Raw genomic sequence first — 144,179 nt, forward strand, 5'->3', positions numbered from 1 at the left:
TGTGTGTTTGGGCGGGGGGGACTATGGGGGCATCATACTGTGTGTGTGTGGGAACTATGGGGGCATGATAAATACTGTGTAGGAGACATGAGGCATTATTCTGTGTCGTAGTTTCTCTGGGAACATCATACTGTGTGTGGGGGACCTTTTGGGGGCATAATACTATGTGTCGGGGAGTGTATTGTGAGGGCATCATACTCCATGGACCAAGAGCTTCTGTTGGCCTGATACTAGGATCATTATCTCAGACCTTCTAAGGGCATGTGCACACAGCATCTTTCTCAGGCAGATTCTGTCTGATATCCACCTGAAAAAGCACTTAAAGGGGTTGTTGGTCTACGTTAAAAACTCTCTGCAGTCACTGTTGGGACTCTGAGGATTCGCTGGTAACAGCCGGAAACGACTGCCCGGCACCCACTAGTCTGGTTCTGGCTAGGAGTCTGCATACTTGCTGTCAAGTGACCTCTGTTCCCAGCCATGACACTGTACAGTGTGTGCACTGAGAGGATTTACCAGTCTGCAGTCATACAGAGTGACTGCAGACTTTACATTCTAGACTGGACAACCCCTTTAATAATGCTAAAAAGAATTAATATATGCGCAGCAATGTTAAAGCGACTTGCTATTCATATGCTCACTCTTTGTGAGCTTCCTTTTAACCACTTCAGGCATCAAAAACGGTAAAGTGGCTAAAAAAAGTGACTGGTCCACTCTTCAGGCCGGTTGTATTTTAATCCACTCACTAGTTTATAGATACAGTTAAAGGGAATGACACGTTCCCTTTAACTGTATATATAAACTAGTGAGGGGTAACAACTACAACGACTACTTAAAAAAAACAAACACTTAATTTACGGATATGGGGTTAATCTGCAGCTTAATGGCATTCTGAAACTGACTGAAGCCTGCACTGAAAACCCACTGCCGGAGGAAATTAACTTTATTCCTCCCGGCAGCGTTCAGCTTCCAGGTGCAGGGGAGGCGCCGCCGCAGATTCAGTCACCATTGTGTATAGTGAGCTGCAACTGTAACCGCGCCCCCTGTACTGACTGATAGCCGGCTCTGATGCTTTGCCGGTTTTCCTGATGTAGCGCTATATCCGTCACATGACCCTTACTACCGGAAACTATAGGATACCAATGACCTCCAATGTGGTCTTCCAGATTCCACTGAACTGTCTGTTACTTTGAAAAGAAAAAATAACTCGTAGATGTGGTTACAGTCTATGTTCTTATACCTCAGTTGTTTGATTCCCTACAAATATGATTTGACACCTTACAAATATGGTACTCCGGTTTGTAGAGACTGCAGTAACATTTCATGAGTAAGAAACATTGACACGTTGCATAAATTTGACAGGCATTTCCTCGTCCTTCCCTGTCTCCTCTTCCCAGCACCACGCTTTTTGCTTTTTGGCGGAGCTGCTTGGAACTTGCATCTAATTGGCAAAAGTTACTAAATTCTGCAAAAATTTTGCAGCCATTCAATCATTTTTATTTATTTAAAGATACTTTTTTGTCTTATGGTTATCACATTGATGTTTATTGCACCAAATTCATAAAAAGGCAGTTTATGAATTTGATGCAAAGTCAAAAAGGCTTCTTTCCTGTCATTAAAGGGAACTAACCAGCAGGATTTTGCTATATGAAGTAAAGGCAGTGCCATGCAGGCAGTAAGATGCTGAATCCAGGCATACCTGTGGTAGAAAGATCGGATGCTTGGTTGCAGAAATATCTTTAATCAAAGTTCCAGAAATGCCCTGCACTTTGGCATGTGCTGCGGTGCTGACCTTTGTGGGTCGAGTCTTCGGTGTATATCCCTTCTGCGTCCTCTATGGCGTGCCTCCTTTTCTTTATTTAAATATAGCGCCGCCATTATTGCGGTTCGTGGTGCATGCGCATTGCCACAGCACTTCTTTCTTCATTAAAATAGCACCAAAGTCTGCACATGCTCGTACGACAATGTTATTGAAGACACTATGGAGAAGGCTATGAGCGGCAGGGGCACATGGGTAGATGTAAAAGAAAAAAATCTGCATGCTCCCCTTTCAACTGCGCGTGCCACCACATTAACTATGTCATTGGATGCCCAGGGAACACAGGGAAGCCTGTGCTGGCCCTAAGGCTGGGGCCCCTGCGCTCAACCTAAGGCTATGTGTGCACGTTGCATAATTGCATGCAGTTACACTGCGATCTGCACCACAGCGTAACTGCATGCATCCTGCGTCCCCAGCGTAATCTATGAAGATTATGCAGGAGACGTGCGCACGTGACGTATTAGAGCGCAGCGCTTCGGCTGCTGCCCGAAGCGCGCGTTCTAAGAAGTGACATGTCACTTCTTCTGTGCGCTCTGCCTGCAGCTCCTGCTCTGTCTATGGGAGGGGCTACACTCAGAGCGCATGGAATCGGCTTTTTTTTTTTCATTACGGACTGTTTCTGCAGCGATTTGAAGCGCACGTGTGCTGTTCAAATCGCTGCAGAAATTTCTGCAGGGACAGTACGCAACGTGCGCACATAGCCTAACACCCGGAGGTACCTTTAAAAAGTAGGAAGGTCCAGGCCTCCAACCTACTCCCTATCTCCTGTCCTTGTCCCTGATGAGAAGATCCCCCCCCCCAACCCACCACCCGGGGGAAGGGGCAAGAACCAAAGTCAACTACCCCACCGACAAATATAGACAAGACGGGTAACAACTACAACAACTACTCATACACATGGCAATCCTGCTCAAAGGAGCCACTAAAAGTGCATGAGGGGAAACAACATAAAAGGGGGAAGGCTGCTGGAAGGAAAACTGACATTAACCCTCTCCTCCCCAAAGGAAAGGGAATCAATTTAATAAACAGAGTCCCACAAGATAAAGCAAGATTCTGACCCAGAACATGTCACAAAACTCTGCAACAGAGGAAAGTCCGTGACAAACTAATTTAGCTGGTGCACCTACCGTGTCCTAGTGTCCTATCCCTCCCAATCTCAGCCTTTGTTTCAAAAAGTTGGTGGTGCTGTCTGGGATTGGTGTAAAAATTCCAAAAGTTTTTTTTTTATTTAAGTTGCAAGCAGTTTTTTGTAAAAAACGACTTGATGAATTAGGGTGCAAGGATTTTTTGGGCATACTTTGTTAGTGTTTTTTGTTTGTTTTTTTTTACATAGTTTTTGTATATGAGGCTTTTTTTTTTTCTTTTGAGTCGATTTTGAAGCATTCTAGGTGTGCTTTCCCATTGAAATGAATAGGATGCTTATTCCAAGAGTATTTGACTATTTGAAGTGGGATTTCATGAGAATTTTGAAACAGAATTCACATGAAAATCCACGTAAAAACCCTCTGTGTAAACCATAAAGTGGATTTAGAAACAGATTCTGATCCAAAATACACTAAAAAAACAAAAAAAAACAAATATTCTTTAAAAAAGCTTCCTATGCATTTCAATGGGAAAACGCGTGACTAGTGCACATGGTGGTGTTTTTTTTCTACCTGTAAAAAGGAGCAACATGTCAATTCTTGAGATCTTCTGCTTAAAAAAAACCCCTGCTATATGACTACTGGATCAACTGCAGAAGCCGAAAAATAAGCACTTTACAGGAAAAAAAGGCAGAGAGGCCCTGAGTTCAATGATGTATCACTTAGATTAGTGGCTGCAGCTTTTCTGACACAGTGAAAGATTTGTGAATTTATATGTAGCAGTCCTGAGAGAGCCGCCCACACCAGGCTTTCAATGCACATTTCCATAGACAGAAGCTGCTAATCACAGAGGGAGTGGAGTCCCACTACAACTCACCCACTGCTGAGACCCACTAATGATAAAGATAACAGGCTTAAGCTAACATTGCCGGTAAACAAAAATAAGACTGTGAGATAACAGACACAGGGCTGAAGTCTGTGCTTTAAGGCTATGTGCACACAGTGCGTCTTTTTGACGCTGCGTTTTTGTGCGTTTTTGGCCGCTAAAAACGCAGAAAAACGCACCTGCGTCGAAAAAAACGCGGCAAAAAACGCACGCGTTTTGCCGCGATTTGGTGCGTTGTTTTGCTGCGTTTTTGCTCACTGCGTCTTTATGCGTTTTTTTATCAGTGAACAAAAAAAAAAAGGTCTGATGTCATTTCCTTCTTCAATGTGTTCTTCATTCTCCACTAGTGTATGCAGAAGAGCAGACAGCTGCAGAACTACAAGGCTCAGCATATTCCATCCAATAGTGTATGCAGGAGAGCAGACAGCAGCTGCAGAACTACAAGGCTCAGCATGCTCCATCCAGGACTATATGCTTGAGGGAGAGTCAGGGGGAGCAGACCTACAAGGCTCAGCATCCTCCTTCCAGGACTGTATGCAGGATTTCTTTGCCCCCCCAAACAAAAAAAATGACGTGGGCTTCGCCATATTTTTGTATACTAGCCGGGTACAGCAGGCAGGTACGGGCTGCCCCCAACCCCCAGCTGCCTATTTGTACCCGGCTGGGAACCAAAAATATAGGGAAGCCCTTTTTTTTTAAATTATTTCATGAATTTCATGAAATAATTTTAAAAAAAAATGACGTGAGCTTCGCCCAATTTTTGAGTCCAGCCGGGTACAACTAGGCAGCTGGGGATTGGAATCCACAGTGCAGGGTGCCCATGCTTTCTGGGCACCCCCGCTGTGAATTGCAGTCCCGCAGCTACCCCAGAAAATGGCACTTTCATAGAAGCGCCATCTTCTGGCGCTGTATCCAACTCTTCCAGCTGCCCTGAAGCCGGGTGGCTAGCTAGGTAATAATGGAGTTAGGGCTAGCTGTATATTATCAGCTAGCCCTAAGCCCGAAATTCATGGTGTCACGCCAATATTAGACATGGCCACCATGAATTTCTAGTAAAGATAAAAAAAAAACAACACAGAAAAATATTTTTATTAGAAATAAAACACAACACAATTAGTGACTCCATCTTTATTGAAATAAAGAACCCCCCCTCCGCAGTAATCCTGGGTTAGGGTCCCGCGCCGTCCAATCCGGATCCAATATCATCTGATCGGTTTGCTGGAAGGCAAAGCGATCAGATGATGTGTCAGGATCAAGTGCCTGAATCACATCACACATCAGCTGATTGTATAAAAGCCGTTTATACAATCAGCTGATGCATCGGTGCAAAAAAAAGTAAAAAAAATAATACTCACTTATGTGCTGATTACCGGCAGCTCCTGGGGCGATGGGGAGGGAGTCTGATCCCGTCCGATCGCTGCAGCAGCTGCCGGTAATCAGGGATGAAGTCTCCTGACGCATCCGCTGATACCGGCCGGGCGCCCGCGTCACCGCGATACTTACGATCAGCTGATGCGTCAGGTGACTGCATCAGGTGATCCATCGCCAGGTCCTGCATCCATCGGAGGTGTCCCGGCCGTCTGCACACAGCCGGAGCGGGGGTGGCGATACCGTGAGAGGAGATGGGAGCAGGCATGGCACCGGGAGGCTGCAGACAGGTGAGTATAACTTTTTTTTTTTTTTCCTACTGTTAACTTTTGTTTTCGCAGCCGCTTCCACCTCCTGCCTGTACATGGCGCCGCACGGCAGCATACATGCACAGGACGGGAGGTGGACGCGATGGTGACGGTACCGGGAGGATTCACGCTTCTGTATATACTGACAGAAGGAATCCTCTTCCTGTACACGTCACTTTACTACCCACCTCCTGCGTTTATAGCTGCGTTTTTGGTCTTCAAAACGCACCAAAACGCAGCTATTTGCGTTTCTCATTGCGTCTTTCAACATCCCATTGCACTCAATGGATGAAAAGCGCAGTGAAAAACGCGGGAATAATTGACATGCTGCGTTTTTGTGGTACCACAAAAACGCAGCTGAAAAAAAACGCTGTGTGGGGACAGCAAAAATGAAAACTCATAGACTTTGCTGGGGAAGCAAAGTCATGCAGTTTTGAGGCCAAAAACGCACCCGAAAAACGCGCAAAAACGCCGAGAAAAACGCATTGTGTGCACATAGCCTAAGGGGTACTTCTCACATAGTGAGATCGCTGCTGAGTCACGGTTTTTGTGATGCACCAGTGACCTCATTAGCGATCTCGATGTGTGTGATACTGAGCAGCGATCTGGCCCCTGCTGTGAGATCGCTGATCGTTACACACAGTGCTGGTTAATTTTTTGTACGTTGCTCTCCTGTTGTGAAGCACACATCGCTGTGTGTGACAGCGAGAGAGCAACAACTGAATGTGCAGGGAGCAGGGAGCCGGCGTCTGACAGCCTGCGGTAAGCTGTAACCAAGGTAAATATCAGGTAACCAAGCAAAGCCCTTTGCTTGGTCACCCGTTATTTACCTTGGTTACTAGCGTTCGCCGCTCTCAGGCTGTCAGTGCCGGCTCCCTGCACAAGTAGCCGAGTACACATCGGGTTAATAAGCAAAGCGGTTTGCTTATTAACCCAATGTGTACTCTGGCTAGGAGTGCAGGGAGCCAGCGCTAAGCGGTGTGCACTGGTAACCAAGGTAAATATCAGGTAGCCAAGCGCTTGGTTACCGGATATTTACCTTAGTTACCAAGCGCAGCATCGCTTCCACGCGTCGCTGGGGGCTGGTCACTGGTCGCTGGTGAGATCTGCCTGATTGACAGCTCACCAGCGACCATGTAGCGACGCACCAGCGATCCTGACCAGGTCAGATCGCTGGTGGGATCGCTGGAGCGTCGCTAAAGTGTGACGGTACCCTAACTCTTGCAGCAGACTGTCTTCAGATTACATTACAGAAACCTGCTGACAGAGGCCCTTTAAGTTTTTCTTAAAGTTTTGACAGATTCAATTTGAAAAACATGCAGGTGTGTGTGAACATACCCTTAGATGGATCTCAAAAAAACCAGTATGCAATGCGTGAAGTATAATACCCAATATGTGTAGGACGTGACACATATCCCTCCTCTTACAATTCATCTTATGAATTTTATCTTTTATTAAAAACAAAACTTGTAAGAAAAAAAAAATCCGACCATAAATGATTACAAGATATAAAAATTCCATACTGACATTCTAATTACCAAGAGCTGAAAACGTAAAATTGTCCTGCAATTTCCCGGAAGGCAGCTCAGACAATGGTTTATTATTAGTAAGTAGCACCGTATCATAGTATTCATACAGTACATAGAAAACCCCTCCCCAATGGTCGTCTTTAGCGGTAAGAATTCCTAATAATTCCATTTTCAAAATTCTAACAGGAAATGTGTTTATTTTTTTATCGTTTCCCTTGATAAAGACGGCGAAACGCGCGTTGGGAAGCCTCCCAGTGGTCCCCTACTTGTAAGTAAACCTTGATTGTTACCCTATACATTTATGTGTATGCCTTGGAATGGTCCAGATTTGATAAGTTCCACTAGTTCATCTGCTTCTTTGTGACTCTAGGGACATATTTTCACTTAACCTGGAGCCATAGTCCTACATGGCATTATTCAGTGCTTTGGGCATTCTATTTTTATTAATACCAACTTGGTAATATATATCTTTATTCCTGCATGATATACATCTTTGCTGTGGATGAACACAAATGTTTAATATGTCCCATGCCTGTCACTATTGAGGTATGCAGCAATCCCTGGTCTGATGGATTATAAATGGAGTCCATATATATGTATTTATTAGATTGACTCCTTTTCTATCCTTTGATAAATGTCAAACTTTGAACTATAAGATACATATCTATATGTGCTCACACATATAGGTTCTTTGATAATAACTAGCTCACTGAGCACTATACACTTTACTAGTCCTATAACTGGTCACATCTATATATATTACCTTGGTCATAGTGTGGGTTCTCTAGCTAGATGGAGCATATATGGAGTGTTCATGTATATATTTATTTATTTACACTGCATATATTTATGCTGGTATGATCCAGTATTTCTAAAATTTAGCACTGTTTTTTCAGGTATCAATGTTTGATATACTCCATCTCTGCTCCATCTGGCAGTGAGAACACATTGTGTTCTATATATCATTATAAAGATTTGCCTGATGTGACCTTATTTGTTGGTCTACTTTAAATACATTAAGTTCAAAGAATTCATCCCTCAGTGTGGGGCTTTGAGCACCTACATATTCCTGTATACATATGGTCTCATGCTAATTGAACCTGTCCTTTTACAATAGTCCCTCCATTATAGTCAGGAGCATTTACTATACTCCTTTGATATCCATTTAGGGTAACCATGACCTTACATGATTAATAATTTATGCACCTTTTATACATCCATATGAATGGTTCTATATGATTTTTAGATTACATCATGTTATATGGACTAGTTCGGTTTTCATGATTCCATAGGTATACCTATTTATTCATGCTTTGATTGTATACATATCCTTTTTGCAAGCATTGGGTGACCTACTGGGGGCTATTTTGTATAACCACTGTTTTGTATTCTCCCTCTCCCCTCTTTTTTTTACAATTCTTTTTTGTAATTTTTTATACTTATTGATTCAATAATAAACATTATTGTTTTTACAACATGTGTTTCAGTGTTTTCCTGTAGGTTTTCTTAGTTACCAAGCGCAGCATCGCTTCCACGCGTCGCTGGGGGCTGGTCACTGGTCGCTGGTGAGATCTGCCTGATTGACAGCTCACCAGCGACCATGTAGCGACGCACCATCGATCCTGACCAGGTCAGATCGCTGGTGGGATCGCTGGAGCGTCGCTAAAGTGTGACGGTACCCTAACTCTTGCAGCAGACTGTCTTCAGATTACATTACAGAAACCTGCTGACAGAGGCCCTTTAAGTTTTTCTTAAAGTTTTGACAGATTCAATTTGAAAAACATGCAGGTGTGTGTGAACATACCCTTAGATGGATCTCAATAAAACCAGTATGCAATGCGTGAAGTATAATACCCAATATGTGTAGGGTGTGACACATATCCCTCCTCTTACAATTCATCTTATGAATTTTATCTTTTATTAAAAACAAAACTTGTAAGAAAAAAAAAATCCGACCATAAATGATTACAAGATATAAAAATTCCATACTGACATTCTAATTACCAAGAGCTGAAAACGTAAAATTGTCCTGCAATTTCCCGGAAGGCAGCTCAGACAATGGTTTATTATTAGTAAGTAGCACCGTATCATAGTATTCATACAGTACATAGAAAACCCCTCCCCAATGGTCGTCTTTAGCGGTAAGAATTCCTAATAATTCCATTTTCAAAATTCTAACAGGAAATGTGTTTATTTTTTTTCCCATTTTTATTTGGGTAGCTCTTCAATAATGATCCGTGACACAGAGTTCCATCCGGTCGAGGCGTCTCCTCTGGGGTAGTCCGAACATGTGCCCACCCAGACTGCGACATCAACCAGTCCAGAGCTGATCCCCTCACACAGTCCTTCCACTAGAAAGAAAAAAGATAAAATAAATAAAAAGGCAAAAATAAAAGAGTAGAAAAAAGAACTTGTAAAATAAATAAACAATAAAGGCAAAAGTAAAAGAGTACAAAAAAAAGAACTTGTAAAATAAATCAAAAAGAAATAAAGGCAAAAGTAAGAGTAGAAAAAAAGAACTTGCAAAATAAATCAAAAAGAAATAAAGGCAAAAATAAAAGAGTAGAAAAAAAGATTTTGTAAAAACAAAGAAATAAAAGCAAAAATTAAAGTAGAAAAAAGAATTTGTAAAATAAATAAAAAAGAAATAAAAGCAAAAATAAAAGATTAGAAAAAAGAACTTGGAAAATAAATAAAAAAGAAATAAAGTAAAAAATTAAAAGTTGAAAACAAATTTGTAAAAAACTTTTTGTTTTATGTGATTTTTTTCGTCATTCATTGGTAAATATTAAAAATACACAAATCAGAAACAGCGAACACAAATCAAGAAAGCAACAATGAGATATATGAACACTTGAATGGGTCATCTAAAAAAAGGATTTGCATTTTTGCATTAAAACAAAAACGCCTGTGTCTGGTATTGTAATTTCATCCCATTTAAAGAATATGGACAACTGCTTGTGTATATTTTTTCTTTTTACTTAAAGAAGCATCAAAGTTTTCAGCAACCAGCAAAGTGTAGAAAAACAAGGAGCTTGTAAAAGCCAAATAGTTCAAAATTCTAGATGAATTCCAACTTTAAAAATAATTTTTAATTAAAATTGCTCATTTTGCCTTTCTACCCAGTTAATTCTTCTTTTTCCTTTAGGTTCATGTCATTATGAGATTAAAACAGACTAGCTGAATCCTTCTACACTTTATGAAAAACAGGCGTTTTCTTTTCCCTGCATGAGTCATCATTAGACTACAAATCTATATAACTGAAAACACTTTGTAGGTCTGTTGATGACTCATGTAGGGAAAATAGAATATATGTTTCTACATAGAGTTTAGAAGGTTTCAAATAGTCTGTTTTTAATCTTGTCATAGATCTAATAAGAAACTGAAGAATTTACTGGGTAGAAAGGCAAAATGAGCAATTGTAAGTATATAGTGCTATGTAATATGATGACTACAATATATACTGCTCAAAAAATAAAGGGAACACTTAAACAAGGATGTTGTATTTTGGTATTCCCTTTATTTTTTTGAGCAGTATATTAAGAGGATACAAACTTTGATTGAAGTGCTTCTTTAAAGCCATGCATTTGGGTTAAGATTATTTTTAAAGTTGGAAATCATTTAAAATTTTGCATTGTTTGGATTTTACAACCTATTTGTTTCTCTACACATTGCTGGCTGCAGAAGGAGTTAACTGAAAATCTGTGAGTGAGCTGATTCAGATGGGAATGTTTCTAACTCTTTTGTTTTCTACTGAACTCCTCTCAGATTGTTTATGATCACATTAAAGTTCAGCTCCTCGTTGATGTAGTTTGTAATTACAAATAATATGAGTGGAGCTTGGAAAAAGACATAAAAGTAAAAAAAAAATCCCTCCAGAATGAGCTCACTGATCGATTCTTAGTGAGAGGAGTGCTCTTATCTGCTTTGTCCAGGAGCATACATGTGCTCTTGAAGATTGACCATTTGGTTCTGCGGTATGGTCATTCTCTGGCCGCCAACTGAGCAGTCTCCCATGCTGCTGGTGGAGAGAGGTAGATTTGCCTCTGTAGCATGAGATAGGCACAGGGACTCTAAGGGGTACTTTGCACGTTGAGACATCGCTACTGCGATCTCGTCAAAGTCAAATCGAACGACGGTGCCGGTAACGACGTCGTAACGTGTAAAGCCTAGAAGCACCGATAAACCATCGCAAAAGCATCGAAAATCGGTGATCTGTGTAGTGTCGGTCATTTCCATAATTTCGCTGCAGCGACAGGAACGATGTTGTTCCTTGTTCCTGCGGCAGCACACATCGCTGTGTATGAAGCGGCAGGAGCGAGGAACATCGCCTTACCTGCGTCCCGCCTGCAACGAGGAAGGAAGGAGGTGGGCGGGATGTTTACGTCCCACTCATGTCCGCCCCTCCGCTTCTATTGGCCGCCTGCCGTGTGACGCCGCACGACCCGCCCCCTTAGGAAGGAGGCGGTTCGCCGGCCAGAGCGACATCGCAGGGTAGGTAAGTGTGTGTGAAGCTGCCGTAGCGATAATGTTTGCTACGGCAGCTATCACAAGATATCACATATGCGACGAGGGCGGGTACTATTGCGCCCGACATCGCTACAATCGGCTAGCGATGTCACAGCGTGCAAAGTACCCCTAAAGCTGGCGGCATCCAATGATCCAGTAATTTTCAAAGCAGCAAACTTAGTGATTTTACACTTGGCTCTATTACTGAGCTCTCTTCATCCAGACCTCATTTGATTGTACCTGTGGAGGTGCGGTGAATGTTTATTGTAGAGTTGAGTTCTGCGCTGCCTTGATCCAGATAGATAATGGCCTCGATGGGTAGAGGACCAGCACACTCGGCTCCATTAAAGGTGAAGTACCAGCGCTGGCAGCAGGCAGTCTTACACTTAAGACGCAAAGAGCCGCTGAAGACAACCCTCAAGGCGCTGTGAGAGCGCATCTTGGTGAACGTACATTCCTAGGAGGCAGAAAACAGGGAAGAGTTAAAATCTTTAAGTCTCAAATATTACAGTCCAGAAATGGGGTTAGTAAAAAAAAATCAGATTTAAAGGGAATGTCAACTCTTGTGACAAATCCAAGATAGCAAATAAGTGCACTTCAGTGTGACATAAAACATCTCTGGTGATTTTCTTACTAAGATTATGTGTTGTGCATTTCTGTTATTTCTCCAAAAATCTTTGGGTGTTACCAGCTTGGGGGGCAGTGTGTCCGTACAAAGCCTGACATTGTCCAATCAATGTTGACTAAGTAGGGATACACCCTTTTGGAAATTGGTAACACCCAGTTGTTAATGTAATTGTTTTTTTGTTTTGTTTGTTTTTTTAAACAGCCTTATCAGGAGAGCGGACCTGCATCATTGTTAATGGCATTATGTTAATAGACAAAAAGATTCAAATTCGATTTATTTCCTTTTTCCAGCACTTGCTGACTTTACCACTACGGAGCAACATGAAACCCTTCATGGGTCTGAATAATGGTTAAATTGGTGCTAATAAAACGTTTAATGCAGGAAGGAGATAAAAGAACATATTAATGAGAATAACGAGTCTAATTACAGCTCTAAGTTCTCAGTAGAATTTAGAACTTTTCATTCTATCATAAAGAGGACCTGTCACAAGGTCAAGAGTGGACAGTTTTTGGTCTTATTTTATTCTCGATGCCCCCCCCTAAGTATTCGTGACTTTTGTAATCTATCATAGAGTTACAGATATAATATGGTTCATTTCGTAAGGTTTTCTAGTGGGGGGCTTCGAGGGGTGTACTTGGCTGCTTTGCATAACTACTTGGTGAGCCATGCCCCCTTGTAAAAAGGGTAACAAGTAGCACTAAATAAAAAGGCCAAAAAAAAAAGAATAAATAACAGGAATTAAATAACAGCAAAACTAAAGAAGCTCTGGAGAGAGACAAAAGCGCGCACAAAATAGGGCAATACGTCTGGTAAAAGAAAAGTATAAGTGATGATAGTGTTCACCTGAAGGTGTTGGAAAACTGCAAAAGTGGAAACAATCAAGTTTAGGTGGGCTGCGCTGCAGGAATGAAGAGCCTTGAGATTCCAAATGTTTTTTTCTTAATGCCAAAGCATTTTTGCACCAGACCGTCTCCTCTCAATATATAAAAAACAAGTATAAGTATGTTTTTTATACCTTGAAAAAGGCACTTGTCTGGTGCAGAAACATGTTGACATTAATAAAAGATTTGAAATCCCAAGTGTGAGCGAAATACTCTGCTTCTATGCCCTTGGGACTCCAAATTATTAAGATTTGTTTTACAAGCGCTTGGAGAAATCAATACAGCACACAGCATCTATGGTGTACTGAACGTTACTGCTTTACTACATCATGTGACCAGCTTATATAGTACCTCACACAAAGAAATTACCATGCACCTATAAGAACCACAGGGGTGGCTGCAGAAATGTGAAACTTCCCCGCCCATTAGTGTTATCTGAACCCTATGACATCATTCAGTTATAAGACAAGATGGTTTCTATACAATACAAAATGGCTTGTATTCTTTCACACAAGGCTCTTCATTTCCATAGTGTAGCCCACCTAAATCTAACAGTTTACATTTTTATGAAAAACTCAAAACGTTTGACCTCGTGACAGGCCCTCTTTAAGCTGGCCATACACATTAGATATCTGCTGGCACTCCTGTGTGTATATCTGTATAGCAACTTTCTTTTCCGACATACACCAGAGTGTTCGGCTTGATCAAGAGTTCCTGTGTTCTCCATAAGAGCAGGCATCTCTGGCAGCTGCTTTTTTCTCAGCCAAACGGCTTGGCCATTAAAATTCCAACAATCAGGATACCCTTACAGACATTAGATGGTTGGTAATCAGTGGGGTTCAACCAACTTTTATATAATGTGTACTGGGCCTTTGGAGAGAAGAGATTGCTGGTTCTATGTTCTGTAGTTTAACTGATCAATTGCTTGGCCAATAGTTCAGCTGTCAGTTGTTTCTCCTGATTCCTCCATATGTAAGAGTGATCAACAATGGCTACTGCGTTCCTACCCTTGAAGACACCAATCGTATCATTATGTTGTTTTGTGTTGTATTGTAATGTGAATATGGCTTGCATATTTTGTAAATATTTTGTTGGCCAAAGTTTGAGTGACCCCCTGACTTAGTTTTGTTGTGCACGTTGCATATCCCCACGCTGGACTGAGAGATTCTCAGCAGCAAGAGGGGCCTACACCTTTCGCCCAGGACATTGATCAACCAGTCATGGACTGTGCCCCAATGCACCCATGCTCTTTGCCTCAATATCCCCTAGGACTTTGGGGTACTTTGCACGCTGCGACATCGCTAGCATAGGCTAGCGATGCCGAGCACGATAGCACCCGCCCCCGTCGCACATGCAATATCTTGTGATAGCTGCCGTAGTGAACATTATTGCTACGGCAGCTTCACATGCACTTACCTGCCCTGCGACGTCGCTCTGGCCGGCGACCCGCCTGCTTCCTAAGGGGGCGGGTCGTGCGGCGTCACAGCGACGTCACACGGCAGGCGGCCAATAGAAGCGGAGGGGCGAAGATGAGCGGGACGTAAACATCCCGCCCACCTCCTTCCTTCCGCATAGCCGGTGGAGGCAGGTAAGGAGATGTTCCTCGCTCCTGCGGCTTCACACACAGCGATGTGTGCTGCCGCAGTAACGAGGAACAACATCGTATCTCCTATTGGTGCGACATGAAAATGTCCGACGCTACACAGATCACCGATTTACGACGCTTTTGCGATTGTTTATCGGCGCATCTAGGCTTTACACGTTGCAACGTCGTTACCGGCGCCGGATGTGCGTCACTTTCGTTTTGACCCCCGACGATATCGCAGTAGCGATGTCGCAACGTGCAAATGTGACGCCCTGGGCAAGCCAGGGGTCACAGGTAAGGACACCACCACACCCTACACCCCGGTTAGGTACACCTAAGCTAGACCAGAAATCCTTGTTACCTTCCCCGGGGGCTGATGTCCACACCAGGGGGTGGAGCCAGGCGGTTGGTCTCCACCCACCAAGGAGTTCACAGTCCTGGAGGAAGGAAAACACAGGCAGATTAGTGTTGGAGGAGAAAGTGAGAGGAGTTGAGTGGTAGAGGAGCAAGTGAAAAGAGGAAAGTGACAGTTTGAAAGCCTGAAGTTGGTCCGGGTGTGTGCCCCGGACTGAGACAGCAAGGTTAGCAGACGGCGGTGACCGTCTGCAGTGGAGGCTGATTGGAGGTTGCTGAAAGGACCGTGGACGGGTGGTGGCCCGGCGGTACCGGACCGGTATACAAAGAGAAGCCAGCACCATTGGCAGGGGCCTTTCGGATCCCGGCAAGGCTAGGAGTCGCCGTGAATTTGCCAAATCCGTCAGTGAAGGGGACCTCCGGGTCTCCAAACAACTAAGTCCCGATTGAAGGCAACAGTCCAACCGTATGAGAGAGACACCGCCACCGCCAAGGCACCAGTTTCTCAGGGCCAGCGCCTGCGGGCAAAGAGGGGCTCCTCCGGCCCATATCCAAGTCGGGGAGTGGGTTACCGGTGGGAATCCATCGCTACCAACATCACACAAGGTGCAGGGAAAGAGACAGTCACCGTTAACTACCGGGGAAAAGCAACAGCAGCCGTCCGTGGGAACCGTCTTTCCAGCCGTGTGTTTTACCGAGAACTGTGTCAACATCTCAGGCTGAGTGAGTACCACCGTGCCGTACGGCACAGCACTGCCCCCGCGACCCTGCACCTCACCAGGCCCCGCACGCGGCCTGCCATCCACCCCTACCCCATCACCGGGCCCCGGGACAACCAACCCCCTACCCACGGAGGGAAGAAATAACAACAAAGCTGCTCCCGGTCACCGCTCCCGGGATCCCCATACAGAGCAGCGGTGGTGTCCACACAATCACCACAACCGTGGGTGGCGTCACGGACAATACCCCCAAAACCCAAACCACCCCTTTTCACTCATGGGCGAGGAACGCCGCTCGAGTCCCCGGGATCCGGCCCATCGCTCGAGCCACCGAGCAGCAGAGGCCGCAGCAGCAGCGGCAGCCGGACCCGAGCAGTGGGAGAGCGCGGCGTCCCCTCCTCCGCCCGCGACAACTTGGCGTCACAAACAGGATCTTACCGCTCTGCCGTCTGGTAGAGGTGCGCCTTGTTACCGCCAGAGGTGTCCGGCCGGAAAATTTCAGAAGCCGCCATCTTTGGCGCGTAGAGTTCCCGCTCGAGCGTCTCCTCGAGTAGTGGAGGCGCGAAGGCCAAAACCCCGCCCCGATAGAGGAGGGGCCGGAAAGAGGCTAAGGGGGACGAAATGGCGTCTGGCCGCATGTAGCTCGCGGCTGTACAGACAGGGACGCCGGAACCCCACGATCCGCTGACCCTTGCAAAGAATGTCCGCTCCACCTAGCTATGCGGAGGCTACCGAGCCGGTGCCCGGGACAGCGGCATGGCTGAGGGCCCGAACGGCAGGGATCTGCCAACACTACCGGAGCCAGATCTGTAGGCTGATGGAGCAGTGGACCGCAGAGGTGGAGGAGGTAGCTGCAGTTGCACGGGTGTATGGAATGGAGGCCATGATGGAGGAGCTGGTGAGTGACCCACGCCCCTGTGTCCCCGAGGGACCGGCCGTTGCGGCTGAGGGACCCGGTCTACCCCTGGCCCCCATGCCGCCTCCGTCCTCCTTGCCCGTGCACTGCGCTGCACCTGGCCCGTCGGGTGTACACCCCTTTGTAACAGTGGCCGAGAGAGTAGCGAGCCTGGAAGCTGCGGCAGCTGGCGGCAACCCGCCTGGCGCAGGGGCGGACGATAGGGATTCCGCGCCTGACACCGAGCCCGTTTCAGAAGAAGATGAAGGAGTCGTCGCTCTGCATGACATGGAGGCCACTTACATCCCCCGGAGTGGGAACAACGGGTATCGGGCGGCCCTTCCTCGCCGCGCTTGCTATGCTCTGGAGGGGCTGGTGCCCGTGTTCTTCCACCCAGAGTCGGGTGGGGAGGACGAAAGTGCACAGTAAGGGCAGCGGAGTGCCGTTGCACCGTCCCCGTTGGGACCACCTGTGTGTTTTCAAAGTTTAGAAAAGTTTTTGAAAGTGATGAAAATGATTACCGAAGCCTCATCTGATTAACATGCTACTGTGATTGAACCGGCCGTTGCCGGCACCGTGTCCCTGTGGGGACCGTCTAAAAGTTGCGTAAGGGACTCCTTACGGACAAGCCCGTGAACTTGCAGGGCAACCACAAACGTTAGTGGCTTGTAAATAATGTTGTTGTTATGGCTCCACCGTTGCCGCCTCCAGAGAGGCAGATTGGAGGGAGGGCCCGCAGTGGAGCAGGCTGGGGCCCAGCCACCACAGGAACCGGTGGCTACCCTCTGGGGGTTCCAGGGGCTCCCCATGGATGTGGGTCCCCTGGAAAGGACAGATCCCGCTCGGGTAACTTGGTGCAGGACTGGGGTCAAGGGGTGCTGCCTGTTTCTTAGGGGCAGCATCAGGGCCAGGTTACTTGGGTGGGAGAGAGCGGAAGCCGTAACCGTTTAAAACCGTTTTTGCAACGTTTAAGAAAAGTGCCTCCCGTTGTGGGATGATGTTATTCTACTTGTATGTGTTTTTTATCTTTTTCAGAAAAATAAAACCGGTGTTGGACGGGCAGCCCGCGGATGGTCTGCATTTTGCTAAGGGGGAATGTGACGCCCTGGGCAAGCCAGGGGTCACAGGTAAGGACACCACCACACCCTACACCCCGGTTAGGTACACCTAAGCTAGACCAGAAATCCTTGTTGCCTTCCCCAGGGGCTGATGTCCACACCAGGGGGTGGAGCCAGGCGGTTGGTCTCCACCCACCAAGGAGTTCACAGTCCTGGAGGAAGAAAACACAGGCAGATTAGTGTTGGAGGAGGAAGTGAGAGGAGTTGAGTGGTAGAGGAGCAAGTGAAAAGAGGAAAGTGACAGTTTGAAAGCCTGAAGTTGGTCCGGGTGTGTGCCCCGGACTGAGACAGCAAGGTTAGCAGACGGCGGTGACCGTCTGCAGTGGAGGCTGATCGGAGGTTGCTGAAAGGACCGTGGACAGGTGGTGGCCCGGCGGTACCGGACCGGTATACAAAGAGAAGCCAGCACCATTGGCAGGGGCCTTTCGGATCCCGGCAAGGCTAGGAGTCGCCGTGAATTTGCCAAATCCGTCAGTGAAGGGGACCTCCGGGTCTCCAAACAACTAAGTCCCGATTGAAGGCAACAGTCCAACCGTATGAGAGAGACACCGCCACCGCCAAGGCACCAGTTTCTCAGGGCCAGCGCCTGCGGGCAAAGAGGGGCTCTTCCGGCCCATATCCAAGTCGGGGATTGGGTTACCGGTGGGAATCCATCGCTACCAACATCACACAAGGTGCAGGGAAAGAGACAGTCACCGTTAACTACCGGGGAAAAGCAACAGCAGCCGTCCGTGGGAACCGTCTTTCCAGCCGTGTGTTTTACCGAGAACTGTGTCAACGTCTCAGGCTGAGTGAGTACCACCGTGCCGTACGGCACAGCGCTGCCCCCGCGACCCTGCACCTCACCAGGCCCCGCACCCGGCCTGCCATCCACCCCTACCCCATCACCGGGCCCCGGGACAACCAACCCCCTACCCACGGAGGGAAGAAATAACAACAAAGCTGCTCCCTGTCACCGCTCCCGGGATCCCCATACAGAGCAGTGGTGGTGTCCACACAATCACCACAACCGTGGGTGGCGTCACGGACAATATCCCCAAAACCCAAACCACCCCTTTTCACTCACGGGCGAGGAACGCCGCTCGAGTCCCCGGGATCCGTCCCATCGCTCGAGCCACCGAGCAGCAGAGGCCGCAGCAGCAGCGGCAGCCGGACCCGAGCAGTGGGAGAGCGCGGCATCCCCTCCTCCGCCCGCGACACAAAGTACCCCTTTGTCCCAAAGCCCCCATGGACTGTGCTTTAATGCCCTATAGACTTTGTCCCAAGCCCCTGATGGATTCTGACCCACGCCATCCTGGACATCACCCCTCAGGGACTCTGCCCGCGATTTGTGAGGGCCGTGTGTTGTGTTGCGTTGGCCTATGGGCCCCCCAGTAACAGGACTTTTACACTTAGTTCCAGGGTCCCAACCCAGTGGGATTAGAGTCAGGCCAACCCAAAAGAGGAAGATGTTATTCAGCTCCTGGAACAGCGACTATTGTTATTTATATTTTGTATGATGTGGTTTGTGTGTCGAGGACGACCATGGGTAAAGAGCAGAGGAATGTAAGAATAGTGGACAATGGCTATCACATTTCTTCCCCTGAAGACACCAATTGCGTCAGTGTGCTGTGTTATACTGTAATGTGAATAATGTCTTGCATCTTTTGTAAATATTGTTTCATGTAAGTTGTATTGCATTGTGATATAGAGTGTAATAATGTGGGTGTAGGAATGTAATGTTGATGGTGTAATGTATAGTATTTATATGAGGATGTTTAGTAAGGAAGTTGCTGGACTTCAGGGCCAGAAGTAAAGTGTTGGGACTAGCCCACCCTAGGAGGCGTCGGCTAAAAGGGAAAGTGACAGCTTATCCTAGAAGAGTCAGTGAAGGCCCATGTAGAGGCAGTGGGTCGTGAAGGTTGCATACAGCTTGTGGTTTATGGCAATGGACGAAAGAGACAGAATGCAAGATAGTGTGAGCTTCAACTGTGGCCGGAGACACAGGGTGTGGACAGCATTGTAACTAGAGACCGATCCTCGAATATAGTGGCCCCAGACAATAGGAACCAGAGGACAGAACACTAGCAACCGGGCCTATTAAACTGTCAAGATACTGAATGACTTCGTACAGGTGCAGGACTCTAGTGGTCAGACCCATTGACCGTCAAGGTACCAGATTAACCTCAACTGCCCAACCGAGAAGTTTACCAATAGACATCCGGGAGTGCAAAGCTCTACTTCGGCAATTATAGGACCCTAAATAGCGTGGACATGGGGCTGCCGAAAAGGAAGGTGAACATCACAATGTGTGCTGTAACACTGGACTGGGTTGTGCTGAGACTCACCAGCTCAGATATATCTTATGCAGCCCAGAGGGAAATTGAACTGTGTCTGTTAATGATGAGTAAAACTGTAATGTGATGGAAGATATGTGCCCGCTATTTGGAACATAAAGTTGTAAAAGAAAATGAACCGTACAGTAAAGAGTTGTGGTTTAAAGAGAACTGTTGGTCGCCTTGTGAGTGTGAGTCATCACCCGGGCCTGGCCAGCTGACAACTGTGGCAGTATGGGGCCTACATGGGTTCCCAGCCCACAGAGCAAACTAACACAAACCCATCCAGGACCAGGTATTTTATGTAGCGTGCTTGGGCGTTCAGAGTCAATTCTTCCTTCGCCCTCGACTATCGGTCCGCGGAGTCTGCACATACATAGGGGCATTTTTGCGTTCCCTATTTGAGTCACTGCAAGACTTCTCTGGTGATGTCTTATCTCTAAGAGAACAAAAGGATCAGCAGTCCGAAATCATACATGCTGGAACCTTATCTCCCTGGACATTATTAGACTGGGAAGACAAAGGATGCAACTACTCACATTATAAACTGTTAGACAAGTCCACTAATATTGGCAAATTGAGCTGACATTAGTCTTATGTATATGGAGGCCTTAAAGGGTACTCTCATCTCCAAGATATTATCCCAATATTTAGTAAGTGCAATAGTAATAATATTTGCAAATACCTTCAATTAGAAAGGAAGTATATAGTTCTCCTGATTAGCTATGTCTCTTACTTCATGTACAGGGTATTACAGGAGCTTAGGTATCTATGGTTACAACCAATCATATATTGGCAGTTAGTTGCTAGTGGTCATAACCATGGACACTTAAGCTACTGTAATACCCTGCACATGAGGTAAGCGATATAGCTAATCAGGAGAACTTAACTACATTTCTAGTTGGAGGTATTTGCTAATATTGTTATTATTCCAAATACTACATATTGGGATAGGATTTTGGAGATGTGAATATACCCTTGAAGGCCTTAATCACTTCCTAAATCAACTTATGGTACCCCACAAAATAGGCTTCAGCATCCTAACTATAACTCTCCTTGGTTGTCTAATTATACCCTACTGGCCTAGTGGCAGCAGTCAAATCAGAATTATTGCGGTTTTACTAATTCCATGTCAAGGCCTACTACAAAGTTTAAGCAAGGCCGTCTTTCAACCAGCTCCTTTCAACTAAGATTTAGTACATTGTCCATGAACTATAGTCACTAGAGATGGATGAACCCTCAAATGTTCGGGTTCTGGGTAGACTTAAAAAAAAGTCCGGTTTGAGACTTGACCCGAACTAGACCCCGAACCCTGATCCCCATATAAGTCTATGGGGACCCAAACTTAAGTAAAATAAAATGGTGGTAATAAGAGCTATGGGGCTGAAAAAGTAAGAAAATGGGGAGCAAAACAGGACAATTATACCTTATGAGTTTCTGTGCGACTGTCACACTGTTTCCGGATCCACTCATTAAATCTTATGAATATTCACCGCTTTCTCCACCCACCCTCTGTGACAGTGTCTGTGGTTGGTTGCCCTCACACCAGCTGTCTGGGTCCCCAAAATGGAGTGTAAAAAAATATAAATAATTGGAAAAAATGGCGTAGGGTCCCCCATAGTTTGATACCCAGTACAGGTAAAGCAGACATCTGGAGGCTGCAGCTCCCAGCTGTGTGCTTTATCTTGGCTCTGTATCAAAATATGAGGAACCTCACACAGCGCTTTTTTTAAATTATTTAAATAAATAATTAAAAAAAACAAACAAAAAAAAACACGGTGTGGGGTTCTCTTTAATTTTGATACTCAGCCAAGATAAAGAAGACAGCTGGTTGCTGGTATTCTCAGGCTGGGGAGGACCTTGGTTATTGGGCACTCTCCAGTCTAAAAATTGCAGCCAGCAGCCACCCCAAAATTGGCACATTTATTAGATGCACTAATCCTGGCACTTATCCTGTTCATCCCGATTGCCCTGGAGTAGTGGGTAATATAAAGAGTTAATGACAGCTGTGATTTGTCAAAAAATCACAGCTGCCACTGAATTGGAGAAAAATGTTCTGAACCAGTGGCACGTTGGCGCCCTCTTCCTTTGGCCCCCACATGCCCGTCCAGGCTCATTTCATTAACGAAACCCCCCAGCCGGCAGAAACATCTGTTGGACATTGCTTTTGGTGTTTTGCTTTTGTTGAGGCTTACAAACCGTAGGATGTCTACATTGGCCACTTTTATTTTTTTTGGGTTTTGGGAGGAAATTAAATCTACTAATGTGTAATAAATATGCAGAATTTAAAATGTAGATTATTCCAAGGGATCCCCTGAAAAATATTTAAAACTGGAAATCTCCATCCAAAGAAAGCATAACCGGTGGCCATATGATGGGTCATTAGTTATGTGACAATGCCATTATGTGAAATTGAAGATGACATTTTAGCCTGTGGCAACTATTGCAGTCTCATCATGAGTCATGGACAATAATTACTACATTTAGTATAGGATACATAAAGGAAGGCAGACAAATAATTATATTATTCCAGGATTATATATTTTAGCAGGGTTGTCCCAGTATTTTAGCATCTCAATTAAACTTTGGGAGTTCACATGAGTTTTTAGAATAATCCGGTACTGGTCACTAACGCTTCGTCATTCTCGTGAAATCTAATTAAAAGATAATATGATTAGTGGTTTTATTTGCCCTGTACTGTACAATGACTGTATTTTTTATTCCTATACTGTGATATTGCTGTTTTCATATCATCCCGGTTCTCTGATATCATTGTATAATGTGCATGTAAAAGGGGCAATGAATAATAAGAAAAAGGCATTTAAAAAGCTAAAACAAGAAGGCAGCGAGGAAGCATTAAAAATATATAGAGAAAAAAATAAAATGTGTAAAAAACAAATAAATTTAGCAAAAGTAGAAACTGAGAGACTCATTGCTAAGGAAAGCAAAGCAAATCCCAAACTATTCTTTAATTATATAAACAGAAAAAAGATTAAAATTGATGGTGTTGGCCCTTTAAAGAATAATGAGGGTAAAATCATAGAAAGCGATGTGGGAAAAGCAAATGTTTTAAATACTTTTTTCTCAACTGTGTTCACACAGGAAAAGCATATGCCAGGGGAAATGCAGAGTGATCATGTAAATGCCCCATTAAGTATGACCTGCCTAACCCAGGAAGAAGTGCAGAACCGACTTAGTAACATTAAAATTGACAAATCACCAGGCTCTGATGGCATTCACCCTCAGGTATTAAGGGAGTTAAGTAATGTGATAGACAGGCCTCTATTCCTTTTATTTAAAGACTCTATAGAAACTGGGTCTGTTCCACTGGATTGGCGGCTAGCAAATGTGGTACCAATATTCAAAAAAGGGTGCAAAAGGGAACCTGGAAACTATAGGCCGGTAAGCTTAACATCTGTTGTGGGTAAAATGTTTGAAGGGTTTTTAAGGGATACTATTATGGAATGTCTCAATGTTAATAACTGTTTAACTCCATATCAACATGGATTTATGAAGGATCGCTCCTGTCAAACTAACCTGATCAGCTTCTATGAGGATGTAAGCTCTCACATGGACCGAGGAGAATCATTGGATGTCATTTATCTCGACTTCGGTAAAGCATTTGACACTGTCCCACATAAAAGACTACTAAGTAAAATGAGAAAGCTTGGGCTCGGGGAAAATGTGTGTAGATGGGTAGATAGCTGGCTTAGTGGTAGAAAACAAAGAGTGGTTATTAATGGTGCATACTCAGATTGGGCCAGGGTTACTAGTGGGGTGCCACAGGGGTCTGTATTGGGCCCCCTACTATTTAATATATTTATTAATGATCTGGAGGATGGTTTACAGAGTAAAATATCAGTATTTGCAGATGATACAAAATTATGTAAGGTAGTTAACACAAAGGAGGACAGTTTGCAACTACAGATGGATTTGAGTAAATTGGAGAATTGGGCTGAAAAATGGCAAATGAGGTTTAACACAGATAAGTGTAAGGTTATGCACATGGGAAGGAGAAACAGATGCTACGATTACTTACTAAATGGGAAACTGCTGGGGAAATCAGACATGGAAAAAGACTTAGGCATCTTAGTGAATAAGAATCTAAATTGGAGTGCCCAGTGTCAGGCAGCAGCCACCAAAGCAAATAGGGTGATGGGATGCATTAGAAGAGGTCTGGGGGCACGAGATGAAAACATCATTCTCCCTCTGTACAAATCACTAGTCAGACCACACTTGGAGTATTGTGTGCAATTTTGGGCGCCGGTGCTGAAGAAAGACATTACTGAACTTGAAAGGGTTCAGAGGCGGGCTACTAAAATAATAAATGGAATGGGTGCATTACAATACACGGAAAGGTTATCAAAATTAGGTCTATTTACTCTAGAAAAGAGAAGACTTAGGGGAGACCTAATAAATATGTACAAATATATCAGAGGGCCATATAGAGATCTCTCCCATGATCTGTTTGTACCAAGGACTATGACAAGAACAAGGGGGCATTCTTTTCGATTGGAGGAAAGAAAATTCCTACATCAGCATAGAAGAGGGTTATTCACGGTAAGAGCAGTGAGGCTCTGGAACTCTCTTCCTGAGGAAGTAGTGATGGCCAACTCACTGAATGAATTTAAGAGAGGAATGGATGCATTTCTTGTTAGCAAAAGTATAGAAGGTTATAAATAGCATAATCTTACAGGTGGATAGAAGAGCGACCTAGATTATTAGAGGAATGGGGGGGCTGCAATACCAAGACAGGTTATTAAACTTGGGGTTAGTTAGTTAGGAAAAACAAAGGCTTAGGGGGATCTAATCACAATGTATAAATATATGAGGGGACAGTACAGAGACCTTTCCAAAGATCTCTTTACACCTAGGCCTGCGACTGGAACACGGGGGCATCCGCTAAGTCTTGAGGAAAGAATGTTTAATCATAATCACAGATGAGGATTCTTTACTGTACGAGCAGTGAGACTATGGAGCTCTCTGCCGTATGATGTTGTAATGAGTGATTCACTACTAACATTTAAGCAGAGCCTGGATGCCTTTCTTGAAAAATTTAATATTACCAGTTATGTATATTAGATTTTATGACAGGGTGTTGATCCAGGGAACTAGTCTGATTGCCGGATGTGGAGTCAGGAAGGAATTTTTTTCCCCATTGGAGCTTATTTGACACATTGGGGGTTTTTTTGCCTTCCTCTGGATCAACATGTTAGGCTACAGGTTGAACTAGATAGACTTAGAGTCTCCCTTCAACCTTAAAAACTATGAAACTATGAAACTATGTACTGAAAAGGTCCCGCATACAATTTTAATGAAAGTTCACCAAACCTAATTATTTGGAAGGGAAAGGGCAACTATCTTATGTGTATGGGGACTCCTAACTGTTGAGGGACAGAAGTATCAGGGGTTGAAATTTAGTCACTTGATCTTTTTAGTCTGTGAGCAGATAAACTGTTGCAGGATTATTATAGCAGTGGCTTACTCAATGACTGTGTATATTATCTCTGTACTGTGACATCAATGTTATTATCTGTGCATTATGACATCACTGTTTATTGTCCCTGTACAGTGACATCACTGTGTATTACCCGTGTACTGTGACATCACTGTGCATATTACCCCTGTATTGTGACATCACTGTGTGTATTATCTCTGTACTGTGACATCACTCTGTGTATTAATTCTGTACTGTGACATCTCCGTGTTTATTATCCCTGTACTGTGACATCACTGTGTTTCTTGTCTGTACTGTGACATCAAGGTGTTTATTATCCCTGTATTGTGACATCACTGTGTGTATTACCCCTGTACTGTGACATCAAGGTGTTTATTACCCCTGTATTGTGACATCACTGTGTGTATTATCTCTGTACTGTGACATCACTGTGTGTATTATCCCTGTACTGTGACATCAAGGTGTTTATTACCCCTGTATTGTGACATCACTGTGTGTATTATCTCTGTACTGTGACATCACTGTGTGTATTACGCCTGTATTGTGACATCACTGTGTGTATTATCTCTGTACTGTGACATCACTGTGCGTATTACCCCTGTATTGTGACATCACTGTGTGTATTATCTCTGTACTGTGACATCACTCTGTGTATTAATTCTGTACTGTGACATCACTGTGTGCATTATCTATGTACTGTGACTTCTCTGTGTTTATTATCCCTGTATTGTGACATCACTATGTGTATTATCCCTGTAGTGTGACATCTCTGTGTGTATTACCCCTATATTGGACATCACTGTGTGTGTTACCTTTGTACAGTGACATCACTGTGTGTATTATATCTGTACTGTGACATCACTGTGTGTATTATCCCTGTACTGTGACATCACTGTGTGTATTACCCCTGTACTGTGACATCACTGTGTGTATTATCCCTGTACTGTGACATCACTGTGTGTATTATCCCTGTACTGTGACATCACTGTGTGTATTATCCCTGTGCTGTGACATCACTCTGTGTATTACCCCTGTACTGTGACATCACTGTTTGTATTATCCCTGTTTTGTGACATCACTGTGTGTATTATCCCTGTATTGTGACATCACTGTGTGTATTATCCCTGTAATGTGACATCACTGTGTGTGTTATATCTGTACTGTGACATCACTGTGTGTATTATCCCTGTAATGTGACATCACTGTGTGTATTATCCCTGTGCTGTGACATCACTGTGTGTATTATCCCTGTAATGTGACATCACTGTGTGTATTATCCCTGTAGTGTGACATCACTGTGTGTATTATCCCTGTATTGTGACATCACTGTGTGTATTACCCCTGTACTGTGACATCACTGTGTGTATTATGCCTGTAATGTGACATCACTGTGTGTATTATTTTTGGACTGTGACATCTCAGTGTTTATTATCCCTGTATTGTGACATCACTGTGTGTATTATCCCTGTAATGTGACATCACTGTGTGTATTATACCTGTAGTGTGACATCACTGTGTGTATTATCCCTGTATTGTGACATCACTGTGTGTATTACTCCTGTACTGTGACATCACTGTGTGTATTATGCCTGTAGTGTGACATCACTGTGTGTATTATCCCTGTGTTGTGACATCACTGTGTGTATTACCCCTGTGTTGTGACATCACTGTGTGTATTACCCCTGTACTGTGACATCACTGTGTGTATTATCCCTGTAGTGTGACATCACTGTGTGTATTACCCCTGTCCTGTGACATCACTGTGTGTGTATTATGCCTGTAATGTGACATCACTGTGTGTATTATTTTTGGACTGTGACATCTCAGTGTTTATTATCCCTGGGGCGTCACTGATTGTATAATGTATTACATAGTGTTACATCATGAATTACCACTTACTGCTATTTTCCCCAGATCAATGCCGTAATTCAGGGCGCTCCAGGCACATTGCTTGAAGTTTGGAGACCAGGCCTCGTCTATACTCTCTCTCATACATTCTCCCTTTTCTCCTCTGCTCCCATCACGTCCGGGAATTCCTGGTGTTCCTGGGATGCCGTTCACCCCTGGAGTCCCGTCTCGGCCAGGAGGACCCATGCTGCCCTGCATACATAAGCCATTATACTGCAAAAGAATAAAAAAATTAGATTAACCATACGGTATTATATAATAATGTTGGGGAGGCTCGGTCACAGTGCAAGCATGTTCCTTGTACTTGGGGAAAACAAGGAATGATGATAGCGGTTAGGCTAAAATCTAATGTGCACCTTCAGCTTTAGTAGTCAAGCCGGTGGTTAAAATAGTTATCTGCACACTCAATGGAAAGTCATATAAAGTGGAAAGATGTTTTTCATTGCTCCTACCCATTAATAAAAATGAAAAATACTGTCATGAGTCTTCATTAGAATATCATACCGTTTTGTGCACACAGGTCTCATACAAAGAGATGTATCTCCATAGTTACAGACTACAAGCAAATCCTATGTAGTCTGATCCGGCATTCATACTCTATTGTATCTCTCCCTATATTCCTCGATAATTCTTTAGATATGTAAGTGGTGGTCTCATCCTCACAGAACCCCTCTTTATTAGCCAGAATATAGGGCGGCTCTTGGAGCTGGCCCTCCTCTAGGAGTGATGACCCCACAATCCATTAGAGCATTCATCATTTCCCCAGTATCAGTGACAACTCTAAAGAGAACCCGTCGGCAGGTCAAAATTAACTAGTTTTTGCTACTGTTTTATACCCACTGCTTTTCTGGGTATTCCTTTTTTTTTTTTGCAAAGTAACGTATTTTTTCACTTTTAAGTCCCCTTCACGTGTACTTGTTTCCAGTACGTGTTTCCCCTTCACGTGTACGTGTTTCCAGTACGTGTTTCTGTGGTGCCCCTGAGGCTTCCGTCGCCACAGGACATTGCACCCCATCCAGCGGTGTGATGCCCCATTCTGGGTGAGGAAAGGAGTGAACACCGGTCCCCTGGTAAATCTACACAACACCCATTGTTGGTACATACTGGGACCAGGGACAGTGGCAGTAACCCTCCCATGCTGCATGCTGGGAGGGGCCGTAAGACCCATCCCTGCTCCTATAGGGTACAGCTTAGCAACTGGGGAGGTGGGAGGAGCCACCAGCGAGCAGTCAAGGAAAGGAAGGTCAGAGTTTCAGTTTACCTCAGAGAGTGAGAGAGTGAGGAGACAGCATGTAGCTGTGAAAGAGAAAGGAGCTCTGTGAGCTCACAGTGTCCGCACAGAGAAAGCAACAGAAGAAAGAGAGAGAGTGGGGAAGGAGGAGGAGGTCTGCAGGAGGCAGACGAGAAGGAGAGAAGGAAAGAGAGCTCCAAGTCAGTCAGGAGCTGAGAAGAAGAAAGAGACGCTTCCTGGTGAAGATCCTGGGACTCAGAGGGTCCAGGTGACACCAAGCAGTGAACAGAAGGGATTCCAGGGCCACGGATAGCTGTAGAGCTGTGGTGGCCTGTTCCACAGGAACATCGGTGGAGGGATCAAGCTGCAACAGGGGACGGTCCCTAGAAACCGGAGGAGTGCAAAATCATCTCCAAACAGTAAAAACCGAGGCCCAGGGAAAGTTATAAACTCCCCGGGCCACAGCCCACAGCAGAACCTCTAGAAAAGGGAGAATCATCTGACAGGTGACCCCCCATCCTGGAGGCTGTAGTGGAGGCCGAGCAGGTTAATCCTAAAAGAGCTAGGCTTAGGAAGACAGCTGAAGACAGAGACACCTTAGAGAGAAGGGTACCGGTATTTACTCCAAGAATCACCCAGAAACGGCGGAGGTCCCTGACAGTGGGTTCCAGTCGTCTGAGGGCACCAGTGTGAACATACCAGGACGTGTGAGTAAAGAACTTGAAACTGCACCCTTGGAGTGGTCTCTGTTATTTTATCTGCTTAGCCGTCCATTACACCATAGACTCTCACGAGCACAAACAGTGTGCCCCGGGGCATGGCTCCACCTGTGGGGAGCAGTACCACCATTGCTGCCATATCATCACCCCGGAGGCCTTACACAGCAGCGGCGGCTTAATAGCCGCATACCACAGGTGGCGTCACGAACACAAACTTTATTCATCACCAAGTCATCAGCCACTTATTTAAACTGACACCCACCAGGGCCACGGAGCCGGGCCCCGCCACCACTGACTACCCCCGGACTAGTCCGGCCCGGCACCGGGTGTCCCATAGCCCTGGGGTGGGCGAGTCAACTTTGGCGTCACGAACAGGATTTCGTGCCCAGGACGGGTACTGTGCGCCTGAAAAGACTGTGTTACTGCGTGCTTCACTGTGAAAACTGCTGCCATTAGTGCTACAGAGAGCGGGAAGAAGGGGGGCGTGCCAGAAGAAAGGGCGCGAAGAGAAGCCCCGCCCCCTTGGTCTTGGCAAAAAGAGTGCGAAGAAGTGCCCGCCATGGAGGGCGGAAGAAGAAGATATGGCGACTAGAAAAGCTGGCCGGCTGGCAGCAAGAGTCTAGATGCCAGACCAGACAAGAGCCAAAATGTACCTCATCGCAAGCGGAGCGGTGCCGGCCGTGATGGGCTGGGCGCCAGTCTGGCGCCAGATGCTAGTGCAGCCTCCGGCCTCGCCTCCGAGAAGGGAAAGGGTGCAGCCGAGTGGCGTGGTCGAGCACCCGAGCAGTGTTCCAGCAAGCGTTCCCCAGGTCGGCAGCATGGCAGAGAGGCTGCAGAAGTGCGCACCAGGGACCGGGAAGATGGATCCTGAGCTGGACCTGCTCCGGGAGGAGATGAAAATCCTGGCCCGGAGGCTGAACAGCATGCAAACGGAGGTGGACCGGCGGAGAGGAAACCCGATGGTGCCGGAGAGCGTGGGCCACAGGATGGAGGCCGCCGAGCAGCGTCCGGGTGAGCTATTTCTAATCCCGACCCGTCCGGACCCATGGCCCTACCAAGCGCCACCGCCGAGTCCCTCCACCGTCCCGCTAGCTTTCCCAGCCAGCCCCGCTGATGGCCGGTGGGGCACCGGAGGCCTGCCGGAAACCCCCGAAGACGGCGCCTGGGGTGGGGTGGACCCCGAACAGTTAGTGGGCCCCCTACCAAGTCCCCCTGTAAGCCTCCTGGGAGCAACATCCCTGGGAGTGAACTGGGACGCAGCGCCCATTGAGAGTGGGAGACTGCAGCAGCCACTGCGCCCCAAGGAGACTCCCCTGGCAAATGAGCTGTCCTGCCGGAAATTGGTAGAGGAGTACCAGCGGGAGCGGGAGGCCCGGGAGGAGAAGCGGAGGGCCGAGGAGGCGTCCAACCTGGCCTCCAAGGAGAAGATTCGAAAGGCCCTCAAGGGATCTCAGGGCCCAGTGAGAAGGGGCCAAGTGATAGACTTCCGGCAGAAAGGCGGCTGGGGCTTTATCAGAGAGCCCGGACTGGGCAAGGATGTTTTTGTGGCCCGACGTGATATAGAGGAGCACCTGCCCAGAGGCCACCCCGAGCGAGATGCCAAGCCTGGTGACACCGTGGAGTACACCCAGCTGATGGGGAGACGTGGCTGGTACGCTCTGAATGTCCACATCCTGCGGGAAGAGGCAGCCCCAGAAGAGCCAGAGTGGCGCCGCCGCTCCCAAGCCAGCAGTCCTGTGCAGGGAAGCCGTGCTGTGCCTGCAAGCAGCCCCCTGCAAACAAGCAGTCCCCTGCAAAAACGCCGTGCTGTGCCTGCAAGCAGCCCCACTCCTACCCAGGCTGTTGCGCCCCGCAGTAGGTCAGTGACCAGCACCAGGGAGACCCAGACAATGATCTCATCGGCATACCTGTTGCCCAGAGCAATGCCGGAGTGGGACCCCCGCATCTATCCTCGTCAGTGAAAAGGAAAAGAAGATGCTGAACTGTAAATAGCCCCTGTCTGCCCCTCATTCTTTGTGAAGATGTCCCTTTTGTGCTGCCCTAATGTGCTTTTCGAAGATGACACCCTTTCCTGCCTTACTGCCCCTTGTGCTTTTTGAAGAAGTCACCCCCCATGTTTATATGTACCGGGCCACGGAACCGGAATGTGGTCCCCGGTGAATGTGAATGTATGTGTCATGTGTTACCAGGCCACTGGACTTAGTGGCTGGTATGTTGCTTTTGTAGCTTAAGAAAGCTGAACGAACTGCCAGGCTACTGGACTTGTTGTAGCCAAGATGTATATAGTTGCACCTGTTGTGCCCCCTACCAGAATTATGGGGGATGTGCCCAAACTGTGCAATGAACTGAAAGTGCACACTTAGATGTTTCTTTATAAGAAAGTTTGCAACGTTCAAGAATCTGTGCCTCCCATAAAGGGAAGAAAAGTTCGAAAGTTTTAATGTTTAATGTGTACAAAAAAATGTTTTTGCAGTTTCTCCACATGTCTTTCTGTTGTTTTTCAGCCCGAGGACGTGCTGGGATTCGCTGTGGGAAAGTGTGGCGCCCCTGAGGCTTCCGTCGCCACAGGACATTGCACCCCATCCAGCGGTGTGATGCCCCATTCTGGGTGAGGAAGGGAGTGAACACCGGTCCCCTGGTAAATCTACACAACACCCATTGTTAGGTACATACTGGGACCAGGGACAGTGGCAGTAACCCTCCCATGCTGCATGCTGGGAGGGGCCGTAAGACCCATCCCTGCTCCTATAGGGTACAGCTTAGCAACTGGGGAGGTGGGAGGAGCCACCAGAGAGCAGTCAAGGAAAGGAAGGTCAGAGTTTCAGTTTACCTCAGAGAGTGAGAGAGTGAGGAGACAGCATGTAGCTGTGAAAGAGAAAGGAGCTCTGTGAGCTCAGAGTGTCCGCACAGAGAAAGCAACAGAAGAAAGAGAGAGAGTGGGGAAGGAGGAGGAGGTCTGCAGGAGGCAGGCAAGGAGGAGAGAAGGAAAGAGAGCTCCAAGTCAGTCAGGAGCTGAGAAGAAGAAAGAGACGCTTCCTGGTGAAGATCCTGGGACTCAGAGGGTCCAGGTGACACCAAGCAGTGAACAGAAGGGATTCCAGGGCCACGGATAGCTGTAGAGCTGTGGTGGCCTGTTCCACAGGAACATCGGTGGAGGGATCAAGCTGCAACAGGGGACGGTCCCTAGAAACCGGAGGAGTGCAAAATCATCTCCAAACAGTAAAAACCGAGGCCCAGGGAAAGTTGTAAACTCCCCGGGCCACAGCCCACAGCAGAACCTCTAGAAAAGGGAGAATCATCCGACAGGTGACCCCCCAGCCTGGAGGCTGTAGTGGAGGCCGAGCAGGTTCATCCTAAAAGAGCTAGGCTTAGGAAGACAGCTGAAGACAGAGACACCTTAGAGAGAAGGGTACCGGTATTTACTCCAAGAATCACCCAGAAACGGCGGAGGTCCCTGACAGTGGGTTCCAGTCGTCTGAGGGCACCAGTGTGCACATACCAGGACGTGTGAGTAAAGAACTTGAAACTGCACCCTTGGAGTGGTCTCTGTTATTTTATCTGCTTAGCCGTCCATTACACCATAGACTCTCACGAGCACAAACAGTGTGCCCCGGGGCATGGCTCCACCAGTGGGGAGCAGTACCACCATTGCTGCCATATCATCACCCCGGAGGCCTTACACAGCAGCGGCGGCTTAATAGCCGCATACCACAGGTGGCGTCACGAACACAAACTTTATTCATCACCAAGTCATCAGCCACTTATTTAAACTGACACCCACCAGGGCCACGGAGCCGGGCCCCGCCACCACTGACTACCCCCGGACTAGTCCGGTCCGGCACCGGGTGTCCCATAGCCCTGGGGTGGGCGAGTCATTTCCCCTTCACGTGTACGTGTTTCCAGTACGTGTTTCCCCTTCACGTGTATGTTTCAGTATGCGTGGCATCTGCTTTTTTCCACAGACACCACATGTACCTATTATAATCTATGCTGATCTTCACATGTCAGTGTTTTTTTTCACACGGACCACACGGATTCATATCCATTTTTTCCCAGCAGTATGGATGACAGGGCTAATAAAAGTCTATGGGTCCATTTAAAACATGTAAAGCAAATGGATGGCATTCATATGGCATCTGTGTGTCCTCCGTGTACTGTACGTGTTTAACATTGGGAAGCTTTGTAATATACAGTAATTGTTTCTGTAACCATAAAGGAAAAATATGATGACATAGTGATGACACACCGATGGCGCATCAATAGCATATCAATGACACAACGATGGCAGATTAATGGCACACCAATGACACACCGATAACACAACAATGACACACCGATAACACAACAATGACACACCGATGGCACACCAATGACACACCCATGGCACACCGATAATACAACAATGACACATCGATGGCACTTCCAATGACACAGCGATGACACACCAATGACACATTGATGGCACGCCAATGAAACACCAATGACACATTGATGGCACACTGATGACACAACAATGGCAGACCAATGACACACTAATGACACACTGATGGCACACTGATAAAAAACACTGATGACACCGATACTGGTTTTACATGTATGTGTTTTATACAGACTTGTGAAGGAGACCTTAGATGCACTGGAGTAGTACAAATGGGGCACACATATAAGTAGGAACATTTAGTGTACAATTTATATGAATACACTAATGGCACACCGATGACACACTGATGACATACCGATGGCACACTCATTATACACTAATGGCACAAGGATGACACATTGATGGTACACCAATGGCACACTGATGACACAACGATGGCACACTGATGAAACACCGATGGCACATTGATGGTACACTGATGGCACACTGATGACACACCGATGGCACACTGATGACACACCGATGGCACATTGATGGTATACTGATAGCACACTGATGATACACTGATGACACACCGATAGCTCATTGATGGTACACCGATGGCACATTGATGATATACTGATAGCACACTGATGACACACCGATGGCACATTGCTGGTATACTGATAGCACACCAATGGCACATTGATGGTATACTGATAGCACACTGATGATACACCGATGGCACACTGATGACACACTGATGGCTCATTGATGGTACACCGATGGCACACTGATGACATACTGATGGCTCATTGATGGTACACCGATGGCACACTGATGGATAACACTGATGACATCGATACTGTTTTTTTACGGACATGTGAAGGAGACATTAGATGCATTGGAGCAGTACACATGGCGCACACATATAACAGGAACGTTTATTGCACAATTTATGTGGACAGATTTGCTCATTCAAAAAAAAATGACTCTCACCCAGAAGTTCACATGAATGTGTATACATTTTATACAGTTCACACAATTTGCCTTTAGGATTCTTCAGTCTTAATCCCTTAAGAACTGCAAACACATTTCCAACAAAAATATGAACCTCAAACAGGGAAGTCATTGTGGACGTATCTCCCCTAGAAGTCAAAACTGATGCAAATTGTTGATCTTTACCCCGAAAGCAGGAGGCAGAAGGAAATACCTTGGGTTGTGGATTTCAGGCTCGGAGCTGGAAAATGTGAGTCAATTAGCTGTTAAATAAGAAATAATGAAAAGAGCAGTAAATCTGCCAGAAGACAGAACAAGAGCAGAAGTCTCTCCTGGCCAAAAATCACTTATGATGCATGGAGCCAAGATATACGAGTCTTCCTATACCGTCCCTGGAGCCAGACATCGCATTGACTGTGTGCATTGTGCAGCTATACAAGTATGCCTGCTATGAACGCCTGCAGTCGTTCTGTGCACCGCGGCCAAATCCTTTTTTTTGCCTACAATCAATTAGAAAATGTGCGGTAATTTGAGGTGAAACGCTAAAGGATCTGACAGATCATAAGCAATCTGAAAAAAAAATTAGATTTTATGAATCACTGGAAATTGCTAGTACTTAAAGGTGTTCTCCTCTTAAACTTATTTCTTAATACACATACCCTTATTTATGGGCGCCTGGAGGTAAGGGAAAATACCAAAAAATTGATAATCAATGAATCTCACCTCCGAGTGCTGGTTTCTTCCACACGGTTTTGACAAAATGTGAACATTGCACCCTCACGACAGCTCATGACTAAAGGGTGCTTTACACGAGACAAGCTATCGTGCGATGCATCGTCGGGGTCACGGTTTTCATGACACACATCCGGCATCGTTCACGACGTCGTCTCGTGTGACACCTCCGAGCGACGCAGTATCGCTCACAAATCGTGAGTCATGTACTCGTCGCTCAGTTTTAAAAAATTGTTTAATTAAAATGGCGCCGGTTGTTCATCTTACCCGGGGTAGCACACATTGCTCCGTGTGACACCCCGGGAACGATAAACACAGCTTACCTGCATCCCGCAGCTCCCGGCGGCTATGCAGAAGGAAGGAGGTGGGCGGGATGTTTACGTCCCGCTCATCTCCGCCCCTCCGCTTCTATTGGCTGGTGGCTGTTTGACGTCGCTGTGACGCCGAACGTCCCTCCCCCTTTAGGAAGAGGATGTTCGCCGCCCACAGCGAGGTCGCTCAGTAGGTAAGTACATGTGACAGGGGTTTCATGACTTTGTTCGACACGGGCAGCGATTTGCCCGTGACGCACATACGACGGGGGCGGGTACAATCGATCGTGAAATCGCACAATCGGTCGACTCGTGTAAAGCAGGCATTAGAAGAGTGGCTCCAGTCCAGGAAGTGATGTTCAATGTGGAGCTTCCGGTGGGCGGGTGGTCAAGACTGAAGCAATGATGGACAATGTGTTCCACTACGGAATCATTGAATGTTCTCAGTGAGAGGAACAAAATTATAATCTTGTGATACCTTTTAATGGCTAACTTATTTTAGTTAGCCATTAAAAGGTATCACAAGATTATAATTTTGTTCCTCTCACTGAGAACATTCAATAATTTTTCAACTGGCTAACACGGTACCAAAACCTTTTCACTTGTAACTACGGAATCATGCGCTCCACTAACCGGAAGTTGTCACATTCTCACCGGATGTGATGCGGACACTATGTTTTTGACAGCGCTACGCTTAAATCAGTGTGAGCAATACGCTAATACACAGCGGACAGGGACTCTAAAAGGGCACAACGCCCGGTCACCCATATCTGTCCAGTGGCAAAATATGCCACGGTATATCAGACTTGCCTGTTGAATTTTATTGACAAAATATGTCGGGGGAATTCCATCATTTCTTTTTTTGGACCTAATAAAATGGAAACACTTTAAACTCTCAATCACAGGAGAAAAGAGAGTGGGGATGGATGCCTCATCACAACCACTGGGTGAGATCGTATTAATTTAATATAATTGTCATGCTAGATACGGGGAAGTACCACGTGCATGGCGAAAGGGAAGGGAGACCCTGTGTTTAGCAAAAGGGAAGATGGTGACCGCTGACCAAGCCTAACGCTGGTCCCTGGGGTCCCTCACAACCCTAGATTCCTAGGTTCCGCACTTATGCACCGAGCCTGATACCTGACCCTAGGTATCCCTAGTGCTGGGCTCTATATAGGGAACGGAAGGGATGAGCTCTCCATCAACTCCACTAAACAACTATAGAAGACACAAGGGGGACACACAGCAGGAAAAGTATGAAGTACTTATCAGCAGATGACAAGGTAGAAGTTCAGCAGAGTTTTCAGAAACAATACCACAGAGGAGTACAAGCCACCTGTTTGCAAGCTAGGCTTGAAGGAACTGAAAAATATCACCAGAACCAGTCCAAAGGAAGGAAGGAGAATTTAAACATCAAAGGGATACTGATGATCAACAGCTGGGTGGAAGTCAAGCTACAAAAGAGAGAGAGATGAATACAGCAGGAAAGTTACCTATGCCAATGAATACTGATTGCAGGAACAATGGAAAGTCAGGGAGCATTCTGCACAGCCAGACACTGTGACCTTCTATAGCCAGAAATCACATACCTGTCTGTCAGCTGTGACACACCCATGACAATGATGCGGTCAGTCTCAGCAGTATATTGGGTGAGCTTATGACTAATAGAAGATGTTTATCCTATTGAGGATGTCTGATATGATATAGACATAAGGGTTATCCTATTTTGGGGTATCACAGGGTTGTTGATAACCCTACACATGACTTTTTTGCACATGCACTTTATGCTGGTTTTAGTGCTTACATAGATAAGTCCAGTATTATTAGCAACACTTGTTATTAAAATGTCTGTAATTTCACAAGAATGGAGACATTTTTAATTTTGTCTGCTGCTTGAATTCACATGTTGTTTACGCTGCAACGATGACGTCACACCCAGCCGACTAATCAGAAGAAGAGCCGCAGAGATCAGCAGCTAAGAGGAGGTAGTCTCACGGCTTGGGTTTGTTGCTTATGGCAACAGTGCTCTACGCACGCGGGAAAACAAAATGGCGGAGTCTAATGCGATATTCACAGTAACTGAGAGCAGAGTGACAAAATTCTTGTTTCTGCAAGTGCATTCTGGTGAAAAAAATGTCGCTGTCCAGTTGTGCACGTTTCTTCAGAAGTGTCTTTAGTTCCATAAAGATGCGGTACATTTCTGCAAGGAAAGTCCGCGAAGGATATTCATGGTGATATGTCGCAGACATTGGAGGATCAATGCCCCTCATATTCCACAGTTAAGAACTGGATTGCCAAATTTAAAACGGGCGACTTCAGCACCAATGATGAGGAACGTCCTGGACGACCAAGCGTGGTAGTTGTTCCGGAGATCCATCACATGCACAACCTCATACTGGAGAATCAACGAATTTCAACTAAAGCAATAGCAGACATCATGGGGATTTCCCGTGAATGTGTTTGTGTCATTATCCATGAACATTTGGACATGAGGAAGCGATCTGCAAAGTGGGTCCTCAAATGTTTGACAACAGATCAGAGAAATTTCCGACTTATCTAAATAGATTTTTAGGGGTCACCAAATAACAGAACTTCCAAAAAATCAAATGACCCAATATATCATGAACAATTAATTCTTATTGAACACACATACATGTATAATTAAAATCAGATCAAAAGATGGATAATGATAAATAATTCCTGGGCAAAAATTCATAATGAAATAGTATACAAAATATCCATGCAAATTCAAAAATTATCTGTATCACAAGGTTAATAAATAATTGGTCTCCTGGAAAAGTATTCAAACCCCAATTTGTTTATTTTATTATAATGGTCTCATAAAATATGAAGCGTATAATAAAGTGCCAGTGCATTAATATTAAATATTAAATAAATTAGTGCCTAATCAATGAGAGACCACAAAATTATATATTAAACAATGGGGGGGTTGGGGGGGTTGAATAAAAAAATTGATAAATAGCAACATAAAAGGTCAGAAAATAATCACATCAAATTGTTGTTAAATAGTCTCCTCAATAATATCTGTATTGATCTCATAAGATGAATATACTAAAGTGTCAGTGCCTCAAATAAACTAAAATATTTAATAAATTAAGAGACCACAAAAATATATACAGATAAACAGGGGGTTAATTGGTTACAACCTAAACTAAGGGTACCGTCACACTTTAGCGACACTGCAGCGATCCTACCAGCGATATGACCTGGTCAGGATCGCTGGTGCGTCGCTACATGGTCGCTGGTGAGCTGTCAATCAGGCAGATCTCACCAGCGACCAGTGACCAGCCCCCAGCCAGCAGCGACGCGTGGAAGCGATGCTGCGCTTGGTAACTAAGGTAAATATCGGGTAACCAAGCAAAGTACTTCCCTTGGTTACCCGATATTTACCTTGGTTACCAGCGCACACCGCTTAGCGCTGGCTCCCTGCACTCCTAGCCAGAGTACACATCGGGTTAATAAGCAAACCGCTTTGCTTATTTACCCGATGTGTACTCCGGCTACGTGTGCAGGGAGCAGGGAGCCGGCACTGGCAGCCTGAGAGCGGCGGACGCTAGTAACCAAGGTAAATATCGGGTAACCAAGCAAAGCACTTCGCTTGGTTACCCGATATTTACCTTGTTAACAGCTTACCGCAGGCTGCTAGAAGCCGGCTCCCTGCTCCCTGCACATTCAGATCGTTGCTCTCTCGCTGTCAAACACAGCGATGTGTGCTTCACAGCGGGAGAGCAACATCCAGAGCAGTGTGTAACGAGCAGCGATTTCACAGCAGGGTCCTGATCGCTGCTCAGTGTCACACACAGCGAGATCACTAATGAGGTCACTGGTGCGTCATAAAAACTGTGACTCAGCAGCGATTTCGCTATGTGAGAAGTACCCCTAACATGATGAATTGCACAAATCCAACGATCACCAACTAAGGGGTACTTTGCACACTACAACATCGCAGGTGCGATGTCGGTGGGGTCATGTCGAAAGTGACGCACTTCCTGCGTCGCTCTCGACATCGCAGTGTGTAAATCCTAGATGATACGATTAACGAGCGCAAAAGCGTTGTAATCGTATCATCGGTGTAGCGTCGGAGAATTCCATAATTATGCTGACGCGACGGTCCGATGTTGTTCCTCGCTCCTGCGGCAGCACACATTGCTGTGTGTGAAGTCGCAGGAGCGAGGAACATCTCCTACCTGTGTCACCGCGGCTCCCGTAGGATATGCGGAAGGAAGGAGGTGGGCGGGATGTTTACATCCCGCTCATCTCTACCCCTCCGCTCCTATTGGCCGCCTGCTGTCTGATGTCGCAGTGACGCCGCACGACCCGCCCCCTTAAGAAGGAGGCGGTTCGCCGGCCAGAGCAACGTCGCACGGCAGGTGAGTGCATGTGAAGCTGCTGTAGCGATAATAATCGCTACGGCAGCTATCACAATGATATCGCAGCTGCGACGGGGGGCGGGGACTATTGCGCTCGGTATCGCAGCATCGGCTTGCGATGTTGTAGTGTGCAAAGTACCCCTAAGGTGCATGCGCATAATTCCGCCTTAATGGGATAAATGCCCTGGTAGTAAATTCTCTAAGCATATATAATCGTCCCCTATGCCTGTAACACTGTAGGCAAATTTGCCAAATAAAGTGCAGAGGATTAATTAAAATAATCACCATGCTGTCAGGGTAAACCTCATTAACATTGCTAATACCTTAACAAAGTAAATACACAAGTCTTACATGAATGCCACAAAACCCCCTTGACGATCGTTTCGTCTGCCTTCCTCAGAAGGATCAGAGAAGCATTCGAGTGAAATCTTCCCGGTCCATTTGTCAGCGTTTCTGGACTGATAAGAACTTCCTGGATCGACTGGTCACTATGGATGAAACCTGGATTTATTTGCATGACCCTGAAAACAAAGAGCAGTCAAAAGAGTGGAGGCACGGTGGTTCTCCTCATCCAAAGAAGTTCAGGTTGCAAAAATCAGCCACTAAGGTGATGGTGTCTGTGGTCTGGAATAAGCAGGGTGTGCGGCTAGTGGACTACCTTCAAAAGGGTTGTACCACCAATGCAATGTATTACATTAAACTTTTGGACCAATTGAAGGCAGCTCTGAAGGCCAAAAGGCCAAGCTGTCCAAAGGAATCTTGTTCCTGCAAGAAAATGCTTCTGCTCACACTGCACAAGCGACCACGGCAACACTGGCAGAGTTGGGCTTCCAGCTGGTTGACCACCCTTCTTATTCACCAGATCTAGCTCCCTCCAACTATCATCTGTTTCCAAACTTGGAGAAACACCTCAACGGTACCAAATTTCACACCATTTCTGATGCAATGGCTGCTACGGATGCCTGGTTTGAGGCACAACCGAAATCCTTCTTTTTGCTAGGCTTACAGAACTTGGAATACTGATGTAAGAAGTGTGATGACATCAGTGGAGAGTATGTGCAGTAAATGTAAAGTTTCATCATCCTACCTCGTTTCTATCTGGGTAAAGCCAAAGACTTATCAGCAGCCCCTCGTATTTACAGTATGTATAATGTATGATTATTTACTATGTAACATTTAATACTAATAAAAAGAATGTGAAAATAATGTTATCGATACAATAATGCATCTTCAAAAAACTTTTTACTTCACATAGTGACATTTTGCTCAGCAGCAGTGCTAACAAAATAAGAGGGCAAATTTATAAACTGTATAAGCGAAGTAAAAATAACCCAGCATCTATAACCTTCTGGAAATTTCTAGTGGTCTGAGCCTGACAATGTAAAAAGTTTTTTGAAAGTGCAGTTACTTTTTTAAGGCTAAATTTAGACATTTGTGAAGCATGGTCCATGTAGGGACCATGATGCATGGACTGGCTGTGGTTCTCCTGATCTGAACTTGACAGCCGCATGGGCATATATGATGGTGTTGTTGTTTTTGTGTCAGGAGACCTACGGCTAGTCCATGCATCATGGTCCCTACATTGACCGTATTGCACAGATGTTTAGATTCAGCCTAATGTTATAGCTCATGTCCCCCCTGAGGAAGCATGTGAGCAAAACGAGCATCGGGGCAAAGATATTCGGTGTTTGCCTTAGGGTAGCTATTTATTTATGCTGCAATGTACTTGATTCATTTACTTTTAACTCTGGACTCATCATTGTTTAGTATGTGTAATGCTAGGGACTATGGGAAGTATGGTGTATGACATGACACACAACAAAGGGTACACCAGGGACACATTAACAATGGTGGGCCATAGCGCTAGTGCAGGAGAGGATGGGACACCTCCTTCACTCACCTGCAGCTGTACCCTACACTCCTGACCAGTCCGTATACAGGTTTCGCACCTGTTGCCGAACAGAATACCTCAGACCTTGGGAGACCCTGTAACAGACCTGGCTAGTGAGCTGGCAGGTGAGGGACACAAGCCCCACCACTGCACTAATAAAACACCAGGGGAAGGAAAGACAGACAGGGGGAAAACAACAACAGACAGCTGCAGTCAGAACCAGGACTGCAGCCTTCACAGCAACGTGCGATCAGGGCTCCACCAGCTCCAGGTCAAGCATCCACATGAATCAGAGTAACTGGAACTTTCTACAAAGAGCAGAGGGTATATACAGTATACGGACTGGACATGGTTCCAAACTAGTAACACCTTAGTCCAGGAGTCAAAAACAGCTGGAAAGCAAAACTGACATTAACCCTTAGACCACTGATTTAATAAACTGTATATTTTAACTTTCTACCTGTGGCATTTTTTCTTGTAGAGTATCTAATTTTAATGATGAGGGAAATCTGGAGCTAACACTAATGTTATATAGGAGTTTTGGATCAAACAATGAAATGGTGATCACTTATAGAATAAATGGGAGTTACTTATGTTTATGCTGTAATTGATAGAAAAAAGATCTAATGTTCAACAGAACCATAAGGCCAAATATTTAGGGTGCAATTACTTAACCCATGTGCCGTGAAATGAGACGAGACCCCTGCTAAATTATATAGCATGTTCATGTCAATATCCTCTTTGTTGGGTAGGTTATACGGCCTCTTTAAGGATTATCCTCGCATTGCAATGCGCAGTTACACTGAGTGACAGCTGCACATAGGACTCCAGGTAATAAATTGTAAGAGATTTTGTGGAGCAGTTCAATTAAAAGAATTAGCTGGCATGTCATCACTGGCTGCACCGGCCTGGAATGTGAGGGGTGGGAGAAGAAGGAGGAACAGGCTCTCCAACTGTGTTTTCCCAATAAAGAAGTTGAACATTTGGTGTTGAGTGAGACCCTTCCATTCTACTTATGGAACCACTTCACATTCCTTCACAACTCACATCAGGAGTGTCAGAAGTGAAGTGGCAGCAACCATTAGTTCTTAATATGACCACAGGTGGCTAGATTTACGGCTGCTTTCACACGTTTTTTTAGCATGCGTCATGAACGTTTTTTTGCTGCAAAAGAGGATCCTGTTTTTGCAGAGAAAAACGCATGTGTTATTTTGCATGATCCTGTCACTTTAAGTTTATGGGCGGGCATTGGAGTCATGTGATCGGGAGTGAGGGGAACTGAACGTGAGACTGGGAGCCGGCATCTGACAGCTGTGGAGGCTGGTAACCAAGGTAAACATCGGGTAACTTGCTTGGATACCCGATATTTACCTTGGTTACGAGCGTCTGCAGCTGCTAGGAGCCGGGCTCCCTGCACACGTAACCAAGGTAAACATCGGGTATCCAAGCAAGTTACCCGATGTTTACCTTGGTTACGAGCATCCGCAGCTCTCAGGCGGGGGAGAGAGGGAGGGGGAGAGAAGGAGGGAGGGGAAGAGACAGACTGATCACGCCAGGCTGGCTTCTGGGCATGCTCAGTAGAGCAAGCAGGATCCTGTCTATCAGCATGCCAGCGTTCACATACGTTTGCGTGCAGTATAGTCAGGATCCAGCAATTTGCAGTATTTGGACGCAGCTCAAAAACGCTACAAGTAGCGTTTTTGAAAAAAGTTAAAAAACTGCAAGTCGCTGGATCCTCACTATAACGCACACAAACGCATGTTGACGCGAGTCCATTGCAAATGCATTGAAATGAAAACGCATTTGCACTGGATCCGTTTTTGCGTTAAAAAAACGTTCAGGACGCATGTTAAAAAAACGTAGTGTGAAAGCAGCCTACCCTGATACCACCAGCTTTTATCTCATATTTTACATTATCATAGGATTTAGGCTAATTCACATGTCCAGTAATCATCTGTTACAGCGGATCCAGTAGCAATTTGTTGGCAAATAAAGTTCTGTAAACAACTTTTGTCCGTTTTGAAAAAAAATTGATATTGCAGGATCTGGTTTTTTTTTTTAACATGGAAGATTATGGAAAATGGATCTCTTAACTGATTGCTACTAACACAGGCATCTCCCTTGGAGATTAGTGACAGGCTCGGGTTCGGAGTCTCTGTTTCCCATATGAGATTCTACACATTAGGCCTCTGTCACACATCCGCACAAAACACACACTTTTTGCACAGTCCGTGGTGTAGGTGCGTATGTGTGTGTGTGTGTATCCCTGTGTATATTCAGCATGTGCTGTCAGTGTGCTATCCGTGTGTCATCCACATAGCACACTGACAGCATGAACTTCTGTACTTACCTGTCCATGGTGCTGCAGTCTCTGGTGCTGCTGCTTCCGGTCCTCGGTGCAGTGAATATGCAATGAGCATAATGAGATGGGGTCGGAAGCAAGTGACAGCAGCGCCGAAGATAGCAGCACTAGAGACAAGTGAGTATAGAAAATCATTTTATTTCACAGACACGAGGGTTTTCTCCGGTACGTCACACTGATGTCACATTATTGTGCGCTCCGTGAGACCCCCTTTGCTGACGGAGAAAAACAGGACATGTCTACGTGAGGAGCACATGGACACACGTATGTGTCGCGGGCGGGGAGGAGGGTGTCAGCACACCGCGCTCGCCCCCTTCTGCTCGGGTCCGGCGGCCGCTGCTCAGTGGTGGCTCGAGCCGTAGGCCGGATCCCGGGGGTTTCTCGAGCGGCACTCCTCGCCCGTGAGTGAAAGGGGTTTGTTGGGTGCGGGGATTGTTATAGTTCGTGACGCCACCCACGGTTGTGGTGATTTCACCACCGCTGCTCAATGCGGGGGTCCCTGGGATGGTGATGCGGAGCAGCCAGGTGTTGTGTTGCCCCTCCGTGGGCAGGGGGTGGTGATCCCGGGGCCCGGTGATGGTTTGTGAGGTGCGGGGCCTGGTGGGCGCAGGGACGCGGGGCAGCGCTGTGCCTTGCGGCACTGTAGTACTCACTCAGCCTGAGACACGGACACAGTTTGTACGGTAAACCAAACGGCTGGTAGGACGGTCCCACAGACGGCTGCACCTGCACTCCCGGTAGGTGACGGTGATGTCCCTCTTCCTTGCACCTATGGTTGACTTGTGGTAGCGGTGGATTCCCTCCGGTTACCCGCTCCCCGACTACAATCATGGCCGGAGGAGCTCTACACTTTGCCCGCAGGCGCTGGCCCTGAGAAACTGGTGCCTTGGCGGTGCCGGTGTCTCTCTGCTTCAGGTTGAGCTGTTGCCTTCAATCGGGACTTGGTTGCTGGGGGATCTACGTCCCCTTCACTGACGGATTCGGCAAATTTGGCGACTCCTAGCCTTGCCGGGGTCCGAGAGGCCCCTGCCCTGGTGCTGACTGTCCTTCGGAACACTGCTCCAGACCACCGGGCACACAGCCAACGGGGTCCTTCCAGGAACTTCCAAACGGTCCCCCTCCAGACAGTCACCGCCGTTGCTGACCTTGCTGTTCTGGCCCTACACAAAGCTGGACCCTTCAGGCTTTCCTTCCTTCTTGTCACCTCACTTGCTTTCCTCCTTTACCACTTTTCCACTTTCACTTAGTTGTTTACTCCTTTCTAGCCCTCAGCTAGACTTCACTCTTGCCCTGCCTGGGCTTATCTGCCTGGTACTTCCTGCCTCCAGAGCTGTGATCTCCTTGGTGGGCGGAGCCAACCGCCTGGCCCACCCCCTGGTGTGAATCATCAGCCTCTGGAGGAAGGCAACAAGGATTTGTAGTTTAGCTGTGATGTGCCTACCTGGAGTGTGGGGTGTGGTGGTGTTGTGACCTGTGACCCCTGGCTTGCCCAGGGCGTCACATATGCTCCACACGGACACACAGTCCAAGTGAAAACAAGTACGTGTGTGCAGACTCATTGATTTTAATGGGTCTACGTGTGTCCGTGTCTCCAGTACCGGACACACGGAAGTGTGAAGGGGGCCTTAAGTGTATTTTGGCATACACGGGATTAATGTGAATTTTCTTTGTCAGCAGCAAACTCATTACTACTGTCCTGGCCCATCCCTTGGGTAGTGGGTGTAGACGGTGTTACATCAGGGCCGTAGAAAGGCGATAGAGATACGTTGGTGGCTCAGATCTCACTACCATCGAGTGTACCTCTGGGTTGAGGGTCAGCTCATGGTACTACACTACAGTTCAAAACTTTGGGGTCACCCAGACAATTTTGTCTTTTCCATGACAAATCATACTTTTATTTAGCAAATGAATTGCATAATGAATAGAAAATATAGTCCAGACATTGACGAGGTTAGAAATAATGATTTTTACTTGAATTAATAATTTTCTCCTTCAAACTTTCCTTTCGTCACAGAATGCTCCTTTGCAGCAAATACAGCTTTGCAGACCTTTGGCATTCTAGCTGTTAATTTGTGGACGTACTCTGGAGATATTTCCCCCCATGCTTTCAGAAGCCCCTCCCACAAGTTGAATTGGCTTGATGGGCACTTTTTGCGTACCATACGGTCAAGCTGCTCCCACAACAGCTCAATAGGGTTGAGATCTGGTGACTGGGCTGGCCACTCCATTACAGATAGAATATCAGCTGCCTGCTTCTTCCCTAAATAGTTCATGCATAATTTGGAGGTGTGCTTTGGGTCATTGTCCTGTTGTAGGATGAAATTGGCTCCAATCAAGCGCTGTCCACAGGGCATGACATGGTGTTGCAAAATGGAGTGATAGCCTTCCTTATTCAACATCTCTTGTACATTGTACAAATCTCCCACTTTATCAGCACCAAAGCAACCCCAGACCATCACATTACCTCCACCATACTTGACAGATGGCGTCAGGCACTCTTCCAGCATCTTTTCAGTAGTTCTGCATCTCACAAATTTTCTTCTGTGTGATCCAAACACCTCAAACTTCGATTTGTCTGTCCATAACACTTTTTTCCAATCTTCCTCTGTCCAATGTCTGTGTTCTTTTGCCCAAATTAATCTTTTCCTTTTATTAGGCAGTCTCAGATATGGCTTTTTCTTTGCCACTCTGCCCTGAAGTCCAGAATCCCGAAGTTGCCTCTTCACTGTAGATGTTGACACTGGCATTTTGCGGGTACTATTTAAAGAAGCAGCCAGTTGAGGACCTTTGAGTCAATGATTTCTTAAACTAGAGACTCTAATGTACTTGTCTTGCTGCTCAGTTGTGCAGCGCGGCCTCCCACTTCTCTTTCTACTCTGGTTAGAGCCTGTTTGTGCTCTCCTTTGAAGGGAGTAGTACACACTGTGAGGCACATCCTGGGATATGAAGAGGAATTATGATTGCCAGTCATAATCGCTCTCATCACTCCCTGGCAGTGCCCCCTCCCTTCTTGTTCTCAATGTCCACCATCTGGGAAGGTGTCACATCCCAGCAACACATCCCATGGCCATCTCCTGTGATATGGAGATTAGATGATGTGGGAACAATGGACACAGGATGACTCCCTGCCGTGACCCTGTGGTAGGGGCTGCTATCTAATTAGCAAGGCTATGGAAGTATCCAGACAGGACGACTCCAGTAAAATATGGTTCATATCTCGCAAGCCATATTTCCGATAAATATGGCAACCATAAAAATGGTGTCTCTGCATGCGGACGATGCTGGCACACCTTTTTTATGGGAGTAGGACATTGGGAAGTACCCCAGGCGTGATATCAGCCAATGGGGAACTAGTAGACAAGTCATGAGTCCTCTCGTTCTGTAGCTAAATTCATAACTGTCACAATGAGAGCGTTGGCGTCTGCCTACGACGCTCCCAGGCAAAGTTATGGCCAATATCCCCTTTCTGGATAATTCTGACTCAAAAGCGGGGGGAGTGGCAGTGCTTCCCTGTGAGGTCACTAAGGTAGGAGGGGACCTGCATTTGCCCAGGTTGATAACCCTACTTCGGCCATTTTCCAGTGTTCTTTCGCCGGGGGTCACGTGTAGGAAACATCTGTGGGAAGGATCCTAGAAACCTGGTCTACAGCGCCCCCCTGTGGCCAGACGCACAAGGTAACTGCTGGAACTGTGTATGCCTGTTTGTAAACCATGCTTTATCTGTAACTGTACTCTGACATATGTATATTCTGTAGATTCCCTATTGTATATATTGTAGTTTCTAGTGTGCTTTAGGCTGATTAAATTATATAATTAATCTTGGGCTGTTCTGTTATCTCGATCTTGAATCCCACGTCTGTGTGTTCGGCTAATAGTTACCGTGAAGCGGTTGGTGGCAGCGAGTTTGTGCCAAGGATTATTGTGGGGAGGCCAGTGAGATTCGGGGAGATTTTATATATTCCGCCCGCGGAGGTCGGGGGAATATATACCCTACTCTCACCGGGGACCCTTCAATAATCGGCATAAGTAGTATAGCGGCCTCCTTGCTTATTGTCGGGCAATTCCATAATTGGCCTGACTATAAGAGGGGCGCTAGAGAGCGCATCACGTGCTCTGTCGGTCGGGAGGTATAAAGGAGGGGTGACCCCCACTTGTTACCCCCCGATTGTGACGTACTGGTAGCCAGCGCGGGGGATTTCTGAGTGACCCCCCCGGTGGTTCGTGACATATTGGTGGCAAGCGGTGGGATCGAGATAATAGTGTGTGTGAGTGTGAGACCCATACTCCCAGACACTAAAGACTGCCTGCAGCAGCTGTGGCTGCTGGGGTCTTCAGACTAGCTCAACACTAGAGTGTCAGAGTGCAGATACTGTAAGGTGTGTGGGCACATCAGGTGTCAGTTCTGTGTCAGTGACCAAAGTCTGCAACAATGGCTGAGAGCACCAGGAGCAAAGCCAAAGGAATGGCCGATGCTCAGGCCAGAGACGATGAGGAGGTTGTCCACGAGTCCTCCAGGAGCCCGACGCCAGAGAACAGCTCTGCAGAAGACATCGCACAACCTGGCACTGCTGGACAAAATGAGGAGGAGCTCGCCCAAGGGTCCTCAACGAGCCAGATGCCAGTCCTCCGCTCTGAAATGGACAGTGAATCACCTGGCTCTGCAGCGTGCCGCAGATCATCACTTGCCAATCCCTCCGGCCTGAGAGGTGCAGAGGCCCTCCTTCAAGCTGCCTTGGCCAGGCTTATGGCTGGAGACCGGGATACCTACGAGATACTCATGGCCGAGCGTGAGCGACAGGCAGCGCGTGACGCTGAGGCTGCGGAGCGGCAAGCAGCGCGTGAGGCTGCGGAGCGGCAGGCAGCGCGTGAAGAGCGAGAGCGAGAGCGACAGGCAGACCGTGACTACCAGCTGCAGCTAGCTCAGCTCCGGCCCTCATCAGCCACATGTGACCTTCAAAACACCAAACTTCCAAAGGTCCGTGTTGAGGACTTCCCAGTGCTGGAGAAGGATGGAGACTTGGACTCTTTCTTGACTGCTTTTGAACGGACTTGCTTGCAGCATCATCTGAACAAGGACCAGTGGGCCAAATACCTGACCCCCCGTTTAAGGGGTAAGGCCCTGGATATCCTTGGGGACTTGCCTGCTGAGGCGGATCAGGGCTACGACACCATCAAGCGGGCCCTGATCCAACAGTACAACCTCACCCCGGAGTCCTACCGCAAGAAGTTCCGGACGCTGCAGAAGGGACCAAAGGACTCCTGGGCTGACCACCGGCGGGCACTTGCCCGAGCTGCCGACCACTGGACCCAAGGCCTGCAGCTTTCCACCGGACCGGAGATCCTGGACTTGTTCATCACGGAGCAACTCTTGTGGAACTGCCCTGAGGATCTCCGCCAGTTCATCCGAGACCAGAAGCCAAAGGGGTCCACGGCTACAGCTGCCCTGGCCGATGACTACACCAACAATCGGGCTCCTGAGGCCAGGAGAGCAGCCACCAGCAGCACCTGGAGAGGGGGTAAGATGAACTCTGCGACTGCCCCACCTGCCCCTAGACTGCAGGGGGTGTCCCCCTCAACTCCCCTCTCCAGGCCCGTGGCAGAACCAAGACGGTGCCACCAGTGCAACCTACCTGGACACTTCAAGGCCATGTGCCCTCAGCGTCCCAAGGCCCCGGCTCCGTCCCCGTCCCAAGGGCCGCCCAAGGTGTATTGTGTGGGTGGGGGTGGTGGTAGGTCCCTGGACAGCTTCCAACCTGTCACCGTCGGCCGGTCTGTGACCATAGGACTGCGAGACAGCGCCTCGGAGGTGACTCTGGTGCGGCCTGAGATGGTGTCCCCCTGTGAGGTAAATCCTGGGATATGAAGAGGAATTATGACTAGAAGTCATAATTGCTCTCATCACTCCCTGGCAGTGCCCCCCTCCCTTCTTGTGCTCAAATGTCCAGCATCTGTGAAGGTGTCACATCCCACTTACACCTCCAACAGCCATCTCCTCTGATATGGAGATGAGATGATGTGAGGACAATGGACCCAGGATGACTCCCTGCCGTCACCCTGTAACAAGAGTTGTATCTCATTAGCAAGGCTTGGAAGTAGCCAGACAGAACGACTCCAGTAAAAAATGGTTCATATCTCGCAAGCCATATCTCCGATAAATATGGCAACCATAAAAATGGTGTTTGCGCAGGCGGACGATGCTGGCACACCTTTTTTATGGAAGGGGGAGCTTGGGAAATACCCCAGGCGTGATATCAGCCATATGGGAACTCGTAGACAGGTCATGAGTCCCCTCGTTCTGTAGCTAAATTCATAACTGTCACAATGAGAGCATTGGCGTCCGCCTACGACGCTCCCAGGCAAAGTTATGGCCCATATTCCATGTTGTGAATTTGTCCATAACTCCAGCCAGGGGTGGAGCAGTGCTCCCTGTGAGGTCACTAAGGTAGGAGGGGACCTGGATTTGCCCAGGTTGATAACCCTACTTCGGCCATTTTCCAGTGTTCTTCTGCTCGGGGGCCTGGTTGGGAAAGACCTGTGAGGGAGTTCCTGGAAACCTGGTCTACAGCGCCCCCCTGTGGCCAGACACACAAGGTAACTGATGTAATTGTATACCTGTTTGTAACCCATGCTTTATCTGTAACTGTACTCTGACATATGTATATTCTGTAGATTCCCTATTGTATATATTGTAGTTTCTAGTGTGCTTTAGGCGATTAAATTATATAATTAATCTTGGGCTGTTCTGTTATCTCGATCTTGAATCCCACGTCCGTGTGTTCGGCTAATAGTTACCGTAAATCGGTTGGTGGCAGCGAGTTGTGCCAAGGATTATTGTGGGGAGGCCAGTGAGATTCGGGGAGAGTTTATATATTCCGCCCGCGGAGGTCGGGGGAATATATACCTTACTCTCACCGGGGACCCTTCAATAATCGGCATAAGTAGTATAGCGGCCTCCTTGCTTATTGTCGGGCAATTCCATAATTGGCCTGACTATAAGAGGGGCGCTAGAGAGCGCGTCACGTGCTCTGTCTGTCGGTCGGGAGGTATAAAGGAGGGGTGACCCCCACTTGTTACCCCCCGATTGTGACGTACTGGTAGCCAGCGCGGGGGATTTCTGAGTGACCCCCCCGGTGGTTTGTGACATATTGGTGGCAGCGGTGGGATCGAGATAATAGTGTGTGTGAGTGTGAGACCCATACTCCCAGACACTAAAGACTGCCTGCAGCAGCTGTGGCTGCTGGGGTCTTCAGACTAGCTCAACACTAGAGTGTCAGAGTGCAGATACTGTAAGGTGTGTGGAGGCATCAGGTGTCAGTTCTGTGTCAGTGACCAAAAGTCTGCAAGAATGGCTGAGAGCACCAGGAGCAAAGCCAAAGGAATGGCCGATGCTCAGGCCAGAGACGATGAGGAGGTTGTCCACGAGTCCTCCAGGAGCTCGACGCCAGAAAACAGCTCTGCAGAGGACATTGCACAACCGGGCACTGCTGGACAAGATGAGGAGCAGCTCGCCCAAGGGTCCTCAACGAGCCAGACGCCAGCCCTCCGCTCTGCAATGGACAGTGAAGCACCAGGCTCCGCAGCGGGCCGCAGATCACCACGTGCCATTCCACCGAGCCTGGGAGGCTCGGATAGCCTTCTTCAAATGGCTATGGCCCTACGCCAGGCTGGAGACCGGGAGGGCTACAAGGAACTCATGGCCGAGCGTGAGCGGCAAGCAGCGCGTGAAGAGCGCCAGGCCACGGAGCAACTCTTGTGGAACTGCCCTGAGGATCTCCGCCAGTTCATCCGAGACCAGAAGCCAAAGGGATCCACGGCTACAGCTGCCCTGGCAGATGACTACACCAACAATCGGGCTCCTGAAGCCAGGAGAGCAGCCACCAGCAGCACCTGGAGAGGGGGTAAGATGAACTCTGCGACTGCCCCACCTGCCCCTAGACTGCAGGGGGTGTCCCCCTCAACTCCCCTCTCCAGGCCCGTGGCAGAACCAAGACGGTGCCACCAGTGCAACCTACCTGGACACTTCAAGGCCATGTGCCCTCAGCGTCCCAAGGCCCCGGCTCCGTCCCCGTCCCAAGGGCCGCCCAAGGTGTATTGTGTGGGTGGGGGTGGTGGTAGGTCCCTGGACAGCTTCCAACCTGTCACCGTCGGCCAGTCTGTGACCATAGGACTGCGAGACAGCGCCTCGGAGGTGACTCTGGTGCGGCCTGAGATGGTGTCCCCCCAAGACTTGATCCCTGGAAAAACCCTCGCTGTCTCCGGGATTGGAGGCATTGACCCGGCGCTGCCTGTTGCTGACATTTATGTGGACTGGGGCGCAGGGCGAGGGGTGAGGGAGGTGGGGGTAACTGATCGGATCCCTGCAAACGTGCTACTTGGGACAGATTTGGGGCAAATAACCTCCCAGTTTGGCCCCGCCCCAAAGGCTGAACCTTCAGCCAGTGCTGACGTGCCTCCGGACAATGTTAATGTGTTATCTATGAATGATGTAAGGGAGGAGGGAGTGAACTCTGATATTTCTGCTTGCACAGACACCATAGACACACACACAGCTGCAGCTGTGACAGGGGAGGGGGTCAGAGAAAGGTGTGACAATGCCTCTACAAGTAACCAGCCTGTGAGCTGGGATCTGTTGCCCTCTGCAGGGATAAGCAGAGAGCAGGGTGCTGCAGGGGGAGGACCAGTGTGTGGGGTGGGGGCTACCACAGCAAATGTGGGGTCCCCAGAGATTTCACAGCGGGGTTCTGTTGCTGCAGGGGGGGAACAGGCAGGTGAGATTGGGGCCGGTCCAGGAGCGGAAGTGCTCCCAGGTAAGATCTCGGTGCAGGGTTCCCCCACAACCGGGGTGTCAGGAAGCCAGGTAGGTCTGCCTGAACCGGCGACTTGGTCAGGAACGGAGGAGGAGCAGGCACGACCCACGGTCGCAGCGGCTGTGGCCGCTGTCACCCGCAGTGGGAGTGCTGGAAGCCAAGGGGCCTCCCGGAGGTCCGATAGCTCTTCCCCTTCTGACCAAGTGGCAGCCGAGTCAGGTGGAGGCCAGGACACAGGTCCCGGGGTACTGACTGAAGATGTGACAGTCTCGTCGATTCTGGCCACATCTAGTCAGGGGTTTCAGGCAGCGTTAGAAGCTGACGACAGCCTGAAAGCTCTTAAGGAGCAGGCGGCACAGCCTCCCTCGGACTCGGACCCGGAGCGAGTGGTCTGGGACCAAGGACGGCTGTACCGGGCCACGGTCCAGCAAGGTTCACCGGAGGCGTGGCCCAGGGACCGACAGTTGGTGGTACCCTATCCGTTCCGGACGGAGTTGTTGCGGATCGCACATGAGATTCCGATGGCCGGACACCTAGGGATCGCTAAGACCAAGGCCAGGTTAAACCAGCATTTCTACTGGCCAAAAATGGGGGCCGATGTGGCTGCCTACTGCCGTTCGTGTGAAACCTGTCAGAGAGTGGGGAAGGCGGGGCCACGCCCCAAAGCCCCACTGGTATCTCTGCCCATCATCGATGAGCCTTTCAGGAGGGTGGCTGTGGATCTGGTCGGCCCGCTGGCCATCCCCAGCAGCTCCGGGAAACGCTTCATACTGACGGTAGTGGACTATGCCACCCGGTACCCAGAAGCAGTGGCCTTGTCGTCCATTCGGGCTGACAAGGTGGCCACCGCATTGCTGGAGATTTTCTCCCGAGTGGGTTTTCCCCAGGAAATGCTCACCGACCGGGGGACCCAATTCATGTCCCAGCTGATGGAGACCCTCTGTAAGCAAGTCCAGGTGCGACATCTGGTGGCCAGCCCGTACCATCCACAGACTAATGGCCTGTGCGAGCGGTTCAATGGCACCTTAAAGCAGATGCTTAAGATGTTGGTCGACTCCCATGGGCGTGACTGGGAGCGGTATCTCCCACACCTGTTATTTGCTTACCGGGAGGTTCCACAGGCCTCAACAGGATTCTCACCGTTTGAGCTCCTGTACGGGCGACGTGTGCGGGGCCCCCTGGCTCTGGTGAAAGAGGCTTGGGAAGGGGATTTGGCCACCCCTGGAGTGTCGGTTATCGAGTATGTCATGCGCTTCCGGGACAAAATGCAGGCCTTGACGCAACTGGTACACGACAATATGGCTCAAGCCCAGGCCGATCAGAAGCGTTGGTACGACCAGAACGCTTGTGAGAGGACCTACCAAGTGGGTCAAGAGGTGTGGGTACTGGTCCCCGTACCACAGGACAAGCTTCAGGCAGCCTGGGAAGGCCCATACCTCGTGTACCAGCAGCTCAACCCTGTAACGTACCTGGTCACCCTGGACCCTGCCCGTGGAAGGCGGAAGCCCTTCCATGTGAACATGATGAAGGCACATCATGAGCGGGAGGCATGTGCGCTCCCCGTGTGCAACCTGCCCGAGGAGGGAGAAGCGGAAACCCTCTTGGATATGCTAGCCCAGGTTAGGGCAGGCGGATCCATTGAGGATGTGGAGGTTGGCCACCAGCTCTTGGAGGACCAACGGTCCCAGCTGTGGGCCACCCTACACCCCTTCCGGGGGTTGTTTACCAACCAGCCCGGAAGGACTGACTTGGCTGTCCATCACGTGGACACTGGGGATCATCCCCCGATCCGGCGTTCAGCATATCGGGTCTCCCTGGAGGTGCAGCAACACATGCGCCAGGAGATTGACGAGATGCTGGAGCTGGGGGTGATCCAGGCATCCAACAGCGCTTGGGCCTCGCCTGTAGTCCTCGTCCCTAAGAAGGACCGAACCACTCGGTTCTGCGTGGACTACAGGGGGCTCAATGCTGTCACGGTCGCCGATGCGTACCCAATGCCACGCATCGATGACCTGCTCGATCAGTTGGCCGGGGCTCAGTACCTGACCATCATGGATCTGAGCCGGGGATATTGGCAGATCCCCCTGACTCGCAAGGCCAGGGAACGCTCTGCCTTTATTACCCCATTTGGACTGTACGAGTCCACGGTGATGCCATTCGGGATGAGGAATGCCCCTGCCACTTTCCAGCGGATGGTCAACACCCTGCTCAAGGGACTTGAAGGGTACGCGGCCGCGTACCTGGATGACATTGCCGTCTTCAGTCCCACCTGGGAGGACCACCTAGAGCATCTAGCACAGGTGCTCAGGCGGATCCACCGGGCAGGTTTGACCATCAAGCCGGGAAAGTGTCAGCTGGCCATGAGCGAGGTCCAGTACCTCGGTCACCGGGTAGGTGGGGGAACGCTGAAGCCCGAGCCTGAGAAAGTGGAGGCCATCGCATCCTGGCCCACCCCCAGGACCAAGAAGCAGGTGATGTCCTTCTTGGGGACCGCTGGGTACTATAGGAGGTTTGTTCCATGCTATAGTAGCCTGGCAAAGCCCTTGACGGACCTCACCAAGAAGAAGCTGCCCTCTGCAGTCGATTGGACAGTGGACTGCGAGACAGCCTTCCGGGCCCTAAAGGACGCCCTGTCCAGCCCGCCCGTGCTACAGGCAGCCGACTTCACGCGGCCGTTTGTAGTACAGACCGACGCCAGTGACTTCGGCCTCGGTGCGGTGCTCAGCCAGGTGGACTCTGCGAGCCAAGAGCACCCAGTCCTGTACCTGAGCAGGAAGCTGTTACCAAGGGAAGTGGCCTATTCTACAATGGAGAAGGAGTGCCTGGCCATAGTGTGGGCCCTGCAGCGTCTGCAACCCTATCTATACGGGCGCCACTTCATCGTGGAGACGGACCACAATCCCCTCAGCTGGTTGCACACCGTCTCTGGGACGAATGGGCGATTGTTGCGATGGAGCCTTGCGCTCCAGCAATACGACTTCACCATTCGCCACAAAAGGGGCCGTGACCACGGTAACGCAGACGGGCTGTCCCGACAAGGAGAGGTCGCGGACGGGCGCACGGGGGAACACCGGAGTGTGCTGCCCCCTAGCGCCCTCAAAAGGGGGGAGGTGTGAGGTAAATCCTGGGATATGAAGAGGAATTATGACTAGAAGTCATAATTGCTCTCATCACTCCCTGGCAGTGCCCCCCTCCCTTCTTGTGCTCAAATGTCCAGCATCTGTGAAGGTGTCACATCCCACTTACACCTCCAACAGCCATCTCCTCTGATATGGAGATGAGATGATGTGAGGACAATGGACCCAGGATGACTCCCTGCCGTCACCCTGTAACAAGAGTTGTATCTCATTAGCAAGGCTTGGAAGTAGCCAGACAGAACGACTCCAGTAAAAAATGGTTCATATCTCGCAAGCCATATCTCCGATAAATATGGCAACCATAAAAATGGTGTTTGCGCAGGCGGACGATGCTGGCACACCTTTTTTATGGAAGGGGGAGCTTGGGAAATACCCCAGGCGTGATATCAGCCATATGGGAACTCGTAGACAGGTCATGAGTCCCCTCGTTCTGTAGCTAAATTCATAACTGTCACAATGAGAGCATTGGCGTCCGCCTACGACGCTCCCAGGCAAAGTTATGGCCCATATTCCATGTTGTGAATTTGTCCATAACTCCAGCCAGGGGTGGAGCAGTGCTCCCTGTGAGGTCACTAAGGTAGGAGGGGACCTGGATTTTCCCAGGTTGATAACCCTACTTCGGCCATTTTCCAGTGTTCTTCTGCTCGGGGGCCTGGTTGGGAAAGACCTGTGAGGGAGTTCCTGGAAACCTGGTCTACAGCGCCCCCCTGTGGCCAGACACACAAGGTAACTGATGTAATTGTATACCTGTTTGTAACCCATGCTTTATCTGTAACTGTACTCTGACATATGTATATTCTGTAGATTCCCTATTGTATATATTGTAGTTTCTAGTGTGCTTTAGGCGATTAAATTATATAATTAATCTTGGGCTGTTCTGTTATCTCGATCTTGAATCCCACGTCCGTGTGTTCGGCTAATAGTTACCGTAAATCGGTTGGTGGCAGCGAGTTGTGCCAAGAATTATTGTGGGGAGGCCAGTGAGATTCGGGGAGAGTTTATATATTCCGCCCGCGGAGGTCGGGGGAATATATACCTTACTCTCACCGGGGACCCTTCAATAATCGGCATAAGTAGTATAGCGGCCTCCTTGCTTATTGTCGGGCAATTCCATAATTGGCCTGACTATAAGAGGGGCGCTAGAGAGCGCGTCACGTGCTCTGTCTGTCGGTCGGGAGGTATAAAGGAGGGGTGACCCCCACTTGTTACCCCCCGATTGTGACGTACTGGTAGCCAGCGCGGGGGATTTCTGAGTGACCCCCCCGGTGGTTTGTGACACCCCCCAAGACTTGATACCTGGAAAAACCCTCGCTGTCTCCGGGATTGGAGGCATTGACCCGGCGCTGCCTGTTGCTGGCATTTATGTGGACTGGGGCGCAGGGCGAGGGGTGAGGGAGGTGGGGGTAACTGATCGGATCCCCGCAAACGTGTTACTTGGGACAGATTTGGGGCAGATAACCTCCCAGTTTGGGCCCCCCCCAAGGGCTGAACCTTCAGCCAGTACTGACGTGCCTCCGGACAATGTTAATGTGTTATCTATGAATGATGTGAGAGAGGGGGGAGTGAACTCTGATATTTCTGCTTGCATAGACACCATAGACACACACTCAGCGGCAGCTGTGACAGGGGAGGGGGTCAGAGAAAGGTGTGACAATGCCTCTACAAGTAATCAGCCTGTGAGCTGGGATCTGTTGCCCTCTGCAGGGATAAGCAGAGAGCAGGGTGCTGCAGGGGGAGGACCAGTGTGTGGGGTGGGGGCTACCACAGCAAATGTGGGGTCCCCAGAGATTTCACAGCGGGGTTCTGTTGCTGCAGGGGGGGAACAGGCAGGTGAGATTGGGGCCGGTCCCGGAGCGGAAGTGCTCCCAGGTAAGATCTCGGTGCAGGGTTCCCGCACAACCGGGGTGTCAGGAAGCCAGGTAGGTCTGCCTGAACCGGCGACTTGGTCAGGAACGGAGGAGGAGCAGGCACGACCCACGGTCGCAGCGGCTGTGGCCGCTGTCACCCGCAGTGGGAGTGCTGGAAGCCAAGGGGCCTTCCGGAGGTCCGATAGCTCTTCCCCTTCTGACCAAGTGGCAGCCGAGTCAGGTGGAGGCCAGGACACAGGTCCCGGGGTACTGACCGAAGATGTGACAGTCTCGTCGATTCTGGCCACATCTAGTCAGGGGTTTCAGGCAGCGTTAGAAGCTGACGACAGCCTGAAAGCTCTAAAGGAGCAGGCGGCACAGCCTCCCTCGGACTCGGACCCGGAGCGAGTGGTCTGGGACCAAGGACGGCTGTACCGGGTCACGGTCCAGCAGGGTTCACCGGAGGCGTGGCCCAGGGACCGACAGTTGGTGGTACCCTATCCGTTCTGGACGGAGTTGTTGCGGATCGCACATGAGATTCCGATGGCCGGACACCTAGGGATCGCTAAGACCAAGGCCAGGTTAAACCAGCATTTCTACTGGCCAAAAATGGGGGCCGATGTGGTTGCCTACTGCCGTTCGTGTGAAACCTGTCAGAGAGTGGGGAAGGCGGGGCCACACCCCAAAGCCCCACTGGTATCTCTGCCAATCATCGATGAGCCTTTCAGGAGGGTGGCTGTGGATCTGGTCGGCCCGCTGGCCATCCCCAGCAGCTCCGGGAAACGCTTCATACTAACGGTAGTGGACTATGCCACCCGGTACCCAGAAGCAGTGGCCTTGTCGTCCATTCGGGCTGACAAGGTGGCCACCGCCTTGCTGGAGATTTTCTCCCGAGTGGGTTTTCCCCAGGAAATGCTCACTGACCGGGGGACCCAATTCATGTCCCAGCTGATGGAGGCCCTCTGTAAGCAAGTCCAGGTGCGACATCTGGTGGCCAGCCCGTACCATCCACAGACTAATGGCCTGTGCGAGCGGTTCAATGGCACCCTAAAGCAGATGCTTAAGATGTTGGTCGACTCCCACGGGCGTGACTGGGAGCGGTATCTCCCACACCTGTTATTTGCTTACCGGGAGGTTCCACAGGCCTCAACGGGATTCTCACCGTTTGAGCTCCTGTACGGGCGACGTGTGCGGGGCCCCCTGGCTCTGGTGAAAGAGGCTTGGGAAGGGGATTTGGCCACCCCTGGAGTGTCGGTTATCGAGTATGTCACGCGCTTCCGGGACAAAATGCAGGCCTTGACGCAACTGGTACACGACAATATGGCTCAAGCCCAGGCCGATCAGAAGCATTGGTACGACCAGAACGCTTGTGAGAGGACCTACCAAGTGGGTCAAAAGGTGTGGGTACTGGTCCCCGTACCACAGGACAAGCTTCAGGCAGCCTGGGAAGGCCCATACCTCGTGTACCAGCAGCTCAACCCTGTAACGTACCTGGTCACCCTGGACCCTGCTCGTGGAAGGCGGAAGCCCTTCCATGTGAACATGATGAAGGCACATCATGAGCGGGAGGCATGTGCGCTCCCCGTGTGCAACCTGCCCGAGGAGGGAGAAGCGGAAACCCTCTTGGATATGCTAGCCCAGGTTAGGGCAGGCGGATCCATTGAGGATGTGGAGGTTGGCCACCAGCTCTTGGAGGACCAACGGTCCCAGCTGTGGGCCACCCTACACCCTTTCCGGGGGTTGTTTACCAACCAGCCCGGAAGGACTGACTTGGCTGTCCATCACGTGGATACTGGGGATCATCCCCCGATCCGGCGTTCAGCATATCGGGTCTCCCTGGAGGTGCAGCAACACCTGCGCCAGGAGATTGACGAGATGCTGAAGCTGGGGGTGATCCAGGCATCCAACAGCGCTTGGGCCTCGCCTGTAGTCCTCGTCCCTAAGAAGGACCGAACCACTCGGTTCTGCGTGGACTACAGAGGGCTCAACGCTGTCACGGTCGCCGATGCGTACCCAATGCCACGCATCGATGACCTGCTCGATCAGTTGGCCGGGGCTCAGTACCTGACCATCATGGATCTGAGCCGGGGATATTGGCAGATCCCCCTGACTCGCAAGGCCAGGGAACGCTCTGCCTTTATTACCCCATTTGGACTGTACGAGTCCACGGTGATGCCATTCGGGATGAGGAATGCCCCTGCCACTTTCCAGCGGATGGTCAACACCCTGCTCAAGGGACTTGAAGGGTACGCGGCCGCGTACCTGGATGACATTGCCGTCTTCAGTCCCACCTGGGAGGACCACCTAGAGCATCTAGCACAGGTGCTCAGGCGGATCCACCAGGCAGGTTTGACCATCAAGCCGGGAAAGTGTCAGCTGGCCATGAGCGAGGTCCAGTACCTCGGTCACCGGGTAGGCGGGAGAACACTGAAGCCCGAGCCTGAGAAAGTGGAGGCCATTGCGTCCTGGCCCACCCCCAGGACCAAGAAGCAGGTGATGTCCTTCTTGGGGACCGCTGGGTACTATAGGAGGTTTGTTCCATGCTATAGTAGCCTGGCAAAGCCCTTGACGGACCTCACCAAGAAGAAGCTGCCCTCTGCAGTCGATTGGACAATGGACTGCGAGACAGCCTTCCGGGCCCTAAAGGACGCCCTGTCCAGCCCGCCCGTGCTACAGGCAGCCGACTTCACGCGGCCGTTTGTAGTACAGACCGACGCCAGTGACTTCGGCCTCGGTGCGGTGCTCAGCCAGGTGGACTCTGCGAGCCAAGAGCACCCAGTCTTGTACCTGAGCAGGAAGCTGTTACCAAGGGAAGTGGCCTATTCCACGATGGAAAAAGAATGCCTGGCCATAGTGTGGGCCCTGCAGCGTCTGCAACCCTATCTATACGGGCGCCACTTCATCGTGGAGACGGACCACAATCCCCTCAGCTGGTTGCACACCGTCTCTGGGACGAACGGGCGATTGTTGCGATGGAGCCTTGCGCTCCAGCAATACAACTTCACCATTCGCCACAAAAGGGGCCGGGACCACGGTAACGCAGACGGGCTGTCCCGACAAGGAGAGGTCGCGGACGGGCGCACGGGGGAACACCGGAGTGTGCTGCCCCCTAGCGCCCTCAAAAGGGGGGAGGTGTGAGGCACATCCTGGGATATGAAGAGGAATTATGATTGCCAGTCATAATCGCTCTTATCACTCCCTGGCAGTGCCCCCTCCCTTCTTGTTCTCAATGTCCACCATCTGGGAAGGTGTCACATCCCAGCAACACATCCCATGGCCATCTCCTGTGATATGGAGATTAGATGATGTGGGAACAATGGACACAGGATGACTCCCTGCCGTGACCCTGTGGTAGGGGCTGCTATCTAATTAGCAAGGCTATGGAAGTATCCAGACAGGACGACTCCAGTAAAATATGGTTCATATCTCGCAAGCCATATTTCCGATAAATATGGCAACCATAAAAATGGTGTCTCTGCATGCGGACGATGCTGGCACACCTTTTTTATGGGAGTAGGACATTGGGAAGTACCCCAGGCGTGATATCAGCCAATGGGGAACTAGTAGACAAGTCATGAGTCCTCTCGTTCTGTAGCTAAATTCATAACTGTCACAATGAGAGCGTTGGCGTCTGCCTACGACACTCCCAGGCAAAGTTATGGCCAATATCCCCTTTCTGGATAATTCTGACTCAAAAGCGGGGGGAGTGGCAGTGCTTCCCTGTGAGGTCACTAAGGTAGGAGGGGACCTGGATTTGCCCAGGTTGATAACCCTACTTCGGCCATTTTCCAGTGTTCTTTCGCCGGGGGTCACGTGTAGGAAACATCTGTGGGAAGGATCCTAGAAACCTGGTCTACAGCGCCCCCCTGTGGCCAGACGCACAAGGTAACTGCTGGAACTGTGTATGCCTGTTTGTAAACCATGCTTTATCTGTAACTGTACTCTGACATATGTATATTCTGTAGATTCCCTATTGTATATATTGTAGTTTCTAGTGTGCTTTAGGCTGATTAAATTATATAATTAATCTTGGGCTGTTCTGTTATCTCGATCTTGAATCCCACGTCTGTGTGTTCGGCTAATAGTTACCGTGAAGCGGTTGGTGGCAGCGAGTTTGTGCCAAGGATTATTGTGGGGAGGCCAGTGAGATTCGGGGAGATTTTATATATTCCGCCCGCGGAGGTCGGGGGAATATATACCCTACTCTCACCGGGGACCCTTCAATAATCGGCATAAGTAGTATAGCGGCCTCCTTGCTTATTGTCGGGCAATTCCATAATTGGCCTGACTATAAGAGGGGCGCTAGAGAGCGCATCACGTGCTCTGTCGGTCGGGAGGTATAAAGGAGGGGTGACCCCCACTTGTTACCCCCCGATTGTGACGTACTGGTAGCCAGCGCGGGGGATTTCTGAGTGACCCCCCCGGTGGTTCGTGACACACACTATTATAGGAAGGTAATTTCTCGCATGGAATATCCTTCATTTTTAAGAACAAGAATAGACTGTCGAGTTTCACATGAAAGTTCTCTTTTTCTGGCCATTTTGAGAGTTTAATGGAACCAACAAATGTAATGCTTCAGATTCTCATCTAGCTCAAAGGAAGGTCAGTTTTATAGCTTCTCTAATCAGCAAAACTGTTTTCAGCTGTGCTAACATACAGAAGGGTTTTCAAGGGATTTCTAAACATCCATTAGCCTTCTAACACAGCAAACACAGTGTACCATTAGAACACTGGAGTGGTGGCTGTTGGAAATGGGCCTCTATACACCTATGTAGATATTGCATTCAAAACCAGACGTTTGCAGCTAGAATAGTCATTTACCACATTAACAATGTATAGAGTGTATTTCTGTTTAATTTAATGTTAGTTTCATTGAAAAAAAATGTGCTTTTCTTTCAAAAATAAGGAAACAGCTAAGTGACCCTAAACCTTTGAACGGGAGTGTATGTACTGTATACAATATAGCATTGTACAGTACAGTATATAGTAAAGGGCATGCCTATCAATTTGCATTTGTGGATACAGTATTTTACTTTCTTATTGATAACCAGTGCAGCACATTGCTTATACTGTACCTCCCGCACAACAACAATTCCATTGTAAGCTAACGTGCAGTTTAATTTGTTTTATATGTTTTTTTACTATACAGAATTCTGTATTAGTGTATTGTAATAATTTTTTGTACTACTGTAATAAGTTTGTATAAATACAGCAAATATTTTTGGGTTGTGGAACAAATTGTCTGCATTTCAATTATTTCCTATGTAAAATTTGCTTTGATATAAGAGTAACTTGGTTTAAGAGAAGACTGCAGAAACCAATTATGCTCGTAATCCAAGGTTCCACTGTATATCTAACAGTAAAACTGCAAGTTTAAAGGGGGCTTTACACGCAACGACATCGCTAACGAGATGTCGTTGGGGTCACGGAATTCGTGACGCACATCTGGCCTCGTTAGCGACGCCGTTGCGTGTGAAAAGCACGAACGACCGCTAACGATCAAAATTACTCACCTAATCGTTGCTTGTTGACACGTTGTTCTAATCCCAAATATCGTTGCTGTAGCAAAACGCAGGTTGTTCGTCGTTCTTGCGGCAGCACACATCGCTACGTGTGATACTGCAGGAACGAGGAACAACATCGTACCTGCAGCCGTCGGCAATGAGGAAGGAAGGAGGTGGGCGGGATGTTCCAGCCGCTCATCTCCGCTTCTATTGGGCGGCCGCTTAGTGACGCCGCTGTGACACCGAACGAACCGCCCCCTTAAAGGAGAGATTGGTCACAGCGATGTCGGTGAAGAGGTAATTGCGTGTGACGCTGCAGTAGTGAGATTGTTCGCTACGGCAGCGATCACCCCATGACGCGCCACCGACATGGGCGGGTGCTATCGCTCGCGATATCGCTAGTGATGTCACAGCGTGTAAAGCCCGCTTAAGTCTTAGAAAGTGCAAACCTAGGTACTTTTCATAAGTATGTCCCAATGTCTTCACAGTAATATGATAATCGCCTTTATCTTCACTGTACAACATTTTATCAAGGGTATAATTTATGGATATGTATTCCACAGTATAGTGCCAGTAGTTGGTATAAATAACATCAGATACTGTAGGATGTTGCTTTAGCATCTGCTCTTTATCATTGAGCCAAAACGTTGTTACTACCATGTAAAGAAAATTATTTTTTTCCATGGACATTTTTTTATGAAGACAATTATTATTGGTTCCTGGAAATAGGGATTTACTGCCATGTCAGTGTTACACTATTGACTGCAGCATCTAATGGGTTAAACAGCAAGTAATCTTTTCTTTTTTTTTTTTGCATAGCCCATTTTCAGATTCCCCAATGCCTACGTAATAGGGATAGCAGCCACAATTAGCTACTCATTGCACATGTTCCTCTACCTGCCTCATACATGACCAGGTTGCTCCTCCTCCTCTCCGCCTCTGCTAGCGCATGTATTAGCCATCAGGGAGTATGTGAGACCCACATTAGCTAATAGGACTGATACGTCTACAGGAAATCTGCCTGGTGCTCCCACATGGAGTTCAAGGGGTTGTCAACTACTAGGACCGCGGTTTGGGGCTCACGTGACATTCTGATATCATAGGAGCCCCACGTCCAATGATTACCGGCTTCTCTCTCAACGCCCTCAGACCAAATGACCAATCAACCGGAAGTGAGGGGTAGCGACAATGCTCACTTCCTGTTGATTAACTCATTTGGCCCGAAGGTGGGGAGAGAAGCCGGTGAAGATTGGACACGGGGCTCCCGTGAAGTTACAAGGTCACGTGAGCCCTGATCCTTGATTACCGACAGTGCTGAAATGGGTCCAGAAAGGGAAGAGAGCAAAGGTTTTTTTTATTTTCACTGGGGGGTAACAAGTGGAATCAGAAGGGATTGTCCTAGTAGTGGACACCCCCTTCCAACTGATCACTTTACCGGGGTCTTTTGGGAGATCACAATCTACTATGATACTTGACCATCAGTTAGAAACAGTCATCTGAAGGAGTCATAAGTCCACCACTAATATAAAACATACATTTTTGTCTATGCCCCTCCATATCATTTGCTGCTAACAATGCTTATCTCTGCTTGATGTCCTCACCTCGATTGACATTTTACTCTTATGTCTATTCATTAAATTAAATATTTATGTTTTATATTTGTGGTGGACTTTATTGTTGCGGATTTTGGTGCGGATTTTGGCTTCAGAATTGGGAGGAAAAAAAAAAAACCGCATCAAAATCCGCGGCAATTCCGCGGTAAATCCGCGGCAAATCCGCGGCAAAAATAAGGTGCGGATTTGCCGCGAAAGTCGCGGATTTTCATGCAGAAAAATCCGCAGCAACATTCTACCGTGGACACATAGCCTGAGGCTATGTGTCCACGGTAGAATGTACCTGCGGATTTTTCTGCATGAAAATCCGCGACTTTCGCGGCAAATCCGCACCTTATTTTTGCCGCGGATTTGCCGCGGATTACCGGGAATTTGCCGCGGATTTTGATGCAGATTTTTTTTTTTTCCCCCATTCTATACCCAAAATCCGCACCAAAATCCGCACCAAAATCCGCAACAATAATTGACATGCTGCAGATTTTTTCCGGATCAAAACCCGCGGCAAATCCGCCGCGGAAAAATCCGCAGCATGGACACAGCATTTCCAAAATGCCATTGAAATGGCTTGGAAGTGCCGCTGCTGCAGATTTTCGGAAAATCCGCGGTAAATCCGCGTCAAATCCGCGGCAAAATCCGCGGTAAATCCGCAGCGTAGACTCCTTCAGATGTAGGTTTCGAATTGTATTTGGATTTCTGCCTCATAATATTCATTCATTATATCCTAGTCTCCTACCTATACTTATAGGCAATGTCCCACTAGCCATATTCCTACTCCACACTGATGAGGGGCAAATACCCCGAAACGCCTGTCTGTGGATGGATACCATGTTTGGCATAGGTGGTCTCCTTGACTGGAGACTGCCCTTCCCGTGGTTGTTCCTTCCCGGTGAAAGACCTGGCTAGTTTCCTGCCAGCGTTGAGAAACATGTGATGGTGTCTCCGCAGGCCTTCTTGCTTTGAATATTTCCCAGGGGGCATTGCTCTAGAATCACTGCGTTGAGAAACACGTGATGGTGTCTCCGCAGTGGTGAATGTTGATCTCCCTAAGGTCAACCATCCTTGCTCACATAGTCTTTTACTAGGCAATGTCCCACTAGCCAGATTCCTACTCCACACTGATGAGGGGCAAATACCCCAAAACGGCTGTCTGTGGATGGATACCATGTTTGGTATAGGTGGTCTCCTTGACTGGAGACTGCCCTTCCCGTGGTTGTTCCTTCCCGGTGAAAGACCTGGCTAGTTTCCTGCCAGCGTTGAGAAACATGTGATGGTGTCTCCGCAGGCCTTCTTGCTTTGAATATTTCCCAGGGGGCATTGCTCTAGAATCACTGCGTTGAGAAACACGTGATGGTGTCTCCGCAGTGGTGGATGTTGATCTCCCTAAGGTCCCCATCCTTGCTCACACTACCTATACTTATAGGCATGGCTGATTTTTTTTTTTAGTTCAGATGTGGTTGAAATTACTTGACCATTAGTGTTCTTAATGATTGGGCTCCATTTTAACCTAACGTCTGATTCCTATTGAGAAATTGTGGGTTCTTCTTAAATAGGCGATTTAGGGTGAAGGAAAATAGTCACCTCTGATCAGTGTCTGTGGTTGGTGCTGCCCAAAAAATAACCGCCAACACTGCAGATTAAGAAACCGGAAGACTCCATGTAAGGACGGCTTATGAATGTTATTGGTAAAAAAAAAGGCAGCTATATTGGCCAGACATATTTTTTAAAATGTTAGAAATTTATTTGTGTACATTTTGAGTTGTTTGGTTATTATTCTCACTTCAACGGATGAAAATAAAAAATGGACATGGGAATATTTAAGTTTTTAAATTAGTTGAATAATAATTTTGGCCACTAATAGTTGCCCAAAAATTCGACCCACTGAGATATTCGCCAAAGAAAGACAAAACCGCACTTTTACTTTTTTATTTAAAAAATATTTACATTTCAGGTTTATTAATCTTTTGGATTGACCGACAGCACTGAAGTTGTATGAGGGGCTGCTGATAAGTCTTTGGCTTTGTGATCTTTTTTTGTTTCTATGGTAATGAATGTTACATCACATGACAGCCTTATGTGTCTAATATATGTTTTCAAAATGTTGTGTTTGTTGCTTATGGCAATAGTGTTCTACGCATGGGGGAAAGCAAAATGTCGAAGTCTAATGAGATATTCACAGAAACTGAGAGCAGAGGAGGGATAAAATTCTTGTTTCTGCAAGGAAAGTCCAGGAAGGATATTCATGGTGATATGTCGCAGACATTGGGGGATCAATGCCCTTCACATTCCACAGTTAAGAACTGGGTTGCCAAATTTAAAATGAACCATTTAAGCACTAAGGATGAGGAACGTCCTGGACGACCGAGAGTGGTTGTTGTTCCGGAGATCGTCGATGCTGTGCACAACCTCACACTGGAGAATCGACGAATTTCAGCTAAAGCAATAGCAGACATCATGGGGATTTCTCGTGAATGTGTTTCCGTCATTATCCATGAACATTTGGACAGCGTTTCCCTAGTGATAAGAAATTCCTGGATCGACTGGTCACTATGGATGAGACCTGGATGTATTTTTTTCTTCAACTTTTTATTTTGAGAAGATTTTTTAACATATTTTACAACCAAAAATTAAGACAAATACACAGGTATCAGAAATAATTCTCAGGCATGCAGTCAAATACAATGCAATAGGGGCATATCAGAAGAAAAATGGAAAGTAAACAGTTTGTTATCCCATATAAGAGTAAGAGAAGATAGAGGTCAGAGCCCAACCTGGAGGTCTCGATAGCAAATTCTCAGATCCCGTTAATATATAGTGCAAAAACATCCAATACAATAGAGACCTTCACTACCCTATATCTGGTATGAATTCGCAAAAGAGTCCCACAAAGACCAAGTTGTTATAAACCCATCCATTGTGTTATGAAGCTGGGCCGTTAATCTCTCCATATTTCTGACATCTATTATTCGAGCATACAGATCTGAGACAGACGGAGGCGCCACTCTTTTCCAGAACAATGACACCAAGCACTTGGCAGCTGTGAGGATATGAAGCAGCAATTTTATCTCTGGTTTACTTAGAAACGATGGGAGGGCATTCAACAGGTAGACCACCGGATCCCTGCTTATGTTTTTACCGACCAATCTGCCTATCAGGGTTTCCACCTCCCCCCAGAAACCTTCTATGGCTGGGCATGTCCAAAATATATGATATAAGGATGCCCCGCTGAGCCCACATCTCCAACAGACATCTGGGCAAGCACAGTTAAACTTCTGCAGTAGCTCCGGGGTATGGTACCATGTCATGAGGACTTTAACTTGGTTTTCCTTATAGAGAGTACTAATTGAGGACCTGAATGTCCTCGCCCATATGACCGACCAGAGTGCCTCCGACAGCGGTCTCCCCACCCAGCCCTCCCATCTCCTCATATATGTGTGCTTCACTGTGTCCGAGGGATTCCCCGCCACCAGTATTGCATAAATGGCTGAGATTAGTCCCCTGGTCGAGGACCGGCCTGAGCAGAGAGTCTCAAATGCCGAGGGGCGGCCTACCTCCCTCTGTCCCATAACATCCGCATAGAAGTGTGATATTTGTTGATACGAGAAGTATAGATGGAAGGGTAGTTTATATTGGTGTCGCAAGTCCGAAAATGGCTTGAGTTTTAATGTGGTTGGATTAACTATATCCAGAAAGCAATAGAGACCTGCCTCTGCCCACCGCCCGACTACCTCTGGGTTCATACCTGAAGTTAGATGTGGGGTGAACAGGAAGGGGGTCAACAGGGAAGACTGTGATGCCAACTGGAACTTCATCCTACACTGTCGCCATAAGTCTCTTGTGAATGCCATTGGGCCCAAGAGATCTCTAGAGGGGGTTTCGACAGGTCGGCCCCAGATTAGAGAGCTTGGATGAAAAGGAGCCATCCAAAGCTTCTCTATTTCTGTCCATTTATTGAAGGCTGGTAAAGTCGTCCAGGAGGCCAGGCAACGTAGGTGTGAAGCATAGTAATAGAGTGTAATATTCGGGCAGGACAAGCCTCCCTTAGTGCGTGGTGCACGTAGGACCAAATCTGGGATTCAATGTCGTCCCGAGTGCCAAATAAAACGCAAGAGCGATGATTGAACCTTTTTTAGCACTCCTAGGGGTACTCGTACTGGGAGAGTTTCAAACAAGTACAGCAATTTAGGAATGATTGACATTTTAATTGTGGCAATTTTACCTAGAAAAGAGATCTGCAAGGAAGACCATTTCTTTAGACTATTTTCAACTTCTCGTATCAAGGGTGGGAAATTGGCCTGATATATTGTCTTGTAATTAGAAGTTATCTTGACTCCGAGATATCGCAGAGAGTCTGTGCGCCAAGAGTACTTAAAATTTTGTTTAAGGGACTGTAATTTAGCCTCCGGAATGTTGAGAGGTAAGGCCTCAGTTTTGTCCGAATTAAGTTTATATCCCGAAAGCCTAGCGTATTGGGCTATTACCTTGTGGAGGTTTGGTAGGGAGATCACAGGGTTGGTCAGAGACAGCAGAACATCATCCGCAAATAAGGCTATTTTGAAGGATTTCTCTCGCACTTTGATCCCCATAATATCTGGGTTATGTCTGATATGCGCCGCCAGTGGTTCAATGCTAAGAACGTAAAGCAGGGGGGACAACGGGCATCCCTGCCTAGTTCCGTTTCTGATAGGGAGGGGCCCCGAATGTGCATTGGGGAGGCGGATTGTTGCCGCAGGAGAAGAATACAATCCCCTGAGTGCCGAAACAAATGGCCCCGACAGGCCAAAATGGCCCAAAACAGAGAACATGAAGGACCAGTCCAGCCTGTCGAAAGCCTTCTCCGCATCTAGCCCCACAAGCAGTGCTTCAATTCCCCCCTTATTCACCACGTCCACCAAATTCAAAATCCTTCGAGTGTTGTCTCCTGCCTGGCGATAACGGACAAAACCAACCTGATCCTTATGGATCAGATGTGGGAGCCAATTGTTTAGACAGTCAGCCAGTAGTTTAGTGAATATCTTAAGATCCGAGTTTAGAAGGCTAATAGGACGGTAACTCGCACACTCCAAAGGATCTTTTCCTGTTTTAGGAATAACAGTTATGTATGATTGTAGGAATGTGTTTGGCATGGCGTCACCCTCCATGAAAAGGTTAAAAAGGTGTGTTAGATGGGTGGACAGCTCCCCCTCAAAGGTCTTATAATATAGATAGGTAAACCCGTCAGGACCCGGGGCTTTGTGGCCTGGTAAGTCCTTAATGATTTGATGAATTTCCTCTGGCTCCACCCTCCGATTAAGGTCCTCCAATGCCTCCTGTGAAAGTTTTGGGAGGTGACATTCAGTCAAATAGTCATTTAATATTTTTGTTCTATTCGGGTGTGTCATTGGTAACCGCGGGGGGATAGAATACAGCGATGTATAGTATGTGTGGAAAAGTTGAGCTATTTTCGTGGGGTCGTAGTGAAGGGTGCCTGCAGTATCTTTTATTGCGCATGGGGCACTAGTTATCGCTTGGTCTCTAAGCTTTCTAGCTAGCATCGTATGGGGCTTATTACCGTATTCATAGTATTTCTGGCGGGAGTAACGCAGGAGTCTTTCTATGTTTCCATGTGAGATCTCTTTTAGTTTAGTTCTCAAGTCTATCACTTTTTTCAGGCGAGTTTTAGTGGGGTGAGTTTGAAGCTGATTCTCTGCTGTGCGGAGGTCCCTTTCGCACTGACGGTACCGCTGTTGTGAATCTTTTTTGAGTTTAGAAGACAGGGCTATGCATTCCCCTCTAACTACTGCTTTGTGGGCCTCCCATATTAATGGGAAAGATGGGATGGACTGAGAATTCTCTGAAAAGTAGTTCTGTATGACTTTACGAAGAGATTCTCGAGATGTGATGTTAGTGAGTAGGGATTCGTTCGGTCTCCAATGGGTGCGTTTCAGGAGAGGGGTTGTCAGAGTAAGAGATATCAACACAGGAGCGTGGTCCGACCAAGTGATACTGCCAATTTGTGCATGTTGGAGTGCTCTAAGTGTCAGGATATTGCCCAAAAAGTAATCTATTCTGCTATGCGATTTATGGGGATGTGAGAAGAAGGTATATTGTCTCGCCGTCGGGTTATCGATTCTCCAAAGATCAAATAATTGATGTTTGCGGATCAATTTGCGGAACCCAGTGGATAGATGTGGTGATCTATGTGAGCCTGCCGAATGTGAAGGTGCAAGCATTCTATCAGCCTTGTCTGAGAATACCGTATTAAAGTCTCCTCCTATGATGTGGATGGTCCCACGGTCCCTCGGGAGGCGTGACAATGTTGAAGAAATAAATCTAAGCTGGTTAGAGTTTGGTGCATACAGGTTACACAAAATTAGTGGTATTCCATTTAGAGTACCTTGGATGATCAAAAAGCGACCCGAGGGATCTGCTTCCCACTTACTCACTTGGAGTGGGCAGGTGCGAGAGATCAGTATTGCCACCCCTGCCTTCTTCTTTGTGGTTGTGGCTGAGAAGGATTGGGGAAACCAGTGGCGGGCAAAGTTAAAGGAACTTTTCTCTGTGAAGTGCGTCTCCTGTAGAAACACCACCTCCGCCTTTGATTTTCGCATCTCTTGGAGGACCAGCCTCCTCTTTACATCAGAATTCAGCCCCTTAACATTAAGGCTCATTAACCTAGCCATCCCAAAATCTCAGCATACTCTAATGTAAAGGCTAGTGCCCGGTACCTCGACTTGGTGTGTGTAAGAACTGCACTCCATGAACCCCTCTGCATTTGGTGAGACGCATACCTGTAGATAGAAGATAGACATAGAAAAACAGAAAAAAACATAACTATATTCGACAGAAAAAATAGAAACTTTTCAGTTATGAGATAGGTGTATGGTAAACGACACCACTCGTCCACTATCCCAGTATCAGAGCCGACTTGCATTCACTCTAAATAGAAACTGACACACTAAGTACAACCTGCACTGTAAACCAACGTGCGACTATACTAGTCAAACTCTGCTAGTGGGTGAGTGGTGAAACTCCACAGAACAGTCCCTCAGGTCCCCGCCCTCCCCCAGGATTCCGGAATGGGGAGACATTCCTCCCCCCCAAAGTAAGGCAAAAAATCACCGAGAAAACTATAAAAATGAGCCCATCAACCCCAATTGAAGACTATAACTAGCCATAAATGTGCAGGAGGGCACTGTCAAGTAGGGCCCTTTTCTCTTGAACTCCCAGGCCGCCGTTTGCGGGGTGAGGTCGTTGGTTGCCACGTCGGAGGAAGCAGCGGCATCTGTTGAGGCAGAGTCCAGTCTGGTAAGTCTGGGACAGGAAGATCAAAAACCCGACAAAAAGACTCCAGGTCTGCAGGAGCCCGAAGGGTGGCCGACGCTTCTCCACGCCGTGCAGTGAGGCTAAACGGGAACCCCCATCTATAAAGAACCTTATGAGCCTGCAGGGATGACAGTAGAGGGCGGAGAGCCCTCCGTTGTTGTAATGTTATCCACGATAGGTCTTGATAAAGCTGGATCTTGGTGCCCTGGTACATCACTTGTTTTGGCGGTCGGGCTTTGAGCATTATTTCTTCTTTAAGTTGAAAGTCAATGATGTGACATATAATGTCTCTTGGGTTCCCCTTTAGATTTTTGGGGCGGAGAGCTCTATGCGCTCTGTCCATGGGTATTGGGTTGTCTGGGGGCCGTTGGAGGAGCGAATTAAATATGGTTTGCAAGATTGTGGTGACGTCTTCCTTTGATTGGACCTCAGGCACGCCCCTGACCCGTATGTTATGTCGCCTGCCTCTGTTATCCAGATCTTCAACATGGCGCTGTAACTCTCTTATGACGTCAGCCTGAGAGGAGGTTTGGGATTGGAGGTGGCGGATGGTTGTTCTAGCTTCACCATGTTCATTCTCCAGTTGGTTTATTCGTTTGGAGATGGAAAGAACGTCTTTTCGGACTGCTGCTATTTCAGATTTGCAGGCGTCCTTGACTTCTGAGATGAGTGTTTGGAAATCTGTCTTGGTGGGAACTTGTTTGATAAATTCCCACCATTCTGGTGAGGGGCACCCCGGTTGTGTGGTCAGTGATCTGGCCTTCATACTGTCTGGGGGCCTTTTTTTGTTGCTTTCCAGAGCAGGTGGGCCAGGGGGTGGCTCAGGGTCTCCCCTCCATCGAGCCGCGGGGCCCGGGTTCCGGAGCCCTATGTCCCTGGGTGGTTTATGGGCTCTTTGAGGTCTGGGTGTAAGGGCCTCATTTAGTAATGTTGGAGGTCCCGATGGGGAGAGCATGTCATTTGTTGTTATATTTACTTTATCCCCTGGGAGCTGGGGGGTTCCAGCAGGCTGCAGGTCTGACCTGTCATGCTCCAAGTTTTCCCCCAGAGTTTTCCTCATCTCTTGTTTCCTCAGGGCCATCACTCCTCAGCTCCATGACCTCATATGCCCATTCTGCCTGCTCCAACCCCCTTTGCACGCTGTCTGTGTGGGCAGCCGGGCTCCAGCCACCGCCACGCTCCAACAGTTCTATGGGGGGAGGGGCGGCATAATCACCTCCATCTCCTCTAAATCACCGGTGCTCGCGTCAGGGGGGAACACACACATCTCACCTGGGCTGGCATTCCGGAAACATGCAGCGTCACTTGCCGGGCGATGCTCCGGCTCGTACCTCTGTGCTGGTGAGTTGCTGCACGCCGCCTCCGCCGTCATCTTGCCCACGAGGGAAGGCCCGCTCCCGCCGGGATCCACCGGCTCCCGATCTCCTCCTCCTCCGTCCGCGGCGCGGGTGGGTAATCCCCACTCCGTCCCTCCTGCACAATCCTCCATCACGGCTGTCCCGGGGTAAGTGCTTTGTGGCGCTCCTGCTGCCTGTGCCTTCTCTTGTTCCCGCTCCCCTGGCATCTCCTTTGTAAGGTAGGAGTCCAGGGTGAGCAGTGCTGGAATCACCGGGTCCTTAGTAGTTTTTGGGGGTCTCTTCTTCCCCATTCCTGCTTATGCAAAGCTTATGTAAAGGGCTTTTTGGTATCCCGGGCGGAGGAGCTCAGCCCTTACACGTCCTGCTCCATGGAGTCCCAGACACGCCCCCCCCCGACCTGGATGTATTTGTATGACCCTAAAAACAAGAAGCAGTTTAAAGAGAGGAGACACAGTGGGTCTCCTCGTCCAAAGAAGTTCAGGATGCAAAAATCAGCCACTAAGGTGATGGCGTCTGTGTTCTGGGATAAGGAGGGTGTGCTGCTAGTGCACTACCTTCACAAGGGTTACACCATCAATGCAAGATATTGCATTGAACTTTTGGACCAATTGAAGGCAGCTCTGAAGGCCAAAAGGTGCGGCAATCTTGTTCCTGCAAGACAACGCCTCTGCTCACACTGCACAAGCGACCACGGCCAAACTGGCAGAGCTGGGCTTCCAGCTGGTTTCCCACCCTTCTTATTCACCAGATCTAGTTCCCTCCGACTATCATCTGTTTCCAAACCTGAAGAAACACCTCAAGGGTACCAAATTTCACACCATTTCTGATGTCATGGCTGTTACGGATGCCTGGTTTGAGGCACAACCGAAATCCTTCTTTTTGCTAGGCTTACAGAACTTGGAATACCGATGTAAGGAGTGTGTTGTCATCAGTGGAGAGTATGTGGAATAAATGTAAAGTTTCATCATGCTATCTCGTTTCTTTCTGGGTAAAGCCAAAGACTTATCAGCAGCCCTTCGTGTAATAATAAAATGAATCATCAAAAATACAAATTGCCTAATAATTGCACACACAAATGACTTATATTTCCCTTTCAACTCTTGTTCTATGCTGAAAGCAAAACCACAGCCAGGAAAACTTGAATGTGACAGGACAGTCATGTGCCCCACAGCTCCATTCAAGTTTATGACACTGATGAAGATAGGTGAGCACAGCCCATGGCTGTCTTCAAGAATCTCAGAGTTGTAGACCCTGCTCCATTAAACTCTTTCTGACTCCAATCTATTAATCAAGGTAGAACCAGGGACAAAATGAGGATACTCCATAGTGGTAATCACCTGGATCCCATCAGATGAAACTACAGCTTTCTAACAGATATGACACATTAAGTGGTGAAAGATGGCAGCTGGACAAGTCCTGTTTGCAGTGTATGTGTCACCAAGGTGTCTAGCCTTGGTGATGTGGGACCTGGAAAAGCGGGCTCCCGCATACATAGTGCTGATAGGTATTTTTAAACGGGCCTGGATTTTGAGTAAGTTCAGCTCTTCAGTCAAAGGCGGAAAACATGGAGGAGCTGATTAAGCAGCTGGTCTAGGTCAATATCCAGCAGCAGCAATGGCAACAGTTCCAGTAACAGTAGCACCACCAACAACAGCAGATGGATCTCCTGGCAGAAGCTGTCCGCTACAGGGAGACCGCACCACCCCTTAAAGGGGTTGTCCGACACAATAAAAATTTTTGAGTTTAAGCTAATCTGTGCTGTATTGTCATATAAAACACCCCTACATTGTTATTTTTTGTTTTCTAACTTTTGTTCCTCTTGAATTCACCCTTTATTCTCTGCAGCACTCTGTTTACATTCAGCTCAAGCAAACATGACCACTTCCTGTGCAAAACCTCCCAGTAAGAGCTGGTGTTTCGCCCGGGGACCAGGGGTACTCAGATCCGGGCCACAGAGTCACTTCTGCGGGTATCACGGCGGCGTGACCCGGTCTGTGATCCCAGGCTCCACAGTAAAAGGGGTTTTGTTAGGGGAGATTGTCCGTGACGCCACCCACGGTTGTGGTGATGGTGGAACACCACCGCTGCTCTAGAAGGGGATCCCGGGAGTGATGACAGGGAGCAGCGTAGTTGTTATGTCCCCTCCGTGGGTAGGGGGTTGGTTGTCCCGGGGCCCGATGATGGGGTAAGCAGGGGGCGGCAGGGCGCAGTGCTGCAGTGCAGTGCCCGAGGGCACGAGTGTACTCACAATAAAGTCACACGGAGTCACTGGTGAACTAAGAATTGCCGGTGTCCGAGGCCTCTGGTACGGGGGTGTTCGTATCCCACACACGGTGCAGCAGCCCTGGTTGTTCTTTCCCTGCAGCAAGTGTCTTTTTCTCCTCTCTCTCTTCCTCCTTCTCCTCAGCCGGGGACGGGGAATCACTCCCCTGTAGTGATCCGGGAACCCAGGTACCGAGGGGCCACCGCCCGGCTCCGGCTACCTGTTCTGGCCCCTTCCTCACTACGGCCTGCCCCGGCCCTCTTGGAGAACCCTCCACTCCCAGCCGGGAGCTACACTTCAGACCTCCGTCCTGTCTGCTCTCCACACACTGTCTGCTCCAGCCCCTCCCCTCTCCTCTGCTTCTCCCTTACACTGGGGGCTGTGCTTTGTCATGCTGCACCGTGTGAGATCATATTACCAAGGAGGATTAACTCTTTATGTGACACCCTGGCTGTGCCAGGGCGTCACACACCCCCTTGGTAAAACACGGCCCGTCCTCGGGCCGGCTAGGCACCGACATTTTATTAAACTGGAAAAAAAATAAATCATCAAACATTTTCAATCCTCCCAAAACGGGATGCACATCACTTTAACATTGCAGTAACAGTCCAACACTTTTAATAATAACAGGGTAACGGTTCCTTTAGTCACCCACCCAAACAACCTAGCCTTGGTGCTGCCCCTAAAACCCAGGCAGCACCCCTTGACCCCAGTCCAGGAACAGCCCCAAATTGGTCAACGGGACCGGTACTTCGCTGCCGTTGCGGCCGGGCGGACTGCCGGAGCCGTCGTCATCTCCGTCGCGGCCGGGCGGACTGCCGGGGCCGGTGGCAGGGTGGTGACAAAGGTGAGGCCTGGGGACCCCAGGTCTGGGTCCTCCCCAACAGGCGCTGGGGGCTCCGCTACCGGTAACAGGGGTAACGGCTCGGTGCATCGCTGCGGCGGCCTCTTCCAGGAACCAAATGTTGGCAGAGTCCTGGCGTCCCTGCTTCCACAGTCCTTGTCACATAAGCTGCGGTTCCTTTCTACTGCTCCCCCTTGGTACTCGGGAGCAGTCCTTCCAGCAACTTTTAAACTTTCTCTTTCGCTTCCGGTCCTCCGGAGCTTCACTTCCGCCCGCGTTCTCGGGGGGGCGGAGCCTCTTTTTCGCGCCCAACGCTTGGGGAAGAAGGTGCTGGGCGGGAGATTTTCGCGCCCAAAATGGCGGCAAAGATGGTGACTTTAAGATTTTTGCAGCGGATCACCGCTGACAGTCCAGAATAAGGCGCACTTCCTCCAGATAACTGGATGGGTTCGATCCTGTTCGTGACGCCAAATGTTTCGCCCGGGGACCAGGGGTACTCAGATCCGGGCCACAGAGTCACTTCTGCGGGTATCACGGCGGCGTGACCCGGTCTGTGATCCCAGGCTCCACAGTAAAAGGGGTTTTGTTAGGGGAGATTGTCCGTGACGCCACCCACGGTTGTGGTGATGGTGGAACACCACCGCTGCTCTAGAAGGGGATCCCGGGAGTGATGACAGGGAGCAGCGTAGTTGTTATGTCCCCTCCGTGGGTAGGGGGTTGGTTGTCCCGGGGCCCGATGATGGGGTAAGCAGGGGGCGGCAGGGCGCAGTGCTGCAGTGCAGTGCCCGAGGGCACGAGTGTACTCACAATAAAGTCACACGGAGTCACTGGTGAACTAAGAATTGCCGGTGTCCGAGGCCTCTGGTACGGGGGTGTTCGTATCCCACACACGGTGCAGCAGCCCTGGTTGTTCTTTCCCTGCAGCAAGTGTCTTTTTCTCCTCTCTCTCTTCCTCCTTCTCCTCAGCCGGGGACGGGGAATCACTCCCCTGTAGTGATCCGGGAACCCAGGTACCGAGGGGCCACCGCCCGGCTCCGGCTACCTGTTCTGGCCCCTTCCTCACTACGGCCTGCCCCGGCCCTCTTGGAGAACCCTCCACTCCCAGCCGGGAGCTACACTTCAGACCTCCGTCCTGTCTGCTCTCCACACACTGTCTGCTCCAGCCCCTCCCCTCTCCTCTGCTTCTCCCTTACACTGGGGGCTGTGCTTTGTCATGCTGCACCGTGTGAGATCATATTACCAAGGAGGATTAACTCTTTATGTGACACCCTGGCTGTGCCAGGGCGTCACACTGGCACCGCCCGGCCTCAGTGTCCAGCCCCTCCTCAGTGTCCAGGCTCGCCCCCTGCCCGCCCCCTGCACACACATTCCCTGTCAGTATATTCTGCCCCAGCACTGACCTGTTATCACTACAGCATTGCAAATAACAGCCATACATCGGGCTCTGCACCGCATACACACATCGGGCTCTGCACCGCATACACACATCGGGCTCTGCACCGCATACACACATCGGGCTCTGCACCGCATACACACATCGGGCTCTGCACCGCATACACACATCAGGCTCTGCACCGCATACACACATCGGGCTCTGCACCGCATACACACATCGGGCTCTGCACCGCATACACACATCAGGCTCTGCACCGCATACACACCGTAGGCTCTGCACCGCATACACACATCAGGCTCTGCACGCACATACGGCGCTCTGTACCGACCCCCCCTACCCCCATAGGGAACACATGTAGGGAGTACATACTCACCCGTCCTCGGTCCCCGCCGCTCCTGCACGTTCGCGCGCTGTCTGTGCTCTGGACATATCAGCACAGTAGTGACGTCACCGCTGTGCTGAAGAGAGCACAGACAGCCGGGCAGTGATGAGAAGCACAACGCTCCTTCTCATCAGCGCTTTCAAATATACCGGTATCTGTGATGCCGGTATATTTGAATGTGTAATCCTGAGCAGGGGGCCTGGTGCTGGCGGTGACATCACGGCAGCCGCCGCCAGGCCCCGCCCCAAGGTCACGGGTCCCACAGCAGTGCAGGAGGAGGTTCTGGGCAGAGCACGGGGTACGGGGGAATGTGTGGGAGGGTGCAGGGAAGGGGGCGGGGACTCCACGCACTGTACAGCCCAGCAGGGAGGTGACATGCTGTTTCCAGATTTGCATGTCAACATGGCCCTGCCCATGTTGACATGAAATGACCGGAAGCAGCAAAATCGCGGCAGGTGCGGTCACATGACCACTCTGAGCTGGGGGAGAGGGGCTGACAGCAGGGCAGGTAAGTGGTCTCTATCTACTTACCTGCCCCAATGTAGCCCAATAGGGTAATAATGAAAAAAACTCAAAATAAGCCGGATAACTCCTTTAACCGAGGTGATGATACCCAGCCAGGGAAAACAGTTAGAGGAACGTTGAAAAGGGTAACAACGTTGAGGCATTCCTGACGTTGTTTGAGAGGTTGGTGTGTGACGCCCTGGGCAAGCCAGGGGTCACAGGTAATGACACCATCACACCCTACACCCCGGATAGGTACACCGAAGCTACACCAGAAATCCTTGTTGCCTTCCTCCAGGGGCTGATGTCCACACCAGGGTGTGGGCCAGGCGGTTGGCTCCGCCCACCGAGGAGTTCACAGTCCTGGAGGCGGGAAAACCAGGCAGTTAGTTGGAGTCAGAGTTTGAAGTGAGAGTGAAGTGGTAGAGGAGCAAGAGAGAGGAGTTAAGGTGGAAGAGAAAGTGACAGTTGAAAGCCTGAGGTTGGTCTGGGTGTGTGCCCCGGACTGAGACAGCAAGGTTAGCAGACGGCGGTGACCGTCTGCAGGAGAGGCTGATTGGAGGTTGCCGAAAGGACCGTGGACGGGTGGTGGCCCGGCGGTACCGGACCGCTATACGAAGAGAAGCCAGCAACATTGGCAGGGGCCTTTCGGATCCCGGCAAGGCTAGGAGTCGCCGTGAATTTTCCAAATCCGTCATTGAAGGGGACCTCCGGGTCTCCCAACAACTAAGTCCCGATTGAAGGCAACAGTCCAACCGTAGGAGAGAGACACTGCCACCGCCAAGGCACCAGTTTCTCAGGGCCAGCGCCTGCGGGCAAAGAGGGGCTCCTCCGGCCTATATCCAAGCCGGGGAGCGGGTTACCGGTGGGAACCCATCGCTACCAACATTACACTAGGTGCAGGGACAGAGACCGTCACCGTCAACTACCGAGGAAAAGCAACAGCAGCCGTCCGTGGGAACCGTCTTTCCAGCCGTGTGTTTTACCGAGAACTGTGTCAACGTCTCAGGCTGAGTGAGTACGGCACAGCGCTGCCCCCGCGACCCTGCACCTCACCAGGCCCCGCACCTGGCCTGCCATCCATCCCTACCCCATCACCGGGCCCCGGGACAACCAACCCCCTACCCACGGAGGGGAGAAATAACAACAAAGCTGTTCCCTGTCACCGCTCCCGGGATCCCCATACAGAGCAGCGGTGGTGTCCACACAATCACCACAACCGTGGGTGGTGTCACGGACAATAAACCCCCAAAACCAATCCCCTTTTCACTCACGGGCGAGGAGCGCCGCTCGAGTCCCCGGGATCCGGCCCATCGCTCGAGCCACCGAGCAGCAGAGGCCGCAGCAGCAGCGGCAGCCGGACCTGAGCAGTGGGAGAGCACAGCGTCCCCTCCTCCGCCCGCGACAGGTGTACTGGAAGAAGTTGTCTCCAGAAGAGAGGGTGGAGTTTCTGGCGGCATATCTGACTGGAGAACTTCAGAAGGCATACTTTGAACTGGCACTTAAGGATACTAAGTAGTACAATAAACTCAAGGCAGAGATTACGGCTCAGCGTAACCCTTGCAGTCAGGGTACGGCAAGTGCATCAGTGGGGCTATCACAGGACAAACCTCCCTGAATACAAATGTTTGATCTCTTGCACTTGGTGTTTAAATGGCTGCAGCCAAAGACTTGTTCCCGAGCCCAAATAATGCAGAGGGTGTTAAGAATTAGTTCATCCACTAACTGAAGAGGCCGGTTCAATGCTGGGTGGCCCAGGAAGATTCCCAGAACGCAAACGCAGATGAACTGGTAGGCCTGGTGAGAGGTACCTGGCAGTCAAAAATTCCCTGGGGAGTCAAGGGTATTTAAGGTCATTTCACTGTGGTTCCCAAAGGGGATCTGACGCCCAAAAGAAGAGACCAGATTCTCACTTGCGATGTCTGCAAAGTTCTGGGAGGGGTCAGAGCTGGCTTTGAGGGGTACATCTCAGGAGATTATCTTTTGGAGGTGTTGTGCCTTGTATAGCATGGAGCAGCACTGTACCTACCTGTCATACCTTGCTTGCAGTGCTATTCCTCATCCTGGCAAGGAGCCTCAGGCATGCCAGGTATCTGTAAACAGGGTGAAAGTGACTGAACTTCTAGACTCCAAGAGTTTGGTGAACCTGATAAAGGCCACATGTGCCAGTCCCTGGAAAGGTGGTAAGTGTCAGGTGTGGTCATGGAGATTGCAAAAACTTTCATGTTGCCCAAGCTGACATTGGCACAGATGACGGTCCTGTGTCCTGTGGCCCATAAAGTATGTGTGTGTGTGTGGGGGGGGGGGGGGGGAAGGGGGTCAAAAAGTTGTCACACCCTGTAATTGTTGAATATGATTGTCCTTTATTTTGAGACCTATGGGGGAATGCGGGACTGCCTGGCAACTTGGTTGACAATCAGGGTACAGTGATAAAATCCTCATCACATGCAGTGGCCAATGAGCTTCAATTGTCAATACTGTCTGGCGACAAGGGGGAGGGAGCATCTCCTGAAACTGTTATTCATGAGCTGGAGTTGTCTAGAGAAAATTTTGGAACCACTCATCATGGGGACTTCGGTCAAAAAAATACTCGGAGAAAATTAGGGAGGATAAATGTGGTTCCTCAGGAGCCAGAAATCAGAGTTTAGGATCTGCATTTTTCTACTCACAATAATCAGTTATGCTGAAAGACCAAGGTAACAGGCCCTGCCAATGAGCGCCTCCTCAAAACACAATCCAGAGAGTATGGTCGGTTCACTTGTTTCAAAACTGGGGATAAGTTGCGGGTACTAAAGCCCACAAGATCCTCGCCAAGTGTCAGGGAGCCTATGAAGTGGTTGAAAAAGTTGTTGAGGGCATCTATAAAGTTATAAACCAACCACGGAAAAGGAAGACCTACCATGTACGTCATATTGGCTTGGTCAAGCCTTGGCGAGATGGGGTCATGGTTGGGTGGTTGACTTGGGCAGAGGGGGTGGTATGTAAGATGGTAGCTGGACATGTCCTGGATGGAGTGTGTCACCAAGGAGCCTAGCCTTTGCAATGTAGAACCTGGAAAAGCAGGCTTCAACACATATGATACTGAGAGGTGTTTTTAATGGGCTCAAATGTTGGGTCTGATTTTTAGGAACTGCCAAAGATCTGGGTGGGACTGACCTTTCCCATACCTCCATTCCAGGTTCTGATGGGATTATTTAAGGCAGGTCAGCTGCCTTGGTTAGCAGGGGCGTAACTACCGCGGTCGCAGCGGTTGCGATTGCGACCGGGCCCGGGAGGTTAGGGGCCCACGGCTGCCCAGCAGATCAGCAGCCAGCTCCTTTCTGTGAGAGAAGCTGTGCTGTTCTGCCGCAGACTACACAGCGCGGCGGCCGCTATATGACCCGGTTGCCGCCGCTGACACCGGGCCCCCGTGCCTGTTGTCAGCAGTGGCGTCACCGCGCTACCGTCACTCACCGCTCTCCCGTCACCTACCGCGTTCCCGTCACCGAGCTCGGCTTTGATATTGCATAGAGCGGCCGGCGCCGATCTATGCATTATCAGTCTTCCCCGCCGTGCCTGCGCAGTGACGTCACTCCTGTGCGCCTGCTGTGTGTGGTGAGAGCACAGAGCGCAGGAGGACACTGACCAGAGCCACGGGGGAACGAGGACAGAAGTGAGGATGGGCAGCGGTGAAACAAGTAGAGGTGAGGACAGAACTACAGTGGAAGGAGAAGAGAGGTGAGTACTTGTTTTTTTTTTTTTTTATAAATCAGTGAGTACACGGGCAGGCAGGCTGCAGGACACATGGAGTCCTTGGGGGGGCCCTGGCTGCATGACACGTGGAGTCCTTGGGGGGCCCTGGCTGCAGGACACATGGAGTCCTTGGGGTGGGGAGGCTGGCTGCATGACTCATGGAGGCCCTGGGGGGCTTACTGCATGACATATTGAGGCCCTGGGGGGGCTGGCTGCATGATATATGGAGGTCTATAGGGTTGCATGATACATGGAGGTCTATGGGGCTGCATTGTACATGGAGGTCTATGGGGCTGCATAATAAACATGAAGGACACCTTATACATGGACTATATGGGTATATGGGTGCATTATACATGGAGTATGGGGCTGCATAATACAATATGGAGGTTTATGGGGCTGCATTGTAATACATATAGGACTATGGGGGCTACATTATAATATATGGAGGACTATGGAGTCTATTTTTATACATGGAGGACTATGGGGGTGCATTATAAAACGTGGAGGACAATGGTGCAGTATAATATATGTAATAATATAATATATATATAACTATGGGGTGAATTATAATACATGGAGGACTATGGGAAATGTATTATAATACATGGAGGACTATGGAGGTACATTCTAATATATGAAGGGTTATGTGGGACCCTTTATACTATATGGAAGGCTATGTGGGGGCCATTATAGTATTTGGAGAACTATATACGAGGGGGGACAAAGATACAATCAGGGGATGGGAATGTTTTGTGCTGAAGAAAAAAGGCTCTTTCCCTCAGCACCGAGCTTTCCCATGCTCTGCTGTACATCTCTCAACACCCAGCTTTCCCATGCTCTGATATGGGAAAGCTGGGTGCTGAGGGAATGATGTATAGCAGAGCATGGGAAAGCTGGGTGCCGAGGACAAGATGGATATCAGAACATAGGAAAGCTGTGTTCTGATACAGGGATTTCAGATCGTGGGAAACCTGGGTGCTATTGGTAAGAGCCAAGTGTCAGCATCATTATCCTGTACCTCGAGTGTCAGTGTCATTATCCCGTACCCTAAGTGTCGGTGTACCCTAAGTGTCGGTGTATGTGGAGGGGGGGGCCCCGGTCCAAATTTTGCACCAGGGCCCATCAAACTCTAGTTACGCCACTGGTGGTTAGTATCTGAGACTAGAGGTGAAAACATCTCTAGTAATTGTGTTTGTAAGTAAGAGGTGAAAGACCTCTTAAAGTTGAACTCTTTGAAAGGAGTTGAGAGATAGTTGGGCATATAAGCTGTTTGCTTTCCTTTTCATGGAGATTTATGGACTATAATAAATCTACTTGTTTTGCACCAAGCAACTTCATGCCTGTGCTTACTGCAACTGCTGCCAAAGTATGGGAATCCCTGCAGTGGAGAGGTGATATCTTGTTGAGGCTGGAATGCCCCTGGTTCTACCCTGACCACAAGAATGCAGCCAGGAGGAACAGAATGGAATGACAGGTCGCACATGCGCGTCGCTTGCTGCTCTATTCAAGTTTATGACTCTGAGGTAGACAGTTACTGGATAGATGATAGATTATATCAGTGTCAGTGACTCCCATGATCACTAAAATGTATCGCAATTTCACCTCTGATTCTATCTTGACCACAAGATTGATCCAGGAGGAGATAATTGGAGCTAAGGTTGTGCATGCGCCCTGTCTCTCAATTCGAGTCTCTGACACTGGAGATATCAAAAAGGAATTTAATTGTTTAGGTTATCTTGCGAGGACACTAATAAACAGTAGCCAAAATATATTTTAGGGTTGCAGCAGACCTGTCTCTCAACAGGGTCAGAGGCTGGTATGATTACCTGTACACAGCTCTATCTGGATTATGATAAATGAATACATAGCATGTGCAGCCCCCTAGGCCTTGTACTTATGACCGCTTACTTTTTAGTCAGTCCAAACCATCCCATGGTGGATCGACTTTGTAATTTTCAGACACTAGATGAATCATTCAGTAGATATTTAGACTACACTATATTTATGTTAAATGTGTAATCCCACTTTAAAGCCCCCGCTATGTGACTGCAGGCAATATCAAGGAACATCATGTTAAATAGACATCATCATTTTGAATACTAATGCAGATTCCTGAGAGACTTGTTAGGCCTGGCTACAGTCTAGCAAACACAGACGCACAATCGGCTTGTATGCCCAGACGCATTTTACCACAGTTGGTGGCCCTCTTTCTTTTTTTTGTATAAAGAAGCAGTTCTAAGAGCACAATTCTGGAACTGCTTCTATGAAAAATCATACCCATGATATATACAAAGAAGTCACTGCGAGCTCCCAGGTAAACATTGCCAAAAGCAACACAAAACCCACAAAAGATGTGTTGTGAGTTAAAGCTGTGTTTGTCACGATTCCTCTGTGCAGAGCATCTTGCCTTTGGAGATGCTCTGCTGTACTTTTCTGAGTTACTGAGCTAGCAGCCTGATTGATGGCACAGGATTCCATGTTTTGACTGATTTCTCAGGTGTTCCACCATCCTGGTAATGGCTTATTCTTCTTTACTGAGCATGCTCAGTGTAAGGGGTGCTTTACACGCTGCAACACCGCTAGCATTTGCTAGCGATGTCGAGCGCGATTGCACCCGCCCATGTCGCGTGGCCGATATGTGGTGATCGCTGCCGTAGCGAACATTATCGCTACGGCAGCGTCACATGCACATACCTGCTCTGCGACGTCGCTGTGACCGGCGAACTGCCTCCTTTCTAAGGGGGCGGTTCGTTCAGCGTCACAGCAGCGTCACTGAACCGCCGCCCAATAGAAAAGGAGGGGAGGAGATGAGCGACCGGAACATGCCGCCCACCTCCATCCTTCCTCCTTTTCCCGTGGATGCAGGTAAGGAGATGTTTGTCGTTCCAGCGGCGTCACACATAGCGATGTGTGCTGCCGCAGGAACGACAAACAACATCGTATCTGCAGCAGCACCGATATTATGGAAATGAACGACGTGTCAACGAGCAACGATTTTGCACGTTTTTGCGCTCGTTGATCGTCGCTCATTTGTGTCACACGCTGCGATGTCGCTACCGGCGCCGGATGTGTGTCACTAACGTCGTGACCCCGACGATATATCGGCAGCGATGTCGCAGCGTGTAAAGCACCCCTTAGTGTTCTGATCTTTGTTTTCTGACCCCGGACTTTTATTGGACTCCTCTCTGACCGCTCCCTGTACCTGTCGTGACCTCCTGCCTTTTGACCTCGGACCGTTACCTAACCACGTCTTTGATTTCTCCCTGAAGCTATTACGTGCTCTCGGATTGTGACCTGACTATGCCTCTGTTTACTACTTGTGCTCATACTTGTTCTCCCGTTACCAGACCTTGGTTTTCCTGACTACTCTTCACTCCATACTACCCGTAAGTAGTGATTGGCATTACACTATCTCTATCATCTTTCACATCTTTTGCTAATAAAAACTTGAATGCATTTAATTCTGGTCAGTGTGTACCGCCCCCATGCCAGCAGCCGAGCTGCTCGGATCCGGATCCACGGTGGCTCGAGGGGTCTCCGGGCCCGGGGGTCGTGCGGCCACTCAAATGAAGGGGGTATTTACAGGGAGATGTATTAGCGTTCGTGACGCCACCCATGGTATGTGGTAATTAGGAGTACCACCACTGCAGTTGGGAGTACCCGGGGCTGATGGAATAGGGCAGCCAGGTATTATGACCCTCCACGGGTAGGGGGGATACCCCGGGGCTTGGTGATGGTGGGGGAGTGCAGTTGGGTGCAAAGGGGTCACTTTCATACTCACGCAGTACATTAAGCTGACACCGACAACCGGATAAACCAAAGTTCTGGATACCGCTGCTGCTGAGGGGAGCTTAGTTCGGGTCCCGTCCCCAATGGTGCTGCCTGGTGATCCGTGACCTGCCTCCTGGCACTAAGTTTACTTCTCTGTTGGTCCCGGTAGCATGGAACTTGCTGGGTCCCGCTCCCCACTATGGCAAAGTGTGGGAGCTTGCTCTCAGGGTTCACGCTTGGGATTTTCTGGACCGTTTTTAGTGGAAAGTCCTATCCCCCTTGTTGCGCTAGTACCCCGATTTTGGAGCGGGTGGAGAGCGGATCTTGAAGGCTCCGTTCTCATCGGGTAAATTGTCAGGTTGCCTGAAGCTACTCCCTGACCTAGGGTCCACGTAGCCCGTCCACCCCGTACCCTGTACCAAGGGTCCACATACCACGCACCCCGTTGTGCCCTGGTCCAGTCGTGCCCTGGTTCTCATCCATGTCCTGTACGTGTTTTTCACGGAGCCATAGACTTCCATAGGCCCTTGCCATCCATGCTGACACTAACAAATGGACATGTCTCCTTGTGGATCACTTATACGCATGATCGGTGTGAAAATCAACGCATATTTTATTCTATGTGTGTGAACATGTCTCCTATACGTGTGAAAATGGACACTACATGTACCAGAGACACAGACATGTGAAGGAGGTTTCAGAGACAGTAATCGTAAGCACTGAATATAGTACATGTGAAAAGTCCAAATATGCAGAAATGGAAACATTTTAGATAAAAATATACACAATCTCAACTTTATAAACACATAAGATAAAATGTTACTGGTTGGTCGAACCAGCAAATGCATAGAAATTCGGAAATATACTAAGTAGTGAAAAACCTTCTAGAAATTGTAAAGAACCAGCAAAAACATCTGCATCTACTTAAGACACGTCCTCCACCCACATATCACATAGTACACGTGCACAATGTGTATCAATCATGGCCACATCATACCAGATACAATGAAGACATACCATGCATTGAGGACATTGGATCTATTGTCTGGTCAACTATTTTATTAGAACTTTCTAAGGTCCTCCAAGAAAAAATACATCCTACAAGGAAAGGCTGGGCTAGATTGTGAAGTTAGGGTGGGTAGGGGGGATATTTAGGAAGGTTTAACTCACTCTGTCTATGATGTCCAGGTCTTTTTGTCGCAATGTTCTTTGCTTCACCTTTTGGTTGTCAGGCTCCGATTCAGAAGGAAGGAGAAGACATGATGTGACCAGAAGAGCAGCCCAAAGTGATAACATCTTGGAAGAAGATGGAAAGAAGAAAGGGAAGTTTTGCAGGAGCGGGATAAGAAGTGTGCAGCAGTGAATGGAGGTAGTGAGGGCTGCAGCTGAATCACACACTGTCTGCTTCTACTGAAGGACTGTGTTATTACATCTCTGACTGGCCGGTCCCTGGGGGGAAAGAGGAATTTTCAACTCCTGAATCTTAATTTCTCACCACAGAGAACGCATGAAATACTGAGGACCAACAAACCTTGTATTGTCATTAAATAGCATTGCTTCCCCCAAAAGAAATACATCTAAAAGTTTTGTTTTTTTTTCATAAAGGTTCAAAGCAAACTTTCTTGTAAAGAGATGACTGAAGTACCATGTATATATTTGTAAAAACAGCTACGACTCAATATGTAATCTAACCCATCAACGAACACTCAATGGCGAAGAGGAAAAAAAGAGCAAGACGGTGGCGCTGTAGGAGGCAGGAGACAATCTATATAGAGATGATCATACTGGTGGTGGTAACAAACAAATTGTAGGCGCTCACCTCCGATAACTGCGTTATAAGTGAGAAGGGACCTCCTGGAACCAGGTAAAGCTCTTTTAGGAAAACGCCGGCGGTGAAGTTCCTTAAGGCTTCGACAGCGGTTTTACAGACGTTTCTGTCGCCAGCGTCTTTCACTCTATATTTTGTAGTATAGTGAGCTGAAATCTTTTGAGTAGTAGCCGCCAGAAGAATGAGCATGTCACTTCTTTTAACTAGTCCAGGGTTTCCCAAGGGACACAAGACGGAACATGGACGAACACTAAGGCGCAAAATAGGGTCTTATCTGGTAAAAAGTGAATGAAAGAGAAAGAGGTACGCTCACCTTTTCCGGTTGTGTGACACCCAACAAGACATGTGCTTAAAGTGAACCCATCACCAGATTTGTCCCCTATAAACTGCGACCACCACCAGTCAGCCCTTATATACAGTATTCTAGAATTCTGCATATAAGAGTCCAGTCCGCACTGTATAAGACAAAAACATGATTTATTATACTTACACGCGGGGTGATACGGTCTGATGGGCATCTCTGGTCTTAGTTTGGCACCACCTCTCCTACGTCCATTACCGTCTTCCTTCCTAGCTCTGTGTGGATGACACATCGTATGTCATCCACACAGAGGCCTCCATAGCGCTCCAGCACACTTGCATTTCTCTCTGCCCTGCTGAGGGCAGAGCAAAGCATTGTAGTGCGCATGCATGAGTGTTCTTTGACGTTTCCTAGCGCCTGCGCATTACAGTACATGTGTTGCCTGCAGCAGACAGAAGGGCACATGCGCTGGAGCGCAATGGAGTCCTCTGTGTGGAAGACGTAGGACGGTCATCCATATGGAGCAGGGAAGAAGGACGGCAATCACAAAAAGAGAAGAGATGCCGGACTAAGACCAGTGAGGTCCATTTGACTGTACCGCTCCCTAAGTGAGGATAATAAAGGTGTTTTTAACGTTATACAGAGTGGCCTGAGCACTTATATACAGTGTTGTAAAATGCTGTATACAGTGTGTCCACCCATATCCTGTCCACCGCCATTAACTTGAGAACGGTGGCAGCTATAGGCATAGAAGTAGTGTCTAGGTATAGTAAAGTAGCCATGTTCTACGCAATGAAACCCTCTATTGTGCCAATTGGTGGAAAACAACGGACAGAGACAGATGGACAGAGACAGACAAACAGACAGACCGACAGACAGAGAAAGACAGACACAGACAGAGACAGACACACAGAGACAGAGACACACAGAGACAGACAAACAGACTCAGGGAATGTCATAGACTATGTTTGAATGGGAAAATTTAACCCCGCGCTTTACAGTTACTCTCCAAAAATCCTGCCTCGTCTCCGTTAAAGTCAATGGAGCTGCGAGCTATTAGGTTATTAATAGGTGCTGTCATTGGTTGCTATAGGAACAAAATAAATTGTTAGTATAAGAAGCATATGTGTGAGGTAATAAGATGTCGGTGGGGAGACGGGTAGAGACAGAAAGAGACAGAGAGAGACATACAGTCAAAGAGACAGACAGAGGCAGACAGACACAGATAGACAGGGAAAGACACAGGCAGACAGGGAAAAAGACAGACAGAGAGACAGACAGGGAAAGAGACAGCCAAACAGTGAAAGAGACAGACAGAGAGACAGACAGGGAAAGAGACAGCCAGACAGGGAAAGAGACAGACAGAGAGACAGAGAAAGACAGACATGGAAAGAGACAGACAGAGTCTGTCGTTTGTGGAAGGGGATCCGGGTATGGGGTGGTTGTGGACCTGAAGGGGAGGTAAATTGAGGTACTTAGTGAAGCCTCTACAATACTGCAGTCATGGCCGAATCCGACTTTGGGGTCAGCAAATGCAGCTGTAAGACATGTAAGAAGTCACTTGACCCCTACATCCCCCCTTACATACGACCCTGATGACACTGTAATTTTTCACTTGATTTACCGAATTTTAAGATGATCTAAAGACAATAATTTTCCTTGATTCCTGATAAGTAAAACTATGGCATTGACTGAGAGTGTACTTAGTTCTTCTCATGCCTGTATGACAACAGTCTCAACTCTGCTGGGATTGTCTCTGACACATGTGGTGTCCTGGTCCAAAACTGAAACAAACCCTACCCATGAATTGACAGTACCTGTGCGGTTGGTACCTATGCATTGGTAGACAGATGAGAGATAAATACTTACATTTGCCAGAATTCCGCATTTTTCAACAATTCTAACAAACTTTCTAAATTTCCCTTCAATGGTTCCTGTATTAATGATGGAGCATGACTGAGCCCTCTCACTCTGGTGGACCAGTCAAAACTAAGTTACATTAACTTGAATGGGACCTATGTAAACTGTCTTTTACAAGCATGGAAATATATGGATTAATGCAGCAGGAGACTATCATGTAAGGAGCGGAAGTCCTGATAACTCCTTTGATGACCAAAAGGCTGGAAAACCAGATCTGGGAACATGTGTGAATTGCTGAAATCTGTTGTGTATACTAGAAGTCGTTTTTTTTCCTTTGAATTACATCTGTTTCTTCAGAAAATAGATATTTTTTTACAGTGCATGTTATATAGTGGAACCAATGGGAGAAGTTCCTGATACATGGCAGATGTCCATGGGATGTGTTGCATTATATCTCACATCTCCGCACAGCACGAGAACATCTGTCACGAGGCAAAGGCAGGATATTGAACGCTCATATGGAGGAAGAACGGTTTTATTCAGCGACAAATCATATATATGAATATCATTTTCACGTTTTTTAAATATCAGTTTCAAAAGGTTGTCCAGGATTCCAAAAAAAAAGTTTCCTTAATTAAAGGGAACCTGTCACTTGTAAAACATTATCAAACTGCAGATATAGGGTTAATCTGTAGGTTACTACTGTTTGAAACCTGCTAGGTGCCTGCACATTGAGTTTTAAGGCTTTGTGCGCACTAGAAATGTGAAGTTTCTCAAGAAAATTTCTTGAGAAACTTCTGGGAGTGAAAGATTTCCGGACCTCCGGAAAAAATCCGCACCAAATCCGCATGTGGATTTGCCGCGAATTTGCCGCGATTTTCCCGCGGCTGGTTCCCTGCGGATTTTGCAGGCTGTATTGCCGAAATCCGCTGGGTACCTGCAGAAAAGAATTGACATGCTCATTTTCTCAAGAAATTTTCTCGAGAAATTCTTCTCAAGGAAATTTCTTGAGAAAAATCCGCACAGTGCGCACAGCTATTTTTTTTCTCATAGAATTTGCTGGGAAATGTCTGCACAAAGATTGCAGACATTTCTCAAGAAATTTCCGCGGCAAATCCGCGGGCAAAATGCACTAGTGCGCACAGAGCCTAATACTTCCATGCGGGTTCAGTCACGGGTGTGGTGCCAAAGTGGGTTCAGTCACCGCTCTGTGTATGGAGATCACTGGCTGTAACCGCCCCCCTGCACTGACTGGCAGCTACTCAGCATTAGACCCTTCGGTCAGTCAGTGCGGAAGGCGGTTACAGCTGCTGCTCTCTATACGCAGAGCGGTGATTGACCCCGCACCGACGTCGTCCCTGTGACTGAAAACGGAACGCTGCTGGGAGGATTAATGCTCTTTTCCTCCCGACAGCAGGGTTCAATGTGCAGGCACCAGGCAGGTTTCATACACTATTAACCTGCAGATTAACACTATATCTGAGGGTTAATAGCTGTTTAACACATGACAGGTTCCTTGTAAGTGGTTGGGACTACTGTGATACCAGACACAATCCATGGACAAGTCTGGCGCTGTTTTTTTGTTTGATTGTTTAGAGCATCTTTTTTATGATTCTATAATTAAGTTTCTGATTTTTGGCGTCTGTCTGCTGAGACTCCCATTAACGTGAGAGGAGGGCTCTTGAGTCTCCCATTTTAATGAAGTGGGCAGACAGCCACAGCTCTCACGTCTTGTTAATTACTCATACATACGAAGTTAGGGAGAAAGAAGACAGCGGGCAGCGGTAATTGGGTGCGGGGCTTCGAGACGTCACAACCTCATTTGAGCCCCAGAAATGCGTTAGCACCAAGGGTGTGGCACCGACACAGGGGGTGAGCATTGCCTTTTTTATTTTAATGAGGCCAAACATGAGGAATAAGAAGGGGTTGTCCCACTAGTGGAAAACCACTTTAATAAGGCTTTCGTGGACAGCCACTTCATCTAGTAGGTCCCCGAGGAACCCTGGCCTTCACCCTTTAACCCCTGTAATCTAGACTCACACAAGGCCCCCTGGCTTGAGTTCACAGAAAACAAACAAAAAAATACTTATCAGCCACTCCACCACAATCTGCAATTCCTGGTATAGAAAAGGGGATGCAGGGATCAGAGTCCAGCTGGTCACCAGAAGAAGCAATCCAAAAAAATCCAAGAAAAATCCAGCAATCCCAAACAATAAAAAATTCCAAAACTTTATTTCACATTTTAAAATTCCATGGTTAGAACTCCATTAAAAAGGAAACAGATGACGCGTTTCGGATCCAACAGATCCAGATGAGTAATAATCTGTTGGAGCCGAAACGCGTCAACTGTTTCCCTTTTAATGGAGTCCTAACCATCGAATTTTAAAATGTGAAATAAGTTTTGGAATTTTTTGTCATTTGGGATTGCTGGATTTTTCTTGGATTTTCTTGGTTTGGGTTCACAGAGAAGTAGCTGGTCTGTGAAGAGAGCTAACAGAAAAGGGTATAAAAATCAGAGAGGTCAAAATCATCAGACGGAACAAAGGTCAAAAAGGTCAGCAACTATGTAACAAACAGTTTTCGGGGCAGCAGCAGTAGTATAGGGACAGGACTAGGGTCAGGTATAACCTATAACTGGCATTTTTAGCAGAGAAGATATGGGTGTATACAGTGTAAAGCTCCGGCCAGGGCTCACAACAGGGAGATAATGTGAAAGCCATGTGAAGAATTAGCCCTCTAGCTCTCTACCAGGATAGCACCACAGGTCCCAGACTGCTAAACAGAACTCCGGCATTGTTACCCTGTATCGTCCGCAAGGTGCAGCGCCACCCCGCGATAGAGGCTGAAGCAGCGAGTACAGGAGTGGATATTACATGTTGCAATTATTTACAAAGCATTTACTATACCTCCAGACAGGATCACTTATTCAGAACTGGCACGTTCATTTTCCCTGAGTGTACAGCATCAGATTTCTCCTGTAGTGTCTGCAGCTCCTATACAGACCTATACAGTACAGACCAAAAGTTTGGATACACCTTCTCATTCAAAGAGTTTTCTTTATTTTCAGGACTCTGAAAATTGTAGATTCACATTGAAGGCATCAAAACTATGAAGTAAAACATGTGGAATGAAATACTTAAAAAAGTGTGAAACAACCGAAAATATGTCTTATATTCTAGGTTCTTCAAAGTAGCCACCTTTTGCTTTCATTACTACTTTGCACCCTCTTGGCATTCTGTTGATGAGCTTCAAGAGGTAGTCACCGGAAATGGTTTTCCAACAGTCTTGAAGGAGTTCCCAGCGATGCTTAGCACTTCTTGGCACTTTTGCCTTCACTCTGCAGACCAGTTCACCCCAAACCATCTCGATTGGGTTCAGGTCTGGTGACTGTGGAGGCCACGTCATCTGGCGTAGCACCCCATCACTCTCCTTCTTAGTCAAATAGCCCTTACACAGCCTGGAGGTGTGTTTGGGGTCATTGTCCTGTTGAAAAATAAATGATGGTCCAACTAAACGCAAACCGGATGGAATAGCATGCCGCTGCAAGATGCTGTGGTAGCCATGCTGGTTCAGTATGACTTCATTTTTGAATAAATCCCCAACAGTGTCACAATGTAGAGTCCAGCCGTTCACCTTTTCTACAAAGACACGGTGGTTGGATAAAAAGATCTCAAATTTGGACTCATCAGACCAAAGCACAGATTTCCACTGGTCTAATGTCCATTCCTTGTGTTCTTTAGCCCAAACAAGTGTCTTCTGCTTGTTGCCTGCCCTTAGCAGTGGTTTCCTAACAGCCATTTTACCATGGCCTGCTGCACAAAGTCTCCTCTTAACAGTTGTTCTAGAGATGAGAAGATGTGTCCAAACTTCTGTCTGCTTGTCTGTTTCTGTCTGTCTGTCTGTTCCTGTCTGTCTGTCTCTTTCTGTCTCTGTGTCTGTCTCTTTGTGTCTGTTTATCCCTTTCCCTATCTGTCTCTGTCTGTGTGTCTGTCTCTATCCATGTCTGTCAGTCTGTCTCTATCTGTGTCTGTCTCTTTCCCTGTCGCTTTCCTTGTCTGTTTCTTTCACTGTCTTTTTCCTTGTCTCTGTCTCTTTCCCTGCTTTTATCTCTTTCCCTGTCTCTTTCCTTGTCTCTGTCCTTGTCTCTTTCCCTTTCTGTCTGTCTCTCTGTTTGTCTCTTTTTCTGTCTGCCTGTCTCTTTTCCTGTCTGTCTGTGTCTGTCTGCCTCTGTGTGTCTCTTTGATTGTCTGTCTCTCTCTGTCTTTTTCCCTGTCTGTCTCTCTTTCCCTGTCTCCCTCTCTCTGTTTCTCTGTCTTTGTTTCTTTTTGTCTGTCTCTATCCGTCTCCCCACTGACACCTTATTACTTCACACATAAACTTCTTACACTAACAATTTATTTTGTTCCTATAGCAACCAATCACAGCTCCTATTAATAGCCTATAGCGCCCACCTCCATTCACTTTAATGGAGACCAGAGAACCAAAGGACTAAACGTGCATAAGAAGATCATAATAAATTCAAATCACAACCTTAATTGATGCATATAAAAGACAATTTTATTGTACAATATATAAAAACAGGTTGGATTTCCAAAAATATATAAATGTATACAGTATTTTATAGAACATAGGGAAAATGAGGACAGGAAAATGTAGCACATTCACCCATGCATGTAAAGTAAGACAGGCTGAAGATAAAGCACCCCATGGGACTAAGGTAAATCATGTATCAAGGTAACATACCATGGGAAAAGACAGGGTAAGCCAGTCTGGCTGGATAGATGGAAGTTCAGAAGTGAAACAGCAAAAAGTCTCCAGATCTAAAGCTGGTGTCACACATAACGACGACGACAACGACGTCGCTGCTACGTCACCATTTTCTGTGACGTTGCAGCGACGTCCCGTCGCTGTCGCTGTGTGTGACATCCAGCAACGACCTGGCCCCTGCTGTGAGGTCGCCGGTCGTTGCTGAATGTCCAGCTTCATTTTTTGGTCGTCACTCTCCCGCTGTGACACACACATCGCTGTGTGTGACAGCGAGAGAGCGACGAAATGAAGCGATCAGGAGCCGGCACTGGCAGCTGCGGTAAGCTGTAACCAGCGTAAACATCAGGTAACCAAGGGAAGACCTTTCCCTGGTTACCCGATGTTTACGCTGGTTACCAGCCTCCGCTCTTGCTGCCAGTGCCGGCTCCTGCACTGTGACATGTAGCTGCAGCACACATCGGGTTAATTAACCCGATGTGTGCTGCAGGAGAGCAAGGAGCCAGCGCTAAGCGCGGCTCCCTGCTCTCTGAACTGTGACATGTAGCTGCAGCACACATCGGGTTAATTAACCCGATGTGTGCTGCAGGAGAGCAAGGAGCCAGCGCTAAGCGCGGCTCCCTGCTCTCTGAACTGTGACATGTAGCTGCAGCACACATCGGGTTAATTAACCCGATGTGTGCTGCAGGAGAGCAAGGAGCCAGCGCTAAGCGCGGCTCCCTGCTCTCTGAACATGTAGCACAGCGACCTTATGATCGCTGCTTCTGCTGTGTTTGACAGCTAAGCAGCGATCATAACAGCGACTTACAAGGTCGCTGTTACGTCACCGAAAATGGTGACGTAACAGCGACGTCGTTGTCGCTGTCGTTTAGTGTGACACCAGCTTAAGTAGCAGGAATCTCCCTATATCATGTCGTATATTGGTGGCTGCATCAGTGTATGCCAACACAAATATATCCGGAGCATTTCACAGCTAATATATATTCAGCCAAATACTGCTTACCCATGAGTCAGACTATGCCAACAGAATCATACAGCGTGTGCCCCTACGCGTCTCGCCTCAAGCTTCATAAGGGGGAGTGAACAAAAAAGAATGCCAGTAAAGGGTGCCTAGAAAGGTGGAGTTTTTGAATCAAGCCATGAGTGCTGATAGGTCAAAGAACATGTCAGTCTTGTTCAGGTCACGGCACACGTGTCCACAGCCCTACCCCCGGGTCGCACCACATCCGGCTCTCCAGCGGTGACACACAATTTTTTCACGTTCAGGGATAAATTCTTCTTACAGAGACGGGGGACCGCGATGGGGGCGGCCTGTGCGCCCTCCTACGCTAACCTCTTCCTGGGGTACTGGGAGAGGGAGGTGTTTGGAGGTGACGCGCAGGCTGATGCCCCCGTCCAATTGTGGATAAGATATATTGATGACGTGCTGATTCTGTGGGGGGGGGGACCTCAATTGAGTTGGAAAATTACATCTGCTCCCTCAATCAGAATCAGTACGGCATTAAAATTACCCATAAATGCCATGCTATGGAGATTGATTTCCTGGACGTGAAACTGATTGTGCATCCGGACCGTTCGCTACAAGCCGACATGTTCAGAAAGGAGACCTCGACTAATGCTTTGCTCCACGCTACCTCCAATCACCAGGCCTCCACGATACGAGCCATACCTGTAGGACAGTATCTTCGCGCCCGAAGGATCTGCTCGACAGAGCAATATTTTGAAAAACAAGCCACGGATCTTAGAGCTAGATTCCGGGAGCGAGGATACTCACACCGCACCATTAAAAAAGGATATAATCGGGCTAAAAACGCCAGGAGGCCGGAATTGTAGATTGGGGGTAAGAAGAAGGATAAAGAAGAAGGGCTGACTAGGTTCATTACAACCTTTAACAATCAATGGGACGACATCAGAGAAGTGTTAAAGAGACACTGGAATATCTTAAAAACGGACAATGTACTGGGTCCCAAAGTTTCAGATGTACCCCTAATGACGGCAAGAAGGGGGAAAAATTTAAAAGATCACCTGGTACATAGTCATTATACACCTAAAACTCAGTCTCTCTTTGGCATACCAAGGACTAACTTTGGTTCGTTTCCCAGCGGGTCATGTCTAGCATGTCGTAACATGACACGGGCTGACACTTTCATGTCATCGGATGGGGGTAGGACATTCGAGGTGAGACACTATATCTCTTGCCGTACCTCGAATGTCATATACTATGCCAGATGTACATGCCACCTCATTTACGTTGGACTCACATCACGTGAGTTCCGTAGACGTATTAGAGAGCATGTTGGGGACATTATGGCGGCCCGTGAAGAAACAAATATTCATCTTTTAAAGACTATTCCCCGCCATTTTAAAACGCACCATGGCTGCAATCCTGATGAACTTAAGTTCATGGGGATCGATGTCATACATTTAGGAATACGAGGTGGTGATTATAAGAAGGCCCTGGCGAAACGTGAATGCGAGTGGATCGTGCGACTTGATACAGTCTCACCTAAAGGACTAAATGAGAAGCTTAGTTTCTCACCCTTTTTATAGAGATTCATTGTCCACTCGCGTCCCTTTCGTCGGGGTATGTTTATATGCCCTCAGGCCTTTATATGGCGGATGAGCTCTCTGTAGCTGTTTATATTTCTATTAATCGGATATTTGCTGTCTCTATTTGTAACCGGTGTTTTTATTCTATTCCTTCCCTTCATGTTTGTTTTCTTTTGTGTGCACTGTTTTTAATTGTTTCTCTTTTGGATTTTTATAGGTCCTTTTCATTACAGTTTGCCATGTGAGTGGTCTCTCGTTTCACCAATTGTTTATCCTTGGAATCAAGCCAAGTTCTTTCCCAACATACATGATGTTCGGTCATTATCCAGCGCCAAGAGTGTCAACATCGGCGTACAAGCTGTGGGGTTACAATTAACATGCCTTGCTGTCACCGGATGATATGTATATGATTTTTCCTTTTTCTTGTTTCGGATATCAGTGCATGCAGGTGTACATGCGTGCATATACATATCTTGCTTACATGTTCTCCCTTTTATGTGTGGTCCCTTGTTTATAATGCATATACATTAGTTTTCATTTCCCCTCTTATTTTGGTTTTCTCCTTTTCTCTGACTTTGGCACGATATCGATCCCCCTGGATATGACTCGAACAGCGGTCCTCTTTTCACCTTCCCCCCCCCCTCCCCTCCCCTCCTTTTTTTCGCCTTCTTTTTGAAATACTGAGTGTGGCTGGCACTGGTTGCCTGGCCATTGTTGTTATGGTATGGAGGTTGAAATATATGGTCTGTACTTTGACTTAGGGACACAGTGAGTCATTTTTTACTGGCATATTTTTGGCCAACTTCTTTGCAATATATGATTCTACTGTTTATAATGCAATGGATTATACAGATGTGCACATGTGTCCCATTGTATGGGCAACCTTTGTCGGGTTCATTGATGTGTGTATGGGTACAGTGGTATATTTGAGGGGACACGGGGATCTTTTTATCTCTCTTACTATTTTTACTAGTTCTATGGATGCAGGGTTTTTTGTACACATGCATTCTGAGGGATGTATGCATATATGTGTAGATTTTAATGATCCAACACATGAATATGTATCATGTATGTACCCTTTGTATGTATACATGTATGTATACGCCAGAATGATCTGCTGTGTGCGACCCATATGTATTAATCCTCACCAATTACATGCTTCTCCCCCTTCTATCTTATCTTTCCCTATTCTCCGTATGTTTCCTCCCTTGTTTTCACAGCTTGAGCTGCGGGTGTTGCGTAGTGCGCATGCGCACACTCGCGCTCTTGTCTTTCACATCTGATGGTGATGTTCAGGGCGCGCGCCTCCACTCTCCTCCCCCTTGCGTTCGCTCCCGATGGCCTCCTTAACGCTGACACCTTGCGTCACCGCTGGAGAGCCGGATGTGGTGCGACCCGGGGGTAGGGCTGTGGACACGTGCGCCGTGACCTGAACAAGACTGACATGTTCTTTGACCTATCAGCACTCATGGCTTGATTCAAAAACTCCACCTTTCTAGGCACCCTTTACTGGCATTCTTTTTTGTTCACTCCCCCTTATGAAGCTTGAGGCGAGACGCGTAGGGGCACACGCTGTATGATTCTGTTGGCATAGTCTGACTCATGGGTAAGCAGTATTTGGCTGAATATATATTAGCTGTGAAATGCTCCGGATATATTTGTGTTGGCATACACTGATGCAGCCACCAATATACGACATGATATAGGGAGATTCCTGCTACTTAGATCTGGAGACTTTTTGCTGTTTCACTTCTGAACTTCCATCTATCCAGCCAAACTGGCTTACCCTGTCTTTTCCCATGGTATGTTACCTTGATACATGATTTACCTTAGTCCCATGGGGTGCTTTATCTTCAGCCTGTCTTACTTTACATGCATGGGTGAATGTGCTACATTTTCCTGTCCTCATTTTCCCTATGTTCTATAAAATACTGTATACATTTATATATTTTTGGAAATCCAACCTGTTTTTATATATTGTACAATAAAATTGTCTTTTATATGCATCAATTAAGGTTGTGATTTGAATTTATTATGATCTTCTTATGCACGTTTAGTCCTTTGGTTCTCTGGTTTTCAATATATATGTCAAGGACGTGCTTCAGCGGCCGCATGATAGCCGCATATGTGTTTCCACGACAGCGGATTCTTCTATTAAACACTTTAATGGAGGCAGGTTTTTTGGAGAGTAACTGTAAAGCGCGGGGTTTAATTTTCAGGTCAAAACATAGTCTATGACATTCCCTGAGTCACAGGCGTCTGTGCAAAATTTCGTGTTTGTAAATGCGACAGTGCGGATTCCTTTAGCGGACATACATACACACACACACACACACACACACACATACACACACACAAACATACATACACTCAGCTTTATATATTAGATATATTCCAACTGTCTTTTCTTTCCTGAAAAGTGCTGAAATACACTGAAATCCGGTCTGATTATTTTTTTTTAAATCAGATCTTTTTTTATTAAATTATTAGGGATCAATACAGAGAGTATTTCACTTTTCGAAGAGACATGTCATGCATTTCTTTAGGGATTGAATAGATGGGTGGGGTAGACAGTAATGATAGGGCTTACATTTATGTTGCCTGTACTCTACAGTTATTTTTCTTTTATAGAAGTTGTAATACAAAACTTATCCATAAAACCACATCCCTATCAGATAACATACAATGAAATCATGCATCTGGCCACCTACGAAAGAGTAATTCCACTTTTCCTCTTTTCACTGGATTGATATAGGCATTTTTTTATTTTGGTGACCATTATTACAGGATTGGAAATATTATTACAGGATGGAAATCATTATTACAGGGTTGGGGACATTATTATAGGATTGAGGCCATAATTACTATATAGGGCTAATTGTAAAACAATATTACTTTATGGGGCCGATTTGAAGGACAAAAAAAAGGAAAAAAAAAATTCTAAATAAAATTTGAAAAGGTAACGGAAATATATTTGTCCATGGAAAATGCTGAATTATGTAAAAACTGATGTAAAAAAAGAAGACCTGTACCATAACCCATATGATAAACACCACTAAAAATTATAAAGATCAGGCAAAAAAAAAAAGATAAACAAAAAGTCATATAGAAAATTAAAGGGGTATTCCTATCTCCAAGATCCTATCGCAATATGTAGTAGGTGTAATAATAATAATAATAATAATAATAAAAAAAAAAAAATACCTCCAAATAGAAATGTAGTATAGTTCTTCTGATTCAATCTGTCGCTTACCTCATGTGCAGGGCATTGCAGGACCTTAGGTATCCATGGTTACGACCACTAGCAACTAACTGGTCATGACCATAGATACTAAGGTCCTGCAATGCCCTGCACATGAGGTAAGAGATATAGTTAATCAGGAGAACTATACTACATTTCTAACTGGTATTTGATAATATTATTATACCTACTACATATTAGAATAGGATCTTAGAGATGGGAATAACCCTTTAAAGGGGTTGTCCACTACTTTAACATTGAAGGTATATCCTTAGGCGGGCTTTGCACATTACAACATCGCAGGTGCGACATCGTACTGTGTAAAGCCTAGATGATACGATTAACGAGCGCAAAATCGTCGTAATCGTATCATCGGTGCAGCGTCGGCGTAATCCCTAATTACGCTGACGCGACGGTCCGATGTTGTTCCTCGCTCCTGCGACAGCACACATCGCTGTGTGTGAAGCCGCAGGAGCGAGGAACATCTCCTACCGGCCTCACTGCGGCTTCCGTAGGATATGCGGAAGGAAGGAGGTGGGCGGGATGTTTACATCCTGCCTATCTCCGCCGCTATTGGCCGCCTGCCGTGTGACGTCGCTATGACGCCGCACGACCCGCCCCCTTAGGAAGGAGGCGGGTCGCCGGCCACAGCGACGGTCGCAGGGCAGGTGAGTGCGTGTGAAGCTGGCGTAGCGATAATTTTCGCTACGCCAGCTATCACACGATATCGTACCTGCGACGGGGGCGGGGACTATCGCGTGCGACATCGCAGCATCGGCTTGCGATGTCGCTACGTGCAAAGCCCGCCTTAGGATAGGTCATCAATGTCTGATCGGCCAGGGTCCAACATCCTGCACCTCCGCTAATCATCTGTTCTCGGTCCCGGTGGCAGCAACATGCAGCCGGAAATGCTCAGTTTCGAAGCTGCTCCGTCTTCTGATAGTGGCCGCGGCCAGGTACTGCACATCTGCCTCCCATTCCTCCCATAAAAAGCAGCTTTTAACTTGCATACTCAAAAATATGCTGAAAACAATAAATAAAAAACCGCAGCAAAAACGCAACATGTGAACATAGCCTAAAAGTGCCTGTAAAATATTTAAAAAATTGCTTAAAGTTAGTTACCCTTTAGGAAATGTGCACACAACATATTTTCCATACAGAACATGCAAAAGAATGAACATTTGCATTTCTATGGAAAAAAACGACTTGCTGTGCATATACATTCAGGCTTTGAAGGATTTCTTTAACATTTTAACAGCTTGATGTATTCAAACTCACTAAAACAAGTGACAAGTCCATCTGGCTGCTATGTAAGCCGAGGACAGCATTCTGCAAGGGTTAACACAGAGAATTCAGGGATGTCTGTCTTGTCACAGTCCATCTGTTGTTTATTTGCTATGTTTGTTTAACCCTAGAAAGCATACCTGGGGCCTCGCAGGCCTGCTAGGTTACTTGTTTTCTATTGTAGATTTCTATGGTTGCGCGTTCTAGGGTTAAACAACTGAATACTTATCATTGCTCAGACTACAATGTCATGCGCACGAAAGTCCGGCACGCCCCCACCTCTGATTGGCACCTCACTGTCAAGGTACAATGTCTATAGCGAGCCGGGTGTGTTCAGGACAGCTCTCTCAGCTGTGCTACATGGCTAAAGCTAAAAATTCTGCTTGTGTCAGAATGGCTGCAGCCAGTAATCTAAGTGATACATCATTGGATTCAGGATCTCTTTACCTACATCACGCTGCTCTCAAACAAGAAAGCAAAAACCTGCTGACATATTCCCTTTTAGAGATGTCTTATGCGCACAAGTTGTTTTTGTTTTTTTTGAGGCAGTCAAAAACAAAGAATTTTTGCAATGGAAACTCTTTTTTTGGAGGGAGTTTTTAATTTTGTGAAGCATTTATAACACTTTTTGTTTTTCTGAAGTGTTATTTTTTTGCCGCCTTTTATTTGGACAGGATCATGAAACATTACATGTTACTTACTGACAGTAATAATATATCCGTGTAATGTGCGGATGTGTCAGTCCTCCAGTTGCAGCCAGTATGGTTTTGGCCAGGGTGGCACGGTGGCTCAGTGGTTAGCACTGCAGTCTTGCAGCGCTGGGGTCCTGAGTTCAAATCCCACCAAGGACACCATCTGCAAGGAGTTTGTATGTTCTCCCCGTGTTTGTGTGGGTTTCCTCCGGATACTCCGGTTTCCTCCCACAATCCAAAGACTTACAGATAGGGACTCTAGATTGTGAGCCCCAATGGGGACAGTGTTGCCAATGTATGTAAAGCGCTGTGGAATTAATAGCGCTATATAAATGAATAAAATTATTATTATTACCTTATACCTCGTGGTTGAGGTCATGCTTTAGAATTCTTCCTTGTTTTCTTACACCATGCGTGAAGCTATTTCTCCACTTGTCTCACTGTTTACCTTCTTACCGGTCCTTATGAGGTCATTGTGTAGTTATTGCTCCCACATTCATTGCAGGACAATGGAGGAACAGGTTTGTGCGCTCTCTGAAAAGGAGCGAGATGAAAAGAAACGGAGTGGTGTCCTCACAATGGAGCCGTGGTAACAGGAACGTAACTGTGTATACAGGAAAACAATGCTGCAATCGGCACATTCATCCTGCGCCAGTGTTACCGAGGGCTGACACTCTCCTTCCATACACTCCAACAATAAGTCACTTCACAGTAAACGCCCCGTGTTTAGCAGCTCGGGCAGCGCTCTCCCAAACATCATGTCACGGAGCATTACCATGATATACAGACTGTCCTTACCCTAACACAACAAAAAGACCTAGTCCATACAATTCTGCGCCATGCTTTGTGTTTTTCATGGTATTTTATAAAGTTTTGCTTATGTGGTACAATGGACTGACGCAGTTGTCCTCAATTTGCCATACATTATCTCTGTGTGGCACCTCGGAGCTAAATTTACGGAGTGATATTACTTTATCTTTTTTGAGGTTGTCAAAGACTATAAAAACATGTTTTTTTTCCAGAAACAGCGACACACACGTCTGATAGATCAGCTCAGTTCTATTAAAAGGAAATGGGGCTAAGGTGTAATACCCCACACAACCTGTGGCCAGGGGTGGCACTGTTTTTTGAAACGAGCAGCCATGTTTTTCTAATCCTGGACAAACAAGTTAGGTTAGGGTTATATGGCTGTACAAACACGGACGTAGATTGTATCAAAATGCCCGTCCCGGCCGGTGGCTCTCCTGACCTGAACGTGAGAGCTGCATAGAAATACATAAAGCTGTCAGGCTCGGGTCAGGAGAGCCACGGCCAGTGAGTGCACTGCGATGTGATCCTTGTATGAGTTACCGTATACGACCATCTGTTCCCAGCCTTAAAAAAAATACTGACTCCATGAATAAATAATTAAAAAACTAAACATTTATATTTCAATTAAATAAAAAATAGTGGCCCTCACTGTTTGACTACAGCATTTTCTGAAACCCTTGCACAAATCCTACAGAGAACACAGGACTTTAATCTCTTGTTACTGTGGCGCCTCTGAGTGTCAGGTGCCACAGGGTACTACAACTAACCCCGGATTCCTGGAAGACCGATGCTGATAAGCACCACAACACATACACAACCCACGCCCTTTTCCCCAGATGGGTAACAGGCTAGAGATGGACTTGAGGGGTGGTCACCTATTGGCTGGGACGCATCCAATCCACTAGTCAGAAACCTGGGAGGAGGAGGGGTTAGTCAGTGGAGTGATGGGCGACAATTTGCCAGACAGTCAGTGGACGTGAAGTGAGTAAAACGTTCTGTCAGAAAGTCAGTACACTGACAGGAAAGTGTGAAATGACTACTTAGTAAAAGGAAGTATGGTAGCCAGGGAGAGTACGGAGCAAGTACTCAATGGACCGAGCACCGACGGGGTACAGAGCCCTAGTTCAGGAAGACGCTTCAGGCTCACCTGATAAACACCTGCCCGGTGAGGGGACCATCAAGGACCTTACCGACATTAGTGTCTGGGGCACAGCAGCAAAGAAGGAACGGGGACAGAGGTCCGACTCAAGAGAGGTTCAAGCTGCCTGCTGTATGGGCCAGGATGGAGACAACAGGAGGAGGACCCTAAAAACGCTCCAAGCCACGGGGACCCACCAACTACTACAGGGTGCATGGAAGTAAAGCTCACCAGTTCCCTACACCGGCACTGGAAAAAAGGGAATACTGGATTGGTAAAGACCAGCACGAATCGGGTAGCAGCAACTCCGAACCAGTGAGTAAAGCACAAGTTAAACCGCAGCCCCTGTGTTGTTTGAAATCTTCCTACACCTTTGTACCTATAGACTACAACCACCATTCATCCTCCCCTGGGGCCTAGCTCTACTTGTGGAGAGCCATCACACCTAAGCTGCCCAATACCAAAGCCCCTTTTGCAGCGGTGGCTTTCCCCATATAGCCGCATACCGCAAGTGGTGTCACGACAAACATTTTTATTTTTCACTTATGCAAATCCCCTTTTAAGCGACCCCCTGGGTCATGGAACCGGGCAACGGCCACCCAGTGAACTATCCCAGTAATATACAGCCCGGGACCGAGTACCCCAAAGCCCAGGGGTGCGTCACTACCATCCATTTTTGAGGGCTGGCTAAATGAGTGTGTGGGGCTTAGAAATCCTTTGTGCTGCTGCAGGAAGGCAGAAGGGGGGAGGCTCCAGCTGCAGTGAGATACGTGGCAGTATGGGGGACATAGCCAAGTTCTTGAGAGACAAAAGATTTCTTTATATAATTTTCGTTTACTGTTGTAATATATTTGGAGCATGCTATGACTCATGGTTATCGTGAATTGGTATGAAATGGAAAAAATAAACCCACCTTCTGCAGGAGCGCATTGCTCCCTTGCCCCAAACTATGCATTCTACCATGCTGCAAACAGAGGTGACTTCGTCTCTGTAGCGTCCGAGGAGCACAGTGGCACTAGAACTAAGCAGATCCAGCAATCCGAGCAGCGCTTACAAGCTTTATAGAAAAGAGCTTGTAAGCGTGGAGCTCCTTTACCTAAAGAGATTGGCCACTGCTGACTGCTGTGCTTTGCCGTAAGATGAAAAATCCCTTCATTCTTGAGAACAAAGAGGATTTTTAATAACAAGTAAAATGCAAAGTTGTTTTTACAAGGATTTTGCAATTTTTAACCATTTGTGATGGTGAGAATAAACCCTTTAATCCTGCCCTGTTCATCATCTTTGGAAAACATGGCGGAATGCTAGTAAAGGATCCATTTCTTTGGCAGCATTATACATGACTCTTTAAAGAGGATAAAAAAAGTCTTTGCTAAATCACATAGAAAATGAAAAAGGGAAAAGTATTTTTTTTTAAAGTATTTTTAGGTTTAGTTATTACAATGGAGAGGGAGAATTCTTGGCTGTATGACATTGTACAGATCTGACAATCCTGAGCCAAAGTGTCTGATCGGAGTGAATGCGGCTGCTGCACCCATGAGTACGGGGTTATCAGAAATTACAGGAATAAAAGATGTGTTATCTGCATGACTCCCAGCACAAATACATTTTCTTTTATTGTTTGGGTTGTGCCATTTCTATGAAGTCTGGCTTTTATCTTTATCACTCTCTGGAGAACTATTTGGAAAAAGTAAATGTAGGAAACTATTAAAGCAGGACAAAAACATTGCAAAGTTCTGGTTCGTTTTCACCCGTTAATGATCACACATTTCTTTCAAAAAGAGACAATGTCCGACACTATTATAGCACTGATAACTGCAGGCTAATCAAACCCCCAAGCATAAAAAGGAAAAAGACAAGGAAAAAAAAAGCACAGTTGTCAGCTCACCAGGTATAGGAATAATTAGGCCTCGGTTCCACTTGCGTTTTGCACAGACGAGTGCAATCTGATAAAACATCGGATTGCTCTCACTTTAGTGCAAAACTATGGGGTAGTGTCCATCTGTGATTGATTTGTCATGCCATAGCGGCCTGAAGAATGAATCGCAGCATGCTGCGTTTGGAAGAGAGTCTCGGCTCACACGCAGCCATACAAGTCTATGGGTGCGTGTGAAACATTGCACTGCAGTGCGATGTACACAGAGACAGGCCACGGAGAAGAGGAGGAAAGTGCTCCCTGCCAATTTTCACACAGCAAATGTTTTCTGAATGGCCTCCTGGTTCTCAACTCACAGATTTCCTCTAGAGTCAAGTGTAGCACTATCACCAGCAGTTACCTGGACCAGAAGAGAAGCCTTTATAGCAGAGCTGAATGGCAACAGAGAACAGCAGACTATTACTAAGGGTTCAGTTCCACTTGCGTGGAAACATCGCACTGCACTCGCATGTCATCCAACTGCAGTGCGATGTATGCAGAGCAGGCAGCGAAGAGGGGGAAAGTGCTGCCTCCCTCTTCTCCGCAGCTGTGATCTGATCACAGTTGCATGACCCTCGGCCCACACTCGCAGCAGAGTGTGATTAGCATATTGCTCTCGCATCGGAAGCTATGCGCAAGTGCAACCAAGGCCTTAGGATGCGGTGCACAGAGACTCTGGGCCAGCTTCCAGGTATTGGTTTAACAAAAATGGAAAAATCCAGTATCCGCAAAACATGAATAATTAGTAAAACATAACTAATGGTTCTCCATAAAAAGGGAGATATTACAAGGACTCTAAACAAATGGGAATAAACAAAAAGTATATGCGTTTCGAGCAGACAATCCTACTCATAATTATGGTTGACTATGGTTGTCTGCTCGAAACATGTCTACTTCTTCCCATGCTTTTATAATATTTGCAATATCCCCTTTTTTATGGAGAACCATTAGTCATGTTTTACCAATTATGGTTAAGAGTAGGGTTGCATGCTTGAAACGCGTAGGATTTGGTTTATTTCTTCCCATGTTTTTAGAATATTTGTAACATAACCCATTTTTTACGGAGAAACGTTAAATACATGTTTTACTAATAAAAAGGAAAAAGTGGTGGTACACTGAAAGTCATATGATGTTCCAAAAACATGAAGACAATGCAGTGGCACTTACCATCCTTAAAATAAATACGGCTGTAGTCTGTACACCCCACGTTGTTGCTCTTCTGCCTCACATGGACTTTTAAAGTGGATACAATAAAGGATTTACCGTATTTTAAGGATGGTGAGTGCCACTGCGTTGTCTTCATGTTTTCGGGATCTGCACTCATTTATTGGCCTGTTCACCCAAGCCAACGAGTTGTTTGGAACAAAACGATCATTAATATTGACAATATTATCGGCAGCACATATGCCGTTTATACGAGTCGATGTGATGATGATATCAATGCTGGCATTGTGCCGCCCCGGAGGTCTCTGATGTCACAGCGGTGGTTGCTCTGAATGGTGATGGGGCTGTACTGGGCGCAAGTGACATGCTTTTTGTAATGGGGAGTAAAAAGAATATTTAAAAAGAGGAGAAAGAAAAATAAACAAATAAATAAATAAAGAGTTTGTGATGCCAGTTGGGATGTTTGGCTGTGGTATGACCGGGCACTGCTGGTGGGCCCCAGGAGTTAGATGATGCGCAGTGCCAGAAGGTTGTCCTCTCGCGCCCCCCCTCCCCCCACACACACTAGGGCATGGTCCTTGGGGATGTGTTGAGGTAGGGATGGCGCAGCAGGGAATAATCAGCCAGAGACAGGACAGGGAGCTTTTACCTTTTACTGAAGCTCTGCACAACAGTCCGGAACATTGTTTACGGCCTTCACAATGATGGTGGTTTTCTTCCTGCCCTAATGAGAGTTGGCTTCTCTGCTGTGTGGTGATAGTGTACTCTTCCTGCTACTATTTCCCTACCTGGAATAGCTATCTTGGTAGCCTTGGATTTCCAAGACAAGAACAATTTGGACTTTTGATCCCTTCCATCGAGCAGGTGACTGGAATCCTGTAGGAAAACTCTACTTCTTCTAGAAGTTTCCTAACTCACACGTGCCACTGAGCTCCCAGGCAAATGTCACTGCCCCTTATAAAAAGGCTGCAGTCTCTGTTTTGTCAGCGACCTTAAAGGCATCGATGACCTAGGGACTGATACCCTGACAAGTGTAGCTGGCCCCTCCATAGGTTTCCGATATCACCTCAGGACAGAACTTCTCCTCAGTACGCTCCTCATTTCACCTCACACCGGCTCAAACAGAGTTAAGCTCCTTCCCTTTCTCCTTCTAGGGCTCATCACTCAAGAGTTGGTTTTCTTTCAAGACAATAACCCCAGTAAGGGACTGTGGGCAAATGTATGTTATGTTGTGAGCAGCAGAGAAAACCAAACTCTCACTAAGGGTGGAAACACACCTATGCGAGTAAAATCGGTCCGACTGGGCTGAAAAATACTCGGCTGATTTTAGTTCACGTTAGGTGCGAGTGCAACGCAAGTGAGATGCTTTTTCTGAATAAATTAATGATTTTACTAGCGTGTGTAATGCGTGTGTAATGTGTGTGTAATGCGTATTTTTTACTATGTCATCTGCCATTCCGCGCTGCTACATGGCCGCTGACAGCAGACACAGACAGCCATGCAGCAGAGCTGAATGGCAGATCACAGCAGACACAGACAGAGCCACACAATCAGAATGAACTCGGGTGAACTTCACCCGACTTCATTGTCATGCTGCGGCTCTGTCTGTGCCGCATCCTGATTAGCGGTCACCTGTGAAGGACTCACCGGTGACCGCTAATCCCCCGAGTGACTGAAGTTAGCAGCCCTCTCTCATACTCACCGATCCCCGATCACCGGCGCGGCGCTGCACGGCATTCACACTGCTGCGGCGGCTTTTACTATTTTGAAAAAGCCGGCCGCTCATTAAACAATCTCGTATTCCCTGCTTTCCCCGCCCACAGGCGCCTATGATTGGTTGCAGTGAGACACGCCTCCACGCTGACTGACAGGTGTCTCACTGTAACCAATCACAGCAGCCGGTGGGCGGGTCTATACTGTGCAGTGAAATAAATAATTAAAAAAAATGGCGTGCGGTCCCCCCCAATTTTAACACCAGCCAGATAAAGCCATACGGCTGAAGGCTGGTATTCTCAGGATGGGGAGCTCCACGTTATGGGGAGCCCCCCAGCCTAACAATATCAGCCAGCAGCCGCCCAGAATTGCCGCATACATTAGATGCGACAGTTCTGGGGCTGTACCCGGCTCTTCCCGATTTACCCTGGTGCGTTGGCAAATCGGGGTAATAAGGAGTTAATGGCAGCTCATAGCTGCCACTAAATCCTAGATTAATCATGTCAGGCGTCTATGAGACACCCTCCATGATTAATCTGTAAATTACAGTAAATAAACACACACACCCGAAAAAATCATTTATTAGAAATAAAAAAAAACACAAACAAATTCCCTCATTACCAATTTAATAAGCCCCAAAAAGCCCTCCATGTCCGGCGTAATCCACGGACCTCCAGCGTCGCTTCCAGCATGAAGGTGACAGGAGCTGCAGAAGACACCGCCGCTCCGGTCACCTCCAAGCAGCAACTGAGGTGAGTAGCGCGATCAGCTGAGCTGTCACTGAGGTTACGCGCTGTCACTGGATCCAGCGGTGGCCGCGATTAACCTCAGTGACACCTCAGCAGATCGCGCTACTGACCTCAGTTGCTGCGTGGAGGTGACCGGAGTGGCGGTGTCTGCTGCAGCTCCTGTCACCTTCATGCTGGAAGCGACGCAGGAGGTCCGTGGATTACGCCGGACATGGAGGGCTTTTTGGGGCTTATTAAATTGGTAATGAGGGAATTTGTTTATGTTTTTTATTTCTAATAAATGATTTTTTCGGGTGTGTGTGTTTATTTACTGTAATTTACAGATTAATCATGAAAGGAATCTCGGGGAGACGCCTGACATGATTAATCTAGGACTTATTGGCAGCTATGGGCTGCCATTAACTCCTTATTACCCAGATTTGCCAACGTACCAGGGTAAATCGGGTACAGCCCCAGAACTGTCGCATCTAATGTATGCTGCAATTCTGGGCGGCTGCTGACTGATATTGTTAGGGTGGGGGGCACCCCATAACGTGGGGCTCCCCATCCTGACAATACCAGCCTTCAGCCGTATGGCTTTATCTGGCTGGTATTAAAATTGGGGGGGACCGCACGCCATTTTTTTTAATTATTTATCAAAATAGTAAAAGCCGCCGCAGCAGTGTGAATGCCGTGCAGCGCCGCGCCGGAGATCGGGGAACGGTGAGTATGAGAGAGGAGGGGAAAATGACCGACAGACTGTGAGAGAGGGACAGAGATAATGACCGACCGACAGAGAGAGAATAGAGACCGAGAGGGAGACACCGACTGACAGAGAATAGTGATTGACAGACATGGGGAGACATCACTCGTTTCCAGTGTTTTAGGAAACATGCGAGAAATGTATTTAGAAAATCGGATGTCACTAGGATGGTGTGAGTGCCGTCCCGTGACATGCGATTTTTTACACGCTCCCATAGACTTGCATTGGAGAGACTCGCAGTAGAAACTCGCAAAAAAGCAGCATGCTGCGATTTTTTTCTCAGTCCGATTTGGACTGAGAAAAAAATCGCAGATGAGAGCTGAATCATTCACTAACATGTGTCCGATTCTAATGCGAGATTTTCTCGCATTGCTCTACTGCGAGAAACTCGCAAGTGAGAAGCAGCCCTTTGGCTTACAATACATGTTATACAGATGGCAATACACATGTAATTGTGTGATATTATTTGTGGCGACTAGGCACAGGGTGCCACACTATCATGGCCTAATCACGTGGCAATCAATTGTTTTGATAGTTTGTTTAGCAGGTTTACATAAGGTCACCAAATAACAACATGTCTAAATGGGTTTTTATGGTTCGCCATGCATTTAAAGGAAAAAATCCATGTATTTATCTTAGAAAAGAGTTTATATGCTTAGGTAAATCCAGTACAGACCTTTATTTTCAGTCATTAGGGTGGCCTTTTGCTGGGAATCAGTCATGTCACTCACGCTCAAGCAAAATTCTGCCTCCTGTGACCCCCACTCCACCACCGCAAAGCCCCCCCTCCACCCGGTAAGACACCACCGGATTAGAAGACGGACACCATTTTTTTAACCTTTTTTTCTCCTCTAAATTTGTGGTATGTCTTATAATACGAAAAATACGGTAAATCTTTTATTTTTTTTGCACCATTATAAATGGTAGTGCTGTCTCCTACTTGTGTTTTTTTTCTTTCTAAATCTGTTCTTTTCTTTCTATTTCTGATCTAACAGGTCAAGAGGCCTGCACCGAAATTTAGATCCTCATTTTATTGGCGGTTAGTTAAAAAAAAACCAAAAAAAAACAAAAAAAAAAAAGATTTTTTTCTATCCCTTCTAATTTCATGTAATTGGACTGTTTACGTTCAAAAACTTATGGTCATATCCTTGGCCATAAGGGCATGCTGGTATCTGTAGTTTCCGAACAACAAATAAATTACTTAAGGCAAAACATAGCAAGTGTGTGAGAATACAAAATATTTTTCTATATGCTTTTTACTGTGAGAATAGTAATTTTAATATTTTTTTTTTCTATATGCTTTTCTATAACTAAACTTTCTTTTTTATATGAGTAAGAAGGAAGAGCCCGTTTTCTGATTACTGCTGGTATCGGGAAATCGAGTATGTATAGGTCAGCATCTGAAGACTGATACAAAGGAACAGAATGCAGATGTTGATAACAAAGACTGGCTATCTGCGCAAGTCCAAATATCTGGCCTGAGGTGCTACATGCCAAAAACTCTGCAAGATATGGAGTTGGAGACCCTGGAGGGGCTGGAGAAGTCCCAAAAAATGCATAAACGTCACAGGTTTTCTGCATATGCTTTAATATAGCCAATGGCATACTTGTGAATTTTACTAAAAGATTAACCCATTACTGCTCTATAAATGGCTTGTAAAAAAAATAAAGCACTTCACATGGGCATTTTCATTGAGAGGGAATGCATACCAGAGCTAATCTTTGTGGTCTGGATTTCTCCACCAGCACTCAGTGACTATTAATTTGAGATTACAGCAGACATTCACTGTTAAGAAGGAGATTTCCCGAAAACTATGGGACTATAGGACTGACAAGCAATCAATTTAGAACAAATAATGAAAGTTTTGTCTTGTCTTGGAGGTCTTGCATTTGTTGTTATTTTTATTTTTGGCCTTTCCCCATCTATAAATGGGTCATAATTAAAACAAAATATTCAAAAACAGTTTATTAAAAATGTATTTTTATTTTAAATAATTTCCAGTGAAAAAACTACTAAATTGACCATGAGGATGTAACATAAGCAGTAGATAATCAGTAGACAGTGGCAGTAAGCCTATCCATCAGTGTCCTGACTAACATAGAAGTGAGCCTGCAACCTACCTACAGAATATGGTGAATATGCATTTACCTTACAATTTGCAGAATAACAGATGTGTTAGGAAAGTCCGTACATACAAATATATTTACAAATCTACATTGTAAAATGTAACAGAATACAAAAATAACACAAAAAGAGGGAATCGCGGGTGCGTCCATTCTGAAGGATGGATCAGTCCTTAGCGGGTCACTAATGCCAAGGCTGCGTTCTCAATACCGAGCCGTGACATACTGTACATTAAATGCTTTACTTTGTACAATAAGTGCAAAACTTTCTACAGTCTCATGAAACATCCATGTCGGGTGTCAACTCCACGCTTCATGCTATGAAAAACCTGACAATAGTTCTCTCCGTCGGATTCCTCAAGCAGTCGGCGTGATGGTTCCAAGTTCCTTTTCTTGGTGGGTGAGTAATGGTGGAAGCACATCGGTAGGACTTGGAGCAGAAGGTGGAGATTCAGGATATGGAGCCGGATCACTCAAGTGGTTTTCAATTGGAAAACTGAAGACAGAAAAGACGAGATTAAAATATATTTAAAGTATTCCCCCCCTCCCCCCAATTTTTTTTCCCACAAGATATTGTACAGTGCACCAGTGGAGTAACATGTACCCATTGGGTTCTAAAGCAAAACTTGAGGAAGCTCACTATGCCACGACTTCCAATGGGTGGCTCTTCTAAAGTAGCTGCCAAACACCATAGGCAGCAGCTTATCTTCTCTGAAAACAAAAAGTAGGCCATCAGATGGTCGGCTGGCATGACCTAAGTCAGCAGGTTGAGTTGACTTTCATCTAATGTGTATGGAGGCCTTTACTCTTTCCAGTTTAGCTATTTTTGTTGAGCGGAAACATTTTCTGCGTATAAATTCTGAGAAAGAATTTAGCAAACAATCCAAATCATCTTGACTGAATCTATAGATAATAGGGGTGGATAAATGACTTGATAGTTGCACGTAGTTGCACGTAATGACAGCGTGTGTCAAGGGGTCACAGGAGATAATAGGGGACTGAGGCTCCTAAACTGGCCCTCAGGCTAGGAGGCCCTAGCTGTCCTTGATCCCAGAGATACGTCTGATGGTGACGATGTCTGGGCCGCCTTCCTACCTCTTCTCCTGACCAGCCCTGATCGAGTACCCCCTCCCTACTACAGCAGGGGGAGGGGTCTAAACAGGAACATGTAAACACCAACAGTGATAGAAAAACAGGGGAAAACAAAACTCTATCACCCAGAGTAATCAGGCAACACGTAAAAATGAGAAAAACTAAAGCAGGGAGGAAATAACCAGATACAGAGAGAATTCTACAGCACACCAAGCAACATACAGTAAATCACCAGACTGGAAGACAACAGCACATGGACCAGTTTAGCAGAAAGCTATAGTCTGCGTAGGATGACAAATTCTTCTTAAAAAGGTGGGGAGTATCTGTGATAGGTCTCCTGTAACATGTAAGCTAAAAGGTACCCAACAGAAATTAACTCCTATTAGTCCGATCACTAATGAGCACACAGCTGGTCAATGCCCGAGCTTGCCTGTGCAACTCAGAAGCACCAGAGAAAGTACAGTTAGTAGTGTCAGAGTCTCTATAGGGCCTGATGCCGTCATCGTCGAGTTTAGAGCAAAGCACAGTGTGATAGCGTGATGCCCACCAATGCTCCAGTGGCATCAAGTAGGAACTCAAATTGAACTGATATTTGCCACGTTATAGAATATGAAAAGTTAGTTCCAGCTCCGAACGTCGATTAAACAAGGCTAAGATTTAGACTTTATTTCTGATGTTTTAAACTCCTATAAAGTTACTTTATTTTTGAAGAAGTTGTTAAAAACAAAATATAAAAACAAACTAATAGCCCAACCAAATGACAGTGTAGTATATAGGAAGCACAACATTTCTTACCTGCCCTCAATCTTTTTTGGCATATTCCCAGTTATGCCATTCCCTTTGCCCACGCTGGGGTAATTATTCGGCTCGTTTTGTTGTGTGGGGACCTCCGAGTTCTCCAGTAATGTCTGTGTAGTCACCTCTGCTGCTGGGGGGTCTGTTCTTGTTTTCGAGATGCTACTTCTTGACTCTTGGTCTTCCTTTGGTAACTGACCCCTCGTACTTTGAAGATCCACATCTGTCTCTTTATCCAGAAAATCATGGCTGGTGATGGTCATCGCAGACACCCCATGGTTTGCTTTCGCAGTGGTACTTGTTCCCATGGACTTTGAGAGAACCTTTAGCTTGTGGGAACTGGATCTATGATGCTTCTTGTGCTTTGGTTTAGAGTTGTGCTTGATGAAGTATTCACAGGACTCCTGCAGGACTCTTCTGCTCTCAGTCACGGGGCTAAAACATAAGACTCACATTAAAACTTACGAAATAGACAGTATACATTAAAGGAATGTGTCATCTGAAAAAAAAAGTTAAGTATTGTTTAAAGGGAATCTGTCACCAGGTTTTTGCCACCTAATCTGACAGCAGCATAACGTAGGTGCAGAGATCCTGATTCCAGTGATGTGTCACTTACTCGGTTGCTTCATGTAGTTTTGATAAAATCACTGTTTAATCAGCAGTAGCTTATCATTACAGGACGACTTGGCATGCTGCAGGTAGTCCAGCATATTCATGAGCTCTGTATAAACTGCTAGATCTGCACCAGGGAAAACATTGATTTTATCAAAATAACAGCTCAGTAAGGTTGCTTTCACACATCCGGTTTGAGCGGTGCGGCTCAATCCGGCTGTGCAACCTATGCAACGGATGCGGTGAAAACACCGCATCCTTTGCATAAATTTTTTAAATGCGGCCCGTCCCGTTTTTGCCGATTGCGGCATGCTACTGAGCATGCGCAGTGGCAAAAACCCTATGCGGCGGACAAATGCGTTTTTTGCCGCATCGCGCCGCATCCGGCATCCATAGGGATGCATTGGAAAATGCACCACATCGGCCGGATGCGGCGCGATGAGTTTTTTTTTTTTGCCGCACAAAAAAAACGTGCCAGGCTACGTTCCATCCAGCCGCCGCATCGGCTAAATCTGCCGCATGCGGCAAAAACCGGACGGAACGCAAGTCCATGCGGCACAATGCGGCACTAATTAAAGTCTATGCAGGAAAAACGCGATTTTCCTGCAAAGTGCCGGATTGTGCCGCATTGCAAAAACCGGATGTGTGAAAGCAGCCTAAGTGACAATGCTGGAATCAGGGTCTCTGTTTCTACATTATGCTACTCTCAGGGTTGCAAAAACCTTGTGACAGATTTCCTTTAAATCAGGTTTTTTTGTTAAATATATTTTTTTCCATATCACAATGTAAAAAAATAAATAAATAAATAAATAAAAAAAAAAATCTTGCAATTCTCATACTGGCCATTAGGGCTTTATTGGACTACAACTTTCTGTTTCAGGAAATTTACATGTACATTAGCAGCAATGAACAGACTCTCACCCCATCTTTTGTACTGAAGCATCTAATGAGCGTGTGCAAAGGTGATTGTGAAGGAAGGTGGAGAAGGTCACCTGTGAAATCAACTTTTGTGATTGGTGCATGCCGGGTTATCAGCCGTGTATAGAAGTGCTACCTGTTGTTGTAATCCTGCCACTAATGATAATGAGCCTGCTGAAAACTGTTCCTCAAAATGAAAAAAAAAATAAAAAAAATGATCACATAGTTCTAGAGGGCAGTATAAAGAGGGCAGTATAAAAAGTGCAAAAATTACCAATTTTACTTATAAATAAAAATGTAATTGTGATATGAAACAAAAAAAGCATTTTAAAAAATTACACAACGCACGAAAGCCTGAATTAAAGCAATGGGTCATTTTCTGATTGAACATTTCCTTTCAAGGGTTTGTCCAGGACTTAGATCTGATATGGATGACCTGACAGCCCCACTGATCAGCTATTGGGAGCATCGAATATCCAGTATGTAAGTTTGGCAGCACAGATAGAATGGTCTCTAATTGAAGCGGTAGACTAATGTATAATGGAGGCTGATACTAAGCAGTAAGCACTGCAAAAGGAGGATGAAAACTGAAGCACGTCCGTCTCCAGACTGTGGCAGAAACTAATTGTCAGCTATGGGTCACACTTTACTAAAAAGGCAAGCACTGGAAGGTTTTCATTTTCTAGGTAAAATTACAGGTAAGAGTTCTTTACAGTAAGAGCTGTTGAGATGTACAATAATCTACTTCAAAGACTAGTATGCAGTCTGCCATAATAAAAAGGTCCATAAAATAAATGTTCCTTTGGCTGAGAACTATTGCTCCTGATTTTTCTATACACATGCACATTCGGCTGAGCCGAGCATGCATGTGTCTTCCATATAGAGTGGTGAGAACATCATTATCAGACACCTCTGCTTTGACAGCAAGAATATTAGGCAATATGATATTCAGCAAAATGGTTTTCCCTTCCCTGACGAACAAACATCTCACACATTAGAACAGTTGGCCGCTCCAGCAAGTTCAGTTGACCTTGACGTCCATCTATAGCTGATGATTGTTAACGTGGGGTTGTCTGGGCTTATACTGATGACCTATCCATAAGAAAACTGATCAATTTTTGAAAATCAGTGGATATGCTTATTCTCTTCAATGGGAGAAGAAAGGCTGCCATAGCCAATAACAGATGACGGTGGGGTTGGCTGGTGTTAGGGGCACTTTGCACACTACAACATCGCAAGTGCGATGTCGGTGGGGTCATGTCGAAAGTGACGCACATCAGGCGTCGCTCTCGACATCGTAGTGTGTAAATCCTAGATGATACGATTAACGAGCGCAAAATCGTCGTAATCGTATCATCAGTGTAGCGTCGGGGAATTCCATAATTACCCTGCTGTGACGGTCCAATGTTGTTCCTCGTTCCTGCGGCAGCACACATCGCTGTGTGTGAAGCCGCAGGAGCGAGGAACATCTCCTACCAGCGTCCTGCGGCTCACGCCGGTTATGCGGAAGGAGGGAGGTGGACGGGATGTTTACGTCCCGCTCATCTCCGCCCCTCCGCTTCTATTGGCCGCCTGCCGTGTGATGTCGCTATGACGCCGCACGACCCGCCCCCTTAATAAGGAGGGGGGTCGCCGGCCAGAGCGATGTCGCAGGGCAGGTGAGTGCATGTGAAGCTGCCGTAGCGATAATGTTCGCTACGGCAGCTATCACAAGATAAAGCAGCTGCGGCAGGGGCGGGGACTATCGTGCTCGGCATCGCAAGCATCGGCTAGCGATGTCGTAGTGTGCAAAGTGCCCCTTAGACCCTTACTGATCTCAAGCTACCTATATGCAGCCCGCAGCCGCTCGCTTCCAGTCACCACTTACTAAGTGAGTGTGACTATAATGACTCTCTAACACTGTGAATGACAGTCATCACACACGCGCTGCAGGCTGTCAATCAAAGCATCGGGAGTGAATACAGCCGCACTTACACTATAGTGACTGGTGACTAACCGCTCCCTGCACCACCACTATGTCTGGAAGTAAATGACTACCGGGAAGATATAAGTAGTAGTCTCAGGATTTTACCGCTCCTCAGCTGCAGGTAAGCTGAATTTTTTCTTAATATAAACAAGCTGTGTTGGTTGACTTTGTGGGACTTTGCAACCAGAATATGGAACATTATTATTAGACATGATTGAATACTTCGATTATCCGGCTTCGCGAATAATTTCTGAATACCTCGCCGCTATTCGACTATTCGATGCACAATGTAAGTCTATGGGAAGCCCGAATAGTTGTTATTCGGGTTTCCCATAGTCTTACATTGCGCATTGAATATTCGCGAATAGTCGAATAGCGGTGAGGCATTCGGAAAATATTTGCGAAGCCGGATAATCGAAGTATTCGATCATCCCTAATTATGATGCTATCAATCAACTAAGATTTAGAAATCTACTTTTATCATCCAGTTTATTGTTGTTTATAACTTACATGCCTAAAACCGAGGAGGCAGAATTAGAAGTAAAACAATTTTGCTTGGAAAACAAAAAAAAAAAAAAAATACAACAAAAAACATCCAAAATGGGTATACCCTATGGGCAGATTTGTATGATATTATTAGTCTAAGGCTGGAGTCTCGCATCGCATCACCTGGCATGGCCGCACACTCTCCTGACATATATTTCTATGCAGCTGAGACGCTCGTGTCCGTAGAGTGTGCGGCCGTGCCGGGTGTGCGAGACTCGCGCTAGTCACTCCGGCCTAAGGTAGACCAGGGCAAGGTGTGTGCAGCAGCCCACATCTTGCCCTTTGGATGTTTATCAGGGCTGCCCCATGTCTTAATTTCATCGGTATCTACATTTTCAGGATGCAGATGCCATTGAATACAATCTTGGCGGACAGAGCTATTGTCTGAGACTTGGAGAAGCAGGTGTGATGACATCACAGGATCGCTCCTGCTGCACAGAGCCTCAGACACAGCACAGAATGGAGCAACAGGGGAACCGGATTAGGAGAGTCGTTATATATTCATATATTACATTTTTTTTAAATTGTCAATCTTAGTTGGGGTAAACTGTATGGGCCATCATACAGCATGTGATGTTTAGAGGGAGGTGGATCTCCATCATACTCTGTGGAGGCTTGTATGTGCAAGTGTGAGAGGGAGACATGGTGGCCATCATAGGTGTGTGAGTGGGGTGGATAGCATACCGCGCAGGTGGCCATCATCCTATTTGGGGAAATGTGGAGTCCCTCATATTTTGTGTTTACTGGGTTCAGTAAAGTTTACTTGGGGGCCATCATACTGTATGTGGGGAACTGTTGCTCAAGGGACATCTTTCCACCTGGACTTCACATAGCGAGCACCACTGAACAAGGTCCACAGGGGAGCCTACACTTCCTTCCAGTCACCCGTGGCACAGGAGCAGGTAATATGGTGGTGCGGTCCCGCATTGGCTTTCTTTGTTCAGTACATCTATACTTATATATACTTAGGGTTGTTGGAGTGAGGGCTGCATTTTAAGTGAAAGGGCATCAGATAAGTGCATAGTTTAATTGGTTGTCCACTACTTTTACATTGATGGCCTATCCTTAGGATAGGTCATCAATGTCAGATCGGCCAGGTCCGACACCCCACACTCTCACTGATCAGCCGTTCTGTGCCGCCGGCGGCAGCCGGAAATGCTCAGTTCCAGAGTTGCTCGGTCTTCTGATACCGGCCGCGGTTGGGTACTGCACATCTGCCTCCCATTCAGTTCAATCGGAGGTGGATGTGCAGCCGCTATCAGAAGACTGTGCATTTCCAGCTGCCTGCTGCCACCGCCGGCACTGAGAACAGCTGATAGGCGGGGGTGTGAAGTGTCAGACCCTGGCCAATCTGACATTGATGACCTATTCTAAGGATAGCCCATCAATGTAAAAGTAGGGGACAACCTCTTTAAACACATAGTTAACACAAGAAATAGTTTGGTGATTTATTTTTACGAGTTTTCTTTTGTGCTTCTGCTTTATCTGCGCTGCTTCTCCCCATTTAGTATGTGCTCCATGGACAAAGCTATCAGACGTGCATCTTGTGGGATGTATTCATGCCCTCGTTAAGCGGGCTTTACACACTGCGATATCGGTCCCGATATCGCTAGTGTGGGTACCCGCCCTCATCTGTTGCGCGACACGGGCAAATCGCTGCCCGTGCGCACAACATTGCCCAGACCCATCACACATACTTACCTGCCCGGCGACCCGCCTCCTTTCTAAGGGGTCGGTCCGTGCGGCGTCACAGCGACGTCACTGAGCGGCCGCCCAATAGCAGCGGAGGGGCGGAGCTGAGCGGGACGTAACATCCCGCCCACCTCCTTCCCTCCGCATAGCGGCCGGAAGGCAGGTAAGGAGAGGTTCCTCGTTCCTGCGGTGTCACACGGAGCGATGTGTGCTGCCGCAGGAACGAGGAACAACCTCGTTACTGCTGCAGTAACGATTTTTGAGAATGGACCCCCATGTCACCGATGAGCGATTTTGCACGTTTTTGCAACGATGCAAAATCGCTCATCGGTGTCACACGCAACGGCATCGCTAATGCGGCCGGATGTGCGTCACCAATTCCGTGACCCCAACGAGTTCGCATTAGCGATGTCGTAGCGTGTAAAGCCCCCTTAAGTCAAAACCAGAACCAGAAGTGGAACAATCAGAGGAAAAGTAGAAGAGAAATACGAGCACCACATCTGTATTCTATATCCACTCCTAGTTTTCCCTTACAAATATGGAGGTAAAATACTGACAAAATACTCAACATGTAAACATGGCCTTAAAAGGTGATGGTCACATTACTCTGCTACTCTTCATTGTTGTCATTAACAGGACTTTAATGTTGTCAGGAGTTTCTAGAACGTAGAGTCTGAATTCGAAACCGAGCACATGTCATGTAAGAATCCTACCACAACCTGCAGGTAAACGGATTAGGTTTCAGCCGAACATGGAGAAATGTCAGAAAAAAACAAAATATGTGCCGATTAGACAGACTGGGTGCACAGTACTACATGAGATTGGTAATTCCTGCTCTAGGCCGACATGTCCCCTGCTGACATTAAATGGAATATAAAGCAGAGAACACATACCACAGAGGAAAGGAAATGCTAGCTGGCCTTTATACCAGACCTCATCCAAGACGGAGGCTTTCTTAATGGCAGGAATTAACCACAGAGGTGCAAGTCAGCAGACCCAAGCCGGAGGTCCAAAGAAGAACCGGCCAAAAAGGTGATGAGGGAACAAACAAGCCTTGTGACTTGTCTAGACCACAACATCTGGCATTATGTTATTTCCTGACGCACGCACAAAGTAATAGACACTCTCTCTTCGAGAGAAACAGCATAGACATAAAAGAAATTGGATGATATCTTAGATGAAGCTTTTGAAGAATTCCAGATACACTTTAGATAAAGGACAAATCAGCTCATAGTGAAATTGGCAGACTGTCACATTTATATATAACAGTCTCCTCCATCAGCATATATGTAGCTTCTGCTTCATAGGCTCGGCGTGGTCATGAAAACTCACAGGGACCGGGAGATACCGGGACTAGGATGCCGGCTGCAGAAGTGGACTGGATCAGAGACTCGCAACTGGGTACTGCACATCTTTGATGATCTCTGCTAATCGATCCAATCTGTGACTTCAGCTTCTGTAGCTAGGTTGCGTGGGAGAGTGACCAAAAATTGTAGGAACAGTAAAACTTAACAATATACTAAGGGAATTATTTGAAGGATTTATGTGTAATGATGAAAATAGAATGTGCTCTGATAGTTCCCACAGATCCTACTGGATTTTGTTTCCTAAGGGAGGTAAAAGTATATTTATTACATGTAGGTAGTCTTCTTTAATGGTACCACTTAAGTCCTTAAAGAAGTTGGCCACTACTTTTACAATGATGGCCTCTCCTTAGGTCATCAATGTCTGACTGGCCGGGGTCTGACACCCCGCCGATCAGCTGTTCTCAGTGCAAGTGCCCGGAAGTGCTCAGTTCCGGAGCTGCCCCATCAACTGATAGCGGCCACGGCCAGGTACTATCAGAAGATAGGGCAGCTCCAGAAATGAGCATTTCTGTTCACCTACTGCCGTCGTCGGCACCAAGAACATCTGATCGGCAGGGGTGTCGGGTGTCAGATTCTGGCCGATCAAACATTGTAAAAGTAGTGACCAACCTCATTAAAGAGATGCCGATCAAATATCATTTTGGAGGTAAAATCCTTTTTGCCTTTGGCCACCATGTCCTTCCTCTGCTATCATACACAGCAGAGAGCCGCCGCTGCTTTGGAGGACTTTTTGATCACATGATCCACAATAGGCAATAGGAACAGCTCACCTCCTCCCCTTCAATGCCCAACAACCTTTACATATGTCACAGAGCATGCCCAGAAAATTCTCCTAGTCAGTCGGTCAGCTGAAGACTATTGCTAATAATAGTCCATGTGGTGGCTATATGTATCATGTACAGAAACAATAATAATAATTATTAAAAAATAGGTAAAAATAAAAACAGACCAGATGAAAAGAAAAAAAAAAAAATCATGCACCACTATTTTGTTTTAAGTATAAAAATAATAAGGGCTATATATCCCCCTTTAAGGCAATAACCCTACCGGCCATTGTATTCAGATCATTGTGACCTTATCTTTCTATTCCTCTAAAGATGTTCATTCACCAGAATATTCCTGGCAGACGACTGAATAATATTTCTATTATCTGCATGTAAATATATATTCTGCTTTGATGTGGTTGACATGAAACCAGCCTACAGCCACACAAAGAATTAAAAGATCACAGCTGCATAATGTAAGGTGACCCGCTTGGTCTTAAGAAAAATGATCCTGTCCAATAGAGTGGCCATTGTTTTGCTATGCAACAACGCCTTGTGGTGATATTGGAGTTTCTGCCACAATTTTCTCAAAACTGCAGCTATTTGTTTCTCAATTTGTCAAAAAGGTGTTCTACAAATAAAAGACATAAAAAGTGCAAAATGTAAACATAAATAGAAACAATCTTACTCTTGTTTTTTGTTTCTGTGAAAAAAGTTGGACCATTCAGAGCAGGTTTTTTTGCTTCCAACCCAGAAAATAGCCGAGATCCCAACGATTAAAGTCATCACATATTTGGTAAGAAATAAGCCAAGGTCTGGTCTGGACAAATGCTTTGGCTGCAGAAAAATAAGACAAAAGATATAATACTAATTTGCTAATTACAAGGTCTACAAAATACAGTTTTCCTATAATGCCTTAAAAATGTTATAAGGCTTTATACATTTTTTTCCACACCCAAGGTGAAAAAACTCTTTAGGTGACCAAGGAGGCAACTTCAGAATCCACTTGACCAACAATGGTCCATAAAGTGTAGCTGAATAGCTGTCAGATGGACAATAATTAAATTCTCCAAGATTACTTTTTCTACCAATCCCTATTAGTAGTTGTCACGCTCCCCGGTCCCCGACGGCGCTCCTTACTCACCGTTCCGGCCTCCGGCTCCCTTCTCCGCGCTCACCCTGCGCCCTCTCCTGCGTCCTCCATGCGTCCTGTTCCTCGCTCCAGGCGCTCCTCTACGACGCAAGACTCTCTGCCGGGCACTTTTGCTTCCTCTGCACCGCTCCCTGCTCTGGCCGCCGGCACTCGGGCCTTGCGCATGCGCATTAGGGCGCGCGGTCATTGACCTCTTAAAGGGCCGGCATCCAGAAACAGGATATTGCCTATGCAGGTACTGGGTATAAGAGGATCTTCCTTTTAGGTGGGAGGGGCCTGTTCTACGTGTTTAGTGAGCTATGAGTTCAGGTCCCCCTTTTGCCTTGTCCGGTATTAACCTGGTCTGACAGAGCCTGTCCTGCTACGCCAACCGGTCCTGTTCACGGATGTCCCAGGACCCCTGTCGGTGACTGTCTTCTGAGGATCCCACCACCTCCTCAGTCCCACCTGTTTCCGTTCCGCGTTCCGTTTGGTGACCTGCCCTCTCGCTCAGCTGGTTCCGGATTCCGCCTGACGTCACAGCCTGGCATCTGAACCTGAGTCTCGTCACCCGGACTACCTTCAGGAACTATGTGGCCCCAGAGACATCTACTTCCCAGTTCCTTGAACGGACTATCTTGCTACCAGTAGTGCTTTGGCTGCCGTGCATCAGGGCCCTCTGGCGGGGTGACCGGCCAGGTTGCCTCACTGGGGAAGTCCGGTGTACGGTCCAGTGTTTCCACCACCAGGACATAACAGTAGTTAATAGTGATGGGTGATCGCGGACTGTACACTTCGGAATCTGTGCGGGATACCTAGTATCCGTGCACCTATCCCGGGCACAGACTTCACAGAGAACTCCATGTAACTAACCGGGGTCCGGACGTCTGGATAATAAAAAAAAATAAATAAAAGGAAAAATAAAGAAATTAGGGATAAGCAGGAGCGTTCTACTTACAGAGTCTCCCAGGGGACTGTAAAACTACTTTCAGGGCTGCTCATTACCATCATACATATTCACTGCTTCCCCGCCCACCTGGTTTTTCTGATTGGTTGAAGTCAGACCGCGCCCCCACTCTGTGTGAACTTGTCTGACTGCTTGGAATCACACATACTTTCTGCATGTCTATAGTGGTGTAAAAACAAATAAAAAAACTGGCACAGTTTATTATCATACCCAGCACAGATAAAGCCCACGGCTACAGGCTGCAGCCCCCTGCCGTGCACTGATCTTGCCTATGTTTCAAAATAAGAGGGATTCCATGCGGCTACTTTAAAATATTTAAATAAATAATAATTAAACAAAAACGGTGTGCAGTCCCCTGATACCCAGCCATTATGAAGCCAGCAGTTGAGGGCTGGTATTCTCAGGATGGGGAGACCCATGGTTATTGCCCCCCAGCCTAAAAATAGCAGCTACCCAGAATTGTTGCAATAATTAGATGCAACAACCCCAGCACTTTACCAGGCTATCCCAATTGTCCTGGGATGGTGGTTGCAAGCTGCTATTTTTAGGCTGGGGGGGCCCAATAACCAGAATACCAGCACCCAGCTGTGTGCTTTATCATGGCTGGGTATCAAAATTAGGAGGGCCACAGCCTGTTTTTAAAAATGATTTCTTTAAATAATTTTTAAAAAAGCTGCGCATGGGGTCCTTCTTAGTTTGATACACAACCAAGATAAGCTCCTGGCTGGAGGCTGCATCCTGTAGCTGTATGCTTCACCTGTGCTGGGTTTCATAATATGAGGGGACCGTACACCATTTTTTAAAATTTATTTTTACACCACTATTGACCCGCAGACAGCATGTGTGATTTCAAGCAATCAGACACACTGTCACAGAGGGTGGAGGCATGGTCTGACTGCAAGCAATCAGACGCTGAGCACCGGAAATAGTTTTACAGCCTCACGGGAGACTAAGTATAATGCGCCCTAATTCCCCCGGCTCTTTCTACCACCGTTTTAAAGCATAATATTTGGGTCCCCATAGATTTATATGGGATTGGCGTTCGGCCGGATATTCAAAATTAATTCCAGTCATTAATCGGGTTGTTGTTTTTTTTTTTTAAGAAAACTAAATATATATATATCTATATATATAATTGCCTTATTCTGTCTGTCTGTCTGTCTGTCTATCTGTCATGCTCCGAAATTGTGTCCTTACGGTGACACAAAGCTGATTGGCCGCTGGGCTCGCCATGGCCCCGCCCCCCCACACGGATTGGCCTCTCGCCCCGGCTCTCTGCAGGCCCCGCCCCCCTCACGCAATCCACGCTCGCTCTGGCCCAACTGACACGGGGCTCCGATTCCCAGGTGAGTACACACACACACATCAGATCACACTCACTCTCACACACACCTCACACATCACAACATGCTGGGATATCGCTTGCTTCTACACCGGCTCCGTCAGGATCCCAGCAGCGCCAGACATAACCTTGCGATGCTGGGATCTTCACGGAGGCCGTGAACGCTGGTAACCATTATACACATCGGGTAACTAAGGTCCCTTAGTTACCCGATGTGTATCATAGTTAACAGTGTACAGCGGCTCACACTCACTCTCACACACACCTCACACACACATCACACACACATCACATCGCATCCACACATCAAGGTCCTGCAGCGCCGGAAAACACAGACACATAACAGCACACACACATAACAGCACACACATACACACACACAAATCAGATCACACTCACACACACACACATCACATCGCATCCACATACTCACAACATCCTGGGATATCGTTTGCTTCTCAGCCTCGATACTGTGCTGTTGTGATCTTCCAGGACCTGCCGGAAGATCACATGGCCAGAAGCATGTGATATCCCCGGATGTTGTGAGTATAAGCGCGTATGTGCGATATCGTCTGTGTGTGTGAGTGGATGCGATCGGGTGTGTGTGAGTGGATGCGATCGGGTGTGTGTGAGTGGATGCGATCGGGTGTGTGTGAGTGGATGCGATCGGGTGTGTGTGAGTGGATGCGATCGGGTGTGTGAGTGTCGGCAGAGGAGCACGGCGTGCTGGAGGAGGCTGGGAGCAGAGAGGCTGATCATGGGGAAGGCTGGGAGGAGAGAGGCTGATGGTGGGGGAGGCTGGGACGAGGGAGGCTGATGCTGGTGGAGGCTGATGCTTGGGGAGGCTGGGAGCGGAAGGCTGATGCTGAGGGAGGCTAGGAGAGGGAGGCTGGGAGGAAGGAGGCTGGGAGGAGAGAGGCTGATCCTGGGGAAGGCTGGGAAGAGGAGGCTGATGCTGGGGGAGGCTGGAAGGAGAGAGGCTGGAAGGAGAGAGGCTGATGCATGGGGAGGCTGATGCTGGGGGAGGCTGGAAGGAGAGAGGCTAATGCTGGTGGAGGCTGATGCTTGGGGAGGCTGATGCTGGGGGAGACTGGGAGGGGAAGGCTGATGCTGAGGGAGGCTAGGACGAAGGAGGCTGGGAGGAGAGAGGCTGATCCTGGGGAAGACTGGGAACGGGAGGCTGATGCTGAGGGAGGCTGGAAGGAGAGAGGCTGATGCTGGGGGAGGCTGGAAGGAGAGAGGCTGATGCTGGTGGAGGCTGATGCTTGGGGAGGCTGATGCTGGGGGAGACTGGGAGCGGAAGGCTGATGCTGAGGGAGGCTGGGAGAGGGAGGCTGGGAGGAAGGAGGCTGGGAGGAGAGAGGCTGATCCTGGGGAAGGCTGGGAACGGGAGGCTGATGCTGAGGGACGCTGGAAGGAGAGAGGCTGATGCTGGGGGAGGCTGGAAGGAGAGAGGCTGATGCTGGTGGAGGCTGATGCTTGGGGAGGCTGATGCTGGGGGAGACTGGGAGCGGAAGGCTGATGCTGAGGGAGGCTGGGAGACGGAGGCTGGGAGGAAGGAGGCTGGGAGGAGAGAGGCTGATGCTGGGGAAGGCTGGGAACGGGAGGCTGATGCTGAGGGAAGCTGGAAGGAGAGAGGCTGATGCTGGGGGAGGCTGGAAGGAGAGAGGCTGAGGCTGGGAGGAGAGAGGCTGATGCTGGGGAAGGCTGATGCTGAGGGAGGCTGGGAGGGGAAAGCTGATGCTGGGGAAGGCTGGGAGGACGGAGGCTGGGAGGAGAGAGGCTGATCCTTGGAAGGCTGGGAGACGGAGGCTGATGCTGGAGGAGGCTGGAAGGAGAGAGGCTGATGCTGGCGGAGGCTGATGCTGGGGAGGCTGGGAGAGGGAGGCTGATGCTGAGGGAGGCTGGGAGGAGGGAGGCTGGGAGAGGTAGGCTGAGAGAAGAGAGGCTGATGCACACACACACACACACACACACACACACACACACACGCGCACTGCACAACACACCACACACACACACTGGGAACCACAAACAACTGCCCTACACAGACACCCACACATACAGACAACGCTGCACACACAGACAACGCTGCACACACAAACACCGCGGCACACACAAATATACGCACATACCGCACAACACACACATTGCTCAAAACATACCTCCCCCCAAAACACACCACACACACACAAACCGCGCAACACACACACAACGCTACAGACACACAGCGCTCCACAAACAACGCAACACACGCAACACACATACAACACCGCTCTCACCCCCCGTCACACCCAGACAACACCCAGAACATGTACAGCGCCTACACAAACACTTGGTAACTACAGACAACAACATCTCTCTCTATATATATATATATATATATATATATATATATATATATATATAACAAAAATCATACATGAACTACACAATACGTAAATTCTAGAATACCCGATGCGTAGAATCGGGCCACCTTCTAGTATATATATATATATATATATATATATATATATATATATATATATATATATATATAAAAAAAATCTGGTTGGATCCGCCGATTCTATCTGTGGATTTGCCCATCACTAGTAGTTAACAAATCAGTTTTCAATGTAAGAATTAAAGTGGGCATTCCCATCTAAATGCCCTGATACACAGATTAATGTTGGCCAAAGGTTTTGCTGACAATCTAATGTGTATGGGGGTCTCTGACAGATGCTGTTGGGGGAATAAAGGACCCGGAATGTCAGATTTTGAACTGCCAATTCTTTTGTTTTCTAGAGATAAGCCACCGCAAAAATGTATGGCAGCGGCTTTCTCAGAGAGCACAGGAACCCTTGGCAGAGCAAGCGCTCCTGTGTATAGGAGAACGGGCGAGACAGTTGTTGGCCAAACTATCGTTCATCAGACAGCTAACTAATGTGTAGGGGGGACTTTAAAGAAATCTATTTTGATGTTATGATTGTTTGACCTCACCAATTCAGAGAATGAAAAGGGCTATTTCACAGATTTAGAAAGTATAAGACTGCACTGCAGTGCCCTGCATCTAGGTGACTGGAGATGTAGTTTTATAGGGAAAATTTTGAAGAAAACTAAAATTAGGGCTGCTGTCCCATTTTTTTTTTTTTATAAATTTTCAGAGGTCACATCTCCAATGATCATAATGTGATGGTATATCCCAACAATATGCAATAACTTTGTAAAACGGAAAAAATCCTTTAGGAATTTTTCAATAAAAACACTGCACTTCCCTATTCCGTTGGCACTTGCCCAACTCTCTTCCTGCCCATCAGCTACCAAGTGTTATTTACAGTAATTGGGGATATGTGGAAATGTGACCCCAACTTCGAAAGTCATATCGGTATGCTATGGTCCTGCCCCACATATAAAGCCAATAAAATCCAATTCAAAGAGATTAGCATTTTCTGTATCCTCACCATAGCAAAAATTCTATGTGGACTTACAACAATGGGACTTTCAAGGTGAACCTATGAATTTTATCATCTTGGACAAATTCACGATTAAAGAAATAGAACATCGATAAAGAAAACCTGAAACAAAGAATAAAAAAACAGTACCTGATATGGACAAGGAATATGGTACTCCTGGCAGTGGTCTGCAACCCAAGTCATTTCCCAAGAAGATCTAGACAAGAGTTCATGGACATTACAGCACAGTAATATTCCTAGAGGAACAAGGTAAGTGCCACTGAAAACCCCAATACGGATCATGAATTTTTTCAACTTCTCCTGGTTTCTCTCGTCATGTTGTATCACTTGTCTCACATTGTTTAACGATATAATCCCAGCAAGGAGCAGAGAAAGGCCAATGAAGACGCTGAAACAAAGAGGTAGGAGCACAAAGTACGTGGACACGTATTGGTCATAAAGTCCAACGAAACAGACCCCACTAATATTGTCTCCTTCCACCTTGTTCATTGCCAAAAGTATGATTGTGAGGATCCCGGGAATACCCCAAGCCACAGTATGAAACCACATTGACTTCTGCTCTATGGCCTCACAGCTCCATTTCTGACCGGCTGCCAAATACCACGTGATGGTAAGCATGACCCACCATATGGTACCGGCCATAGTACAGAAATACAGAAGCATAAAGATGACTGTACACGCTTTGTTCTGGGAACCAAGCACCACTGTGTCTTCATCTGCAAAGTCTTTATGAGCCTCGTTGCAGGAGATAGAGTTCCCCATAGCGAACCCAATGAAGTATAAGAGCGATACAATGCTGTAACAGACGGAGTAAAAAATAATTGGCCTCTCGGGGTATCTGAACCTTTTCACATCGATCAGAAATGTGAGGAATGTGAAGAGTGTGGCACAAAGACATATGATTGAAATGATGCCAATGAAATTCTTGGCAAAGTCCAAGTCTTCTTTTTTAAAGTACATGTTGGGGCACGGCGGTGCACAGTGATTTACACCCAAAAATTTGTAGCCAGTCACTTGGAAGGTTTTCAAGTGTCGTGGGCACCAAAACCCGTAGTCCTTTTGGATTTTTTCTGCTGGTGTGTTTGTGCTTTGTTCCTTCTCTGGGGTCTTTGGTGCAGTACAGTCTTCCAACCTGGAGGAGGAAAAAAAAATATGGATGAATCTGTTTACATATTCACTCCTCTAGAGATGTGTAATGTAAAATCTGGGAGTAGCTATGGTTGACAACCTTCAAAACAAACCTTGAAAACCTTAAAAGCAAGAAGAATCTCCTAAGAGGTAACTTTTATTTTTTTGTCTATGTAAAAGACAAGAGCCATCTCCGCTCTTGCAAGGAGCGGTCAGCCCCTTCACACACACAGCTCTGGTTTCAGGGGAACACCAGAGGATCTTGGCACCTAGCGCAATTAAACTATATCTTGGATATAATCAGGGACTGTCCTTCACCCCCTTTCCATGAAGCTTTGCTGACCTAGTCCCCATCACTCATATATATATATAGTCTACATAACCTATCCCCCTCTCCCCCACATTTAGCCTAGTCCCCGCCCGTCCACATATTGCCTAGTTCCCCTTCCCCGCATATACTGTATATAACCTAGTCCCTCCTCCCCCACATATAGCCTATATTGCCTAGGCCCCCGCCCCACATATAGCCTATATAACTTTGTCCCCCTCCCCCACATATAGAATACATAGTCAAGTCCCCACTCTCCCAAAATTGATGCATATAGATCAACTTTTCAACTTTACACATATCAGTTTCACATAAAATAGTATTTAAAAATGAAAACTGGTTCTCCTACTAATCGTCTGAGCTCCAGGAAGGAGTTTTGTTGATAACACTGATAACATTAGCAGAAGAGTGAGGAGAGAAGGTCCGGGCAGCTGCTTCAATAAACCAGCTCCAATCACATCACAGCCTAAGCAACCTCTTCCTGTGAGGCTCCAGAATTGAGTGAGGGTCCAGACTGCCCCAGCATGAGTCTGCTATGGTAACCTCAAAGACCCTAATACCTGCAGTCTTAAGGTGGTGTCACACACAGCGACAACGACGTCGCTGCTACGTCACCATATTCTGTGACGTAGCAGCGACGTCCCGTCGCTGTGTGTGACATCCAGCAACGAGCTGGCCCCTGCTGTGAGGTCGCCGCTCATTGCTGAATGTCCAGCTTCAGTTTTTGGTCGTCGCTCTCCCGCTGTGACGCAGACATCTGGCAGCTGCGGTAAGCTGTAACCAGGGTAAACATCGGGTAACCAAGGGAAGACCTTTCCCTGGGTACCCGATATTTACCTTCCTTACTAGCGTCCGCCGCTCTCGCTGCCAGTGCCGGCTCCCTGCACATGTAGCTGCAGTACACATCGGGTAATTAACCCGATGTGTACTGTAGCTAGGAGTGCAGGCAGCCAGCGGTAAGCAGTGTGCGCGGCTCCCTGCTCTCTGCACATGTAGCACAGCGACGCGTGTCGTTATGATCGCTGCTGCGTCTGCGGTGTTTGACAGCTAAGCAGCGATCATAACAGCGACTTACATGGTCGCTCTTGCGTCACAGAAAATGGTGACGTAACAGCGACGTCACTGTCGCTATGTGTGAACCCAGCTTTACCCTGCGGAGGAGGACAATAAAATGGGTCAGATTGGCACCTCTGCAGAAGCTGTGTCATCTAGCACAGCTTTTCACAGCTTTGTTAATCTCCATTCATATGGGCGACCTCCCTTCTCATGATGTGCTGGCGTGAGGTGTTGGAATCACCTCTCATACATAGGTGTCAGTCAGACAAACACCTAGCACTAGCACAGCAGGAGAAGGTGGATGTGGACTGCTATGGATGCAGATCAGCTCAGCAGTGAATAGCTGTACTAGGGTAGGAGTTAGCAGAGCCTTCCATCTCTTGTCAGTGCTGGTCCTGCTGCAGGGCCCACCAGAGGATTCCCCGATTTCCCGGTCAGCCAGTTCTAGCCTATATGATTTTGCTCTGTATCTCTAGTTGACCCTAACAATATGCATTAATGCTGCACCTCTAATAGTGAAGGTATCATTCTTTACAATGACACCCGCTCACCGTTGGCTGTTCAGACACCATCTGGTTGGCTAAATCAATAGTTGTTAGATTTTGCCCAAAGAATAGGTAATATTTTTGGTGGGAATACGCTATTTTCATGATTTGTAGAGCCATATCTATGGCCACCTTTGGGTTTTCATTTATCTCTTTGTGTACTATTTTGTTCTGTATTGAACAGATCCTTTTTTGCTACAGGCATCTGTTATGTCTGCTACAATTGACAGACAAAAAACAATGATAAATCAACTGTTCTCCGGAGATAGTCCACATCTATCCACAGTTTGTTTATGATTTTGCAGCGCATTCCCATTCTTTTCAATAGAGCAGAGTTGTTAAACCAGGCACAGCCCATGGGTAGGGATGGCATATTTTTGGGAAGATAAAACTTTTTCCCATATACAGTGTTTTCATACCAGCACTCACCTGTTACACTCCAGCTCGGGAGGCCAGGCAATGTCAAAGGTGTCAATCAGGTTCTTGCATTCGGAGTAAACAGTCTCACACATGGCTCTGCAGGGCAGCACTATGTGCTTGGGTTCTGAACATTCAGGAACGAAAGCCATGCAAAGAAATCTGTCCACTTCTGGAGAACACTGGAGATTCATGAGTGGGAAAAATGGCTGTTGAGACACAAGGGTTCAGGCATTATTAGAGAGGAGCGTCTCGTTTGTTCCACCTGTCAAATAAATACAGAGATGTTCTAGAATTACATAGTGTGGAACTAGGTGACCTTCAAATTATTTATGGCTACAACCTACACAGCAGACTGTCACTGACATGATGCTTACCAATGCCATTAAGGCCTAAAACACACTTCTGCAAAAAAAACCGTATGTGTCTTACGGTCCGTTTTTCGGGTCCGTGTTCTGTTTTTTAGGGGCGTTTCTCCGGTACGTATGGCATCCGTGCGATGGCGTATGCGAGCCATGTGTACGTGTAAAATGTCCGTGTTTGTGTGTAAAGTGCCCGTGTATGTGTACGTGGAATGTCCGTGTGGAATGTCCGTGTGTGATGCACAATGTCGTTTATACATGTCGGCTGACAGCAGAGTTGCGCGATGAGAATGAACTCGGGTGAACTTCACCCGACATCATTGTCATGCCGCGGCTCTGTCTGTGTGATGCGTACTGATTAGCGGTCACCTGTGAAGGATTCACCAGTGACCGCTAATCCCCCGAGTGACTGAAGTTAGCAGCCCTCTCTCATACTTACCACTCCCTGGTCACCAGCGCGGCAAGGAACAGCTGTGCAGAGAATACGCGGCAACAATTACTTTGAATATGCCGGCCGCTCATTAATCAATCTCGTATTCCCTGCTTTCCCCACCCACAGATGCCTGTGATTGGGTGCAGTGAGACAGCTGTCGCTCAGCGTGGGGGGCGTGTCTGACTGCAACCAATGACAGCAGCCGGTGTCTATACTGTGCAGTAAAATAAATAAATTAAAAAAAACGGCGTGCGGTCCCCCCCCCCATTTTAATACCAGCCAGATAAAGCCATACGGCTGAATGCTGGTATTCTCAGGATGGGGAGCCCCACGTGATGGGGAGCCCCCCAGCCTAACAATAGCAGTCAGCAGCCGCCCAGAATTGCCGCATACATTATATGCGACAGTTCTGGGACTGTACCCGGCTCTTCCCGATTTGCCCTGGTGCGTTGGCAAATCGGGGTAATAAGGAGTTATTGGCAGCCCATAGCTGCCAATAAGTCCTAGATTAATCATGTCAGGCGTCTCCCCGAGATACCTTCCATGATTAATCTGTAAATTACAGTAAATAAACACACACCCGAACAATCCTTTATTAGAAAAAAAAAACACAACACTACAAAAAACACTTGTTCACCAATTTTATAAGCCCAAAAAAGCCCTCCATGTCCGGCGTAATCCAGGATGGTCCAGCGTCGCTTCCAGCTCTGCTGCATGAAGGTGACCGGAGCTGCAGAAGACACCGCCGCTCCTGTCAGCTCCACGCAGCTAATGAAGGGAATAGTGCGATCAGCTGTATCCAGCGGTGGCCGCGAGTAACCTCAGTGACAGCTCAGCTGATCGCGCTACTCACCTCAGTTGCTGCGTGGAGCTGACAGGAGCGGAGGTGTCTTCTGCAGCTCCAGTCACCTTCATGCAGCAGAGCTGGAAGCGACGCTGGACCGTCCTGGATTACGCCGGACATGGAGGGCTTTTTCGGGCTTATAAAATTGGTGAACAAGGCAATTTGTTAGTGTTTTTTTTTCTAACCAATTAGAATTTGTAACCAATTCAATGTCATTAGTCTATTTGCAGCATCAAGTTGTCTATCATGTAGTCAGCAACCATCACTAACAGTGACCATCACTTAATACGAGTCTGGTATGAGGACACTGTGTAGGAAGCCGCTTACAAGAGCAAACATAAAAGGAAGACTATAAGAGGAGTATCTAAATATTAAGGCTGTGTGCACACAGTGTGTTTTTATTGCGTTTTGTAGTGCAGTTTTTTTTCACAAAACTGCATGAAAATCCTGTTACGAGCAAAGACAATGGGAATCCTGAAGTGTAGCGCGCATGTTGAGTTTTTTCATGCAGATTTGGTACAATTTGGACCCACCCTTTATCTTAAAGTATGGTGTTGTGGGGTTTTCTCTCCCTAGAAGCACAATGGAGGCTGAGGAGGATGGCCACCGAACAAGATGGAGGAGGCTGAGGACCAAGAGCAGTGACGCCTATCGGACCGGACCGCCCCCTAGGGGAGTATAATAAAGGTGTTTTTTTATGTTCTATAGAGCGGCCTGGTCTCTTATATACAGTATTCTAGAAAGCTCAGTGGTGCTGGCCGCAGCTTATAGGGGACAAATCTGCTGACAGATTTCCTTTAAAATGCACCAATCACCAGGATTTTCCTATATAATCTAAAGCCATTGCTAGCAGACTGATTCTATACATACCTTTAGTTGTCAGCTAGGATGTATAGGTTTTCAAAAACAAGCAACTAAAGTTTGTAAAGTGAGCAGCTTTTTGAATGGCAGCAGCTGCCGATCAGCTGATAACTGGGGTGGGTTTTGATAGTGATTCCCGCCCCACAGCCTGTCCATCCTCCTCCTGTCATTTATGCTAATTCTATTATAGAAACATTTTACTAAGTGGCTAGAAGGACCTGTGCAGATGTCATACCTATGTAACCAGAATGGGCGATGCCTCAGCCAACATAGCTGATACCAGGAAGCAACATTATTTTTCTGTTGTCTGAGGCCCCGCCCCTTCTGGTCACATGGGTATGACATCAGCACAGGTCCTTCTAGTCACTTAGTAAATTGATTCTATAAGAGAATTATCAAATAATAGGGAGAGGACGAGGACGGACAAGCAGGGGGGCGGGAATCACTATGAATACCCATCAGCTGATTGTCAGTTGCTGCCATTCAAAAAGCTGCTTATTTTATAAACTTTACTTGCTTGTGTTTCGAAACCTATACATCCTAGCTGACAACTAAAGGTATGTATAGAATCAGCCTGATAGTGCCAGTATAGCCCTGGCTTTAGGTTATATAGGAAAATCCTGGAGACTGGTGCGCTTTACTCAGTGCATAAAATGTACAACATTAAAAACTTTCCAAAAGCTCATCATGGGAACATTGCCTGACTTAGATAAGATGTACACTAGAAGATTAAGAATCCCTCCATTCTTGAGAACGGACAAAACTTTCAATAAGGCGTAAATTACGAAGTTGCTTGTTTTTACAAAAAAAATAAATTGTAATTTTACTCATTCACAAACTTGAGCCAACCTCTTTAAAATGTATTATTATATAGGCAGAATGCGAGTATTTTGCTTGGAACATTTCCCTCCATATAACTAGGCCAAAGTAAATGACATCTGCTGCACACACGCTCTCAGGGCATCGCACCATATTATTTTCTCAGTGTCCTTTGATGGTATAAACCAAAACATGACAGTAAAAATAATTTATTATTTTCCGCTAGTAGTGAATCATAACTACCAGGTCACATGTAAGAAACGGGCCTAGTTTATTAATACTAAAAGGAACACTGTCTCTGTTGCCCATAGCAACCAACCAGAGAGCAGCTTTTATTTCATAAACTGCTCTGGTTAAATAAAAGCCGAGCTGTGATTGGTTACTATGGGTAACAGACTACTTATGATATATCTGCACTATCACATCTATAAAGAATAATGGGCCCCACGTATTACAAAGATAGAGTTCTATCGCCATTTATTTTTTATCTGTATTGCGTAGCCAACTAATTAAATACAAGAACATCCCATAAATAAATGTACGCTGTTCAGCGCAAGTCAGGAGCAATTTCTTCTATATACTTTAATAGTAGGAATAAGTATGACAAAACCTGCCATAGATATAAATGAACGGAACGCAACAATAATTCAGTTAACTAGGTACAAAATTCATGGAGTCATCCAAATCCGGCCACCTCAAGACCCCCCCCCCTCCCAAAAAAAAAAAAAAAGAAAAGATGGGACCTTATCCAAGGCTCATTGGATAATGTTCTCTTCTACATTCACATATTTTTTTATTTTTTAAGGCTAAAATTATTTTGCAATTAGTTTTAATTAAAAATGTTGCACCGTTCGCATATTACAGGATCTTCGTTTAGCTACATGTTCAATGTTGATGTAGTCTATGGCCATAAAGCTCAGAGATATTGTCACGCTCCCGGTGTCCCAGCAGCGCTCCTTACCTATTGAGCCGGTCTCACCATCCAGGCACCGCTCCGTAACCACTGAGCCAGTCACACCTGCGTCACGCCACCGCTCTGTACCCACTGATCCAGCCTCGCCAGCGTACCACCGCTCCTTCCTCACTGATCCAGTCCATGCGTCCACCGGTCACGCCTGCCATTCCTGCTCATGCTCCCCAGAGTCCTGTTCCTGGTCTCAGGAGTCTGATTCTGACTAATGTTCTGTATAGGACCGGGCCGCGCCCACTCACCTGGTCTTATAGCCCCAGCACTGCTGCAACAGGAAATGACCTGAGGCTGTGCTGAGTATATAAGATTGGCCTCTCCATGTGGGCGGGGCCTGATCATCGTTTGTGTTTCTATGCCTTGTCTTGTGAGCTAAGTGCTCAGGTCTTTGTTCCTGTTTCCTATTACTGCCTTAAAGTACGCTGTGACCTTAGTGACCTGGTCCTGTCTTTGCTTCCTGATACCTGCACCCGTTCCTGCCACGTTAGTGCTCCAGCTACTGTGTACCCTGCCCTCCAGGTGGGGTGCTCGGTCCAGTGGATCCACCTCCTGGGCCTACCAGTCCTCCCTGGCCCTCACAGATATAGATATATTATTGTCAGAAAGTGCTAACTGACAGATTCTCAGTTAACTCATTCTGCAGTGAACAATAGACAGTGCAACAGAGACTACAGGAGGCAAATGATGCAAAAGGTTTCATGAAAACCAATTACAAATGGGGTTTTTTTGCCCCAAAGACGTGATTAAAGGGAATTTGTCACCCTTTTGAGTTTTTTAGTTATTAATATGGGTATACAGGCGGCAAAAAGGTGAAATTAGCCATAACTATATGCCTCTTAGATGAGGGGTCATTTAGCAAAAATCCTCTTTTATATCTTGTATCTTCCAGGCTGTGGGGCGTGTGGTGCACCAAAGATAAGCCTACTTCTGGTCTTCATTATACAGGATTCTTCTTCCCTTTCTATTTAGTGTCCCTGTGATATCAGGTGTGCGGCTGGAAACCCTGCGCCTGCGCATTCTGCATTCAGTCTCTCCCCTGCACTGTGAAGTCTCATTGACTCCAGGCACCTGTATCCTTCAATGGACGGTATTAAATTTTGATGTCCACAGAACCTGAGGAGTCACTAAGACTTCACAGTGGAGGGAAGAGATGGCAGGCAGAATGCGCAGGCGCAGGGTTTCCAGCCGCACACCTGACGTCACAGGGACACTAAAGAAAAGGGAGGGCAGAATCCTGTATAATGAATCCGGGAGGCAGGCTTATCTTCCGGCAGTGCACACACCATAGCCCGGAAGATATAGACGATTTTTCCAAAACGACCTCTCATACAGCAGGCATACAGGTATGGCTAATTTCACCTCTATGCCACCTGTATGCCCATATTAATAACTAAAAAAAAAAAAAAATCAAAAGGTTGACAGATTCACTTTAAGTATGTGGCTCTGAAGATGGACAATCTTTTTAACATTTTGTTTTATGAATAAATAATAATAAAAAAAAATAAAAATAAAAATAATATATATATATATATATATATATATATATATATATATATATATATATATATATATATATATATATATATATATATATATACAGTTAGGTCCAGAAATATTTGGACAGTGACACAAGTTTTGTTATTTTAGCTGTTTAGACATGTACAGAAATACAATTATATACATAATATGGGCTGAAAGTGCACACTCCCAGCTGCAATATGAGGGTTTTCACATCCAAATCGGAGAAAGGGTTTAGGAATCATAGCTCTGTAATGCATAGCCTCCTCTTTTTCAAGGGACCAAAAGTAATTGGACAAGGGACTCTAAGGGCTGCAATTAACTCTGAAGGCGTCTCCCTCATTAACCTGTAATCAATGAAGTAGTTAAAAGGTCTGGGGTTGATTACAAGTGTGTGGTTTTGCATTTGGAAGCTGTTGCTGTGACCAGACAACATGCGGTCTAAGGAACTCTCAATTGAGGTGAAGCAGAACATCCTGAGGCTGAAAAAAAAGAAAAAATCCATCAGAGAGATAGCAGACATGCTTGGAATAGCAAAATCAACAGTCGGGTACATTCTGAGAAAAAAGGAATTGACTGGTGAGCTTGGGAACTCAAAAAGGCCTGGGCGTCCACGGATGACAACAGTGGTGGATGATCGCCGCATACTTTCTTTGGAGAAGAAGAACCCGTTCACAACATCAACTGAAGTCCAGAACACTCTCAGTGAAGTAGGTGTATCTGTCTCTAAGTCAACAGTAAAGAGAAGACTCCATGAAAGTAAATACAAAGGGTTCACATCTAGATGCAAACCATTCATCAATTCCAAAAATAGACAGGCCAGAGTTAAATTTGCTGAAAAACACCTCATGAAGCCAGCTCAGTTCTGGAAAAGTATTCTATGGACAGATGAGACCAAGATCAACCTGTACCAGAATGATGGGAAGAAAAAAAAAAGTTTGGAGAAGAAAGGGAACGGCACATGATCCAAGGCACACCACATCCTCTGTAAAACATGGTGGAGGCAACGTGATGGCATGGGCATGCATGGCTTTCAATGGCACTGGGTCACTTGTGTTTATTGATGACATAACAGCAGACAAGAGTAGCCGGATGAATTCTGAAGTGTACCGGGATATACTTTCAGCCCAGATTCAGCCAAATGCCGCAAAGTTGATCGGACGGCGCTTCATAGTACAGATGGACAATGACCCCAAGCATACAGCCAAAGCTACCCAGGAGTTCATGAGTGCAAAAAAGTGGAACATTCTGCAATGGCCAAGTCAATCACCAGATCTTAACCCAATTGAGCATGCATTTCACTTGCTCAAATCCAGACTTAAGACGGAAAGACCCACAAACAAGCAAGACCTGAAGGCTGCGGCTGTAAAGGCCTGGCAAAGCATTAAGAAGGAGGAAACCCAGCGTTTGGTGATGTCCATGGGTTCCAGACTTAAGGCAGTGATTGCCTCCAAAGGATTCGCAACAAAATATTGAAAATAAAAATATTTTGTTTGGGTTTGGTTTATTTGTCCAATTACTTTTGACCTCCTAAAATGTGGAGTGTTTGTAAAGAAATGTGTACAATTCCTACAATTTCTATCAGATATTTTTGTTCAAACCTTCAAATTAAACGTTACAATCTGCACTTGAATTCTGTTGTAGAGGTTTCATTTCAAATCCAATGTGGTGGCATGCAGAGCCCAACTCGCGAAAATTGTGTCACTGTCCAAATATTTCTGGACCTAACTGTATATATATATATATATAATAGTAATTTTATTCATTTATATAGTGCTATTAATTCCACAGCGCTTTACATACATTAGCATATATATATATTAGATAGATAGATATAGATATAGATATATATATATATATATATCTATCTATATCTATATCTATATCTATCTAATATATATATATGCTAATGTATGTAAAGCGCTGTGGAATTAATAGCACTATATAAATGAATAAAATTACTAATAGATATCTATATATATATATATATATATAGATATCTATCTATCTATCTATCTATCTATCTATCTATATCTATCTCTATATATAGATAGATAGATAGATAGATAGAGATACAGAGAGGGAGAGCTGTACCGTATATAGCCCTCCACCTGCATCAAGGACCCCCTTTTAGGTGTCTAAGACTAAAAAGGAGTGGGTACGCCATGCCCCAAAGTTGGCATTCTGGGGTGTGTAGAGGTATTTTGTTGAGGGGTTTTTTGGGGTGGGACTTCAACATCCTATTTCCCCAACAGAAGTGTCAGCAAGTGTGGCAGTTTGGTTGATAAAAACCTAAAATGTGTATCGCCACTGCCAGACAGTCAAGACTTCCAGAGGTGGCGCCATATCAATCATTGGCTGTAATGTATTTAGTGGTGTCACCCATGAGGATGCTGTTTGGATGCAATACTCACTTGTCAGTAGGGGACTTCTATAGAAAGTAGGGTGGACTGAGATATGAGAGTATGCAAATTTTCTTTCTATTTTATTACTTTCAGATGTCTTGACAGTTGTTTTATTACGCCTGACACCAGAAGCATTTTGTAGCTGCGTATCCCCATTTCCTTACTGAATTGCGTGTCTATGTATTACAGAAAGTGAAAAGAACACTCAGCAGTCTTCAGTTTGGTCTATAATGAATGAACTGAACAGTAAATATAAAAAGATATTATACATTTTGTCAATAAGAGATAAATATGGGTTAAATCTAACAAGACGCAGTTCCACAGTGCATGTAATATTTTTGAAAATGCTTGGTAAACAGAAGGTGTCCAAAATTATTAATTTTTTAAACTCTTTCATCAGGAAATTGATCCCGATGCACAGAACACTCAAGTCTTTCATACTTATGGAACTAAGCGATCCTGGAGATTCCAAACTGATTCATTACTACATAAAATGTATATAAAAATAACCTTGTGAAAGCAAAAAAACCAAACAACTGCATTTATACAGTGTGTCCACCCATATTCTGTCCACCGCCATTAACTTGAGAACGGCGGCAGCTATAGGCATAGAAGTGGTGTCTAGGTATAGTAAAGTATCCATGCGCTACGCAATGAAATCATCTATTGCGCCACCTGGTGGAAAACAACGGAGTTAGCATTTCATCTTGAAAATGGAACGAGAGAGAGAAAAAAAGTGAAATAAAAAATTGTAGGGCATCATGAATTCAATACGAATCGACACCTTGCATACAGAAATGCTATGATATGAAGCCAATGACCCCCCAAAACATTGAATGCTGGTCACGCATATGGCGCTCATTTAATTTTGATGCTCAAAGTGGCCACCGTCAGCTGCAATGCACATCTGGACTCTGGACAGCATACTGTATTTTGCTGCACGTTGTGCAATATGGTAGGGGACATGTTTGCACAAGCATCTGTGATAAGTCGTCGTAGTTCCTGCAATGTTGGTGGAGGGGTCGCATACACCTGCTGTTTGATGTGACCTGTCCAATGGGGTCAGGTCAGGTGAGCTTGGAGGCCACTCCATGCAGTCACCATACCCAATGACTTGTAGGAAGGTCTCCATGAGGTATCGCTTCACATCCGCAGCCTTGTGAGTTTTACACATTCTAATCATAGCATTTCTGTATGCAAGGTGTCGATTCGTATTGAATTGATGATGCCCTACAACTTTGTAATTCACTTTTTCTCTATCTCGTTCCGTTTGAGATAAAAATGCTAATTTCGTTTTCCACCAGGTGGCGCTATAGGTGGTTTCATTGCGTAGTGCATGGCTACTTTACTATACCTAGACACCACTTCTATGCCTATAGCTGCCGCTGTTCTCAAGTTAATGGCGGTGAACAGGATATGGGTGGACACACTGTATTCATTAACTTTAAAAATATTGATTGTTTACACAAAAAAAGGGAAATGGAGAGCTAAAGGCTCATGTCTTAGGGTCTTCTAGTTAATGCAAATAAAGTTGAACCTTTGTATAATGGGAAGTTGTAATATACTATGCATTTTAGTTCTTTACCGCTTTGACAATGCCATTTTGGTACTTGCACACAGAAGCTGAAAACCGGCAAAGTCATAAAAATACCCATACAAATAATAATAATTAAAAAAGTCATCTGAACCTGACAATTTCATGCATTTTGCTAGATATCTCATGTGTATAAGGGTGTACTTTTGTTTCTTGGAGGATAAGCAGCACCTAAAAAGGTGTCTGGTAGCAAGTTATTCCTCTCTTATTTTTCTCACTAGTAGCAAATCCACTGAAGTGATATATGCTTGGTATATACAAGGGGCTGCTGATAAGTCTTTGGCTTTACCCAGAAAGAAACGAGATAGGATGATGAAACTTTACATTTATTCCACATACTCTCCACTGATGACAACACACTCCTTACATCGGTATTCCAAGTTCTGTAAACCTTGCAAAAAGAAGGATTTCGGTTGTGCTTCAACCAGGCATCCGTAGCAGCCATGGCATCAGAAATGGTGTGAAATTTGGTACCCTTGAGGTGTTTCTTCAGGTGTGGAAACAGATGATAGACGAAGGGAGCTAGATCTGGTGACTAAGGTGGGTGGTCAACCAGCTGAAAACTCT

General features: G+C 47.1%; 2 protein-coding genes across 4 annotated transcripts in view; both read right to left on the reverse strand.

Annotated features, from left to right (window-relative positions):
* Positions 1–8,943: 8,943 nt before the first annotated feature.
* Positions 8,944–103,773, reverse strand: CTHRC1 (collagen triple helix repeat containing 1). 3 transcript variants are annotated; one of them, XM_075316222.1, is made up of 4 exons: positions 103,694–103,773; positions 27,351–27,572; positions 11,739–11,955; positions 8,944–9,340 (listed from the first exon to the last, which is right to left on the reverse strand). In XM_075316222.1, the coding sequence occupies exons 1-4, from the start codon at positions 103,715–103,717 to the stop codon at positions 9,198–9,200; spliced, it is 606 nt and encodes a 201-aa protein (XP_075172337.1). In that variant the 5' UTR covers positions 103,718–103,773; the 3' UTR covers positions 8,944–9,197. The 3 variants fall into 3 exon arrangements, with proteins under 3 accessions (XP_075172337.1, XP_075172334.1, XP_075172336.1); XM_075316219.1 differs by lacking the exon at positions 103,694–103,773 and adding an exon at positions 87,989–88,242; XM_075316221.1 differs by lacking the exon at positions 103,694–103,773 and adding an exon at positions 28,464–28,534.
* A 9,756-nt stretch (positions 103,774–113,529) lies between these two features.
* Positions 113,530–144,179, reverse strand: part of FZD6 (frizzled class receptor 6) — a 107,393-nt gene continuing 76,743 nt past the window's right edge. The window contains exons 3-7 of the mRNA XM_075353026.1: positions 133,822–134,018; positions 130,465–131,467; positions 124,131–124,279; positions 115,578–116,012; positions 113,530–114,186 (exon numbers count right to left, since the gene is read on the reverse strand). Of these exons, the coding sequence (XP_075209141.1) occupies positions 114,048–114,186; positions 115,578–116,012; positions 124,131–124,279; positions 130,465–131,467; positions 133,822–134,018 (1,923 nt within the window). The 3' untranslated portion in view covers positions 113,530–114,047. The remainder of the gene's footprint in view (positions 114,187–115,577; positions 116,013–124,130; positions 124,280–130,464; positions 131,468–133,821; positions 134,019–144,179) is intronic.

Source organism: Anomaloglossus baeobatrachus, chromosome 6, assembly GCF_048569485.1.
Source record: "Anomaloglossus baeobatrachus isolate aAnoBae1 chromosome 6, aAnoBae1.hap1, whole genome shotgun sequence".
Taxonomy (NCBI): Eukaryota; Metazoa; Chordata; class Amphibia; order Anura; family Aromobatidae; genus Anomaloglossus; species Anomaloglossus baeobatrachus.

What these genes read in the sequence shown, in the direction of transcription:
- CTHRC1 (XM_075316219.1), bottom strand. Translation starts at nt 88,114, where the DNA reads ATGTTATCACTTTGGGCTGCTCTTCTGGTCACATCATGTCTTCTCCTT. An exon ending in ACCTGGACATCATAGACAGA is followed by an intron (nt 27,573 to 87,988) that starts GTGAGTTAAACC and finishes ATTCTTTTGCAG; the next exon opens with TATAATGGCTTATGTATGCA. An exon ending in CATTCACCGCACCTCCACAG is followed by an intron (nt 9,341 to 11,738) that starts GTACAATCAAAT and finishes TTTTCTTTCTAG; the next exon opens with TGGAAGGACTGTGTGAGGGG.